Below are 144,179 nucleotides of genomic sequence, written 5' to 3'. Positions count from 1 at the left end.
ATATGGGCTTTCTGGATTTGTAAAGAAGATACAGTACAAAAAATTAAAAGATAAAACAGACTGTAAAAAAAAAAACAGGCCCTGGCCGGTTGGCTCAGCGGTAGAGCATCGGCCTGGCGTGTGGGGGACCCGGGTTCGATTCCTAGGTAGGGCACATGGGAGAAGCACCCATTTGCTTCTCCACCCCCCCTCCTTCCTCTCTGTCTCTCTCTTCCCCTCCCGTAGCCAAGGTTCCATTGGAGAAAAGATGGCCCGGGCACTGGGGATGTCTCCTTGGCCTCTGCCCCAGGCGCTAGAGTGGCTCTGGTCACAGCAGAGTGACGCCCAGGAGGGGCAGAGCATCACCCCCTGGTGGGCGTGCCAGGTGGATCCCGGTCGGGCACATGCGGGAGTCTGTCTGTCTCTCCCCATTTCCAGCTTCAAAAAAACCCAAAAAACAAAAGAACAAAAAAACAGACTGTAAAGAAACACTTTGTGGGCCTGACCTGTGGTGGCACAGAGGATAAAGTGTCAACCTAGAAACAGTGAGGTCGCCAGTTCAAAACCCTGGGCTTGCCTGGTCAAGGCACATATGGAAGTTGATGCTTCCTGCTCCTTCCTCCCCTCTCTAAAATGAATAAATAAATAAAATATTAAAAAAAATGAAACACTTTGTGGAAGACAGAGATTACACTGTCAACCATAAGAATGACTCATGAGAGAAGTCTTAACAGCGGACAAAACATATGACCCACGCACTCTTATCAACATCTACTTTGACCAAAATTTACTCTTTCCGCAGAACCAAAGCCAGAGATACATTCGTGTCCTTCATGCTGTCTGGCCTTCTCCAGTCAGAAATTCTTCACCCAGCACGTGAAACACAGTCACCCCGATGAGATTCTCCCAGGAACATCTACAAGAAAACAGCTCCAATCAAAGGATCCTTGCCCAGACCCTCCAATTCAGCAGCACCAACATACTGATACACACAGCTGGGATGACAAAGCTGAAGGTCAAAAGGTCAAAGAAAAGTCCAGACCTTTGCTTAAAAGGACCAGGCAGAGGAGTATTTCAACAGCTTTTTTCAAACCTTCTAAAGGACACATGGGAAGCTGTAGTGAGCAAGAGAGAATGATGCAGGATGTGCTCAGCACAGGCCAGGAAGTAAATTCAGTGGACACAGGCAAAGTATCTATGGGAGTAGAAATGTCAAGAATTGTAGCTATCAAGTATGGAGAGTGTGGCCAAGGCTTTGATGATAAGTCACATATTCTCAGACACCACAGGGCACACTCAAAGGAGAAGCCCTATGTTTGCAGGGAGTGTGAGCGAGGTTTTACATGGAAGTCAGGGCTCCTCAGACACCAGAGGACACACTCAGGGGAGAAACCCTATGTTTGCAGGGAGTGTGAACGAAGCTTTGCACAGAAGTCACATCTCCTCATGCACCAGAGGACACATTCAGGGGAGAAACCCTATGTTTGCAGGGAGTGTGATCAAGGCTTTGCATGGAAGTCACATCTCTTTATACACCAGAGGACACATTCAGGGGAGAAACCCTATGTTTGCAAGGAGTGTGAGTGTGGCTTTGCAAGTAAGTCACAGCTCCTCAGACATCAGAGGACACATTCAGGGGAGAAGCCCTATGTTTGCAGGGAGTGTGAACGAGGCTTTACATCAAAGTCAAATCTCCTCAGACATCAGAGGACACACTCAGGGGAGAAGCCCTATGTTTGCAGGGAGTGTGAACGAGGCTTTATACAGAAGTCAGATCTCCTCAGACACCAGAGGACACACACAGGGCAGAAACCCTATGTTTGCAGGGAGTGTGAACGAGGCTTTACACGGAAGTCATATCTCTTTATACACCAGTGGACACATTCAGGGGAGAAGCCCTATGTTTGCAGGGAGTGTGAGCGTGGCTTTGCAAGGAAATCACATCTCCTTATACACCAAAGGACACACTCAGGGGAGAAACCCTATGTTTGCAGGGAGTGTGAGCGTGGCTTTGCAAGGAAATCACATCTCCTTATACACCAAAGGACACACTCAGGGGAGAAACCCTATGTTTGCAGGGTGTGTGAGCGTGGCTTTGCAAGGAAGTCACAGCTCCTCAGACATCAAAGGACACACACAAGACAGAAGCCTTATATTTGCAGGGAGTGTAAACAAAGTTTTACACAGAAGGCAGATCACCTCATACAGCAGAGGACACCCTAGGGGAGAAGTCCTATGTTTGCAGGGAGTGTGAATGAGGCTTTGCATGGAAGTCACAACTCCTTAGACACCACAGGACACACTCGGGAGAAGCCATATGTTTGCAGGGAGTGTGAACAAGGCTTTGCACAGAAGTCTCATCTCATACACCAGAGAACACACTCAGGGGAGAAGCCATATGTTTGCAGGGAGTGTGAGCAAGGCTTTACATAGAAGGCAAATCTCATACACTGGAGGACACACTCAGGGGAGATGCCCTATGTTTGCAGAGTGTGTGAGTGAGGCTTTACACTGAAGGCACATCTCAGGCCCCAGAGAACACATTCAGGGGAGAAGCCTTATGTTTGCAAAGAGGTAGCAAGTTATTAGCATAAAATTGCATCTCCATAGCCATAGCTATTACATGGGTCATATCCCACCTCTGAGGGGGCTTCAGAAGGAGTTTACTGAGACTTCCCTCACAAGAGTGTAATTTGTACAGATGTAACTGGTTAAACAAATTCTTCACTTTCATAACAAGAGATGAGCTAGACAAACAGTTCCATAAGTGCTATGGGAATGATAACCCCAATCCCCCATGGTCTTTTGGCCTCCTGTTCTAATAAATCTTATCACCATGAAACTATGAAGACAGCCTGACCTGTGGTGGTGTAGTGGATAAAGCTTCAACCTGGAATGCTGAGGTCGCTGGTTCAAAACCCTGGGCTTGCCTGGTCAAGGCACATATGAGAGTTGATGCTTTCTGCTCCTCCCCTCTCTCCCTCTCTCCTTTCTCTCTCTCTCATCTCTAAAATGAAAAATAAAGTTTAAAAAAAAACTATGAAGATAACATACCTCATTCCCTCCTGTCACTGAAACCAGAGAGTTCCAAGAGAGCCACAGAGAACTCACACTGTCATGCACAGAAACTCAACCCCTGGAAATGTGAAAGTCTGGAGTCAATCTACTTAGCTCACTGCCCAGGGAGAGCGATTCGTGACAGACTCACCAGGAAAGGAATTTCCTTGACTCCCAGGAAGTGGAGCCTTTTTTTCTAGTAGATTCACAACCCCCCCCCCTCCCTTGGCTTCTCTTGGCTCCTGTCATATTTCCTCTGACCTCTGTGTCTCAGTGGTGCAAACCAGGGAAGAACATGCGTGTGCATGTCTGTGTACCTGTCTCAGTCTGGGCACCTGGTCTCACTCTCTCCTCACTGGCCTCTGCAGGGTGAGCATCTCATGGTGCATACCACCTGGACTATAGATCATTCAGTAGTTTCTTTGAATCTCTGCTCTGCCCTCACCAGCTGTTCAACCTAAAGCAAGATTCTCAACTTCCATTTTTCTGTATTTTAATCTATAAAATGCGAATGGTGCCTGACAAGCAGTGGAGCAGCGAATAGAGCACTAAATTGGGACACAGAGGACCCAGGTTTAAAATCCCAAGGTCACCAGCTTGATTGAGCATGAGGTTGCAGGCTTCAGTGTGGAATCATAGACATGACCCCATGATTGCTGGCTTAAGCCCAAGGTTGCTGGATTGAGCTCATGGTCAAGGCACATATGAGAGCAATCAATGAACAACTAAGAAGCCCCAATAAAGAATTGATGCTTCTCTTCTTTCTCCCTTCCTGTCTTTCCCTATCTGTCCCTCTGTCTCTCTCTCTTGCAAAAAAAAAAGAAAGATAAAATTGCTTTTCTCTCTCCACTATCTGAAACTGCCCTCTTGATGTTCCGCTTATCTGTCAGACCTCACCCTTACTAGACTATCGCCCCTGAGACAGAGGAATTCCAAGAAGCTGACAAGCCGCCCCAAGGAGGGGCTCTGGACATACCAGGACTTTTGATTCAACACCCACATGCTCGAAGCCCCCCAAGGAGGAGCATTCCAGATGTACCAGAACTTTTGCCTCAGTCTCCCCTCAGGCTCTCCCAAACACTATATAACTCCCCGGGAGACGTGCCCAGCAGGGTTCCTTTCTTCCTTTCAATAAAGCCTGTTACTCTGGTCTTTCAGACTTTTATGGATTCCAACATTTGGTGCCAAAACCTGGGACAGGGTATTAACTGTCTTTACGATCCCTCTTTGCCGTCCAAACTTACAACCAGAAAAGCAATAGGCAGTGGCAGCTCATCCCAGGCTTAATCCCTGAGTCTGTTTGGATGTGTAATTTTAGGTCGATTGGCTGGCAGTCTAACCCTTGCCGGACCAGGATGGTAAGGAGTTTCTCCCTTCCCCTTCCCCAGTTGGCCTCCAAATTTCTCTCCAAAACACCCCTTCCTGGATGGACGGTTTTGACTTAGGACCCCGTATCTACTGGTAGTCTGACTCTACTCCTTTATGGACTTCTACGAAAGTCTGGTCATGCCCAGCCAGGCCTCTCTCCTACATCCCAGGAACTCAACCTTGGAGTGATGACCTCTTGTCTGAGACTCCCTTTTTATGGAGATTTTCTTTTCTTGGAATTGTGACTGAAGTCGGGGACGCCCCGTCTCTCACCAGTCTTCTCTACTGTGGGCTCCTCAGTCCAAACCATCCAGCCAGGCTCCCCTCGGAACATGGGCTTCTCCCAATGTTAGGCCTTAGAGACTATTCCTCTACTCCTTTGGGACTCACCCTACTCTCTGAGGTTCACAGTTTGGGAGGTTTCTACTCTGAGCGGCCTGTTTCTACAGACTTCCTTAAAAGTCTAGGAACCTTGCCAGGTTGCTTTCTACTACCATTACAATATCCTAAGAGATCTTGACAATTTCTGCCACCGGACGGGGTGGGCATCAGAGATTCCTTATGTGTGCAGGCCTTTCTTCTCCCTTCTCTCCTGTCATTAATTTCTGTACTGCTTGTTCTACACGCAGGCCGGTTTTGGCCAAAGAAACCTCACCTAAAACCTCCGCTCCTAATCTTTCCTTCTCCACGGACTCCCAACTCTCTCTTTCTCCTGCCTGACCCCTGAGGGCACCCTTCTCTCAGGACCCTTCTCTAATTCCTCTACAAATTTCTGTCGCTTGAGTCTCTTCCCTCCAAGAGCCCCCTCCCTTCTCCACTGTGTTCTTCATTCCCTCCCCCCTCCTTAGAAGCTGTGGCTCTGGCTGTGGCGCATGTCTCTCTTCTTCAACCCCTCCCCACTGCCTTTGCTGTATTTTACCCATTTACCTCTCCCCACCAGCTTCTGCTACAGCTATGCCCTTCTCCCCCTCATCCTGCAGATTCTGACCCTCATTCTTTTTCATCCAGCTGCTCACACTGTCCATCCATCTGCCTTCTGTCTTCCGCCATTCCATGCTGGCAAATTCTTGCCATCTCGAAAAACTTAAAAAAGCAGAATTGTATATTAAGCTATGTAAGTAATCCATCTTGTCTCTTTGTCAGAAAATATCTCTAGTATAATTTCAATCGAAACAAGTAAAGCGTGCTCAGTTAAATTTCTTAATTCATAACTTTTATGTGAAATCTTTGTTTAATGTGTAACTGTGTCTGTTTCTAAGGCTTTAAACCAATAATTACCCACCTCTTAAGCCAGGCTTACTCATCCCCATGAACTCTCCCTGCAATACCCCCTCCCTTGCTGTCTGAAAACCTTCAGGGTTTATCGCCTCCTACAAGACTTATGCCTAATCAGTGAGGCAATAGTTCCCTTCCATCCAGTAGTCCTTCATCTCTACAAGTTACTGTCACACATTCCCTCAAACACCGCTCACTTCAGGATCATAAACCTCAAGATGCGCATGCGGCCCCCTGAGGTCATTTATCCAGCCCCCACCGCACTTCCGGAAGGGGCACCTCTTTCATTGGTGGTCAGTGAGAGGAGCACATTGACCATCCCATTAGCCAAAAGCAGGCCCATAGTTCCCACTGAAATACTGGTCAGTTTGTTGATTTAAATTTACTTGTTCTTTATTTTAAATATTGTATTTGTTCCCATTTTGTTTTTTTACTTTAAAATAAGATATGCGCAGTGTGCATAGGGATTTGTTCATAGTTTTTTTTATAGTCCAGCCCTCCAACGGTCTGAGGGACAGTGAACTGGCCCCCTGTGTAAAAAGTTTGGGGAACCCTGCTCTACACCCTGATTCTTTACTTTCTGTTTACCTTTACATGGACTGTCTTACCCTAGGGAATCAAAAACAGCCCACACCTGTTTTGGCAAACACTAGCTCAGGATTTAGCAGCTTGCAATCTCAAAACTAGTACTCTCTTACAATATGTAAATAACCTACTCGTCTGCAGCCCCTCCCTGCCTGCTTCAAGGAGACACACCTCCACCCTTCTTAAGTTCCTCACTGTGAGGGGATATCATGTCTTCTCTGCTCAAGTTCACTCTAAGTCTGTAGTCCATCTGGGCATTGCCTTAACCCCCACCACCTGAAGTCTCACCCTAGATCTAACTCAGAACCTCCGCAATCTCCAACCACCTACCACCACAAACCAAATATTTTCTGTCCTCGGTCTAATAGGCTTTTTTAGACACTGGATTCCCAATTTTGGTCTTTTAGTCAAGCCCCTCTGTGAGATCTGCTGAGCATGGCTTTTAAGGTCTATAATGACCAAGGAAGTACCAGAAAAGGCAAATAAGGCTCTAAAGAATTCAGGAAATACCAGCTTTTGGCATATGCTCTTAAAGGCTTCAGAACCCTAAAGGGCTTCAGAGGACTCTATCAGGGCCCTGCTCCACAGTGGAAAGAAAGGTCATTGAACTGAAGCCTGCCAGGTTTCCTAGCCCCACCTGTTGACACGTCTTTTCTGTGGAAAAAGGGACATGAGAAGGTAAGCTGCTCCCTTGCTCCATGAAGGGAGGGTTCAGTCTCTTTTACCTTGCTCCAGCTACCTGTGATCTTACCTTGCCCAGCATGCTGGGAATTGCCATTGAAAGCCCAAGGACGTCATTCAGGAGCCTAAAGTATTTCTTCCAAATAGCAGGTAAACTAATCTCATTTCTTGTAAACACAAGGGCCATCTACACTGCCTTGCTTGAATATTTGAGTTTTATTTATCCCTCGAAGATCTCTACTGTGGGTATTGACATTCTAATTTTCTTACTTTATTTAATGTATAATATCTCCTTTATTCCTCTTGTCTCAATATTCCATACATATTGTAGGCTGGGACCTGCTGCTAATTCCAGCTAGAAGCAGTGGTCACTAGGACTTAAACTCTAACTACAAATTGTAGAAATGTAACCACCCTTTTATTAAGGACTTACAGGATTTACAGGTTACTCAGTAAACTGTTCAAAGACTGTCCAAGAGGCGCTTCCAGCAGTACATCGCCCAAGGACTGACTTTCACGTGGACAGGTCCACACACCGTGATCCTGACAAGTCCCACTGCTGCTAAGGATGACTCTTTCCTCCACCCTGACCATCTGGAGCTCAGAAACAGAGAAACGAAACCGACCCCTTGTCCTTCTATTCTCTATTCACCTCTCAACCTACCTCACCCAATCAGGTGCTTTCTACTCATGTGGGACCAACACCTATATGTGTCTCCCTACTAATTAGACAGAAAACTTTTCCCTAGTCTATCTCATCCCAAATATCAACCTAATCTCACACCATGAGCCTCTTTTAGTTCCTAGTACACTACCTGTCAATCTAAGGACCAAAGGAGCTGTACAGGTAATCCCACTTCTTGTTAGTTTATAAATCTCTTCAGAAGTAGGTCTAGGGGCAGGGGGACTGGCCACTTCCTTGTCTTTTTTCTACTGTCTCTCTGAAGACCAGCGAATTCATAAACATGGAATCAGTGGTTTCACATAAACTGGGTGTCTTACCTATTGCCTTTCATTGGTCCACACACTCTTCTATTTATTTTTCTAACTTTTGGACCCTACCTCTTACATTTGTTCACTAGTTTCTTACAGAACTGCATGCAGACCTTCACCAATTAGAAAATTGAAAAAATCTAACCCTACACACCAACCCTAAAACCTGCCTTCACAAAACAAAAAAATCTGGAACTCTATAAAAATGCCCCTATTCCAACTGTTCCAGGGAGAGGTTCATAAAGGAGGCCCCCAATAGGGATAACAGCAGGAAGTAGCTCCAGAAGATGGATGATTTGACACAAACCTCCTTCTTGAACCCCATACCCTTTTCTTCCCCTCACTTCTTTTTTCTTTTATCACACCACAGAGTTGAGAAATGATGGATACATGAATTCACCAGAACTTCCAAACTGCCCTTTTGCTGTTCCACTTGTCTATCTGACCCCACCCTTACTTACTGTACTGTCGCCCCTGAAACAGAAAAGTTCTAGGAAGCTGGTCAGATTCCCCGAGGAGAAGCATTCCAGGAAGCCGAAATCGTAGGACTGCAGAAGGGTGCAAACCAGAATTGCTGACTCAATGCACACTTGCTCAAAGCTCTCCCCACCTTAATAAATGTTTGCCTCCGAGTCTGTTTTGGTGCACTTCTCCTGGAGGAATACCCCAGCAGATCTTTCTCCTCTAATAAAGCCTGCACACCTGGTGTTCGAGTGCCATTTTATTCTTACACTAGTAAGAAAAGATGAACCCTGAAAGATTTGTAAACATCTTTGATTGCATGACCTTGAGAGTCATAATGTTTCTGTGTATACCCTAAACAAATGTTTCCAGCTTGTACCGTGACATCATGCTCTCCCACCCCTGTGTGTGATCAAGGGTATATAAGCAGCCCCTAATCTATTTTTGGCACTGTACGATTTGGGCCTGATGTTCCCTGTCAGCCATATGTGACCAGCATATTAATAAATCTCCTCTTCTAATAAAACTCTTCAAAATTTATCTGGACTGGGTGTTTCTACATGAACTCGATGAAATGAGGTAAGTGCCTTTCAGAATCTGGGGTGCGGTACTTTATAACAGTGTGTTGGTCGTGTCTTTCCTCCGGTTGGCAATTGGTCTCAGTACCAATAATCAGAGTCCTCATTGCCCCCTCAAGAGTAGTCTCAAAGAGGCTGCCAGCCCTGCTGCTAAGCAGGAGTGTCCTACTGCACAGGGAAGTTGAATCAGGGATTCCTGATCAACACAGAGCTAGGGCTCTACTGGGACAGGGAAGCACTTCTCTAGGAAGCCAGCCTCTCTCTGAGGAGGGTGTGGACAAAAAAAGGGGACACATGCTGAACCTGACAAGCTCCGGGGAGGCTTGCATGGTGGCCTTACAAACTCAAAGACCTAAAGTAACCACACAAGATGGTCTGAAATTGAAACTTTCTAACTAAAAGCAAGCAGTTCATGGTGGGTAGTCATGTCCTATAGAGGTATTTTTCTCTAACAATGGTCAAAGGCTTACTTTAATTGAGCTTGTCTGTTGTCTTTTGCATCTATAACAATGTACCTGATAATGTCACCAGAGAAAACTCAGGTCCAAGGGGGCTTCTCAGGTGAGAAAGAATTCAGGTAAGAGACAGGGTGCAGTGTTCAGGCAAAGCAAGCAGTTTTTTAAGCAAAGTTGTGAACTTGGCACAAGACACAAGTGGGCAACTCAGCTCGTCTGAGCACCGCTACCTGTTGGGGTCTCAGAGATCATATACTTTTAACTCTAACTTTAAAGTTTCCCTTTGGCTTATACTCTGACCATCGTACAGTATTTCAGGGCCGTTTGGATATTTGGTGATTTTATTCTGGCAGATTCTGTGATCTCTGAGCCCCTCCTTCAGTGGGTGAGATAAAACCCCCTTTGTTCCCCTTTTCCTGCCCCAGTGCCTAGCTATCCTATCTAACGATAGCAAACCTTTGAAATGTAAGGATAATTTTTTTTTAGGTTAATTTCTTACTGCAGTCCTCAGAGCAAGCATATCAGCAGAGCAGAAGCTGAACACCCCCATTGTTGTTATTATCGCGGTCATTGTTAGCTATCATATTCCTGCCCACATAAAAGAAATTTCAGTATATACATTTTTTTTTCAACCATTACCCTGCTTTGCTCATCCTCCCTAATCTATCACCAATCAATTTCATGTTACCCCTTGTCTTCCGCTTTGCTTCTGATGTACAGAATACGGGCAAAACGCCATTTTCCAGATCACTTTTTCAATCTGCTGAGACTTTGATTACCAACAATTGTGCACAGTTTGGCTAAAATAAACTCATAAATATTCTACGGGGGGGGGGGAGCCTCCCTTCCCTAAATAAACGTCTCCAGGGAGATGCCGCCACTCCATGGAAGAAGAGCCACTCTACAGAAGGAGGGCCCCCTTCCTGGGAAGGTCACCAAATCCAAGGCGTGAAACCCTCCTCAGGGAGTTGTACCCTCTCCGGGGAGGGAGCTCCTGTCTAAGGCGAGGCTGCTGCTCCTTTCCAGGGACTGACCCAACCACAGGAGGTGTCCTGTCCTCGTGGACCCCAGCGCACCCTCGTCTACCACACGCTGTCAGCCCCGCCCCCGTGCCCCCTGCCCCGCGCTGTTCCCGATCCTTGCTGTCCCGAGCGGGATGCCCATCCTGCCTCTCGCAAACTGCCCTGCTCAGTCCCCTCTTCCCCCAGCCCCCTGCCAAACACCCCGCCCAGCGCCGCCGGAACCGCCCCCTCGCTGTCTCCGCCCCATGCCATCCACGCGCCTCGCTATCCCCGCTCCATGCCATCCACGCGCCTCGCCTGCCCAGACAGACCTGACTCTGCTGCCGCCGTCCTTCCAGCCCCGTGCTGTCCGACCTGACCCGCGCCGGCCCTCCCCTCGCGGTCCACACCCCGCGCCACTGGTCCCTCCCCATCACCGACCCACACCTTCGAACACCGCCCTGCGCTGTCCCTAAAATATAAGCGTGTAAAGAGATTCGAATTGAAAGATAAGAAAAGACACGTCCATGCGGTGACGCAGAAGTAGGTTGACAGTCTCCGGTTACATGCACTCAGCTTTTCATTTCCAATTGTGCACCAGATTGCAGCAGAGGACACAACTTTCTGGTGACTTTTACCTAGCTGTTATTCTCAAGATGCACACGAGATGGCAGCAAAAACATACTTGTGGGCTTTTTTTCCTAGACGGGTCTACTGTGATATTGATCCAAATATGTGCAAAACAGAAGGGCAAACGCCTTGGCTGGATGGCCTGGTTGGTTGCAGCATTGGGCTGAGATGCAGAGGTGGCTGGTTCAATCCCTGGCTGGGGCACATACAGGAACAGATTAATGCTTCTGTCTCCCTCTCCCCCTTCCCTTCCCTGGATTCAATTTAAAAGAAAAAGAGAAAAAAAAATAAAAATTAAGCAACAGCACTGCCCACTACATTAAATGAGAATACAGACCTGGTAATAATTCCTACTTTAAGACCCTCACATGCCTCACCTTACCTCTTGCTCCCATTTGCCGAATGAAACAGGGACGACTATTATCTCCATTTCACAGGTATCTGAACTACGGACTGATTCTAACACAGTTCAAATTCCAGAACCGATGCTCCAAGATGGGTTAGAAGAGTGTGCACTCACAGTATCCCGGACAAAAAAAGCAATCCAAGTACTCCTAGCAGCCTTCTGTTGAACATTGAACAGTGGCACCTTGAGATACAATTTTAATTAGTTCTGTAATCAAGCTCGTCAGTCAGTCAACTCGTGTATCAAACTGCCAATACTGGAACAGTGCAACAACGCGCCAACTAGCAGCAGCTTCCTGAATCACGACTCGTATCTCGAAATTTCGCTCAGATCTCGAACAAAAATACAGACAGAACCGCAACTCATATCTTAAAAAAAGTATGTTGGTCTGTTTGTATCTCAAGGTACCACTCTACTTAAATTTTTGTTTTTTTAAACATTATTTTTATTTTTTAATTTATTTTTTTATTTACAGAGACAGCGAGAGTCAGAGAGAGGGATAGATAGCGACAGACAGACAGGAACAAAGAGAGATGAGAAGCATTAATCATTAGTTTTTTGTTGCTTAGTTGTTCATTGATTGCTTTCTCATATGAGCCTTGACCGTGGTGCTTCAGCAGACCATGTAACCCCTTGCTCAAGCCAGTGACATTGGGTCCAAGCTGGTGAGCTATTGCTCAAACCAAATGAGCCCACACTCCAGCTGGCGACCTCAGGGTCTCAAACCTGGGTTTTCTGCATCCCAGTCCAATGCTCTATCCACTGTGCCATTGCCTGGTCAGTCTTTTTTATTTATGTTTTTAAGAAAAACTGCTCATAACCTGATGGTCCAGCTTGCCATGCTCTCACCCGAGGTGGTGTTTGAGGTGGAACTTGGGCAGGAAATGAGATAGGATAGGTGGAGAGGGAGGAGGTGGCCTGGCCCTTCCAGGTGCTCAACCAACAGATCCCTTTAAGAGCGCCCTCCCCACTTCTACCCCCTCCCTGTCTTTACAATCTGTTCTTCAGTCCAGAGCACTGGTCTGCTTCTACCCACGTGTCCTTCTTCTGAGACCTCAACTGACAGGAGCTTCCCATGGCTCGGAATAAACGCTAGAGCTGACTTCCGGCTCCACCACCTGTAAGCTGTGTGACTTCAGGCAAATAAATGAAAACTCAGTCTCCTCATACATCAAATGAAGAGAACGGCTCTCTCTCTCTCAGTGGATGTGAGGATTCAGGAAAGTGGTGCATGTTAGCTCCTGGAAAACGTGTGACCAGCACTCTCTATCCCTCTGTCCTGTCTTGGTCCATGCCTCATATGACATTCCTATCAGTCCCTTCCTCTCTGCAGCCACCACCACATGGCATGTGAGACCTTGGAGCTCAGGACAGCCCTCCTGCACTCTGTCCTTCCCATTCCCAGCTGATGTCCAGGCCAATAATAAACTGATGTGACTGAGCACGCAGAAGCCCAGTGCTTAGCCAGGGACACCCTCCCCATCCTTGCACTCCCACAACCTCTTCATTCCTTGGTGACCACAGTCTGAGGAGGGACACTGGGGGCCACCAGAAAAGGGGAGGCATCCAGAGGAAAAGGGCAGAAGGATTCCGTACCTGTAACCTCCACCATTATTATGACTTGCTCTTGGCCTTCCCTAGAAGCAGAGCAGCTATGGTACAGAGGGGTCAGACCCACAGGCCTCTGGGCTGTTGTAAGGCCAGGAGCCACCATCATGGTCATTCACATACAGGTTTCATTAGATTCAGGCAGATGGTAAAAAATGGCAGAGTCAGAGGATGGTGGGCCATTCTGTTTATTGGTGTCTCACCAAGACAGGCAAGCCACAAGAGAGGACAAAAGAAAAGCAGAAAACCTGCTTTTTCCATGAAGGGCAAGAAATGCAGGGAGGCCCCTGCAATGGTGATAACAGAAACTGAGAGAGAGCAAGCTCCGGGTCTGCCCCACTTTATATTATAGTATAGAAATCAAACCTTTAATGCAATATACAAACAAGAAAGTCTCTGATAGGTCACTTATCTGAGGCATAAATGGGATTTCTCACGAGAGTGCAACACCCACATCATGGTGTTTCAATCAGTCAAGGGTGTGGGCTTGGTCTTAAAACTAAGCCTTAGGCTATAATGACCAGGCCTGTTTACAGCCTGTCCCCCACACCCAATACAAACTATAAGCGAGCAAATATATATATCATATTAACAAACTTATTTGAGCAACAGCTGTTTTCCTAAACTCCTTCCTGGCATCTAACTTGAGATCCTCAAGCTGTAGCAATAGCTCATATGGCCTTACTGGGTCCCTATAAAGATGGGACTCTCCAACCTATTCATTTAAAAAACTTATTCCTTAAAGTTTTTATTTATTAATTTTAGAGAGAGAAGACAGAGGTGGGGAGAAGCGGGAAGCACCGACTGGTAGTTGCTTCTCCTGTGTGCCTTGGCCAGCAGAGATTGGGGTTTCTAACCAGCAACCGCAGCATTTTCAGCTCAATGCTTGATTCACTGCACCACCACAGGTCAGGCTATTTATTGATTTTAGAGAGCAAGAAGAAGGGGAGCGGGGGAGACAGACAGAGGGCGAAAGAGAGAAATATTGATTTGTTGTTCTACTTATTTAAGCATTCAATGGTTACTTCTGACATGTGTTCTGACCAGGGATCAAACCCACAACCTTGACATATTGAGAGAACACTCTATCCCACTGAGCTACCTGGCCAGGGCTCCAACCCTATTTATTTTGTAAGTTAGCTCTCAATACGCCTATGTGGCTTATCTGTGTCCATAATTAAGAACTGGGACACCTTCCAGTGTGTGATGACTTGGGCTTCCTTCACTCATTCCTGCCCAACTGGAACACAGGGGACAATGAACTTCTGAGGACTCAGTGGATTCCTGAAATGGGCCATCAAGCCTAGAAATACTTGAGCTTTTGTGCTGATTAAGCTTAAGCTAAATAGAATGTTGAAGCTTCTTTCTAAAACAGGCTTTCCTAGATTTATAAAATATAATGTGCAAGTTCCTTATCTGTCTTTCACCACCAATAGCCAGCTACCTGTCTATGAAAACACAACAACCATTACTGACAGACATCAGACAGAGGCCACAGATAGACTCAGGACACCAGACAGAGACCCTACATTTCTCCACCTAAACAACAGACCCCAAACCAAAAGTCAGACCCTGGGCCTCAGGCACCAAACCAAACACTGTTCTGCAGACCCAAGTCAGACCCTAGAACCCAAGGGCCAGACACCAGAGACTGACAAAAGAACTTGGACACCAGATGCCTGGCATTACATACGTTGGTCAAGTAAGTTTGTAAATATAATATATATATTTGTAGTCCAGGAATCAGTCCACACACATGGGGCCTCAGCCATCCCCCTCATCCCTGCTGTCCTGGCAGGTCTTAAACTGTCCCAAAGAGCAGCATGTGGCAATGGTAGTCAGCATTTTCATTTCCCTAAATATAATATATATAATATATATATTTGCTTGCTTATTGTTTGCATTGGGTGTGGGAGATAGGCTGTAAGTTGACAGTCATTATAGCCTAAGGCTTAATTTTAAGAATAAGCTTTTCCCCACTGATTGCATGATGTGGGGTGGTGCACTCTTATGAGAAATCCCATTATGCCTCAGATAAGTGACTTTGTATGAGAGACTTCCTTGTTTGTATATGGGATTAAAGGTTTTGATTTCTACACTATAAAATGGCTTTCCATTTGGCGTAGTCTGTGGTAATGCAAACCTGCACGGGCCAGGCAGCTGTGATGGTGGCCATGGCTACTGGCTTTCCATTTGGCATAGTCGGCAGGATTTGAAACAGATTGGTATGAGGCTACCACCGCCTTTGAGCGGTAAGTAGAGGACTAGCTGCTGTTATGTTTTTTCATGGCTGTCCTTTTGGGAGCCGCAGGCTGGCTGACTTTTATAGCCATGCGTAAGAAAACTAAGAGCTCTGTGGAAGAGGCTGCCCGGGACCCACAAACTTAGCAGTGCAAGGAGCTGGAGCAAACATGGGGAAAAATGCCAGCCCTGGAGCTGGAGCAAGCACCGGAGAAGGCCGACCAGGTTCATGAAATTTGCTTGGAAATGGAACAGCTGCTGGAGAAGGAATCACAGGTTCGTGAGTTGCAGATTTCCCTGGACGTTGTGGAGAGCCAGCAGCAGCAGGAGGCCCAGGGCTCAAGCAAAACAGCAGAAGCTGATGTTTTCAGTTCCTCTTTGGAGGATGAGGAGAATCGGTCTGGACTTGTGGTCTGCAGTCTCCAGAAGGTAAGAGCCCAGCAGCAAGGAGTACCTACTATGCCTCTGTTAGGTCTGTGATTTTGGGACATAGGAGTGGTTGCCATCATGCTCTCCAGAGCAGAGATGGAAGTGCTAACTATCATTGCCACATGCTGCTCTTTGGGACAGTTTAAGACCTGCCAGAACAGCAGGGATAAGGGGGGTGCCTGAGGCCCCATGTGTGTGGACTGATTCCTGGACTACAACCAGAGTGGGCACTGGCTTCTTTGTTGGATGGACTTACAGATTTTGGACAATGTGAAATACTTTGATAGGGGTGGGGGCAGCTTTGCTGGAGGTCCACCCCTGCCCCAGGAAGCTTTTCAAGTGGCTAGAAAGGCCGAAGACATTTTGTGCTTTTGGCAAAATACTCAGAGACTGGTAAAATGTACCTTTGCAATTGTCAAAATTATATAATTTGTCATTTATTGTAATGTATGTAATATGCCTAATTTCCTCATGCAGGAATACCTGTGCTTTAGATTGTGAAGTGAGCAAAAGGGGCAAAATGTTGGCCAATATAATATATATGTTTGTTCGCTTATATGATACTTTGCATTGGGTATGGGAGACAGGCTGTTAGCAGGCAGGGTCGTTATAGCCTAAGGCTTAGTTTTAAGCCTAAGCTTTTTCTTACACCCTTGACTGTTGCATGACGGGGGGTGATACACTCTTTTGAGGAATCCCATTATGCTTCAGATAAGTGACTTTGTATCAGAGACTTACTTGTTTGTATATTGAATTAAAGGTTTTGATTTCTGCACTATAAAGTGGGACAGACTAGGACCTTGCTCTCTCTCAGTTCCTGAGGCTAGCATTAGAGAGGAGAGCAGAGAAAAGCCACGTGGAGGAAAGAAGAACAAGCCAAGATGGCAGAGTGCTGAAGGAGAAGACAGTTTGTGCCTGACCTGTGGTGACGCAGTGGATAAAGCGTCGACCTGGAAATGCTGAGGTCGCCGGTTCGAAACCCTGGGCTTGCCTGGTCAAGGTACATATAGGAGTTGATGCTTCCAGATCCTCCCCCCTCCTCTGTCTCTTTCTCTCTCCTCTCTAAAAATGAATAAATAAATAAAAAAACTTGGCTGCGGAGAGAAGACAGTTAGTGCAATTTGTGCAGAAAAAAGCAGTTGGGGAACAGAGGTGAATAAGGCTGGTGAGGTTAGAAACCTTTGATTCTAGGAAACTTGAATAAGTCAGTGCCTTTGGGAGCCCTGAATAGAAAGGGAAGTGTTTTCCCACTGTGTGTATTTCTTGCCCGCCGGGTGCAAGCTAGAATTAAAGGCAGTGGCACATCAGTTCTTGGTACCATTGTTTCATTACCGTCTCTCTGAATCTAATGCAAACCTGCACAGACCAGGCAGCTCTATTGGTGGCTGTGGCTACTGGCTTTACACCATCTAATGGCTAGAGCTGTGTGTGGACCCCACACTGGAAACCAGGACATGGAGATACACACAGAAGGACCCCACACAGATGACACACAGCTCAACACAGATTCAACCACAGATGCCACAGACTGAATCCACATCTGGAATTGAGACCCCACAGCCAAACTCCAGACATGGAGCCAGGCAACGGACCCAAGTTTCCACACAACAGATGCAAGATCTCAACCAGATCCTTACCATGTAAACACATGAATACAGAAAACTCAATACAGAAAACTCATGACTCTTTAGTCCAAGCAGCTAGTTTCTCAGATGTGTCTTCATGCCAGTGCAAATGAGGGACCATTACAGAATTCCACACAATCTTGCAAAAATTAACCCAAACATCTGACAGTGAACAAAAATAACAGTAACCCCACCTGGCAGATGTGCACGTCTCAGCTGCAGCACTTCCCTGAAGTTAGTTTCTCATCCTTTATCTTCACATGCCCAGCTCACTGACAGGATGAGGAATAAAAAACAGACAAACACATTTTCCTTGTACCTTGTAAGTCCCAACAGCTGTGGTAATAATCAAATCAACTTAATCAGATGAACAAGAGATACTCAACATATAATACATACTCAAGGTGAATTCATATTCATACAAGACAGTAAAGTAACAGGGGGTCCTCTCATGGGAAGAAGGCTCTGCCTAGTAAAACTAAGGGGTTGTGCCTGTAAGCTCTGGGTCCAGCCATTGTGGAAGGAGTACCACCTGACACAGGGAGTCCTGTCACATGGGTTCTGTTCCCTGTGAGCATAGGAAACAGGCCCACCAGAGAGAACGGGCATCCTGTCACATCAGGTATGGAACCTGTGAGTGTGAGGAGAGGTCCCTCCCTGAGATAGTAAGGAGGGCATCATGTCATTTTTGATCCACATGGGTGCAAGAAAAGGTCTTTCCATGAGAGCATAGGACATCTCGTCACACATGCTATGTGTCATTTGACGGTGTGGAAGGATCACAACTGAGATAGTAGAGGGTCTGTGTTTGACAACATTGGCTCTGGACCCTGTGATGTAAGAATGGGGTCCTAACAAAGGAGTCATGGTTCAGCATGGCTGGGTTTTCTGACTGTGGTGAGGGGCCCCACCTAGGAGGGGGTCATTTGAGCTTTGGGTTTTGTCTTGTGGAGAAGAGTCCCACTTGACAGAGTGGTAAGCTTTCTCCCATACACTTTAGTTCCTACCATTATGGAGACACACACATCCAGAGCTGGGGTTGATGGGAGGCACCTTGGACATTCACCGTGTTCCTGCAACATAACAATGGCAGATGCTTGGTAAATGGGTGCTGTTCCCACGGTGCACACTAGATGGCAGCAGAGAAGATTGTTTCCTGCTGGCATGTACCTAGTGTGTGTGTGGATCCACTCAGCATGGAGAGTCTGGGCACATCGGCTCTGCCTCCTCTGAGTGTGCCCAGGGCTCTTCCCTGAGGGAGTACGGAGCCCTGACACATCAGATCTGACCCTGTCATTGGGTGCAGGGGTCCCACCCGGGACTAGGGGGTCCTGTCACGAGTCCTCCAATTGCGACGGCCAGTAAATGCTTACGTAAATGGAACAGAAAATCTCTCTCTCTCATCAATAAACATTTTTTTTAAGCTGAAGGCCTGGCTACTGGAATTGGCTGCAATTGATGCTGGTGGACCCTGTTGTCTCTTCCTTTCTGCGGGGGAAACGGAGTTCAGATATGTCACCGGGTAGCCCACGGTTGTGGTTCCCATTCCATTCCCCTTCCTCCAGCTTTCTCTCTCTCTCTCTCCATGACCTCGTCACACCCAGGCTCTCTGTTCTGAAAACCTCAGTCTTCTCTTATTGCACTTTACTCTACCATAGGCACTGGGCATCTCAGGTCCTGACACCGCTGGGAGGGAAAAGCAGAGGAGAGACAGGCAAAGGCTGGGAGAGGCTGTGATCTGAGACGTGCTTCTGGGACCTGGCCGGCTGGGGGAGACTTCAGGACCAGTGAGCCCTGACCTGAGCTGAGCAGCTGGGGCAGGGCTGCCTGGCAGTGGTGTGGCCGGACTCATGCTGGCTGAAGTGCACCCCTCACCCCAGAAACCCCACTACCTCTCACAGGCTGGCGAGAAGCCACAACCAGGTCTCTCCTCACCCTTTACCTAAGGACACCCTCTGCCCACACAGACCTTCTAGAGCCAGGAAGAAAGAAGTGGCTCCAGGTGGCTCCTCACCTGTTTCTGGAGGCTCCAGCTGCCCATGAGATGCTGAACTAGAGTCAGAAAAAAACAATTCTCTTCCAGGTCTCTCCTGGCCCCTTCCTACAGAAACCTCTCCTGCCCATCATTCTGGCTAAAGCAGGAGTAGAAATTCAGCCCCAGATGACCCCTTTCATCACACAAGCTACTGCAGCTGCGATGCGGAATCCTGCTCACGGTCTTTCCTGACCAGTGAACTGAAGACTCACTGTGCTCTTCACTCCCTGGCCTGAGCAAGGAGGGAGAATTCACTGGCCAGTCTCTCCTTCCAGTTTTCCCATGACCCCTTCCAAGAGATGCATGCAGAGGAGATAAATATTCTTCTCTGGTCTCTCCTCATCCCTTAGCTAAAACATCTGCTCTGCCCTCACACACTGACCTCAAGCCTCCATGGAAAACTTGCCACAAGGTTAGCCGCCTTCTTCTCCAGACGTCCCCTCTTCTCCTCCATGGTTGCTGGGAATGGGGATAGAAAGTCTGCCTCCAGGTATCACCTCACTCCTCATCCCAGGAAACCAGATGTCAGACATGTGGATCCAGGGAACAAACCTCAGGGTCTTTCTCCTATTGCTTATAAAAGTTCTGCTTTCTGGAGCTTGGAACACACATCTAGGCTCTGGACTTGGCTCTTATGCCTGGAAGCCTGTGAGATTAGACCTCACCATGCTCAATAAACTGGGACCACAGTGTGCTTCTGAATCTGCTTTGCATCTATAGGAAGGGCTCACAAAAAGTGGCCCCATGGGAATAGTTCATCTAATTAGAGACATGAGGCATGTACCTCAGAAATAGTCTGGGTAGCCTTTTTGGGTCCTCACAAGCTGCCTGTAGCTGTTCCCCACTCTCTCTCACCTCATCCCCTTTACTTACCTAGAATCCCCTGGACCACATTGCTCACTTCACATTTGGATTCTGACATATGAACAGAAATAGAGCCCATATCTACTAAGAGAGACCCCATCCAAAGTGTACGAAACAGCTGGGAGAACAGCTATTCTGCTACAGACTGGATTTCCTCATCTTTCTCTCTTGTTCCACCCCATGCACTCACCAGGTCCACATGGGGGAGGGGACTGGAGGACAATAACTACCTGCTCATAGCAGGCTACCTGGGGAAACCTAGCTTCCTCAGAGCCCTACACCTTTTCCTTGCTCGCAGTCTCACCTGGCCATTGAGGAAGTTGATGGGGAGGTTCCACATTCAACCGAACAGAAGAGATGGTCATTCTAGAACTGACTCATTCAACGTGTCCTAACTATAAACCTCAGAATGAGAACATTTCCCCCATAACATTACACACTGAGACATGAAGAACAACACAGAAAGCACTGTGACCCTACTATTCATCAATGGATAACATTCTAGATTACTCCTCAGTACTCAGAGGTTAACTAACTGCACTAATTGGGTGTGGTTTCTACATTCCCAGGATAATCATTCAGGTTCCAGAATGATCTTTGAACACATGTTTCTCACCCAGGTTGGATGGTGGCCCCAGGGACAACCACAATGTATGCAGACACTTTGGATTGTCATGAGCCTGGACTGAGGGAGGGTCTTCATGGCAGGCAGTGTGCAGAGAACAAAGGACAATAAGCACACACAATGCAAGGACAATTCTGAAAAGCAAAATAAAACACAGAAGCTTTCACAACTAGACACAGACATGCATTCCAGGATGAAGGTACAATAATCAAAACAGTGGGGTAATGACATGTCAATAGACAAAATGACAAAACAGAAAGAAATACCCAGTAATACCTGCACATACATATGAAAACTTTTTCTGAGATATCTTTTTAGTTGCATGAAAAAATATGCATTATATAATATATACTGTGAGAAAAGTAAATACAAAAGCATATTGGATCCTTTTATCGTAGCCTTGACCAAACTCTATTCCTTATAGATTTTAATAGCTATTCATTACTAATATAGGACATGGAGTCACCTAAATCCTAAAACATAAAGGTCAGAGATGGACTAAGGTCACTTGAGGCTCCAGGTGCACAAGAAAATATTAGGCCCCTTGTCAGTAGAAAAAAGTGTCAAGTTGGGCTTTTGCGAGGCCCTTCAGCAGTCAGGGCCCAGGGTGCACGCCCTGTGTGCCCACTGTTGAATCCACCTCTGATAAAAGTACAAAGACACTGAAAATGAAATAATGGGTAAAGGCACACAGGTGGTACAAAAGTAAGTTTACATTTTTTAGTAGGCCAAACAGTTGTTTGTGAGATTACTATTTATGAACAATTGTGTTGTTTCCATATGAACAAATGTAAACCTCCTTTCGCACTTATCTGTATTACATTCAAAATTATATAATAGCATACAGTACATTTGAGGGCAAAATGCACTAAAAGAAATGAACAGCACTTCATATCAGAGACTTTAATTAACTAGGGAGTTCCAAATTGTTCTGTGCTCAATAACATAAATTCTAATTATACAGAACAGACCTACAAGAAAAAATGAGCAAATGTATAATCATTAAAGATTTAACCCAACACCTCTCCCCTTCTAGACCGAGCATGCCTCTTTCAGAACCAATAGGTTCCACCTAACCAGACAGTGGCGCAGTGGATATAGAGTCACACTGGGAAGCAGAGGACCCAGGTTTGAATCCCAAGGTCACCAGCATGAGTGCGAGCTCACCAGCTTGAGTATGCGGAGTCATTGGATTGAGCATGGGATGGATCATACACATGACCCCCATGGTCACCAGCTTGAGCAAGGGGTCACTCTCTCTGCTGGAGTTCCCCCGGCCCCCATTTAGGCACATATGAGAAAGAAGTAAAAATAGTATAATGGTAAGTCACTGACTGCAGGGACATGAGTTCCTAGCACAGTGCCTGGTATATAATGGGCACTTTCAAAGGCTTTATGAAAGCATGGCAGGAAGGAAAGAAGGAAAACAAGATGAAAAGAAGGGTGATAGAGGAATCCAGGGAGGGGAAGGAGAAGAGAAGAAGAAAAGAAGAAAAAAAGAAAAAAACAAATTATAGCTAGAGAGAAAAAAATGGGGAAGGAAAAAGAGAGATTCATCACAATTATACACATTCACATTCTTTGAGATCCAAAGTTGATGATAAAAGTTCTCTGCATTTACCAAGCATTCAGAAAATATTTTTAGAGCATTAAAGAATACATGGAACTTACTGGCTCCACAATGTTGAATTTCTTGGACTCTTGAACTTCCTGGATTTGATAAACATAATCAAGGGAGGACTCGAAAAAAATGTGCCTTTCTTTGTCTACCTGCAGGTCAACCTGTAGAACGGTAGCAAATGTCACAAATTTGCACTGTCATTCACGCAAGTCAGTGTTTATGGAATGAACAGAATGCTGGAGGAAAGTTCAGGGACCATGGAGTGATCTGATCCCTTTATTTTACAAATAGAGAACAGGAAGCCAAGAGATAAAAAGCAACTAACGGAAGACTCCTGGTTTCTCATCCTACAAGTAAGAAGCTTGGAAGTTATCATGCCCATCCTCACAGGAGAAAAAAAATAAGGTGAAAATAAACTACTCCTCCTGGATCCAACAACTAATTGAAGTCAAAGGGAAAACCAATGTCTCAGAAACTGTATAGAAATTTGAATATGGGGAATAAGAATGTATCAGAGCAGAAGCCTGTTGCTGCAGCCAATATCAGACTTTATTTAAGAACTCTCCAGTGGGTCCAACATAATGGCACATGTGGACGCTGGGCTTCTAGCCTCCCAAAAACCCATCCAATGTATCCCTTTGCTTAGAAAAATTACTCCTGAAAGACAACTGAAAAAACAATTAAACAGCTTCTGCACAACAAGCTAGAGATAAACAGAGAGAGAGAGAGAGAGAGAGAAAGAGAGAGAGAGCAGAGAAGGCTGAGGAACCATGAGAGCTCTGCAGGAGGTGAAGGAACAGCTCAGGACCTAAGAGACCAGTGAACGCCACTGTTTACACATCCCTGGCCTGTGGATAGAAGACAGGAGCTCCATCCAGGCTCTATGGCCACCCACAGGGCGCTGTAGCAAACCGCCAGCCACCCCTCCTGGAGCTAAATACAATAGAATCATGAGGGCAGTGTAGCTTGTATAAAGAGAGCTCCTCTTCCCAGATATCGACCCAGCAGGTAGGTATGGGGAAGTGGCAACACTTCGCCCACTGAGCTGCATGTGAATGTGGGGCCCCCCACCTAGAGAGAGTGCAGAGCCAGCAAAACACTCTGGTACCAGCTGCAGGACTATTTGACCCAGAGAATAGTGCAGCCATAGTGGGTCACTACAGGCATTACCCCTCCTGAAAAATATGGAGCTGGCAAATAGTCTATATGGTCTGCACACAGGACTCCCTGATCAGAGAAAGTACAGAGAATGGGGGGCGCTGCTGCTCGCACTGGTTAGGCAGCTCTACCCAAAAAAAGCACAAAGCTAGCAAAACCTTGCTGTCCAGTGTGGAGTGAGGGGGGGGGGGGCAATGCTGTGTATGTGCACAGGGCTGCCAAGCCCCGACAAAGTGGAGAATGAACAAATGAAGGCTGTGTGTGCACCCAGGCTACCCCACCAGGACAAAGGGTGGATCTAATGGGGGGTGAGACACAAGAAAGCAATCAGGGAACCCAGCGCAGACCGTGCTTTGACAACAGATAATTAACACAGGACATGCAAAGCACACACCATGCAGCCCCTTTTACACCAGGCAGCCCTGCCCAGATTAAAAGGCAAGGAGGCTCACACACCCCAGGCGGCCCATTCAGAACCCACTCCTTCAGGTCAGGTGACAGGACAGGCACTGCATGCACCTCCCCCCAACTACAACCGGCAGGCTGAAACTATTCAACACACAATGTAACAAAGACAACTTTTTCAAGATTGGACGATATGACTATTCCATTCAACTCAAAGAAACAAAAACAAACAGTCAAACAAAATGTGGAGACAGAAAAATATAACCCAAATGAAGGAACAAGGAAAAAACTCAGGAGAAATGTCCTAATTAAATGGAGATGGGTAATTGGACAGATAAAGACTTCCAAGCAAACAGTCATAACGATGTTCAATAAACTTGAGAGTAGAATAGAGGAACTCAAGAGAGCGCTTGAACAACAAGAAAATGTAATAATCTTATCCGGCTTGAGCGCGGATTCACTGGCTTGAGTGCTAGATCATAGACATGACCCCATGGTCGCTGGCTGAGCCCAAAGGTCGCTGGCTTAAAGCCCAAATTGCTGACTTGAGCAAAGGAGTCACTGACTTGGCTGGAGTCCCCAGTCTGGCCCGTCCTTGCATCCCTGGGGCTGGTCCCACGTGCGCCCCGTGGGCCAAGCAGTCAGCCTCAGCGGCGTCTCCCAGGCAGGCACGTTGGGGCTGGGCCTGCAGGGTGGACGCGGACGGGATCCCGCGGGGCGGCGCGGAGGGAGCTGCGGGGAGGGCGTGGGCTGCGCTGCAGGTGAGCACAGGGCGGCAGGCGGGGGAGAGCCCTGATCCAGCGGGGCGACTAGCGGTTCCTTCCAGTCGCTGCGCAGGGTCACGTGGCCACGTCTCTCTCTCTCTCTCTCTCTCTCTCTCTCTCTCTCTCTCCCCACACACACACCACCGCCCCGCCCCCACAGGCCCCTGGCGCCCTCAGGGACATCTGCGCCCACATCTCCCAGGACGGGTGGCCGCCATGGTTGACTGGGAGAAGGCGCGCGGCCCCAACGTGGAGAAAAACCTGGACGCGCTGCTGCGCAAAGGTGACGGCTCACGGGCGGGAATCGCGGGCTGCATGAGGGCCGGCTAAGTGTCGGGGCTGCTCCTACAAGCTCTTCGCTTTCGGGACCACGATTTTGTTTCTCCCCAGGGCTCGGCGCCCATCGGCCCACTTTCATGGTTCACCACCGGCAGGCCACCAGACCCCCGGCGGAGGACACTGAGGACTCGCATGAAGAATGGACTCGGAGGCAGCGAGGTGAGGGGCTGCAGGCACGCACTGCCCATTTGAAATGGACCCAGGGTCAGGTCCCCAGCCTCTAAACAGATAACGAGGGACAGAGCTTGCGTTTAGCAAACAAGCGAGATGCAAACAGTGCATTGTGAAGTAAGGGGTGATTTGCTACACTGCTTCCATGTGTAAATAAATACACATGTTTTTAGATGTGTTAATGAGCTTTGTACTTTTAATCTTTTTTTTTTTTTTTTTTTTTTTTTTTACAGAGGCAGAGATAGACAGGGACAGACAGACAGGAATGGAGAGAGATGAGAAGCATCAATCATCAGTTTCTCGTTGCACGTTGTGACTTCTTAGTTGTTCATTGATTGCTTTCTCATATGTGCCTTGACTGGGGGCCTTCAGCAGACTGAGTAACCCCTTGCTGGAGCCAGCGACCTTGGGTCCAAGCTGGTGAGCTTTTTTTTGCTCAAGCCAGATGAGCCCACACTCAAGCTGGCGACCTCGGGGTCTCGAACCTGGGTCCTTCTGCATCCCAGTCTGACGCTCTATCCACTGCGCCACCACCTGGTCAGGCGAGCTTTGTACTTTTAATAAAAGTACAAAAGCATGTGAGAAATAACTCATTCAGAACACTTCTCATCACAAGAGGAGGATGAAGGTCTGGCCGGTGAGCAGTGCTCCAGGACAGGGCTCCCTGGGCAGCGCCGGCCACATTGCAGATGGGAAAGGATTAATCATGGTGATTAAGGCAGCTGGGGTTGTGGGCCAGGGTAGGGACCATCGTATCAAGCCCTGTGTCAGCCATCTCTTCAGTGTGTCTGGTTTTATGAAGGTGTGGTCAGTAAGGTCCTTCTGCTTTCATGGTCTAGCTTTGAAACACAGATGAAGCACAGATGTGATCTCAAACTTGACCCAATGGTTTCTGTGGCCCACAGAATCTGATGATTAAGGAAGGGCAAGAACAGCCAAATGTGTAAAGGTGAAAAGATAAGAAGGAAAGCAGGCAAGGTGGTCACTGTACCATTAGACTGGACAAGGCTACTCTGAAACAAGAAGATGGAAAGGAACCCTGGCCAAGTTGCTTAATTCATTAGAGAGTCGTCCCTGTACACCAATGTTCTGGGTTTGATGTCCAGTCAGGGCCCATATAAGAATCAACCATTGGAGCCTGACCAGGTGGTAGCACAGAGGATAGAGCATCAATCTAGGATGATGAGAACCCAGGTTCCAAACCCCAAGGTTGTTGCTTGAGGATGGGTTCACCAGCTTGAGTGTGGGGTCACTGGCTAGAGCATGCAATCGTAGATGTGACCCCATGGTCACTGGCTTGAAGCCCAACGTTGCTGGCTTGAGCCCAAGGTTGCAGGTTTGAGCAAGGGGTCACTGACTGAGCTGGAGTCCCCTGGTCAAGGCACGTATGAGAAAGCAATCAATGAACAACTAAGGTACTGCAGCTATAAGTTGATGCTTCTCATCCCTCTCCCTTCCTGTCTGTCTCTCTAGCTAAACAAAAAGAAAAAAGAAAGAATAACCACTAAATGCATAAATGAGTGGAACAACAAATCAATGTTTCTCTCTCACTCTCTTCCCTCCTCTCTCTAAAATCAATAACAAATCTTAATTTATTGATTTTAGAGAGAAGAGTGAGAAAGAGAGAATGGGGAGGCAGACAAGAGCAGGAAGCATCAACTTGTAGTAATTGCTTCTTATATGTGTCTTGACCAGGCAAGCCTGGGGTTACAAACTGGTGACCTCAGTGTTCCAGGTCATTGCTTTATCCACTGTGCCATCACAGGTCAGGTAGACAGAAAAGAGAAAGTTTTATGTTAAAGAAATGGATTTTCTGTACACTTAAGTGACCTTTATTATATTTTTTACATGATCGGCTTTTTTTCTTTTTCTTTTTTATTTTAGTGAGAGATAGGGAGGGACAGACAGGGACAGACTGGCTAAAAGGGAGAGATGTGAGAAGCATCAATTCTTCATTGCAGCTCCTTAGTTGTTCATTGATTGCTTTCTCATATGTGCCTTGACTGAGGGGCTACAGCACAGTAAGTGACCCCTTGCTCAAGCCAGCTACCTTGGACATGAGCTACCAACCATGGAGTCATGCCTATGATCCCACGCTCAAGCCTACGACCCTGTGCTCAAGCTGGTGAGCGTGCACTCAAGTGGGATTAGCCCGCAGTGAAGCCAGCAGCCTAAGGGTTTCAAACTTGGGTCCTCAGCATCACAGTCCATCCTGGAAAAGCAAGACCCTCTGGACAACACTTTAGATGAAAATTGGATAAGAGAAAATCATTTGTAGATTTTAGTTCCTCTGAGTCCTCTAGAAAGGCTAATAAGTATGGCCTAGGTATGTGGGGTGGACTTTGGATAGGCCTGGATTTAAGCTCTACTAAACTAAGAGTTAATTGAGCACTGGAGCTTTGGGCAAATCTTACAAATTCTCTGAGCTCTTGAATGCCAATGTGTAAAGTGAAGATACTTTGATAGTATGCAATTCAATTCACTTATTTGTGTATGTATTTACTTATTTTTTAGATAAGAGGAGGGGAGATAGTGAGGCTGACTCCCGTATGCACTCTTACCAGGATACTGGTAACCCCAATTCTCGAGTACTGAGCTGGTTTTTAGCACCTCAGGGTGATGTGCTCTAGCTAACCGAGCCATCCTCAGTGCCCAGGGCCAATGCTCGAACCAATTGAGCCACTGACTGCAGGAAAGGAAGAGAGAGAGAAGAGGGAGAGGGAGGGGTGGAGAAAGAGATGGTCACTTTTCCTATGTACCCTGACCGGAATCAAAACCGGGACATACACTGGGCCAATGCTCTATACACTGAGCTACTGGCTAGGGCTTAAATTCAATGTAAAAGAACTGACACACATTGTCCAATAAATACATTTCTGATAATAGCAACCATATGCTGCTGGTGTTGTATACCTGGCCTTTCCTAAATGCCTTACAAATACTGTGCCCTTAATAAATATTTTATGAATAACTAAATGTTGGGAAATTAAACCTCACAATGGGAAGATCTAGAAACAAAAATTGAATTGGCCATCTGTAGTCAGTGTAAAGGCTTACTATTATAGAGGCTCTCTGAGCCAATACTTGACAAAGGAAAATACCAGAGTATGTAAAATGACAGGTGATAATTTGATGGAAGGAAATTGTGTGTTTTCTGACAAAATAGGGACTAACACTCCTAACTCCATCAAACTCTCTTCTCCAACTTAGAACTCAGGAGAAAGGAGACTGAAGTAAAGATGTATAGCCTACGAGAAAGAAAAGGCCACGTGTACCAAGAGGTCAGCAGGCCCCAGGACGATAACTACCTCTGTAAGTGACCCTCGCAAAGCATGTTATGTCTTCATACAATAATTTCATCTGGTCATTTGGCCATTAGAGAATTCCATTCCCCTATGGACCTGCACTACAGAATTGGGTTCAATGATGTGAGTTCCTGAGCTCTTTCTGAAGCTCTGTATGTCCAGAAACATGCACTACACCTTCCCTAATCCCTGTTGCTCTCACCCCCAGATTGTGAGAAGTGTCAGAACTTCTTCATTGACAGTTGTGACGTGCATGGGCCCCCTACATTTGTAAAAGACAGTGCAGTGGATAAGGGGCATCCAAACCACGCAGTCCTCACTCTGCCTCCTGGGTTGAGAATCAGACCATCGGGCATCCCTGAGGCTGGGCTTGGAGTGTGGAACGAGGCATCTGCTCTGCCAGTGGGTCTGCACTTTGGCCCTTATAAGGGCCAGATGACAGAAGATGAAGAGGCAGGCAACAACGGATACTCCTGGCAGGTGAGAAGTATTTACCTCTTCCCCTGTCTTGTGGCTTCCCACATCCCTCCCATGGCTTGGTAGGACCTGCCATTCTACATGCTAGGACAAGGATGGAGACAATATGGTTAGCTCTGGGTACTGAGTCGACTTTGCAGAACATGGAGCTCCTGTTGAGGATCGTAGGTTAAGTGGGAGCGAAGTGGTACAGACACACAAAGGAATGCCTCCTCCCAGCCCTGAGTGGAGAGGTCAACTCAGATGTGATGAGTAAGAAAAGTATCATGTGGTCACAAGTGGCAATGCATGCAAGCTGAAAGAGCTTTGTTGATAGTAGGGTAAAATAATTTCTCTATTACTTCCTCAACTGAAAAAAAACTTTATTTTTTCTTCCTGAAATGCAGATCACCAAAGGGAGAAACTGCCATATGTATGTGAATGGAGAAGATGAATCCTGGGCCAACTGGATGAGGTAAGGCCAATAAGTTTCTGGGAGTCACGAGAACACGCATCCCTCTCAAGCCCATACATCTTTCCTTCTCATCATGCCTCCCTCAGTGGTCTCCCTCAATCCTCTGTTCCTCTTTTTTCTCCATTTGGTGCTCTTTCAAAGCAAGAGGTATTTAGAGAAAAAAGGGGGATAAAAATATAGCATATGTCCTCAAAATATAAATCTCTATGCTAGACAAAATTTAGGCACTGGAAAAAAAAACTTTGAGGGTCTGGATTACACTTTAATTGACCTAATGAACATTATTTAAGCCCTTCCTATATTCCAGTTTAGATGAAAGTATTCATTACTTAAGCAGATCATATAACCCATCTTCTTATGGAGGAGTAATTGCAGACACAGTGAAACAATTGATATTACAAATATTTAACTATAATTTTTTTTGAGAAGTTCACAGTGCCAGCATACTTAAACTAAGGATAGCCTAAACCAGTGGTCAGCAAAGTGCAGCTCATGAGCCACATGCAGCTCTTTGGTCCCTTGAATGTGGCTCTTCCACAAAATACCATGTGCAGGCACTACCTCGATAAGGAATGTACCTACCTATATAGTATAAGTTTTAAAAAATTTGGCTCTCAAAAGAAATTTCAATCATTGTAGTGTTAATATTTGGCTCTGTTGAATAATGAGATTGCTGACCACTGGCCTAAACCTGTGAGGGCAGCAAATATCCCAGCCTCCCTTCTAACTAGAACTGAGTTCTGAAGCCTGCAGAGCAATGATCATGGGGCACTTGCCTGAGAGGATCTTTTATCAGGGGCTACAAAATGTGAATAAGCTATTATTGTTCTTTAAGATTTTGCTAAGACAAAGAGACCTCCAAGTCCTGGCAGGTTGGCTCAGTGGTAGAGCATCAGCCTGGCCTGTGGAAGTCCAGAGTTTGATTCCCAGCCAGGGCACACAGAAGCGCCCATCTGCTCCACTCTTCCCCCTCTCCTCTATCTCTGTCTCTTTCTTTCCATCCCCAGCCAAAGCTCCATTGGAGCAAAGTTGGCCCAGGCTCTGAGGATGGCTCCATGGCCTCCACCTCAGGCACTAGAATGGCTTTGGTTACAGCAGAGCAGTGCCCCAGATGGGCAGATCATCGCCCCCTGGTGGGCATGCCGGGTGGATCCTGGTAAGGTGCATTCGGGAGTCTGTCTATCTCCCCGCTTCTCACTTCTGGGGGTGGGGGAGACCTCCAGGTTTTTATGGGAACCTGGTTGAAGCTACCTAAATAAAATGTGAGGAGAATGGAGAAAGGCCTCTCAAGAAAAGATGGACTTGGTCTGAGTATTGAATGATGTGAACTAATCTAGACACAGAGTCCAACATCAAGTAGCAAATTCTGTGATATAAACAGGACCTGAGCTAGTTTAGAGAAGCTAGAGTTCACTGTGTTTAATGGCCAATCTGGGTTAAGGTTACATCTGCAATTGGCTTTGGAAAATGGTATTAGGCAGGATGAGCACCGTAAGCAGGACATGGACATTGGAAGTCATATGACATTGTGACATGCTCAGACATTGGAGAGAAGGTTCTCCGGGAGCACTGTGAATGTCAGCGACATCAGAGCCCGAGTGTCATGTGCAGAGCTGGACATGGATCTGAGAGGTTATAAGAACTCATCACATGTGGGTTTCTTTTCTTTCATCTGCCTCAATCCCAGGTATGTGAACTGTGCCCGGTATGATGAAGAGCAGAACCTGGTGGCCTTTCAGTATCATGGGCAGATTTTCTACCAAACCTGCTGGGTCATCAGGCCAGACTGTGAGCTGCTAGTCTGGCACGATGACGAGTATGGCCAGAAGCTGGGCATCAAGTGCAGCAGCAAGTGGAAGAGAGAGCTCACAGCAGCTGGAGGTGGGCACAACTGTTCTTCAAAATGGAAAGAAAAGAGAGAACTCACCTTAGAAATTTTCATGGTACACTCTAAAGTCAGTAAGATTTCAAATCAGATGCTTCAGAAATGAAGAATTCATTTCATATGCCTTTGATTCTTAGGAAAAATCTTTTTATTTTTTACTTTGGATTTAATTTTTTTATGTGAGAGGAGTGGAGATAGACAGATTCCTTCATGTGCCCAATCCAGTACCCACCCAGCAACCCCAGTATGAAGACCATGCTCAGACTAGCTGAGCTATCCTCAGTGCCAGAGGTCAACACTTGAACCAACTGTGTTATCGGGCTGATGCTCGAACCAATTGAGGCACTGGATCTAGCAGGGGAAGAGAGAGAGAAGGGAGAGAGGGAGGGGAAGAGAAACAGATAGTCACTTCTCATTTGTGCCCTGACCGAGGATTGAACCTGGAACTTACACTTGCCAGGCCAACACTCTGTCCACTGAGAAACTGTCCAGGGCCTGTTTTCTGAGGGCCACTCCTGTTTAGCATATAGGATAAGAGCAGAGGTCGGATAGATGCCCAGCAGCCTGGAAATGCAGTGCTGTGATCCAAGCTGAGACACTGGTGACCTTCCTGAGTGAGGTGGGACAATGGTGCTATTTTTAGCTACAGGGATACTTCTTCTCTTATTTGCTTTGTTAATTTTTGTAAAACATACTTCAGTGGGGAATCCTCTCAGAGATTACTTCATCTCCAAATGAGAGAGGATGGTGGATTAGCTAGAGAGGAATAGGAGTCAGGCATGTAAGAAGTATGGTTGGGGGCCCTGGCTGGTTAGCTCAGTCAGTTACAGGATCATCCTGTAATACCAAGGTTGAGCCTGGTTCAGGGCACATACGAGAAATGACCAATGACTGCATGTTTAGGTAGAAAAATGAATAAATGCCTTTATCTCTCTCTCTCTCTCTCTCTCTCTCTCTCTCCTTTTTCTTCTCTACTTCTTCTTCCTCCTCCTCTCTGTCTCTCTAAAATCAATCAATTTTTAAAAAGTATGGTTGGGGAAATATTTTGAAACAGGACTTCCCATTGTATATGAAATGGGCTGACACTAAATGAAATCAAGTATGAATATTTGGTGTGAGGCTTGAGGAAGGACATATTTTCAGTTTATCATCTATGGGAAACTATGAGGGAATCAGTTCCTAATTGGGGCCAGTGGTCTTTCTAAACAACTGTGTTAAAATCTACGTGTATATAAGAAAGGTCAGCATTGTTCCACCCATACAAGGGGTGAAACAGCCCCTGATGCTACTTGACAGTCCCTCACCTGGTAATATGTACAAAGGACCCTTGATATGGGCTTTCTGGATTTCTAAAGAAGATATAGTACATAAAAATTAAAAGATAAAACAGACTATAAAGAAAAAAAAACAGACTATAAAGAAACAGTTTGTGGAAGACAGAGATTATACTGTCAAACCCGTAAGAATGACTCATGGGAGACGTCTTAACATCAGACAAAACATATGACCCATGCAGCCTTATCAACCTCTACCCTGACCAAAATTTACTCTTTCAGCAGAACCAAAGCCAGAGATACACCCGTGTCCTTCCTGCTCTCTCATCTTCTCCAGTCAGAAATTCCTCACTCAACACATGGGACGCAGTCACCCCCCTCAGATTCTCCCAGGAACATCTACAAGAAAACAGCTCCAATCAGAGGATTCCTGCCCAGAGGATCCAAGTAAGCAGCAGCAACATACTTATACACACAACTGGGATGACAAAGCTGAAGGTCAAGAGGTCAAAGAAAAGTCCAGCCTTTTGCTTAAAAGGACCAAGCAGAGGAGGATTTCAAGGGCCTTTTTCAAACCTTGTAAAGGACACATGGGAAGCTCTAGTGAACAAGAGAGAATGATACAGGAAGTGACCAGCACAGGCCAGGAAGTAAATTCAGTGGACACAGGCAAAGTATCTATGGGAGTAGGAATGTCAAGAATTGTAGCTGTCAAGTATGGAGAGTGTGGGCAAGGCTTTGAAGATAAGTCACATATTCTCAGACAACACAGGGCACACTCAGAGGAGAAGCCCTATGTTTGCAGTGAGTGTGAGCAAGGCTTTACACGGAAGTCAAACCTCATCAAACACCAGAGGACACACTCAGAGAAGAAGCCCTATATTAGTAGGGAGTGTGAACAAGGCTTTACACAGAAGGCAGATCTCCTCATACAGCAGAGTACGCACTCAGGGGAGAAACCCCATGTTTGCAATGTGTGTGAGCGAGGTTTTGCACGGAAGGCAGATCTCCTCATACACCAGAGTACTCACTCAGGGGAGAAGCCCTATGTTTGCAGTGCATGTGAGCGAGGCTTTACACGGAGGTCCTATCTCCTCGGACACCAGAGGACACACTCAGGGGAGAAGCCTTATGTTTGCAGGGAGTGTGAGAGAGGCTTTGCACGTAAGTCACATCTCCTCAGACACCAGAGGACACATTCAGGGGAGAAACCCTATGTTTGCAGGGAATGTGAACGAGGCTTTGCAGAGAAGTCACATCTCCTCATACACCAGAGGACACATTCAGGGGAGAAACCCTATGTTTGCAGGGAGTGTGAGCGAGGCTTTGCACAGAAGTCAGATCTCCTCAAACACCAGAGGACACACTCAGGGGTGAAACCTTATGTTTGCAGGGTGTGTGAGCGAGGCTTTGCACGGAAGCCACATCTCCTCATACACCACAGGACACACTCAGGGGAGAAACCCTATGTTTGTAGGGTGTGTGAGCGAGGCTTTGCACAGAAGCCACATCTTCTCAGACACCAGAAGACACACTCAGGGGAGAAGCCCTATGTTTGCAGGGAGTGTGAGAGAGGCTTTGCACGTAAGTCACATCTCCTCAGACACCAGAGGACACATTCAGGGGAGAAACCCTATGTTTGCAGGGAGTGTGAACGAGGCTTTGCATGGAAGTCACATCTCCTCATACACCAGAGGACACATTCAGGGGAGAAACCCTATGTTTGCAAAGAGTGTAGTGAGTTATTAGCATAAAATTGCGTCTCCTCAGCCATAGCTGTTACATGGGTCATATCCCACCTCTGAAGAGACTTCAGAAGGAGTCTACTGACCACTTCCCTCCCAAGAGTGTAGTTAATACAAAAGTAACTGGTTAAACAAATTCTTCACTTTCATAACAAGAGATGAGCTAGACAAACAGTTCCTTAAGTGCTATGGGAATGTCAACACCAATCTCCTCCATGGTATCTTGGCCTCCTGTTCTAATAAATCTTATCTTCATAAAACTTTGAAGCTCACATACCTCATTCCCCCTGTCACTGGAACCAGAGTTCCAGGAGAGGCACAGAGAACTCACACTGTCATACATAGAAACTCAGCAACTGGAAATGTGGAAGTCTGAAGTCAATACACTTAGCTTACTGCCCAGGGAGAGAGATTTGAGACAGACTCACCAGGAAAGGAATTTCCTTGACTCCCAGGAAGTGGAGCCTTTTCTCCTAGTAGGCTCACAATCCTCCTCCCTGGGCTTCTCTTGGCTCCTGTCATGATTTCCTCTGACCTCTGTGTCTCAGTGGTGCAAACCAGGGAAGAACATGTGCATGTGCATGTCTATGTACCTGGCTCAGTCTGGGCACCTGGTCTCCCTCACTCTCTCTTCACTGGCCTCTACAGGGTGAGCATCTCATGGTGCATACCACATGGACTCCAGATCATTCAGTAGTTGCTTTGAATCTAAGCTCTGCCCTCACCAGCTGTGCGACCTAAGGCAAGATTCTCAACTTCCATTTTTCTGTATTTTAATCTATAAAATGAGAATGGTGACTGACCAGGCAGTGGTGCAGTGCATAGAGCCCTAAACTGGAATTCAGAGGACCCAGGTTAAAAACCCCAAGGTTGCCAGCTTGAGCACAGGCTCACCAGCTTGATTGAGTGTGGGGTTGGAGGCTTCAGTGTGGAATCATAGACATGACCCCAGGATCACTGGCTTGAGCCTAAGGTTGCTGGATTAAGCAAGAGGTCATTCACTGTGCTGTAGCCTCCTGGTCAAGGCACATATGATAGCAAGGAACAACTAAGGTGCCCTAACAAAGAATTGATGCTTCTCATCTTTCTCCCTTCATGTCTTTCCCTATCTGTCCCTCTCTCTCTCTCGCAAAAAAAAAAAGAAAAAGAAAAAATTGCTTCTCTCTCTGCACTATCTAAAATGAATTAAATTAAAAAAAAAGACGGGACTTGCTTGATCAAGGCACATATGAGAGTTGATGCTTTCTACTCCCACCTTCTCTCTCCCCCCCCTACACTGTCTAAAACAGGGTTCCTCAACCTCTCAGCACATTGACATTTGGGACTGGTCATAGCTTTGTTGTGAAGGGCTGTCCTGTGAATTCTATGACATTATCAGCATTCCTGGCCTCTATCCACCAAATGCCAGGAGCATTCATCCCCGATCCCACTGTGACAACCAAAATGTCCCCAGACATTGCCAAATGTCTGCCACCCCAGTGAAAACCAGCCACTAGGTTGAGAACCACTGGTCTAAAATAATTTTTTTTTGTATTTTTCTGAAGTTGGAAATGGGGAGGCAGTCAGACAGACTCCCACATGCGCCCCACCAGGATCCACCCAGCATGCCCACCAGGGGGCGATGCTCTGCCCATCTGGGGTGCCGCTCTGTTGCAACCAGAGCCATTCTAATGCCTAAGGCAGAGGCCACAGAGCCATCCTCAGCGCCCGGGCTAACTTTGCTCCAATGGAGCCTTGGCTGCAGGAGGGGAAGACAGAGAGAGAGAGGAAGGAGAGGGGGAAGGGTGGAGAAGCAGATAGGTGCTTCTCCTGTGTGCCCTGGCTGGGACTCAAACCCAGGACTCCTGAACACCAGGTCAATGCTCTACCACTGAGCTTACTGGCCACAGCCTAAAATAATTTTTTTTTAAGGAGAGTCCTTTTATTTTTTAATTTTTTTTATTTATTCATTTTTATTAGAGAGAGAGGAGAGAGATATAGAGAACAGAAGGAAGAGCAGGAAGCATCAACTCCCATATGTGCCTTGGCCAGGCAAGCCCAGGGTTTTGAACCAAGAACCTCAGCATTCCAGGTCAATGCTTTACCCAGTGCACCACCACAGGTCAGGCTGGCCTAAAATAAATTTTAAAAAATAAATAAAATATAAATTGCTACACTGTCAGTCTGTAGGAATAGAGATCTTCATCCCAAACATTTAGAGTCATTTTGGCTCAAATGAGATCCTAAAATCTCCCAGTTTTCATGTTTCTTATGTTGATGAGACCAAACACCTAACCTTGTAAAAATAAGCTCTACCTGATGTATCATTAGGAAATGACAAAATAAGACTAAAATAATACAACACTCACACCTATTAGAACTGCTAAACTTCAAATATGACAGCACCAATGTTCTCATGCATTCACTGTTTAATTCATGGATGTCTCCTGACTGAGGATCAAGCCTACAACCTTGGTGTATCAGAATGATGCTCTAACTAACTGAGCTACCTGGTGAGGGCATAACCATGGGTTTCATCCAACTCTCATTTAGGGATAGAAAATAATCTTTCAGAACCAATATAGTACCACAAAGAAAGAAAATACAGAGATAGAAAATATAACTAAGGAGGGAGGGACATGCCCCTTCTTCCCTGAGAAGGAAGAAACAAGAAGAATGAAAGAGAAGGGAGCCTACAGGGTAACTGAGTCAGGCAGTTATAGATTAACTACTTCTTAAAGTTCTCTGAAACAGTGCCTGGGGCCACTTGCTACACAAAGCAAAGAAGATAAAACTTATCTGAAAACCACTTCCCCTTTTCATTTCTCAAAAGCTTTTAAGAAACAGTGTTTACATACCTTAATTGAAAAAATTCCAACACATCCTCTGAATCTACCTAAACTCACCCTCCCATCCTGGAGTCATGGGAGTGACATGTACCTCTAGACAAAGGGATCACGAGCCCCTTGCATTAAAACCTCTATTCTGTAAAAGGTATATAAGATGTAAGAAATCTAACTTCGGGGAGTACATGTTTGGTTGCCTCTTTTGCAGTCACACTGCTCTGCCAGCTAAATAAATGCTACTTCCTTCATCAAGCTGTCTGAGCATTTTTGTCCTCCTTTGATTCCTGCCATCCAACAACTGACATATAATGCACTGTACCCACCCCTGTTCCTCCTGACCACCACTGATGTGTTGTTCTCAAGATGCACATGACCTAACAGCAGAGACACATTGAAAAGGGACCATACTGCACTATAAAGGAAGTGACAACAAACTTCAAAAGTTTGAAATTACATAACCCATGTTTCTTCCTCTTATGACAGTTAACCTTGAAATCATTAGTAACGCCTGACCAGGCAGTGGCACAGTGGAAAGAGTGTCGGACTGGGATGCAGAGGACCCAGGTTTGAGACCCCGAGGTTGCCAGCTTGAGCACAGGCTCATCTGGTTTGAGCAAAGCTAACCAGCTTGATCCCAAGGTCGCTGGCTCCAACAAGGGGCTACTTGGTCTGCTGAAGGCCCATGGTCAAGGCACATATGAAAAAGCAATCAATGAACAACTAAGGTGTTGCAACGCGCAATGAAAAACTAATAATTGATGCTTCTCATCTCTCTCCGTTTCTGTCTGTTTGTCCCTGTCTATCCCTCTCTCTGATTCACTCTCTGTCTCTGTAAAAAAAAAAAAAAAAAGTAAGAAATCATTAGTAACAAATAAGCCAGGAAGTCCTTATACTTACACTTATAAAATACAATTTTAAATAACCTGTAACATAAATTGCAATTAGAATTCTAAAATAATTTCATCAACTGAAAGATAATAATTTTAAAAAACCTATGGTTCCCTGACCAGATGGCTCAGTGCATGGAGTGTCCTCCCTGTGTGCCAAGGTTGTGGATTTTGTCACAGGTCTCAGCACCTAAGAGGAGTGACCAAGGAGTACACAACTAAATGGAACAACTAATTGAAAAAAAAATGATTTCATGCTTCCCTCTCTCTCAAATCAATGTAAAAAAATGTAAAAATCAAATGGAAAAAGCTGAGAAAGACCTGCAACATGCCTAGTGCATTTCCCTCAACAGAAAGGCGGAAAATAAGAAAAGAAAAACAAAGTAAAAAATCTAGATATCTTCGGACCATGTTCCTATTTTTCACCTAGAAAAGATTACCTTTTTTACCATCAACAATCTAATTCTGCACCTCACAGTGTTTCCTGCCCATTATTGCTTCCCATGGTGCCTCTCCTACAAATGAAACCATTTCCCTCTCACTTCCCCAAAACACATGACCGGCAGTGCCTTAGAGAAACTCCTCCCAAACCTGAACCAGAGGGCTGAGGGGATGATGGACCTCTCAGAACACAATGGATTTTTCTGCTGTGTCATCAAGCCTACGAATATTGGAGCCTTCTATCAGATTTGACTAAATGGAACCTTAAGACTTTTTCCTGGAGCAGGTATTCCGAGTTTTATAGAATAGAATCTCCCATTCGCTTTGCTCTCTTTCCCATCCATATCTACCTTCCTGCCAACATGAACACAACAATCATTACTGAACAGACACCAGAGTCCTTAGACAGAATCAGGGCTCTGTGCACCCTAGATGACTTAAACTGAGCACTGGACCAACCCCCAAACCAAAAAGGGGACTTGGCACCAAACACCTAACACTGGTCTACAGACCCAACCGAGACTAGGACACACCCATGCCAGAGACTGACACAGCACCTTGGACACCAGAGTCCATACATCATGTCCTAGAACTGGAGCTGCTCATGGGCCCCACACTGGAACTCGGATACAAGGTTAAATGCAATGGGACCCCAGATGCACAGCAGAATACAGATTCAATAACAAACCCTGGAGACAGGCTCCTGGTCTGTAAACAAGACCCCATAACTGAACTTCAGACATGGAGCCAAACAACAGACCTCACTTGCTAAATGACTGATGCAGGAGCTGAACCTGATACAATGCAAACACAGCCAGGACTCCATAAAGGACATCTCATGACTCCCTAAGTCCAAGCAGCGAGCTTCAAAATATATTTCACTACCAATGTAAATGTAGAATAGAGAAACATCACTAGCAGCCCTACCACATTCTACCAAACCCTATAAAAATAAACCAAGTAACTGAAAGAGGGAACAGAAATAAAGCTTACCCTTACTTGATCCATGTCCATGATCTCAGCTGCAGGACTCTCCAGGATTTAATTCCCAAGCCATTCATGTCACATGCCTGACTCTTCGACACTGTGGGGAATGAAATAAAAATATGTCCTTATACTTTGAAAATTCTAGCAGCTGGACTAATAATCAAGTGAAATAATAAGATGAACAAGGGATATTCAATGTATAATAAAGGCTCAAGGGGAACTGATATTCCCAAGAATACCAGACAATGAGGTTACACTGGGTGTATAGAACACTTCAAAAAACTGAATAACAGAATCTAAGATTTTTTGAAAAAAATTATTGATTGATTTTAGAGAAAAGACAGAAGAGATAGAAAGGGGGAAGGAGCAGGAAGCATCACCTCTGAGGAGTTGCCTCTAACATGTGCTTTGACCCAGCAAGCCTCGAGTTTTAAACTGGCAACCTCTGCATTCCAAATTAATGCTCTATCCACTGCACCACCACAAGTCAGACTAGAATCTTATATTCACAAAGGTGACATGGATAACATGCAGCTAATTTGAGAACAAGTGACACATCTTACAGATTACTTTTTGTTGGAAAACCTCAAAACCTATTGGACAAAAGAAGTAAGGTAAAGAGGTCAACAAGCTGCTCCTTGCAGTCTTGATGTCTAACACTAAGGTGATTGTACTTAAGTTCTCTTCTGAAACTGGCATGTGCACAAGGTGACAGAGAGGCACACTTCAAACATATTTACAAAGACCACAAAGCAACAGAAAGCAACCTTCAACAAGCTTCATGGTTTGAAAGAATACAAAATGTGTGTCTTGCTGTCATGGCCATAAACCTAAAAAATATTAATAAGAGGGACCTACGAGCTCATTATGGTTTAAGGCATGGGTCGGGAACCTATGGCTCATGAGCCAGATGTGGCTCCTTTGATGGCTGCATCTGGCTCGCAGACAAATCTTTAATTAAAAAAGTAATAACATTAAAAATATAAAACATTCTCATGTATTACAATCCATTCATTTCCTACCGCTCATGTTCATGGTTGCAGGTGGCTGGAGCCAATCACAGCTGTCCTCCAAGACAACACCAAATTTTTATTGGATAATGTATAATGTACATGGGTTGTTGTATGGCTCTCACAGAATTACATTTTAAAATATGTGGCGTTCATGGCTCTGTCAGCCAAAAAGGTTCTTGACTCCTGGTTTAAGGTATAAATGACATTTTCTAAATAACCCTCCAAATGCATCACAATTGGAAATATAAAATAACTTCAATTGAATGATAATTAAAATACTACAGTATAAAAAAACGCTATGGGGCACTGGCCATGTAGCTAAGTACAGATACCATTTTCCCATTGCCAAGAGAAAATGTTTGAGCCCCATTGTCAGCACTTAAAAGGAGCAACCAATGAGCACATAACTAAATAAAACAACTAAGTGGAGCAATGAGTGAATGCTTCTCTCTCTCTGTCTCAAATGAATGGATAAACTTGGAAAACGAATGAAAAGTAGAGTGATGAATCCACAATGTGGCCACTGTGTTTCTCTCAGCAGGAAGGCAGAATAAAATGACAAACACAAGGCCCAGGTCTCTATTAGGACCATGTTTCTATTCTTCAGCCGAGAAGGACAACCTCTCTTGACCATAAACACTCTGAATTCTGAACTTCAGTGTTTTCCATCCATTTTTTACTCCCATGGTGCCTCTCCTACAATGTAACCTTTTCCCTCTTCCTTCCCCTCTCACCTGGCCGGCAGTGCCTTAAGGAAACTCCTCCCAAACCTGAGCCAGAGGCAGAGGGGACAATGGACTTCTCAGGACATAATGGATTCCTCTAATGTGCCATCAAGCCTATAAATACTGGAGCCCTCTATCAGATAAGACTAAATGGAACCTTGAGGCTTTTCCCTAGAACACATATTCCATTTTTTGTTTGTTTTATGTTGTTTTTGTTTCTATGTTTCTGAAGTGAGAAATGGGGAGGCAGACAGACTCCCACATGCGACTGACTGGGATCCACCAGACAAGGCCACTAGGGGGCGATGCTCTGCTCATCTGGGGTGTTGCTCCATTGCAACTAGAGACAACCTCAGCACCCAGGCCAATTTGCTCTTTCAATAGGAGGCAGAATTTACATACATACCACCTTGCATTGATTGTAGATCTTCCCCCTTCCTGGAATGTTGAGGGTAAAATACCTCTAGGCTAGTGAAGGAAGTTAAACCCTGAAAGATTTGTAAACATCTTTGATTATGTTACCTTGAAAGTCTTTTTTTTAACAGAGACAGAGAGAGTCAGAGAGAGGGATAGATAGGAACAGACAGACAGGAACAGAGAGAGATGAGAAGCATCAATCATCAGTTTTTCATTGTGACTCCTTAGTTGTTCATTGATTGCTTTCTCATGTGTGCCTTGACCGTAGGGCTACAGCAGAACAAGAAACCCCTTGCTTGAGCCAGTGACCTTGGGTCCAAGCTGGTTAGCTTTGCTCAAACCAGATGAGCCCATGCTCAAACGGGCAACCTTGGGGTCTCAAACCTGGGTCCTCCGCATCCCAGTGCGACGCTGTATCCACTGTGCCACCACCTGGTCAGGCACCTTGAAAGTCTTAATGTTTCTGTGAATCCCCTAAACAAATGTTGTCATCCTATGCCATGATGTCATGCTCTCCCCTGCCCATGTGTGATCAAGGGTATATAAGCAGTCCCTGGACTATTTTTGGGACTGCACGATTTGGGCCTGATGCCCCATGTCAGCCATATGTGGCCGGCATATTTAATAAATCTCCTCCTCTAATAAAACTCTTCAAAATTCATCTGGACTGGGTGTCTCTACATGAACTTGATGAAATGAGGTACACCCCACCCCCAGAGAGTACCTAGGCAGACCACACCTTCTGGTGCTCAGAGGTCACACCCACCATATTCCTGTAGACTTACCATACAAAAAAAAAAGGCCTGGATAGAGTTTCAACTGGGGCAAAAAGCAAGATACGCCCAATATCCCTCTCCTAATGACAGAACTTCCCTGCTGGGCTCAGCAAAAAAAAAAACAGCAGAAAAATTAAGACTTTATGCAGCTCACCTTGTTAGGGAGAATTAAAATCCAAGCAGCCAGCAGAGGATGAGGGATTAAGCACTGGAGGAGGGGCCGCATACCCTGTACCAACCTCAGCTGCCCTAACCAACAAGCTTTCACTAAGCACACAGAGAAGAAATGGAAAGACAGAGAAATGCAATCCAAATGAATCAACAAGAGAAATCCCCAGAAAAAGACCTAAATGAGATGGAAGTAAACAAATTACCAGATGAAGAGTTTAAACTAATGATTGTTAAGATGCTTAAGGATCTTACAGCTACAATGGATGGTAATAATGAGCACGTAAATAGTGAAATAGCAAGCATCAAAAAGGACATTGAAATCATAAAAAAGAATCAGTCAGAAATGATAATTACAATATCAGAAATGAAGACTAAACTAGATTAAAAGCAGGCTGGATGAAGCAGAGGATCGAATCATTGAATTAGAGGATGAGATAAATGAAAACCCAGAAACAGAGCAGCAAAATAAAAAGAGCTCAAAAAGTCTGAGAAAACCATAAGGGAACTCTGTAACAATATGAAGAGAAATAACATCTGCATCATAGGGGTTCCTGAAGGAGAAGAGAAAGAACAAGGTATAGAGAACCTGTTTGAAGAAATCATAGCTGAAAACTTTCCTAAATTGATGAAGGGAAAAGTCACACAAGTTCAAGAAGAACAGAGAGTCCCGGTAAAGAGAAACCCAATGAGGCCTACAACAAGACACATCATAATTAAAATACCAAAGTTAAGAGATAAAAAAAAAATACTAAAAGCTGCAAGAGAAAAGAAATCAATTACTTATAGAGGAGCCCCCATAAAGATGACACCCGACTTTTCAACAGAAACACTTGAGACCAGAAGGGAATGGCAAGAAATATTCAAAGTAATGCAGAACAAGAGCCTACAACCAAGACTTCTTTATCTAGCAAGATTATCATTTATAATTGAAGCAGAAATAAAAAGCTTCCCAGACCAAAAACAAAACAAAACTCAAGGAACTCATTACAACCAAACCACTACTACAAGAAATGTTAAGGGGCCTGCTGTAAAAGAACAAAGGAAAAGAAAGTCAAGAAAAAGAGAATTATAGATTTAAAAGATAAAATGGAAATAAACAACTACATATCAATGATAACCTTAAATATAAATGGAATAAATGCTCCAATCGAAAGACAGAGGGTAGCTGCATGGATAAGAAAACAGGATCTTATATATGCTGTCTAGAAGAGACCCACCTTGGAACAAAAGATACACATAGACTGAGAGTAAAAGGATGAAAAAAAAATACTTCATGCAAACTGAAAGGAAAAAAAGCTGGGGTAGCAGTACTAATATCTGACAAAATAAACTTTAAAACAAAGGCTATAGTAAGAGATGAAAAGGTCAATACGTAATGATAAAAGGAGCATTACAACAGAAAGATATAACTATCATACATTTATATGTGCCAATATAGGAGCACCTAAATATATAAAACAGATTTTGATGGACAAAAAGGGTGAGATCAACAGCAATATTATAATAGTAGAAGATTTTTCTTTGATGGTTGGGTGGGTGTTTTTTTTTTTAATTAAACTTAATGCAGTGGCATTGATAAATCAGGGTACATATATTGAGAGAAAACATCTCCAGATTATTTAGACATTTGATTGTGCTGTATACCCCTCCCCCAAAGTCAAATTGTGTTCTGTCACCTTCTATCTGGTTTTCTTTGTGCCCCTCCCCTCCCCCACCCCCCCTCTCCTTCCTCGCCCCACCCCCCCTCCCCCACCCCCACCCCCATTGCCATCACATTCTTGTTCATGTCTCTGAGTCTCATTTTTATGTCCCATTTATGTATGGATTCATATAGTTCTTAGTTTTTTTCTGATTTACTTATTTCACTCCGTAAAATGTTATCAAGGTCCATCCATGTTATTGTAAGTGATCTGATGTCATCATTTCTTATGGCTGAGTAGTATTCCATAGTATATATATATACCAAAGCTTTTTAATACACTCGTCCTCTGACGGACACTTGGGCTGTTTCCAGATCTTCGCTATTGTGAACAATGCTGCCACAAACATGGGGGGGGGCATTTCTCCTTTTAGAGCCGTTCTATAGTGTTCTTGGGGTATATTCTTAAAAGTAGGATAGCTGGGTCAAAAGGCAGTTCAATTTTAAGTTTTTTGAGGAATCTCCATACAGTTTTCCACAGGGGCTGCACCAGTCTGCATTCCCACCAGCAGTGCAGGAGGGTTCCCTTTTCTCCACATCCTCGCCAGCACTTATTCTGTGTTGTTTTGTTGATGAGCGCCATTCTGGCTGCTGTGAGGTGATATCTCATTGTGGTTTTAATTTGCATTTCTCTAAAATTAGTGCTGTTGAGCACTTTTTCATATGCCTATTGGCCATCTGTATGTCCTCTTTGGACAAGTGTCTATTCATCTCTTTTGCCCATTTTTGGATTGGATTGTTTGTCTTCCTGGTGTTGAGATTTACTAGTTCTTTATAAATTTTGGTTATTAACCCCTTATCAGACGTATTGTCAAATATGTTCTCCCATTGTGTAGTTTGTCTTTTTATTCTGTTCTTATTGTCTTTATCTGTGCAAAAGCTTTTTAGTTTGATATAGTCCCATTTGTTTATCCTGTCTTTTATTTTACTTCCCCGTTAAGATAAATCAGCAAATATATTGCTCCGAGAGATGTCAGAGAGCTTACTGCCTATGTTTTCTTCTAAGATGCTTATGGTTTCACGGCCTACATTTAAGTCTTTTACCCATTTTGAGTTTTTTTTGTGAGTGGTGTAAGCTGGTGATCTAGTTTCGTTTTTTTGCAGGTACCTGTCCAATTTTCCCAACACCATTTGTTAAAGAGGCTGTCTTTACTCCATTGTATTTTCTTACCTCCTTTGTCAAATATCAGTTGTCCATAGAGCTGTGGGTTTATTTCTGGGTTCTCTGTTCTGTTCCATGATCTATGTGCCTGTTCTTATGCCAGTACCAGGCTGTTTTGAGTACAATGGCCTTGTAGTATAACTTGATATCAGGAAGTGTAATACCTCCCACTTTATTCTTCTTTTTTAAGATTGTTGAGGCTATTTGTGTTCTTTTTTGGTTCCACATAAATTTTTGGAATATGTGATCTATTATCTTTGAAGTATGTCATTGGTATCTTAATTGGTATTGCATTGAATTTATAGATTGCTTTGGGTAATATAGACATTTAGTGATGTTTATTCTTCCTAACCATGAGCACGGTATATACTTCCACTTGTTTGAATCTTCCTTGATTTCTTTTATCAATGCTTTGTAATTTTCCAAGTACAAGTCTTTAGTCTCCTTGGTTAAGTTTACTCCTAGGTACTTTATTTTTTTGGTTGTAATAGTGAAGGGGATTGCTTCCTTAATTTCTCTTTCTGACTGTTAATTGTTGGTGTATAAAAATGCCTCTGATTTCTGAGTATTGATTTTATATCCTGCCACCTTGCTGAATTCATTTATCACATCCAGTAATTTTTTGACTGAGACTTTAGGGTTTTCTATATACAATATCATATCACCTGCAAATAATGATAGTGTCACTTCTTCTTTTCCAACTTGAATGCTTTTTATTTCTTCTTCTTGTCTGATAGCTGTAGCTAGGGCTTCCAGGACTATGTTAAATAAGAGTGGTGTAAGGGGGCACCCCTGCCTTGTTCCTGATCATAAGGGTATTGCTTTTAATTTTTGCCCATTGAGTATGATGTTGGCTTTGGGTTTTTCATAGATGGCTTTTATCATGTTGAGGCATGTTCCCTGTATTCCCACTTTGCTGAGAGTTTTGATCATAACTGGGTGCTGGATTTTATCAAATGCTTTTTCTGCATCTACTGAAATTATCATATGGTTTTTCTCCTTTTTTTTTATATGATGTATCACATTGATTGATTTACAGGTGTTGTACCACCCTTGCCTCCCCAGAATAAATCCCATTTGATCATGGTGCATGATTTTTTCCATATATTGTTGGATCTGGTTTGCTAATATTTTGTTGAGGATTTTAGCATCTATATTCATCAGAGATATTGGCCTATAATTTTCTTTCTTTGTGTTGTCTTTGCCTGGTTTTGGAATCAGAATTATGCTCGCCTCATAAAAGGAGCTTGGAAGTCTTCCTTCCTCTTGAATTTTTTGAAATAGTTTGAGAAGAATAGGGTTAGTTCTTCTTTGAATATTTGGTAGAATTCAGTTGTGAAGCCATCAGGCCCTGGACTTTTCTTTGTTGGGAGTTTTTTGATAACTGTTTCTATCTCATTTGGTGTATTCGGTCTGTTTGGGTTTTCTGATTCTTCCAGATTGATTTTTGGAAGATTGTATGTTTCAAGGAATTTGTCCATTTCATCTAGGTTGTCGAGTTTTTTGGCATACAGTTCTTCATAGTATTTTCTTACAATATTTTGTATTTCTGTTTCAGTTGTTATTTCTCCACTCTCGTTTCTAATTTTATTTATTTGATTCATCTCTCTCTTTTTCTTGGTGATTCTAGTTAAAGGTTCATCAATCTTGTTTACCTTTTCAAAGAACCAGCTCCTAGTTTCATTGATCTTCTGTATTGTTTCTTTAGCCTCTATGTCATTTATTTCTGCTCTGATCTTTATTATTTCCTTCCTTCTACTACATTTGTGCTTTACTTGCTGTTCTTTTTCAAGTTCTTTTAGATGCAGGGTTATGTTGTTTATTTGAGCTTTTTCTAGCTTCTTAAAGTGTGCCTGTAGTGCTATGAACTTACCTCTCAGTACTGCTTTTGCTGTGTCCCATAAGTTTTGAGTTATTGTATGCTCATTGTCATTCGTGTCTAGGAATTTTTTTATATCTTTTTTGACCTCATTCTTAATCCATTCGTTATTTAACAACCTGCTATTTAGTTTCCATGTGTTTGAGAATTTTTGAGCTTTTCTGTTGTGGTCATTTCTAGTTTCATGCCGTTGTGATCAGAGAAAGTGCTCAATATGATTTCAATCTTCTTAAATTTGTTGAGAACACTTTTGTGCCCTAATTTTGTGGCCTATCCTAGAGAATGTGCCATGAGCACTTGAAAAGAATGTATATTCTGCTGCTTTAGGGTGAAAGGTTCTGAAGATATCTATTAAATCGAGTTGATCTAGTGTTTCCAATAAGTCTGCTATTTCTTTGTTAATTTTCTTTCTTGAGGATCTATCTAGTGATGTTAGTGGGGTATTGAAATCTCCTACTATTATACTATTGCTGTTGATCTCACCCTTTAAATCCATCAAAGTCTGCTTTATATATTTAGGTGCTCCTATATTAGGTGCATAGATATTTATAATAGTTATATCTTCCTGTTGGATTACTCCCTTTATCATTATGTAGTGGCCTTCTTTATCTCTTACTATATCCTTTGTTTTAAAGTCCACTTTGTCTGATATAAGTATTACTACCCCAGCTTTTTTTTTTTCTGAAGCTGGAAACGGGGAGAGACAGTCAGGCAGACTCCTGCATGCGCCCGACCGGGATCCACCTGACACTCCCACCAGGGGCGACGCTCTGCCCCTCCGGGGTGTCGCTCTGCCATGACCAGAGCCACTCTAGCACCTGGGGCAGAGGCCAAGGAGCCATCCCCAGCGCCCGGGCCATCTTTGCTCCAATGGAGCCTTGGCTGCAGGAGGGGTAGAGAGAGACAGAGAGGAAGGAGGGGGGGGTGGAGAAGCAAATGGGCGCTTCTCCTATGTGCCCTGGCCGGGAATCAAACCCGGGTCCCCCGCATGCCAGGCCGACGCTCTACCGCTGAGCCAACCGGCCAGGGCTACCCCAGCTTTTTTTCATTTCCATTTTCATGAAATGTTTTTTTCCATCCTTTTACTTTCAATCTATGTGTATCTTTTGTTCTAAGGTGTGTGTCTTGTAGACAGCATATCTACGGGTCCTGTTTTCTTATCCACACAGCTACCCTATGTCTTTAGATTGGATTGTTTAATCCATTTACATTTAAGGTTATTACTGATATGTAGTTGTTTATTGCCATTTTATCCTTTAAAGCTGTATTCCTTTTTTTGCTATATTCTTTTCCCACTTTGATCTGTTTACAACAGGCCCCTTAACATTTCCTGCAGCACTGGTTTGGTTGTAATAAATTCCTTGAGTTGTTTTTTGTCCGGGAAGCTTTTTATTTCTCCTTCGATTTTAAACGATAGCCTTGCTGGATAAAGTAGTCTTGGTTGTAGGCTCTTGTTCTTCATTACTTTGAATATTTCTTGCCATTCCCTCTGGCCTCAAGTGTTCTGTTGAGAAGTCGGATGTCATCTTTATGGGGGCTCCTTTGTAGGTGAAAGCTTTTTTTTCTCTTGCAGCTTTTAACATTTTTTCTTTATCACTTAGCTTTGGTATTTTAATTATGATGTGTCTTGGTGTAGGTTTCTTTGGGTTTCCCTTTAATGGAGACCTCTGTGCTTCTTGAACTTGTGAGAGTTTCTCCTGCATTAATTTAGGGAAGCTTTCAGCTATGATATGACTGAACAAAGTCTCTATCCCTTGTTCTTTTTCTTCTTCAGGAACCTCTATGATGCGGATGTTATTTCTCTTCATGTCGTCACAGAGCTCTCTAAGAGTTTCCTCAGACTTTTTGAGTCTCTTTTCTTTTTTATTCTCTGCTTTCATGCCTTCATTCCAGTTGTCCCCCAACTTGCTGATTCGATCCTCAGCTCTATTTATCCTGTTTTTAATTCCTTCCATTGTGGTCCTTATTTCTGATATTGTATTTGTCATCTCCGACTGGTTCTTTTTTATACTTGCTATTCCTTTATTTAGGTGTTCATAATGACCATTCATTGTTGTTCTAAGATCCCTAAGCATCCTTACAATCATTATTTTGAACTTCGCATCTGGAAGTTTGATTATTTCCATATAACTCAGTTCTTCTCCTGAAGGTGTCTCTTGTGATTTCATTTGGATTACACTTTTTTGTCTTCTCATTATGTCTATGTTTGGGTGCTTTGCTTATAGAGTTGGTTGAGTCTAGGCTTGGTGTTGTCTGCCTCCAGTTTTCAGTTGTTTTATTTCTAGGTCTTCTTGGGTTGGTATCAGCTATTATTTGTAATCCACTTTCGGATTTGGGCAGCTTTGAAGTCTTGATTAGTTTGTTTTCTTAACAGGTGATAGTCTTTTTACTGATCTCAGCAGGGTGCTTTCTTGAAACTGTATCCAGGAATGCGATAGGTGTAACCTGAGACTCTGAAAGCCTCTTCCACCAACTAATCTATCTGGGGGCACAGTATTTTCTCAGCTTCAGTAGGGGGAGGTGTATCTCAGATCTCCATGGAGACCTGAGTTACTGCCCCTCCTCCTCACTTTTTGTTTTCAGCTGTGTCTTGTTGTGCTGATTGGAGCTGGAGAGATGTCTGGAGATCTCTGATCCAGAAGCAATTCAGTACTGTTTTGTGGGGAAGGATTATCCCTCCCCCAGCTATGGCCGCCTCCAGCATGAATGAGTCAGCTTTTTTTAGGTTGTTTCCTGCATTCCTTAGCCCCTCACAGTCTGTCCCTCTCTCTTTCCTTTCCACTTGGGAAATAAGCTGGTCTTTTCAACACACCTCGCTCCCTGGTCGCCAGGCAAGTGGCTGTGAGCAGTATTTTCTGCTCTTTTCCCTGGAGTTAGATCCCCTCTGGGCACTCAGCCTCACCCCCCCTCCATTCCTGTAAGCAGGGGAGATTCAGGTGCTCCCTACCAGGTTTGTTGTGGCTTCTTCTTTGCTCCTTGGTTTTTGAGAGCTGTTCTTGTAGTCCAGAGTTGGTTTTTCACACTGATTTTTTCTAAATTGATTTGTATTCCAGTTTGGTGGTGAGAGCTGGGCATCTGTGCATCCACCTACTCTGCTGCCATCTTCAGGTCTCTGACACTGTCATGGAGGAACCAATCCTAGTGTTGTTCTCTCTTTCTAATGTTAAATTCTCCCAGTAACGTTGGAACAGGGCCTGGCTTGTGATTGGCTGAGATAGCACCACGCTCTGACCAATTAGAACTGAGGTGCTATTTATATCATTAGGGGATTTTAATATCCCACCAACATCAATGGGTAAAACCTCCAGAGAGAATATTAACAAAGAAACAGTGGCCTTAAATTACACACTAGATCAACTGGATTTAATAGATATCTTCAGAACATTTAATCCCAAAGCAGCAGAATATACATTCCTTTCAATTACTAATGGTACATTCTCTAGGCTAGACCACATATTTGGACACAAAATTAGTCTCAATAAATTTAAAAAGACTGAAATTATAGAAAGTATCTTCTCTGATAACAATAACATAAAACTAGAAATCAACAATAGAAAAACTGAAAAACATTCAAACACTTAGAGACTAAATAGCATACTATTAAATAATGAATGGGTTAACAATGAGATCAAGGAAGAAATAAAAAAAACTTCTTTGAAACAAATGAAAATGAACATACAACAACTCAATATATATGGGGCACAGCAAAAGCAGTGCTGAGAGGGAAGTTCATAGCATTACAGGCATACCTTGAGATGCTAGAAAAAGCTCAAATAAACAACTTAACCATGCACCTAAAAGAACTAGAAAAATAAACAGCAAGTAAAGCCCAGAAGAAGTAGAAGGAAGGAAATTATAATCAAGATCAAATTATAATCAAGGATATAAATGACATAGATGCAAAAAAAAAAAAATACAGAAGATAAATAAAACCAAGAGCTGGTTCTTGGAAAAGGTAAACAAGATCGATGAACCTTTAACCAGACTCACCAAGAAAAAAGAGAGAGGACTCAAATAAATAAAATTAGAAATGACAGTGGAGAAGTAACAACTGACACAGCAGAAATACAAAGGATTGTAAGAAAATACTATGAAGAACTGTATGCCAAATAAGTAGACAGCCTAGGTGAAATGGACAAATTCCTTGAAACATAATCTTTTCAAAAATCAGAAAACCTAAATAGACTGATTACAACAAATGAGACCAAAACAGTTATAAAAAAAACTCCCAAGAGGCAGAAAGATGGTGATGGAGTAGGCGGACATACCAACTTCCACCTCCAAGAATCAAAATGGATTACAACTTAATTTTAAGAACCATCATCTGGAAAAACCAACTTTGGACTAAACTAAGAGGACTCTTCAACCAAGGAACACTGAAGAAGCCACACTGAGACTGTTAAAAAAAAAAGTGGAAATGCAGAGAGGGCTGCCCAGCTCCCCGGAGCGAACGGCAGCCCAGAGAGATTTGAGTGGTGGAAAGTGAGTTTAGTGGAGAGGGGAGAGTCTTGACCTCCAGAAACAAAGCCCCAGCCTGCAGCCACAGAGCCTAGAAGAGGCGTATGGACAGTATTTAGCTGCAAAACAAGAGAGGATACTGTTTGTAAGAAAGAGACAGATTTCTCAGACCCAGGATTCTTCTTAAAGGGACCGTGCAGAAAACCTCTCTCACTACCATCCACCCAGGGCTCCAGGGGACAGGGAGAGAGGAGAGGACTGAAGCAGCATGAAGAGAGTGTAATCTAGGAGGCACAGGGAGAAACACTTTGAGGGACAGCCACCATAGCCCTTGGGCTGAGTCACTCCCCAAGTCTGAAGCTAATATTTTCCCTAAAAACAGCAATACCAGCAAAGGGAAGCAGGACACCAGCCAAACAAGCTCTCCCACAGCACTCAGAGCAGAGTCACTTAGAAGGAGGGAGCTTTCGGGACTACAGTATTGAGTGTTAGGGTCTGAGATGCAGCACCTGCAACTGCATGGATGAGGGCTTGCTGGAGGGCAGGCAGTGGCAGAACGTGGAAGTGCGGTTCCGTTGGCAGGGGTAGAAGCCGGCTGGCCTTGACTGAGGCCTGGGCATGAGCTCAGTCTTGCCCAGCAGGGGTGGAGGTGATGCGCAAAAGTGGTCAGGCCCAGCGCGGGAATGCCTGCAATCCCGCCTGCAGGGGGAAGGGCGGGAGCCCCGGAAAGGGCGGAGACCTGCTGCTGAGCAACAGCGTGGGCACACAGCCTCACTGGGTTGTGGAACCGAGGCTTGCTGCCTGACACACAAGCTGGCTCCTCCCATAGAAGTGGTGTGAAAGCCCAAAACAGGCAGAGTCCCATGACTAAGCACAAGTGCGCAGTCTCACCCAGCCTGCAGAGCTGAGGCCTGCAGTTGACCAGAGAAGATTCCTCCCAAGGGGATGGGGTAAAAGCCCAGAAGCAGGTGGAGCCCTACAGTTGAGCAAAGGTGCTCACCCCTGCCTGCACTGCTGAGGCATGTTCCTGGGCATGACATATAACCCCACCCATGGGGGTGGGCCAAAGACTGAGGCCACCAAGGCTTGTAGACCCATGCACGTGATCACAGCCCCTCCTGTGGAGGAGAGGCAGAAACCACAGCAACAGCCCCAAAGGGCTGGCACCGGCAATGCCCATACCCTAACACCCTAGGCTGCAGAGGCAGAGAAGGTGGTGGGCCTGCAGACAGACTACACCTAGTGAACACAGAGGCGACACCCATTGAACTCTAGAGGCCAAAACCTTCTTATACACGGAAAATATGGAAAGGCAGAGAAATGCAACACAAATGAATCAAGAGAAATCCCCAGAAAAGGGACTAAATAAGTTAGATATAACCAAATTACTGGATGCAGAGTTTAAAATAATTATTGTTAGGATGTTCAAAGACCTTAGAACAAAAGATAGTCATTACAAACACCTAAATAAAGACATAGCAAATATTAAAAAAACATTGAAATAATAAAAAAGAATAAGTCAGAAAGGAAAAATACAATATCAGAAATAAAGACCACAATGGAAAAAAATTAAAAGCAGGATGAATAAAGCTGAGGATTGAATCCACAAGTTAGAAAATATGATAAATGAAGGCACAGAAGCAGAGCAGAAAAAAGAAAAGAGATGCAAAAAGTCTGAGGAAACTCTAAGAGAGCTCTGTGACAACATGAAGAAAAATAACATCCGCATCATAGGGGTTCCTGAAGAAGAAGAAAAAGAATAAGGGATAGGGACTTTGTTCAATCATATCATAGCTGAAAACTTTCCTTAATTAATGCAGAAAAAACTCTCACAATTCAAGAAGCACAGAGAACTTCATTAAAGAGAAACCCAAAGAAACCTACACCAAGACACATCATAATTAAAATACCAACCCATCCTACCAACGTGACAACCTTGCCTTCATCATTACAGAGGAGACAGCTAAGCCTTAACAGATCACCCAAGAATCTCACAGAGGCAAATCTTGTAGTGCAGTGCTCCCTGCCAGAAAAGGAATAATTATCTATTGGGGTTATTAACAATATCACCCACAAATGCCATCAAGAAAAAAAATCAATTATAGATATACAAGACAGAAACATAGCTCAGATAGATGATGAAATATCATAAGGAAAAAATCTCAATTACATGGAAACCTTGGAGCTTAATGACAGAGAATTCAAAATTAAAGCTCTAAAAATACTCAATAAAATACAAGAAAACACTGAAAGGCAATTTAGTGAGCTCAAAAAACAACTTAATGAACAAAAAGAATACTTCACCAAGGAAATTGAAACTATAAAAAAGAACCAGAGATGAAAAACTCAATATTCAAAATGAAAAATGAGGTAACAAGCTTAGCTAACAGAACAAGCCAGATAGAGAAGAGAATCAGTGACACTGAAGACAGGCAACTAGAGATACTACAGAGAAAGAAGAGAGAGACTCACGAATTTTAATACACCATTGATGGCTTTAGAACGTCATCCAAGCAGAAAATCAATAAAAAAATATCGGCCTTAAATGAAACATTAGAACAAATAAACATAATAGACATCTACAGGACATTTTATTCCAAAATGTCAGGGTATACATTTTTCTCTAGTGTACATGGAACATTCCCAAGAATAGACCATATGCCAGGCCACAAAACCAACATCAACAAATTCAGAAAGACTGAAATTATACCAAGCATATTGTCTGACTGTAAAGCTTTAAAACTAGAATTCAACTGCAAAAAGAAGTAAATACACCCACAAAAATGTGAAAATTAAATAACATACTTCTAAAAAATGAATGGATCAAAAATGAAATAAAAGAAGAGATCAAAATATATATATAGACAAATGAAAATGACAACATGACATATAAGAATCTCTGGGATGCAGCAAAAGCAGTAATAAGAGGAAAGTTCATATTATTACATGCTTATATGAAAAAGCAAGAGAGAACCCAAGTAAACAACCTAACATCACATCTTAAGGAATTAGAAAAAGAAGAACAAAGGCAAGCCAAAACCAGCATAAGAAAGGAAATAATAAAAATTAGAGCAGAAATAAATGAAATAGAGAACAGAAAAACTATAGAAAAAATTAATAATATAAAGAGCTGATTCTTTGAAAAGATCAATAAAATTGACAAACCCCTAGCAAGACTCACTAAGGAAAAAAGAGAAAAGACTCATATAAACAAAATTCAAAATGAAAGAGTAGAAATTAGCACAGACATCATAAATATACAAAAGATTATTGCAGAATACTATAAAAAATTGTATGCCACCAAATTCAACAATCTAGAAGAAATGGATAAACTCCTAGAACAATACAATCTTCCTAGAATGAACCATGAAGAAGTAGGAAGGCTAAATAAACCGATAAGCAGAGAGGAAATAGAAACAACTATCAAAAACCACCCCAAAAATAAAAGTCCGGGGCCTGATAGATATACTAGTGAATTCTACCAAACATTCAAAGAAGAATTGGTTCCTATCCTTCTCAAAGTCTTCCAAAAAATTGAAGAAGAAGCAATAATTCCAAACATATTTTATGAGGACAACATAACCCTCATACCAAAACCTGGCAAGGACAACACAAAAAAAGAAAACTACAGACCAATATCTCTAATGAATACAGTTGCAAAAATCCTAAACAAAATACTAGCATATCAAATACAACACATCAAAAAAATAATTCAAAATAAAATTTATCATGATCAAGAGGGATTCATTCCAGAAACACAAGGATGGTTCAACATATGTAAAACAATTTACGTAATACGCCATATCAACAAAATGAAGAACAAAACCATATGATCCTATCAATAAATGCAGAAAAGGCATTCAGAAGAATACATCATTTTATGTTTAAAATACTCAACCAAATGGGTATAGAAGGAAAATATCTCAACATAATAAAGGCCATTTATGACAAACTATCAGCTAACATCATACTAAATGGTAAAAAACTGAAAACTTTTCCTCTATAATCAGGAACAAGGCAAGAATGCCCACTATCTCCACTCCTATTCAACATAGTGCTGGAAGTTCTAGCCACAGCAATCAGACAAGAGAAAGAAATAAAAGGCATTCAGATTGGGAAAGAAGAAGTAAACGTTTCACTTTTTTCAAATGACATAATCCTGTATATAGAAAACACCAAAGACTCCACAGAAAAGCTATTAGAAACAATAAACCAATACAGTAAGGTCGCAGGATACAAAATTAATATACAGAAGTCTACTGCTTTCTTAAATGCCAACAATGAAACCTCAGCAAAAGAACTCAAAAAAGTAATCCCTTGTATGGTTGCAACAAAAAAAAATTAAATACCTAGGAATAAACATAAAAAAGAATGTAAAGGACCTATATACTGAAAACTACAAAGCATTATTAAAGGAAATTGAAAAAGACACAATGGGGAAATATTCCCTGTTCATGGATAGGAAGAATAAATATAGTTAAAATGGCCATACTACCTAAAGTAATATACAAATTTAATGCAATTCTCATCAAAATTCCAATGTCATTTTTTAAAGAAATGGAAATAAAAATCATCAGGTTTATATGGAACCAGAAAAAACCTTGAATAACCAAAGTAATCCTAAGGGAAAAAAACAAAGCTGGAGGCATTGTAATACCTGACTTCAAACTATACTACAGAGCCACGATCATCAAAACAGCTTGGTACTGGCAGAAAAATAGACACACAGACCAATGGAACAGAATAGAAAGCTCAGAAATAAAACTACATACATATTGTCAAATCATCTTTGATAAAGGAGCCAAAAATACACAATGGAGAAGAAAAAGCCTCTTCAATAAATGCTGCTGGGAAAATTGGAAAGCCACATGCAAAATAATGAAACTTAACTACAGTTTTATCTCCTTGCACAAAAACTAACTCAACATGGATCAAAGACCTAAATATAAGACCTGGGACAATAAATTATATAGAAGAAAACATAGGTACTAAGCTCATGGACCTTGGCCATAAAGAACATTTTATAAATTTGACTTCAAAGGCAAAGGAAGTAAAGGCAAAGATAAATGAATGGGACTACCTCAGACTAAGAAGCTTCTGCACAGCAAAAGAAACTGTCAACAAAACAAATAGGCAACCAACTATATGAGAGATGATATTTTCAAACAACAGCTCAGATAAGGGACTAATATCCAAAATATATAAAGATCTCACAAAACTTAGCAACAAACAAACAATCTAATAAAAAATGGGAAGAGGACATGAACAGATACTTCTCCCAAGAAGAAATACAAATGACCAACAGATATATGGAAAAAAATGCTCATCATCACTATTCAAAAAATGCAAATCAAAACTACAATGAGATACCACTTCACACCTGGTAGATTAGCTATTATCAACAAACCAGGTAATAACAAGTGCTGGAGAGGCTGTGGAGAAAAAGGAACCCTCATTCACTGTTGGTGTGAATGTAAATTAGTTCAAGCATTATGGAAGAAAGTATGGTTGTTCCACAAAAAATTAAAAATAGAACTACCATATGACCCAGGATTTCCTCTACTGGTATATACCCACAAAACTTGAAAACATGGGTACATAAAGACACATACACCCCCATGTTCATCACCGCATTGTTCATGGTGGCCAAGATATGGAAACAGCCAGAATGCCCTTCAATAGAGGATTGGGTAAAGAAGATGTGGTACATATATACAATGAAATACTACTCAGCCATAAGAAATGATGACATAGTATCATTTATGGCAACATGGATGAACCTTGATAACATTATACTGAGCAAAATAAGTAAATCAGAAAAAGCTAAGAACTGTATGATTCCATATATAGGTGGGACACAAAATTGAGACTCATGGATATAGACAGGGGTAGAGTGGTTACCAGGGGGAAGGGAAGGGTGGAGAGAGAGGGGTTGGGGAGCAAGAGAGAGGCTTAAAAAGAAACAAAATACAGGGTGACAGAAGATGATTTGACTTTGGGTGATGGGTATACAACATAATCGACTGTCCAAAGGATGTGGAGATGTTTTCTCTAAATCTATGTACTCTGATTGACCAATTTTCGGGGACCAAAAAGCCAACAGGGTATTTTGCAGTTTAGATTTTGGGGACAGAGGTGTGGGGAACTGGCTGCTGCCCTGCGCCCCACCTCACTATGTTGTAGAAGGCTAAGTAAGCCCTTTGCCACACCTCCATGTATTTGCTCATCCTTCCCCCCATGTGCCCCTAAAGAGAAGACTGGCTCCTTTGTGTATGTTTATGTATTGGTGGGGGTTTTCTACACTTGATGGAGTTCTTGAGTTACCTTGGAAGCTGTATGCTAATTTCCACTTTGCCCTGTAAATAAAGAAGGATGTGTTTCTGGGGGCAGCCAGGTTTTCTTAGCTTTGCTAGGGCAGTAATTTTCTGCCAGTAGGAACTGTGAAGCCCTGCCAGACCCATCTTTTATATTCTTTAAATCTTTGTGTCTATTTTCTGCAATTACATTCCGTACCATTGCCACTCGGGACCTGAATATACTCGTTGTGGCTGGCCCAGTGATAACCAATATCACCCTGTTAAATTTAATTGTTTAAATAAAAGATGCTAGTTTTTGTTTTCAAATTTTTGTGCTTTCTCACATTTTGGTTATAATATATGTTTGATTGATGACAAAATAATTAAAAAATCAAGTTGGTGACTTCAATGAAGTTCTTAGAATCAGACAGTATAACTGTAACCCAAAACTTACCTTCAAAGTTTTCCAAATTAAGTTGAAAGTCCTCCTTTGACCAATCATTATTTTGGCAACTAAGACTCAAATTACGCTCAAAATCATGTATGGAATTGTTCAAATTTTCAGTTTCAGAATTACTTGAAATTACTATTTTTCACATTTTGGAAGGAATAACTATCGCTTCCACTGTCAAAGCTTTCATCAGTTTCACTTGGAATATCTCATAAATTGTCAGCAAATATATCCAGAATTTTACCATGTTCTTCGTCACTATGTATGGTTACTGAGCAAGTTAAAAACATCAAATTGAAATAAAAATAATTCTTTTTATTACTAACAAGAGACTAATCACTTTTAATTACTTTTGTAATTTTTAGCTTCAGCAGATGTGTTTTTTGTTACATTGTTTCTCACTAAATGACAACAATGAAAAGCCAAGAATTCTTGTGATTGGCCACAAACCTTAGAACAGAAAACATGAGAATTCTCATGATCTATCCGCAATGCGTTAAAATAATGTTTTAAACGGGGTGGCGTGCTTTATGAGACAACGCGAATAAAATTTTTAATATTTCTTTCTTGAAAAATAATACTGCTAAATAGCTTGTCTTGGACACTCACCCCCTACAGCCTGATGGTTCTAAAGGTACTTCTGGGAAGCGCTGCGGTGGAGAAAGAGCTAAGGAAGGAAGGAAGGGCACACACTTAGGAAATGCCATTACTAAGTATAAGGCGATCAACTTTTGAGTTAGACAAAATGCACCGCCTAATTCAGCTCCTGCTCCACAGCAAACGGGGGAGACTTGAAAGCTCAAGGACTTTATCTATCCATCTATGTAAAAAGGCATTTGGACAGCAGTCCCATGGACTGCACAGGGTCTAATGAGGATGAGCAGGATGACGTCTGTGACAAGGACTGAATTCCTTAAGATAATTAGTAAGTGAGTGATCGTGACTGCTGTTTTAAGGAAAGTTCTTTCACACTGGAAACGTCCAGCATGCCTACAATTTGCGAATAGAAAAGCAGGAATTGAACTAGTCCCCAGAGGCGCAGTTTTTTTTGCGCCTGCGGAAACCATCCCCACGACCCCTAGGCACAGGATGCAAAAGATTCCCTTCAGAATGTACCTTGTCAATAACAGTAGATACAAATATTATTATGCAGTGACTCCTATGAAATCATTTTCTATCTTGTCAATTTAGCAATAGTCTGCATTTTACACAGCTTTCTCAATTTAAAGAACATCTTCATTGCCATTTCAATGCCAACACTGCCCTCTAGTGGTTGAAATAGGTAGTTAGCCTGGCAGAACTAAATTTACCTTAGTTTTCCTTGTCATATAAACAGTCCTCTCCTTACCAAAAACAACTTCACAAAAGAATTATATCTTTTACTAATACTAACCCATTCCATGGTATCACTAACTATTATTACTGTACTTAAGCCTCACTCTGATTAGTATCTAAGTTTGCTTTTTTTTTTTTTTTTGTATTTTTCTGAAGCTGGAAACGGGGAGAGACAGTCAGACAGACTCCCGCATGCGCCCGACGGGGATCCACCCGGCACGCCCACCAGGGGCGAAGCTCTGCCCACCAGGGGGCGATGCTCTGCCCATCCTGGGCGTGGCCATGTTGCAACCAGAGCCACTCTAGCGCCTGAGGCAGAGGCCACAGAGCCATCCCCAGCGCCCGGGCCATCTTTGCTCCAATGGAGCCTTGGCTGCGGGAGGGGAAGAGAGAGACAGAGAGGAAGGAGAGGGGGTGGAGAAGCAAATGGGCGCTTCTCCTATGTGCCCTGGCCGGGAATCGAACCCGGGTCCCCCGCACTCCAGGCCAATGCTCTACCGCTGAGCCAACCGGCCAGGACTAAGTTTGCTTTTTAAATTCAGGATTTGAGAAGATTTTATTGCAAAAATAATATTCCTTGTAAATTTGGAATGTGATTTGACTGGCAAAAACAATTTTAATTGTCCAAAACTCCAGGAATATACCTATGGTATAAGGTAAGGATATAGATTTTCATTGCCATTTAAAGATAAATAGATAATTCTGTCTCCTCAGAAGGCATGAATATTTACAGTTGAGTGGAATACAGGACACACATTTTGAAGGATTTCAGATACAAGTTTAGAGTCAGCCCTGCCACTGGTTAAAAATCCTGGTCAAGGAACTCGATTTTGTGATGCCTCAGTTGCACTGTCATTACATGGGAAATAAAATGTCTGTCTCACAAACACAGTGGGGAAAATATGTATGTACAATTTCTGGCATATAGTAAGTACTCAATAAATTATATTATTAGGTATAAGTTTGTGAACAATAGGTGAAGTGCTATTTGGAAGAACTATGAAAAATATGAGACAAATGCTAGTCTTTCTTTAGAAATTTAATTACCGGCCCTGGCCGGTTGGCTCAGCGGTAGAGCGTCGGCCTAGCGTGCGGAGGACCCGGGTTCGATTCCCGGCCAGGGCACACAGGAGAAGCGCCCATTTGCTTCTCCACCCCTCCACTGCGCTTTCCTCTCTGTCTCTCTCTTCCCCTCCCACAGCCAAGGCTCCATTGGAGCAAAGATGGCCCGGGCGCTGGGGATGGCTCTGTGGCCTCTGCCTCAGGCGCTAGAGTGGCTCTGGTCGCAACATGGCCACGCCCAGGATGGGCAGAGCATCGCCCCCTGGTGGGCAGAGCGTCGCCCCATGGTGGGCGTGCCGGGTGGATCCCGGTCAGGCGCATGTGGGAGTCTGTCTGACTGTCTCTCCCTGTTTCCAGCTTCAGAAAAATGAAAAAAAAAATAATAATAATAAAAATAAAAAATAGAAATTTAATTACCAAAATAAGATCATAAGACCATTCTCTCTAGATGCTATAGTTTTTAGTAATTCTTTGAAATAACATTTACCATATGCTAACCACCACTAGAAGGAAGAGTTTATTTAATCCTATAACTACCCCATACAAGAAAATGAGAGATGAAAGATCAAGATCAAGCAGCTTGGATGTGACTCAGTGGGCATTTGAACACAGTGCCTATTAAACTCCAGCTGCAACCTTCTAATACTATGCTGCACCCCCTCCCTAAGGCCAGCCCCACCATGGGGAGGAGCACACCGACCCGGGGTATATGCTATCACTGATAGCTGATGGAAGACTTAAGCTCAGGCTGACCAGATTTTGGAGGATAGAGAAATGAACTACTGCCCAAGAGTCAAAGTGTTTCTAATTAAAAACTCTCCCTACCTCTGTTTGTCACGCATAAACCAGAAAACTGAACAAGCAAAATGTTCACATGTGTTCAGCACTTTACAGTATGTGGTTTCTCCAAACTACTAAAGACTATTTTTGTCCACACAATAAAACTAACCCAGAAAAATATTATGTTCCATTTTATACATACGAGGCTGACACAGTTAAGTAGATCATACCAGATCCCATAACCAGGAAATGGCAAAGCTATGACCCTTAAACCCCACTGTTTGCTGCTGGTCCTCTTCAGTTCCCTACAAGCTCTCTAGGTAAAATTTCTTTTAAAAAATCCTGTTTCTAAGTGCAAGATCTCAAAGCCTACTTTTCAATATTGTCACAAGTTCAAAATCCAATCTTTATTAGAGGGACAAAGAACACAGGTTTGAGATTGATCAGGCCAGGGTACTATATTCCCAAGAAGCTATTGTTGCTGTTTTCCATTCCCAGGTCAGCTGTGCCTCTGCCAAGCAACAAAGGAGGTTAGGGCAGGAGAGCTGGGTAAATTGTCAGTCCTCATATCTATCTACAAATCTATCGGCACTAATGGAAACTCATCTTCAACTGACAACTTTCTGGGTTAGTAGCTGCATTACTGCATTTGGAGGACACATGTCATGTTTTGCCGGGGGCAGTAGAATTGGTTCTGTGTGTTGGTGTTGTTGAGAACTTCCAATAAAATCTGAAGATTGTAGAGGCTTTTCCCAAAACTGCCAAATAAGACTTCTGGCAGCACATCATATCTTTAGGCTCACTTCTATAATTTTAAGCTCTACAATATTTATCACATCCTAATAACATCTAAAATATCTTTTGAAGATGAGGTAAGTTAGAAGGGCTTAATACCTTGAGGTCACTATCCTCCACCCTGAAAAGCCTATCCACTGTTTGTGTTCATAATCTTCACTCAGAATGAAACACTACTGATTTCCTTTTTTATTGAAGGGTGAAAAAAATCTCTAAAGATAAAATTGGCCACCTGTCCCCCACTACCATTATGTGTTATGGAGGAGCAGGAATCTCCAGTAGTTTTTCAATTCAAGAAGCAAAGACACTCTTAAGCATATGGGGACAACCAAGACTGCACTTTCCAAAGTCACTGGGCAAATTATCTTGTCCCTTACTAAAAGAAAAACCAATACCTATAGACATATGCAGCTGCAAACAATTACTTATCTCTAATAAACACTCACTTAAAAGATTAATTCAAACAACCTTGCTGCCTACCCCTGTGTGAGAAAAGTAAACAAGTTTTCAGAGGAAAGGACAGTATCTACATTAAAAAAAAACAACTGTCTCTAAAAGTATGTCAATGGTCACTTCCAGACATCAATACTAACTAATCAAGGCATAAAATAACAGGTCTCATTATTAAGTGGTCTGGGTTACTCCCAAAATAAGTAATTTATTGATCCTATTATTAAATATTGTCAATCTCCTATAGAAATATAAATCCCATACTACTCATTAAAAATGACATGAAATTAATTATTTGAAAGAGATTTTAGGGACCAATAATAGCTTCTTACTTCTACCCAGGGACAGAGGAATACATACTTAAGATTTCATGAACAACCAAAAATCTCTGCAGAGCATGGACAAGAGATACAAAATACTGCCTCTTACCAGGTACAACCAAAGTTCCAGACAGTGTGCTGGGAACATTTCATGGGTTATTGGTATTTTCACCACAAAAGATGTCATTAAAATCATTGCCATAGTTTAAGAAAGTGATGTAGTCTATCATCATACAATTTGTAAGTAGCCAAATAGGAATAAAAATCATCTTACTCCCAATCATAAAGTTCTTTTTTCTCTCTTTTTGGCTCAATCTGTCCACCCTCCCACCCAGTCCCCCACCCCTGACAGCTGTAAACCGGCACTCTACCTATGAGTCTATCTCTATTTTGCATGTTAGTTCATTTTGTTCATTAGATTCCATGTATGAGTTAAATCATATTGTACTTGTCTTCTTCATATTTCATTTAGCACAATGTCCTCCAGAAAAATACAAATTAAAATCACAATAAGATATCACATCATACATGTCAGAATGGCCATCACCAATAAGTCAACAAACCACAAGTTTTGGTAAAAGTGTGGAGAGAAGGGAACCCTTGTGCACTGTTGGTGGCAATGCAGGTTGGTGCAGCCACCATGGAAAACAGTATGGAATTACCTCAAAAAATAAAAATGAAACTGCCTTATGACCCAGTGATTCTACTTCTGAGAAGAAACCCGAAACATGGTTTCGAAAGAATATATGCACCCTTATGATCATTGCAGTGTTATTTACAATAGCCAAGACTCGGGAGCAGACCAGGTCCACCAGTAGATGAGTGGGTAACCAAACATAAAGAAAGTCTTACTCACTCTGCTACTCTATCTCAGGGGCCAAGCGGTTAACAGTCTCAAGTAGGCTGCAAGCTGGAATCACTTCAAGATCTGGGTTGTTTTTTTCAAATGCTAATATCTAGATTCAACCCTCAGGGATATAATAGATTTCAAGTGTGTCCTGTACTTTGGGATGTTTTTTTCTAAAACTTCACAGGTAATTTATTTACAGCCAAGACTGTAAATTACTGATATAAAATAATCAGAAAGGCTTGTGCATTTTTTCCCCTTCATATTGAGTGCCAGAAATAGGGGGTTAACATAAGACTTCAAAGGATTAGTTTGAGGATCATTTCAATCTGGGTCCAAATCTCAGCTGCCACTTGCTAGTTTTTTAATTTAGGCAGAATTAACCTCTCTAAATTTTAGTTTTTCTCATCTTTGAAATGGAAACTCCAAGGGCAGCATTCATGGTGATTAAGTTAAATATGACAAATAAGAGCTTAACATGATGCCTGATTGGCAGTAAATATTCTGAAAATGTCACTATTATTTGTCCTATTATCATAATTTTTGAAATATTACATCTATTATTTTAGTGGTTTCATTAAATGTAAATAAGAAATCAAGCATAAAATAACATCAGTAATGTTAATAACTATACAGGAGATTATCCATTAGAGTTTGTGAAATATATTCACATATCTCTTTGTTTAATACATATCACATCTCTGTGACAAACTGTCTCAGATAATAATTGAAAATGTGCTTACTTTACAATAATGTTTCTCTGAGTAAAAATTTGATTTCAGGAAATGAACAACAGGGAGTTTTCATCAATGAGCACATTCAAAAGGATATGCCCCCGATTGTGCAGCTAGTTTTAGAAAATGAATTCCAAAGATGATGATGCTATAATAGCATCCTGCAAAAATGACTGAAAAAGAATGAACCTCTTGGGGTGTACAAGATTTAATTTATTTGTTTTTAGTTCAAATTTCCTCATTTTGTTGTACCAACTTAGAATAGTTCTGGACATATACAAAAAGGTACATGTGAGACCTCAGAAAATGTTTAATGACTTGAATCATTACATGAAAAAAAACACATTTTTTTTTTTTACTTTGGATCCCAGTCAATTCAAAGGCCCAAAATATTTTTCCTCAATTGAGAGACATCCCCTAATGCATACAGATAAAATTATCTGACTTTTTTTATATTGTATAGAAATGGCCTCTGGAAGGAGATCCTGGAGGTTTACAGATTCTCAAAGTGATTTTTTTTATATTTCAAAAATATTTTCTAAAGGTATATAACTACTGTATATTCAATAACAATCCCATAACCTTTATGAAGAATGTGTAAAAAAAAAACCTTGAAAATTAATCTCAAAAAATCATCATATTTGTATGGAACCACAAAAGATCCCAAATAACTAAAGCAATCCTGAGAAAAAAGACTGAAGCTGGAGGTAGCATAATACTCGACAGAACCATGATAATCAAAACAGCATGAGAGTGATGTCAGAGAAATGGCAGCATAAGACATAGTCCTCGTCTCTCTCCTGAAAATGTCAACAAATTGAACAACTATAATGCAGTAAAGCAACCCAAGCCCAGCTGTGCCTGAAAGATTTGTGGACTGAAGAAACAGAAGGTGGGACAGGTTGAAAAGAGGAGCCAAAGATAAAACACTTTTGTGGTTCACTCTGGAAAGGAGAGAAGCCAGAGTACCACATTTTTCTCGTTCCTTGCATGACTGAGGGGGGTTCATTTGGCTCAGGTTTTGTGTTACATCCTTAGATGTAGAAAGATTAAGGGCAGAAGGGAAGGGGCTGAATTAAGATGGGCACAACTGAGCACAGGATCATGGCCAGAGTTCTCTTGTTCTGCTGGAATCGCTCGGCTCCACTTGTAATCATCCAGCACACATGAACATGCACAACTTGCAGCACTCTGTTAATCTGCACAAGCATAGTGCATGGAGTTTGGCAGCATTCAAATGCAATCAATCAACAGCGCTCAAGCACACCTGCCCTCAGTGAGCAGCCTGAACTCTACCCATAGCCTGTACTCTGTACAGTGTGGGAGAGGACCACAGTGTGGCCCCCCCAGCCTCACTGTTCCCACCACCCTTCCCTTGTGGTACAAAGATTGGCCGTGGTGGACCCACCACAGCTGACTCTCTGGGGCCACTCTCTCCCTTGAGAGGCAGAGGTGATCCATGTCTGAACTCCTATTCTGGAGAGATGTGGGGAAGAGCACCAGGAGACCTGAAACTACCATTGCTAGAACCATAAAGTCACAAAGCCATAAAAGCTGAACCTGTAATGCCCTCACAACATGCCCCATCACCAAAACTATTGCAGCTCTGCCTACATCATTATGACAGTAATGCTCAGCAGAGTTCTGCCCAAGAATTTCACAGGGCCAAAACTTGTACTACAGTGATACCTACTAGAAAAAGAAAAAGTAACCTATCAAAACTGAAAACATTTTCTATTTCTCATTTTTTATTCTTTCCTTATTCTTCTTTCTCTTTTTCCTATTTGAATTTCATTACCCATAGTTTTTTTTAATTTTTTATTCTTATTTTTTCTGAGTGTTTTATGTCTTATTTTTTATACTTTTTTGTTTACTCTTTTTTTCTTCCCTCCCTTTTCTTCTTTTTTATGTTTATCTCTTTTTCTCACATGAATTTCATTTCTCTTCAAATTATTATACTTTTACTCATAGTTTTTTCTGGTATTTTGTTTGCTTCTGATTTCATTGTTATTCTCTTTTTCTTGGTTCTTGCTCTTTATTTTCTGTCATTTTTATTTCTACATATCATTAATTTTAGAATTCTTATTATTTAACTGTATTTCATCAGCTTTTATTTTTCATTTCTTAGTTGTCTCTTGTTAGAGTTCTTAATAATATAATTCTCAAATTCAATCCAGGAAAAAGAAATCAAACATCAAGGATACACAAGACAAAGATGTAGTTAAGATAAGTAATAAAAAATCTCCAACCCGAATGCCCTAGGCAGCAGCAGCAGAAGGGGTGGTGGGCCTGCACACAGACCACACCTAGGAAACACAGAGGCCACACCCAGTGGACTCCAGTGGCCAAAACCTTCTTTTACACAAACAAAATGAGAAGGCAGAGAAATGCAACACAAATGAATCAGGAGAAATTCCCAGAAAAGAACCTGAATGAGTCAGATATAACCACATTACCAGATGCAGAGCTTAAAATAATGATTCTTAGGATGCTCAAAGATCTTAGAACAACAATAGATGGTCATGATGAACACCTAAATAAAGACATAGCAAATATAAAAAAAGGACACTGAAATAATAAAAAAGAATCAGTCAGAAATGACAAATACGAGAGGAGAAAAAGATGGCAGCAGAGTAGGCGGATGCACAGATGCCCAGCTCTCACCACCAAACTGGAATACAAATCAATTTAGGAAAAATCATCATGAGAAACCAACTCTGAACTGCAAGAATGGCTCTCAAAAACCAAGGAGCAAAGAAGAAACCACAGGAGTCCTGGTAGGGAGCCCTAAACCTCCTCTGCTTGCTGGAATGGAGGGGGTGGGGGGCTGAGAGCCCAGAGAGGATCTCAGAGGGAGGGGAGCAGAAACTACTGCTCACAGGCACTTGCCTGGTGACCAGGGAGTGAGGTGTGTTGAAAGGACCAGCTTATCTCCCAGGTGGAGAGGACAGGGAGAGGGACAGACTGTGAGGGGCTAAGGAATGCAAGAGACGAGCTAAAAGGGCTGACTCATCCATGCTGGAGGCAGCCATAGCTGGGGGAGGGACTGAACCTTTCACAAAACAGAGCTGAAGTGCTTCCGAATCAGAGATCTCTGGACATCTCTCCAGCTCCAATCAGCGCAACAAGACACAGCTGAAAACAAGAAGTGGGGAGGAGGGGCAGTAACTCAGGTCTCCATGGAGACCTGAGATACACCTCCCCCTACTGAAGCTGAGAAAACACCCTGCCCCCAGTGAGATTAGCGGCTAAAGAGGCCTTCAGAGTCTCAGGTTACACCCATCGCATTCCTGGATACAGTTTCAAGGAAGCCCCCTGCTGAGATCAGCAAACAAGACTATCACCTGTTAAGAAAACAAACAAATCAAGACTTCAAAGCTGCCCAAATCCAAAAGTGGATTACATATAACAGCTGATACCAACCCAAGAAGACCTAGAAATAACACAACTGAAAACTGGAGGCAGACAACACCAAGCCTAGACTCAACCAACTCTATAAATAAAACACCCAAAAAAGAGGATGAGAAGACAAAGGAGTGCAATCCAAATGAAACCACAAGAGACACCTTCGAGAGATGAACTGAGTGATATGGAAATAATCAAACTTCCAGATGCGGAGTTCAAAATAATGATTGTAAGGATGCTTAGGGATCTTAGAACAACAATGGAGGGTCAGTATGAAAACCTAAATAAAGAAATAGCAAGTATAAAAAAGAATCAGTTGGAGATGACAAATACAATATCAGAAATAAAGACCACAATGGAAGGAATTAAAAACAGAATAGATAGAGCAGAGGATCGAATCAGCGAGTTAGAGGACAACTGGAATGAAGGCATGAAAGCAGAGAAGAAAAGAGAAAAGAGACTCAAAAAGTCAGAGGAAACTCTTAGAGAGCTCTGTGACAACATGAAGAGAAATAACATCTGCATCATAGGGGTTCCTGAAGAAGAAGAAAAAGAACAAGGGATAGAGACTTTGTTCAATCATATCATAGCTGAAAACTTCCCTAAATTAATGCAAGATAAACTCTCACAAATCCAAGAAGCACAGAGGACTCCATTAAAGAGAAACCCAAAGAAACCTACACCAAGACACATCATAATTAAAATACCAAAGCTAAGCGATAAAGAGAAAATATTAAAAGCTGCAAGAGAAAAAAAAGTTATCACCTACAAAGGAGCCCCCATAAGGATGACATCTGACTTCTCAACAGAGACACTTGAGGACAGAAGGGAATGGCAGGAAATATTCAAAGTAATGCAGAACAAGAACCTACAACCAAGACTACTTATCCAGCAAGGCTATCGTTTAAAATCGAAGGAGAAATAAAAAGCTTCCCAGACAAAAAACAACTCAAGGAATTCATTACAACCAAACCAGTGCTGCAGGAAATGTTAAGGGGCCTGTTGTAAATGGATCAAAGTGGGAAAAGAATACAGCAAAAAAAGGAATACACCTTTAAAGAAGAAAATGGCAATAAACAACTACATATCAATAATAACCTTAAATGTAAGTGGATTAAATGATCCAATCAAAAGACATAGGGTAGCTGCATGGATAAGAAAACAGGACCCATACATATGTTGTCTACAAGAGACACACCTTAGAACAAAAGACACACATAGATTGAAGGTAAAAGGATGGAAAAAAACGTTTCATGCAAACAGAAATGAAAAAAAAGCTGGGGTAGCAATACTTATATCAGACAAATTGGACTTTAAAACAAAGGATATAGTAAGAGATAAAGAAGGTCATTACATAATGATAAAGGGAGTAATCCAACAGGAAGATATAACTATTATAAATATCTATGCACCTAATATAGGAGCACCTAAATATATAAAGCAGACTTTGATGGATTTAAAGGGCGAGATCAACAGCAATACTATAATAGTAGGGGATTTCAATACCCCACTAACATCACTAGATAGATCCTCAAGAAAGAAAATTAACAAAGAAACAGCAGACTTATTGGAAACACTAGATCAACTCGATTTAATAGATATCTTCAGAACCTTTCACCCTAAAGCAGCAGAATATACATTCTTTTCAAGTGCTCATGGTACATTCTCTAGGATAGACCACATGTTAGGGCACAAAAGTGCTCTCAACAAATTTAAGAAGACTGAAATCATATCAAGCACTTTCTCCAATCACAACGGCATGAAACTAGAAATGAATCACAACAGAAAAGCTCAAAAATTCTCAAACACATGGAAACTAAATAGCAGGTTGTTAAATAATGAATGGATTAAGAATGAGATCAAAGAAGAAATAAAAAAATTCCTAGAAACGAATGACAACGAGCATACAACAACTCAAAATTTATGGGACACAGCGAAAGCAGTGCTGAGAGGGAAGTTCATAGCACTACAGGCACACTTTCAGAAGCTAGAAAAAGCTCAAATAAACAACTTAACCCTGCATCTAAAAGAATTAGAAAAAGAACAGCAAGTAAAGCCCAAATGTAGTAGAAGGAAGGAAATAATAAAGATCAGAGCAGAAATAAATGACATAGAGGCTAAAGAAACAATACAGAAGATCAATGAAACTAGGAGCTGGTTCTTTGAAAAGGTAAACAAGATTGATGAACCTTTAACTAGACTCACCAAGAAAAAGAGAGAGAGGACTCAAATAAATAAAATTAGAAATGAGAGAGGAGAAATAACAACTGACACAACAGAAATACAAAATATTGTAAGAAAATACTATGAAGAACTGTATGCCAAAAAACTAGACAACCTAGATGAAAGGGACAAATTCCTTGAAACATACAATCTTCCAAAAATCAATCTGGAAGAATCAGAAAACCTAAACAGACCGATTACAACAAATGAGATCGAAACAGTTATCAAAAAACTCCCAACAAAGAAAAGTCTAGGGCCCAATGGCTTCACAACAGAATTCTACCAAATATCCAAAGAAGAACTAACTCCTATCCTTCTCAAACTATTTCAAAAAAATTCAAGAGGAAGGAAGACTTCCAAGCTCCTTTTATGAGGCGAGCATAATTCTGATTCTAAAACCAGGCAAAGACAACACAAAGAAAGAAAATTATAGGCCAATATCCCTGATGAATATAGATGCTAAAATCCTCAACAAAATATTAGCAAACTGGATCCAACAATATATGAAAAAAATCATACACCATGATCAAGTGGGATTTATTCTGAGGAGGAAAGGCTGGTATAATATTTGTAAATCAATCAATGTGATTCATCACATAAACAAAAAGAAGGAGAAAAACCATATGATAATTACAATAGATGCAGAAAAAGCATTTGATACAATCCAGCACCCATTCATGATCAAAACTCTCAGCAAAGTGGGAATACAGGGAACATACCTCAACATGATAAAAGCCATCTATGAGAAACCCACAGCCAACATCATACTCAATGGGCAAAAATTAAAAGCAATACCCTTAAGATCAGGAACAAGGCAGGGGTGCCACCTTTCACCACTCTTATTTAACATGGTCCTGGAAGACCTAGCCACAGCTATCAGACAAGAAGAAGAAATAAAAGGAATTCAAGTGGGAAAAGAAGAAGTAAAACTATCATTATTTGCAGATATATGATATTGTATATAGAAAACCCTAAAGTCTCAGTCAAAAAGCTACTGGACCTGATAAATGAATTCAGCAAAGTGGCAGGATATAAAATCAATACTCAGAAATCAGAGGCATTTTTATACACCAACAATGAACAGTCAGAAAGAGAAATTAAAGAAACAATCCCCTTCACAATTACAACCAAAAAAAATAAAGTACCTTGGAATAAACTTAACCAAGGAGACTAAAGACTTGTACTCGGAAAATTACAAAACATTGATCAAAGAAATCAGGGAAGATACAAACAAGTGGAAGCATATACCGTGCTCATGGTTAGGAAGAATAAACATCATTAAAATGTCTATATTACCCAAAGCAATCTATAAATTTAATGCAATACCAATTAAAATACCAATGACATACTTCAAAGATATAGAACACATATTCCAGAAATTTATATGGAACCAAAAAAGAACACGAATAGCCTCAGCAATCTTAAAAAAGAAGAATGAAGTGGGAGGTATCACACTTCCTGATATCAAGTTATATTACAAGGCCATTGTACTCAAAACAGCCTGGTACTGGCATAAGAACAGGCATCAATGGAACAGAACAGAGAACCCAGAAATAAACCCACAGTTCTATGGACAACTGATATTTGACAAAGGAGGCAAGGAAATACAATGGAGTAAAGACAGCCTCTTTAACAAATGGTGTTGGGAAAATTGGACAGCTACCTGCAAAAAAATGAAACTAGATCACCAGCTTACACCACTCACAAAAAAAACTCAAAATGGATAAAAGACTTAAATGTAGGCCGTGAAACCATAAGCATCTTAGAAGAAAACATAGGCAGTAAGCTCTCCGACATCTCTCGGAGCAATATATTTGCTGATTTATCTCCATGGGGAAGTGAAATAAAAGACAGGATAAACAAATGGGACTATATCAAACTAAAAAGCTTTTTCACAGCTAAAGACAATAAGAACAGAATAAAAAGACAAACTACACAATGGGAGAATATATATATTTGACAATACGTCTGATAAGGGGTTAATAACCAAAATTTATAAAGAACTCGTAAATCTCAACACCAGGCAGACAATCCAATCAAAAATGGGCAAAAGAAATGAATAGACACTTCTCCAAAGAGGACATACAGATGGCCAACAGGCATATGAAAAAATGCTCAACATCACTAATCCTTAGAGAAATGCAAATTAAAACCACAATGAGATACCACCTCACACCAGTCAGAATGGCACTCATCAACAAAACAACACAGAATAAGTGCTGGTGAGGATGTAAAGAAAAGGGAACCCTCCTGCACTGCTGGTGGGAATGCAGACTGGTGCAGCCACTGTGGAAAACAGTATGGAGATTCCTCAAAAAATTAAAAATCAAACTGCCTTTTGACCCAGCTATCCCACTTTTAGGAATATACTCCAAGAACACCATAGCACTGTTTCTTTTTTCTTTTTTCTTTTTTTTGTATTTTTCTGAAGCTGGAAACGGGGAGAGACAGTCAGACAGACTCCCGCTTGTGCCCGACCGGGATCCACCTGGCACGCCCACCAGGGGGTGACGCTCTGCCCACCAGGGAGCGATGCTCTGCCTCTCCAGGGCGTCGCTCGTTGCGACCAGAGCCACTCTAGCGCTTGGGCCATCTTTGCTCCAATGGAGCCTCGGCTGAGGGAGAGGAAGGAGAGAGGGAGGGGTGGAGAAGCAGACTGGCGCTTCTCCTGTGTGCCCTGGCTGGGAATCGAACCCAGGACTTCTGCACGCCAGGCCAACACTCTACCACTGAGCCAACCGGCCAGGGCCATAGCACTGTTTCAAAAGAAGAAATGCACCCCCATGTTTATGGCAGCAGTGTCACAATAGCGAAGATCTGGAAACAGCCCAAGTGTTCATCAGAGGACAAGTGGATTAAAAAGCTTTGGTACATATATACTATGTAATACTACTCAGCCATAAGAAATGATGACATCAGATCATTTACAACAACATGGATGGACCTTGATAACATTATATTGAGTGAAATAAGTAAATCAGAAAAAACTAAGAACTATATGATTTCATACATAGGTGGGACATAAAAATGAGACTCAGAGACCTGGAGTGTGGTGCTTATGGGGTAGGGGGCAGGAGTGGGGCACAGAGAAAATCAGAAGGTGATAGAAGACAATTTGACTTTGGGTGATGAAAATGCAGCATAATCCAATGTCAAAATAACCTGGAGATGTTTTCTCTAAACATATGTACCCTGATTTATCAATGTCACCCCATTAAAATTAATATAAATAAATAAATTCAGAAAAATCTCCAGAAAAAATATCTCTATTACATGGAAATCTTGGGTTTAAATGACAGAGAATTCAAAATTGAAGTTCTAAAAATATTCAGTGAATTCCAGGAGTAACATCAGAGAAATGGCATCATGAGGGGTACTCCCAATATCTCTCCTGAAATTTCAATAAATTCAACAAGTAGAGAAGAGAAACAATCTCAGGAGTATCTGAAATATACACACACAACAGACAAAGGTATGATTCAGTGAAAAGATGGCTGAATATATAATCTAGTCTGAAAAAAATAAGATGGATAATGAAGTATTCTACTTTCCTCACTGATCTGAGGAAGGGCCGCTTTTACCTGGACCTGAGAGAAACGAAGGATTTGGAGCAAGGGAAGAAGCTGGGCTAGGGTGGATGATCAAGCAGAAGAGAGAGTGTGGTGGCTCAGCCTGAGATTGCGGATGCAGGGCTGGCGCAGGCTGCAGACTCCGACAGAGGTTGCTGGAGCATGTTACCCACAGAGGCTGGTGCCTATCAGTTTTTCCCTTTGTGTTCTCCTGGTCTGCAATCGCAGGCGGTGTGCGAGTGGTTCCACCTGGCACCTCTGGCTTGGGTGCACGCATTCATGGGTGTAGGAGCTAGGCTCGAGATCGTCAGCAGTGGACTTCTGCCTGGGCTGTAGCCAGCATTTCTATGTGGTCCCAGCTCCCCGACCAACAGCACGGGAAGTGAACAGGGCTGGGACACCTAGGTCTAAACCTGTCTGGGTGGGGTGCCTCAGTGAGCTGATACAGGTCACAAAGCGCATTAATGCAGAGCACATCTCCAAAGGCACTTCAGAAATTGTGGGGGCTGGGCTGTGGGCCTCCAAACAGGGCACAAGGGAGAAAAGCCTGTGGAGATTAGACCTGTGAAGTGCTGAGGCATACTAGACATGGCCAAGGGCCCTTAGAAAGGCTCCTGATCAGTAATCGGCTCCCTGCCCTACCTGCTTTCACTGGCAGCTCTGATTAGCACAGCCTTACCCAGAACTGTACTTTGAGTGGTGCTGAAGGAAGGACTTGACAGTTCTTAGAGCCACTTGCTCTGCAAGCAGTGGCTGTGGCAACTTCACAGCTAAGTCCCTAGACTGCTAGCATAGGAGGGAGAGACGTGGAGAGAGGCACCTGGAAAACTAACCGACTCTCCCATTGTCGGAGCCTGTAAACCCTACCTACCTCACCTACTGAGGTCCAGCCTATGTCATTGTCATAGCAACATAACAGCAAATCTCTACTCAAGAGCACCAGAGAGACAAAACCTGTAATATAGCACCACCTGCTGAAAAGAAAGAGAAAAAAAAGCTACCTCTCAAAACCAGAAAAATATTACATTTTTTATAACTTTAAAAAATTTTTTTTGTTTTTTTCAATTTGGTCATTTTATCTTCTTTCTATCTTATTCCTTTCTTTTCCTATTGAGCGTCATTATCCATAGGTGTTATATTTTTATTCTTTTTTTTTATGAGGGTTACATTTCAAAAACCTTAACTTTTTTTTTCCTTTCTCTTTCTTTTTCTCTTTTTATTTTTCTTTCATTTGGTTGTAATTTATCAACAAATTATTTTATTCTGGATTCATAGTTTTGTTTGTGGCATTTTGTGTGTTCTTTACTTCATTTTTATCTCTTTGTAATTTCCCCCCAGATCTGGCACCCCGTTCTATATAGTTTTGGTTCCACTTATCATCATAGAGTTTTCATTGTTTCACTTTATGTTTCCAATTTTTATTTTATTTTTTAATCATCTCTTATTAGTGTTATTAAAATACCACTCTCAAGTTCTAGCCAGAGCAATCAGACAAGACAAAGAAATAAAAGGCATCCATATCAGAAAAGAAGAAGTAAAGCTATCACTTTTTGCAGATGATATGATTCTATACATTGAAAATCCCAAAGAATCCACAAAAAAACTACTAGAAACAATAAGCCAATACAGTAAGGTCGCAGGATACAAAATTAACATACAGAAGTCAATAGCCTTTCTATATGCCAACAATGAAACATTTGACAACGAACTCAAAAGAACAATCCCCTTCACGATTGCAACAAAAAAAATAAAATACTTAGGAATAAACATAACAAAGAATGTAAAGGACTTATATAATGAAAACTATAAACCATTGTTAAAGGAAGTCGAAAAAGATATAATGAGATGGAAGAATATACCTTGTTCTTGGCTAGGAAGAATAAATATAATCAAGATGGCCATATTACCCAAAGCAATATACAAATTTAATGCAATTCCCATCAAAATTCCAATGACATTTTTTAAAGAAATGGAGCAAAAAACCATCAGATTTATATGGACCTACAAAAAACCCCGAATAGCCAAAGCAATCCTAAAGAAAAAGAATGAAGCTGGGGGCATTACAATACCTGACTTCAAACTATATTATAGGGCCACGACAATCAAAACAGCATGGTATTGGCAGAAAAATAGATACTCAGACCAATGGAACAGAACAGAAAACCCAGAAATAAAACCACATATATATAGTCAAATAATTTTTGATAAAGGGGCCAAGAACACACAATGGAGAAAAGAAAGCCTCTTCAATAAATAGTGCTGGGAAAACTGGAAAGCCACATGCAAAAGAATGAAACTGGACTACAGTCTCTCCCCCTGTACAAAAATTAACTCAAAATGGATCAAAGATCTAAACATAAGACCGGAAACAATTAAGTGCATAGAAGAAGATATAGGTACTCAACTCATGGACCTGGGTTTTAAAGAGCATTTTATGAATTTGACTCCAATGGCAAGAGAAGTGAAGGCAAAAATTAATGAATGGGACTACATCAGACTAAGAAGTTTTTGCTCAGCAAGAGAAACTGATAAAATAAACAGACAGCCAACTAAATGGGAGATGATATTTTCAAACAACAGCTCAGATAAGGGCTTAATATCCAAAATATACAAAGAACTTATAAAACTCAACAACAAACAAACAATCCAATAAAAAAATGGGAAGAGGACATGAACAGACACTTCTCCCAGGAAGAAATACAAATGGCCAACAGATATATGAAAAGATGCTCATCTTTGTTAGTGATTAGAGAAATGCAAATCAAAACTGCAATGAGATACCACCTCACACCTGTTAGATTAGCTATTATTAACAAGACAGGTAATAACAAATGTTGGAGAGGCTGTGGAGAAAAAGGAACCCTCATACACTGTTGGTGGGAATGTAAAGTAGTACAACCATTATGGAAGAAAGTATGGTGGTTCCTCAAAAAACTGAAAATAGAATTACCTTATGACCCAGCAATCCCTCTACTGGGTATATATCCCAAAAACTCAGAAACTGATACGTAAAGACACATGCAGCCCCATGTTCATTGCAGCATTGTTCACAGTGGCCAGGACATGGAAACAACCAAAAATCCCATCAATAGATGACTGTATAAAGAAGATGTGGCACATATACACTATGGAATACTACTCAGCCATAAGAAATGATGACATCGGATCATTTACAGCAAAATGGTGGGATCTTGATAACATTATACGAAGTGAAATAAGTAAATCAGAAAAAACCAGGAACTGCATTATTCCATATGTAGGTGGGACATAAAAGTGAAACTAAGAGACATTGATAAGAGTGTGGTGGTTATGGGGGGAGGGGGGAGAGGCACAAAGAAAACTAGATAGAAGGTGACAGAGGACAATCTGACTTTGGGTGATGGGTATGCAACATAAGTGAATGACAAGATAACCTGGAGTTGTTATCTTTGAATATATGTATCCTGATTTTTTGATGTCGCCCCATTAAAAATAAAATTATTAAAAAAAATACCACTCTCAAATGCCATTAAGGAAAAAGAAATCAAATATCATGGATACAAAAGACAAAGATGTAGCTCAGATAGATGATGAAAAATCTCTACAAAAAAATTTCAATTGCTTGGAAACATTGGAGTTAAATGACAGAGAATTAAAAACTAAAGTCCTAAAATTACTTAGGGAAATACAAGAAAGCATGGAAAGATAATTTAGAAAGCTCAAAAACAATTCAAAGAACAAAAAGAATACATCACCAAGGAAATTGAAACTATAAAAAAAGAATCAAACAGAGATGAAAAACTCAGTACATGAACTGAAAAACAAGGTTGACTAGCTTAGCTAATAGAACAGGCCAGATAGAGGAGAGAATTAGTGACATCAAAGACAGGCAACTAGAGACACTACAGAGAAAAGAGGAGAGAGAAACTCACAAATAAAAAGAGAAAACCCTACAGGAATTGTATGATTCCATCAGAAAGAGCAACATAAGAATAAAGGGTATATCAGAAAAAGAAGAGAGAGAAAATGGAATGGAGAATATATTCAAACAAATAATAGATGAGAAATTCCCAAGCCTGTGGAAAGAATTAGAGCCTTGAATCCAAGAAGCAAACAGAAAATACATCAAGTTACCTTAACCCAAACAGACCTACTCCAAAACACATCTTAATAAAATTATCACAAACCAGTGACAAAGAAAAAATCCTCAAGACATACAGGGAAAAGAAGAATACAACATATAAAGGAAGGCCCATTAGGTTCTCAGCAGGAACTTTACAAGCCAGAAGAGAGTGAACCCCAATATTAAAAGTATTGAAAGAGAGGGACTTCCAGCCAAAAATATTATATCCATCAAAGCTATCCTTTAAATATGAAGGGGAAATAAAAACATTCACAGATATAGAAAAGATGAGAAAATTTATCATCAGAAAACCCCCACTTCAGGAAATACTAAAGGGAATTATCCAACCAGATACAAAAAACAAAACAAAATTACAAGTAAAAACTCCATCAAGATCACAATAAAAACAAGATTAATCTGTGACAACAAAAACAAAAAAGGGGCCTGACCTGTGGTGGCGCGGTGGATAAAGCATTGACTTGGAATGCTGAGGTTGCCGGTTCAAAACCCTGGGCTTGCCCGGTCAAGGCACATACAACAAGCAATCAATGAACAACGAAAGTGAAGCAACTATGACTTGATACTTCTTGTTCTCTCCCCTCCTCTCTCTGTAAAATCAATAAATAAAATTAAAAAAAAAAAAAAAGGGGGAGAGGACAAAGATGAACAGTAGCAAAGGAGGATGGAGTACAGAAGTGCTCATGAGATAATGTACTACAATGAATATGATATATATCTTTTTTACTACTTAATGGTAACCACCTCTGAAAAAAACACTACAGAAACATGGCTTTAAAAAAGAAGAAACAAAGGAAAGAAGTATGGAGCACAGCCAAACAAAAACAAATGACAGAAAAACAAAAGAGAAAAACCAAAAATAGATACAGAGCTATCAGAAAGCAATATATAAAATAGGAAACCCTCAAGTGTCAATAATTACACTAAATGTAAATGAATTAAACTCACCAATAAAAAGACACAGACTAGCAGAATGCATCAAAAAAGAAAATCCAACTATATGCTGCCTTCAAGACACACATCTAAGTTACAAGGATAAAAACAAATTCAAAGTGAAAGGTTGGAAAACAATTCTCCAAGCAATTTACATCCAAAGAAAAGCAGGTGTAGCCTTACTCATATCTAACAATGCTGACTATAAGACAGCAAAAGTAATCAAAGAAAAAGATGGTAATTTCATAATGATAAAGGGGACATTGAATCAGGAAGACATAACACTTCTTAATATATATGCACCAAACCAAGGAGTACCAAAGTATATAAGACATCTACTAACTGGTCTAAAAATAAAAACCGGCAAAAATACAATCATACTTGGAGACTTCAATACACCGCTGATGGCTCTAGATTGTTCATCCAAACAGAAAATCAATAAAAAATATGAGCCTTAAACTAAACATTAGAACAACTAGATAGGATAGATATCTATAGAACATTTCATCCCAAAATGCCAGAGTGTACATGAAACATTCTCAAAAATTGACCATATGTTGGGCCACAAAACTAACACCAACAAATTCAGAAAGACTGAAATTATACCAAGCATATTCTCTGACCATATAGCTTTGAAACTAGAATTCAACTGCAAAAAAGAGGTAAACAAACCCACAAAAATGTGGAAATTAAACAACATACTTCTAAAAAATGAGTGGATCCAAGAAGAAATAAAAGCAGAGATCAAAAGATATATACAAATGAAAATGACAATATGACATATCAGAATCTTAGGATGCAACAAAAGCAGTAATAAGAGGGAAGTTCATGTTACTACAGACCTATATGAACAAACAAGAGAGAGCCTAAGTAAACAACTTAACATCACATCTTAAGGAACTAGAAAAAGAAGAACAAATGCAATCCAAAACCAGCAGAAGAAGGGAAATAATAAAATTCAGAGCAGAAATAAATGAAATAGAGTACAGAAAAACTATAGAGAAAAATCAATAAAACACTAGGAGCTGGTTCTGTGAAAAGATCAACAACATTTAAAAACCCTTGGCAAGATTCACTAAGGAAAAAAGAGAAAGGACTCATATAAACAAAATCCAAAATGAAAGAGGAGAAATCACCACACATATCAGATATACAAAGAATTATCATAGAATACTATGAAAAGCTATATGACACCAAATTTAACAATCTAGAAGAAATGAATAAATTCCTAGAACAATACAATCTTTCTAGACTGAGTCATGAAGAAGTAGATAGCCTAAGCAGACCCATAAACAGGGAGGAAATAGAAACAACTCTCAAAACCTCCCCCAAAATAAAAGTTCAGGGCCAGACAGCTATACGATTGAATTCTACCAAATGTTCATAGAAGACCTGGTCTCTAACCTTCTTAAAGTCTTTCAAATTATTAAAGAAGAAACAACACTTCCAAACACATTTTATGAGGCCAACATAACCCTCACACCAAAACCTGACAAGGACAATACAAAAAAACAAAACTAGTACAGATGCCAAAATCCTAAACAAAATACTAGCAAATCGAATATAACAACACATTAAAAAAATAATACATCATGATCAAGTGGGATTCATCCCAGAAGCACAAAAAGGGCTCAACATATGTAAAAATTAATGTAATACACTATATCAATAAAACAAAGAACAAAAACCATATGATCCTGTCAACAGATGCAGAGAAGGCATTTGATAAGATACATCTTTTAATATTCAAAACACTCAAAATAAGTATAGGAAATATCTTAACACAATAAAGGCCATATATTACAAACCATCAGCTAATATCATACTAAGTGGTGAAAAACTGAAAGCTTTTCCTCTAAAATCAGAAACAAGACAAGACTCTCCACTCTCTCCATTCTTATTCAACATAGTGCTGGAAGTTTTAGCCAGAGCAATCAGACAAGAGAAACAAATAAAAGGCATTCAGATCAGGAAAGTAAAGGTTTCACTTTTTGCAGATGACATTATCCTTACATTGTAGAAAACCCCAAAGACTCCACAGAAAGACTATTAGAAACAATAAACCAATATATTGAGGTCACAGAATACAAAATCAATATACAAAAGTTTATTGCTTTCATATACACCAACAATGAAACTTTGGAAAATTAACCCAGAAAAATAATCCTTTTGACAGTTGCAACAACAACAAAAAAATACCTAGGAATAAACTTAACAAAGAATGTAAATGATCTATATACTAAAAACTACAAAGCATTATTAAAGGAAATTGAAAAAGACACAATGGCATGGAAAAATATTCATGATTTTAAATAGGAAGAATCAACTTAATTAAAATGGCCATATTACCCAAAGCAATACACAAATTTAATGCAATTTCCATCAAAATTCCAATGTCATTTATTAAAGAAATGGGAAAAAAATCCCCAGGTTTGTATAGGACCATAAAAAAACCCAAATAGCCAAAGCAATCATGAGAAAAAGGAATGAAGCCAGAAGCATTACAATACATGACTTCAAATTATACTACAGAGCTACGATAATCAAAACAGCATAGTATTGGGAGAAAAATAGACACACAGACCAATGAAACAGAATCAAGAGCCCAGAAATAAAACCACATATATATGGGCAAATCATCTTCAGTGAAGGAACCAAAAACACACAATGGAGAAAAGAAAGCCTCTTCAATAAATGATGTTGGGAAAATTGGAAAGGCACATGCAAAAGAATGAAACAATTACAATTTGTCCCCCTGCACAAAAGTCAACTCAAAATGGATCAAAGACTTAAATATAAGACCTGAAACAATAATTTACATAGAAGAATATATAGAAACTAAGCTTATGGGCCTTGGCCGTAGAGAAAAATTTATGAATTTGACCCCAAAGGCGAGGGAAGTAAAGGCAAAAATAAATGAATGGGACTATATCAAATTAAAAAGCTTCTGCTCAGCAAAAGAAACTGACAATAAAACATAGACGGCCAACTAAATGGGAGATGGTATATGCAAAGAACAGCTCTGATAAGGGGTTAATATCAAATATATATAAAGAACTCACAAAGCTCAGCAATAAGTGCCGGGGTCCAGCCCCGGGGGGGATCCAGGGGTCCCACAGGAGGAGACGGCGTCGGCGAAATTCGAGTGAGAGAGCCGAATTCTTTTCTTTCTCTTTATTCTCTAGTTAGCATTTACTGCCAGGTATCTCTCCCAAATGCTAGTACAGCTCCTTTTTTATACACACACACCAAGTTACAATTACATGGTATTAATCATTGCTTCTGTTTCACTATGTTTACATGTTTCCAGATAACAGTTAATTTATATCTATAAACTACAAATCAGGTGGCAAATCATTCAAAGTACAATTAAAAAATAACTTGAATAGCGATAACATCGGTAAAAGCTTTTAAAGGATTAGTACTAACTAATAACTCAACTTTACTGTTGTTGTGAGTCAAGGGGCAGAGAGAGATTAACAGACAGAATCATTAGGGAGTAGCAAAGGACCACCGCTTGCTCAGGCAAATGGCCTTGAATTTATGCAGTGTCCTGGCTTTTCTCACAAGATAACAAAAGGCTTGCCCATTGAGAAATTGACATAACATTAAGAGTAACTTTTACTTAAAGATATATAGAGTGCACTCGCAAGATAGCTTAGTAGCAACATAATTTCAGAAGACATTAATTGCTATTGCTTCTATGGATGCCCCCCGCCCCATACCTCTCATTATCAGAAGAAAGAATTTTTGGGAAAGTTTATAAATCTCATGAGTGTCTCACTGAGAAAGCCCAGCAACTGCCTTCAGTCATAAAACAATTCTCTTAGCAAAACATTCTTTTCTTGCTGACTGCATTCCTATCCCAGGTCACGCAACGGGCCATTCCATAACACCTTACCTAAAATTCTATTGTCTAGTCAAACTTTATTTATTTACTATATTCATACACTAGCTAAGTTCTAGCTATATTCTTTCTAACATGATTAATAAGAAATTCTCCTACAAACTTAACCCTTTACGAGGGATATCATAGCCAGCCTCTTATGTTTATGAGCCCAGTTCAAGGGGCTTACAGGCTTTTCTGTGGAACTTACACCTTCTGTCTCATTTCCAAAGAAATTACTACAAATCTACAGGGAAAGCACGGTACTATTATCCCTGTGCCACAAATAATAGCACACACCCAGAAAAAGGGGGGATATAAGGCCAGATTAATTCAAAAAATCAAAGGGGGAAGTATCGTGCCTTTCCTTTTGCGGTGACTTTGTCACCCCACAGCCATTGGTCTTCTCTGCTGTGACTTTGTCAATCAGCAGTTTTTGATCTTCTTCTGCTGTGACCTTGTCAGCCAGCAGTTGTGGGTCTTCTCCTGCTGTGACCTTGTCAGCCAGCAGTTGTTGATCGGCTCCCGACATCTCCCCCTTTTTTATTATTTAAATAAAGCTTTTGTATTTTCACCGCTATTTCCCTGTGATTGTTGTTTAAAAGTCGGAATATGACTGGAAGGACAAGAAGAGTGATAATTGCTACAGCTATTATTATGCCTATATCAGTAGCTAGAGAGGTCAGGCCATGTATAGAAAACATACTTTTAATGTTTTCAACAAATTGATCAGCTACTTCTGAGGCAGAGACTAAAGAGCCTGAATGTCCTAAGTTTTGTATCTGCTGATGTAATTCCCTCAAATCTAAACTAATATCACTATTATTCTATACACCTAACAAATGATTCTGTACATTATTCTATGCTATGGTAGACTGATTGTATTCTAAAGGAGTCACACATATCCACCTGAATCCTGCATGGCATCTAAGAGTCATTCTAGCTTTCATAGCTAATAGCTCATTACATATGTGAATAAAAGCCTCCTCTAAAGCATTCACTTTCAATTCTAACTTCCTATCTATAGTCTCCTGTACTGCTAATGCAAGAGATATATTACGAGATAAACTATCCACATGATTTGCAGTGTGAACTGATTGAGCTAAAGCAGTGGTGGAAGCAGCTACAGATTCTATAATAGCAATAAGAGCAGTAATTCCTAAAATCAATTCAGCAACAAATCGCTTTCCTCGATGGTGAGCAAGCACTTCAGAAGCAGCCTGTAGTGCATGCAGGCCTGGGTCATCATACCAAGACTGAGACAGACTAATAGGTAACATCACATAAGGTGGCTGCCGTAAAATAAACATAACTTGAGCTTTGGTGTCATAAGATAGACAGTTTGTTAAAACACAGCGAGAGCAGGAAATGCTAAACATAGAATTATAAGTACTAACAGAAAGATTACTGTCCATAGTAGCAATCAAGAGTACATAAGGAGCCTGTACACAAGCCTGAACAAAAATATTCTGAACAGGATAAGGGTAAGGCCTAACCAAATATGCTGGTGCAGCAGCTGCAATTAGCTGCCAAAGCTTTGTTTGATACCTGGTGGTTAATTCATCCTGATAAGTTAGCTGTGCAGGTATCCCTCTAGCAGACTGCCAACGTGTGATGATTTTATTTAAAGGATTATATTTATCTGACCAACTGTAATCGTCTCTCATTTTCTGCACTAATTTTCTATAATCATATTCAAAATAAGGACTAGACCAATCTTGTACAGTGAAATTAACAGCATATGCAGTATAATTCATACAATTGTAATATGCACATTCTTGCCATGGGGGAAAACCAAATCTATTCTCTACAGACCACTAGTAAGGCTCTTGAGTTGCCTTTTTTGGAGGATAAAGTTTACATGGGTGAAATCCCTTAGGAGGCAATGTAACAGGATTATACTCATGGGTGTCAGGGCCTCCAGGCATTAAAATTGTGAGAGACCATAAGTCTCTTGTTGGGTGTCCAGGTTTATTACTTTTAGGAGAGTCAGTCAAAATAGTCTTAAGTGTAGTAGGAAAACACCCAGAAATCTTGTGAGTATTATTAAACATAAAACATATAGGTACCTTATCCGTTTTCCTATGAAATGAGAAATTTGAATCAGTTTTATGCCTAATAAAAGAACTACATGATCCTCCCAAAAACTTAGTATGATTATTAAACACAGGTATATTATTTCCTCCCTAAGTAACAGGCTTAACTAATGGTGGATTTGGAATATAAGCCCAAAAAGATTTGTTTTGTCCAATAGCTTCAACATTAAGTACCTGAATTGAAAGTACAGCTAGCATAGCAATAAACATATTAACAGGGTTACGATCTATATTTTGTTGACGACAAATTGAATCAGCCCTTTCAGTCAATGCCTTTAACTGGTCCCAGGTTGGTGGGTTGACAGTTCGAGTAGAGTGAATCATCCGTTGACTATGATAGGGAGGTCATCTAGCTTCCTGTAGTGACAATCGCTGTATCCCTCGAGTAACAGGATTATACAAAGAGTTCCTTGATGGCGTTTGCTGGAAAGTCACTGGTGATGCGGGTGGCACAGAAGTCTCCTTCTGGCTGGGAGGGGGCAGCAGATTTCTAGAAGTCTTAGTGGGATAAATTACTGATTGTCTTTTTAGAAATTGTAGCAGTGGGCAAGTAGGAAGATGAAATAAAACCTGCCCTGTAAAATTACTAAAAGTAATCTGAATTTAGATTCACAAATTTTTGACAAAGCGTGGGACTGTTTTTCATTTCCTGGGGCAATACCTTCTATTGATATCTCTCATAAGGTTGTTTAAAATTTTCTGATGGCAGACTAAATGCAAACCTTCGACAATTCTGTGTAGCTAATGGTATAGTAAAAAAGCAGTCCTGTAAATTTATAACAATTACACTGTAGCTATGAGGCACCGCAACTGGTGAGGGGTTTAAGGGTTCTTATTTACCTATATAAATCATTTCCGTATATCTGGAACTATTTAGAAAAAGACAAAACAGCGTTATTAGCTGGATCAAACAAAAGAGGGTAAAAGTTTGCAGAAGAAACAGGTTCAGCATCTCCTGTAGGATTCCAGCGTCTCTCAGCTGTTGAATAATCCTGTATATCAGTATTTAAAAGAAATTTTTTAAAGTAAGAAGTATGATAAAAAAGATTTGCAGGAGTTTCAGTATACGAGTTTTCTATATTCATAAAAACATTTCTACATTATTTAACAGGCAATTTAAAGAACACATTAAAGCTGGAAAACTCTAGTGACTTTTATTATTTTTCTATAGTAAAAAATTCTACACCTTTGTTAGGCAAATCTACTCTGCTTCATGCTCTGCAGCAGCAGCAAGCAGCCTGAAGCTTGAAGCAGTTTAGTCAAAATTAACAAGTTTTTAGGATTTATATTTTATACTATTTAAATTTAAATGAGCGCGCTTTACTTATTTCAATTAAAATTATAAATTGGTAGGGATGATATTTTATAATATTAGAGCCGGCATATTCAATTTTTGTATGTAAGAACTTAAAAAATCACATTTAGACAACATTAAACAAAGACCAAACACAAACAAGAATCAGACAAAGTAGACAAATCAGACAAATTAGAGAGAAACCCGGGATTTTAGAGATTAGAATATGGCCTGCTTGATTTTTACACAGGGCAATTTTAATTGGAACATATTGGATAGAAACTAAACAGAACTCTCTCTTGAAAAGTTTCAAGAACGGCCGTTTATGAGATTCTGTTTAGCTATATCCAAACAGGTGTTCCCTTTTCCCTCTTTTCAGGCATAGAACAGGAAAGAAATAAAATGAGTTGAGAGAAAGAGGAGAACAAAAAAAACTGTAATTTTTCTAAACTCTTAAGTCCTTCTATTTTACTAAAGAAAATCAGATAATAACACAACTTTAAAACTCATCTCAGTTTTCTAATCATTCTTTACTTCTAATAGCTGCTGCAACCGGCAGCCGGAATCCCTCCATTTCAACCCCCACAAGAGGCTTGCTTCTCATATTTTGTATGGAGGCATGGGTGGTTCAGTGGTAGAACTCCCGCCTGCCACGCGGGAGGCCCGGGTGAGGTCTGAGACAGACCGGAGTTGACAAATGGATTCAGGCTGGCCCTAATTGTTATCGGGGCCTGAGGCTGGCCCCCTTGCCAGTTTCCCTGATTACTACTTTGATTACTTGTCAGATTTAAATTATGTGGGGGCTGCCATTCTATTCCTAACTTTGGTCCTAATGGCTGTCCGTTTTTGTGAAATTTAGAACGGCACTGCTTTGCCCAATGATATCCTTTTTGACAGCGTGGACACAAAGTCTTAGGTAATGGGACATTATTATTAGTATTATTAATTACAGGAGCTGTCCCTTGCACTCCTGGGCCTGCTTGCTCACTCTTGTTAGGGCATTGTCGGCTAAAGTGGCCCGTTTGATTACAAGTAAAGCAAGTAAGACTTCCCTTAGAGGAAGCTTCATTGACAGAAGGCATTTTTCCTTGATACATGGTCTTAATAAATTGAGGATATGTTTCTCCTTTTAAAGCTGCAGCAATAGTTACTCCCTGAACAAAAGCAGGATTTACATCCTGACAGGCTTTGATGAAATTCCCCATTGTTCCTTCTCTCCTCACTGACCACAACATGGCCTGGCAAATAAAATCAGCATCTTCATAAGCCAACTGTTTAATTATAATATCTCCTGCCGCCTCATTTGAAATAACTCTTCTTACTGCTTGAATCAACCGAGCAACAAACTCCTCATAAGGTTCATCACCTCTCTGTTTTACTCCTACCACAGTAACATTTCCACTAGACGAAGCAGGCAACTTTCTCCAAGCTGATATAGCACAACTATTCACTTGTATCAAAGCCAGTTTAGAAAGTTTTAACTGTTCACTAACATCAGCCAACTCTCCCTCTCCCGCAATCATTCCTCCAATCACAGGATCATGAGTCCTCTGATTCTCAACTGCCTGCTGTTTAGCTTGCTCCTCATATTCAGCTCTCCAAAGGAGATAATTTCCTCCAGATAAACAAGCTTTAGCCACTTGTTCCCAATCATAAGGAGTCATCCAATTATGAGAAACTGTTTCCACCAAAGACATAGTATAAGGAGAGGTGGGTCCATATTGACTGCAAGCCATTTTCAACTCTTTCAATAATTTATAAGAAAGCGGCTCCCATGTAGGAACCTCCTCATCATCAAATTCACCAGCCACAGCCACAGGGAAACATAATGCCAAATCAGTTTCCCCTTGGTCGCAAGAAGCTTGAATTGCCTTCTGCAACCCTGTTAACCCTGATGATTTTTTCTTTTCATTAACATCTGGTGATTGTACTGGTAGAGGCAAAGACATTTTAATAGCCTTATTTTCATCCTTTTTGTCAGTCTTGGAGGAATATAATATGGGCAAGACTGTTTTTGACTTCCAATCCTCATTATCCCTATTATATTTAGCTGCCTCATCTTCTAATTCAGCCTCATCTGTTGGAGATAAATGATCTTCACTATCATCCTGATGTTTACTTAATTTTAAAGAGGCCATAGCATGATTTGTAGTATCTTGAGACTGCCTTTTACTTCTAATTAACGGAGTCTCTTCTTTTGGAGGAGCAGTTGCCTTAGAAAGTTTATGTATCTCATGTTCTGGATTTAAGGCATCTTTAATTAAGCTCCATAAAGCAAATGTATCAACTGGGACCTTTTCTGGTCTATGTAGCTCATAATAAAGTTTTAAATCTTCTCCAACTTGAACCCATTCCTCGAAATCAAGCGTTCCCTCATCTGGAAACCATGGAGAACATTTTTGTACGAATTTCATAAAACGAGCTACTTGTTTAGAGGAGACCTTAACTCCTTTTTGGGAAAGTGTATACTTAATGACTTTTATAAAGAGTCTTCTTTCTTTAGACTCAGTATGGCCCATGACTTCTCAAAATCTTAAGTTCTGAAATTCTCCACCTATCCTCACCCTGTCTTTCTTACAGGGGGGTCTGCAGCACCCTGAGTGGAGTCCTAGCCGTCCCGAGACAACGAGGGGGGATTACCTGTAGGTCCCTGTTCGGGCGCCAAATGCCGGGGTCCAGCCCCGGGGGGGATCCAGGGGTCCCACAGGAGGAGACGGCGTCGGCGAAATTCGAGTGAGAGAGCCGAATTCTTTTCTTTCTCTTTATTCTCTAGTTAGCATTTACTGCCAGGCATCTCTCCCAAATGCTAGTACAGCTCCTTTTTTATACACACACACCAAGTTACAATTACATGGTATTAATCATTGCTTCTGTTTCACTATGTTTACATGTTTCCAGATAACAGTTAATTTATATCTATAAACTACAAATCAGGTGGCAAATCATTCAAAGTACAATTAAAAAATAACTTGAATAGCGATAACATCGGTAAAAGCTTTTAAAGGATTAGTACTAACTAATAACTCAACTTTACTGTTGTTGTGAGTCAAGGGGCAGAGAGAGATTAACAGACAGAATCATTAGGGAGTAGCAAAGGACCACCGCTTGCTCAGGCAAATGGCCTTGAATTTATGCAGTGTCCTGGCTTTTCTCACAAGATAACAAAAGGCTTGCCCATTGAGAAATTGACATAACATTAAGAGTAACTTTTACTTAAAGATATATAGAGTGCACTCGCAAGATAGCTTAGTAGCAACATAATTTCAGAAGACATTAATTGCTATTGCTTCTATGGATGCCCCCCGCCCCATACCTCTCATTATCAGAAGAAAGAATTTTTGGGAAAGTTTATAAATCTCATGAGTGTCTCACTGAGAAAGCCCAGCAACTGCCTTCAGTCATAAAACAATTCTCTTAGCAAAACATTCTTTTCTTGCTGACTGCATTCCTATCCCAGGTCACGCAACGGGCCATTCCATAACACCTTACCTAAAATTCTATTGTCTAGTCAAACTTTATTTATTTACTATATTCATACACTAGCTAAGTTCTAGCTATATTCTTTCTAACATGATTAATAAGAAATTCTCCTACAAACTTAACCCTTTACGAGGGATATCATAGCCAGCCTCTTATGTTTATGAGCCCAGTTCAAGGGGCTTACAGGCTTTTCTGTGGAACTTACACCTTCTGTCTCATTTCCAAAGAAATTACTACAAATCTACAGGGAAAGCACGGTACTATTATCCCTGTGCCACAAATAATAGCACACACCCAGAAAAAGGGGGGATATAAGGCCAGATTAATTCAAAAAATCAAAGGGGGAAGTATCGTGCCTTTCCTTTTGCGGTGACTTTGTCACCCCACAGCCATTGGTCTTCTCTGCTGTGACTTTGTCAATCAGCAGTTTTTGATCTTCTTCTGCTGTGACCTTGTCAGCCAGCAGTTGTGGGTCTTCTCCTGCTGTGACCTTGTCAGCCAGCAGTTGTTGATCGGCTCCCGACAAATAAGCAAGTGAATAGTCCAATTAAAAAAATGGGGAAAGGACCTGAACAGATACATCTCCCAGGAAGACATACAATTGTCAACAGACATATGAAAAGATGTTCAACTGTACTAGCTATTAGATAAATGCCAAAACTACAATGAGATCCTGCCTCACACCTATTAGATTGGCTGTTATCAACAAAAAACATAATTACAAGTGTTGGAAAGACTGTGGAGAAAAAGGAACCCTCATTCACTGCTAGTGAAGATGTAAATTAGTATAACCATTATGGAAGAAAGTATGGTGGTTCCTCAAAAAATTAAGAATACAACTACCAGCCTGACCAGGCAGTGGAGCAGTGGGACACAGAGCACCCACGTTTGAAACCCTGAGGTCTCCAGCTTGAGTGTGGGCTTATCTGGTTTGAGCAAGGCTCACCAGCTTGAGCCCAAGGTTGATGGCTTGAGCAAGGGGTCACTCGGTCTGCTGTAGTCCCCCAGTCAAGGCACATATGAGAAAGCAATCAATGAACAACTAAGGTGCCACAATAAAGAATTGATGCTCCTCATCTTTTGCCCTTCCTGTCTGTACCTCTCTATCTCTCTGTCTCTGTCACACATACAAAAAAAGAACTACCATATGACCCAGCAATCCCTCTACTGGTTATTTTCCCCCAAAACTCAAAAACATTGCTACATAAAGATACATGCACCCCCTTGTTCACTGCAGCATTGTTCACAGTGGCCAAGACATGGAAACAACCAAAGTGCCCCTCAATAGAAGATTGGATAAAGAAGATGTGGTACATATATACTATGGAATACTACTCAGCCATAAGAAATGATGACATAGAATCATTTATGACAACATGGATGGAACTTGAGAACAATATAATGAAATAAGTAAATCAGAAAAAGCTAAAAACTGTATGGTTTCACATATAGGTGGGACACAAAATTGAGATGCATGGACATAGATAAGAGAGCAATGGTTATCAGGGGGAGAGGGATGTAGGGCAGGGGGTGGAGGAAAGGATATAAAGAAGGCCAAATACACAGTGACGGAAGATGGTTTGACTTTGGGTGATGGTCATACAATGCAATATTCAGATCATGTATCATAGAGATACACACCTGAAACCTATATGACCTATTAACCAATGTCACCCCATTAAATTTAATAATAACTTAAAAACTTGTTATTGAGAGTTTATAATGTCAAATATTTAACAGACATAACCTGGAATAGGTAAACTCATGAAAGTCATAGCCTTCCAATATACTGGTATAACTTCAGTATTACACAAGCAACGTTGATAGAATGTCATCAGCTTTGTTTGTTTCCCCATAAAATTCTTAGGTTTTATTTTTTACATCTTTGGGAACTGCATTGAAAACCTTATTCATTAATATATCAGTAAGTATTAAGAGTTTGCTTTCTGAAGAAATGTTCTAATGAGGTGATAGGAGAGGTTATTTTCTACCTAACTTGTATGCCTTATACCTCTTGGGCATACTTTGTTTATTAGAAAAATATTTTGACATTCAGATACATTTTGGGCCAGTAGTCAAGTAATCATAGGGCCAATTTAAAAATCTTAAAATAATTTAATGTTTTCCTTTTATACCTGTTTTGAAAGCCTTCACTTTTTTTGTCAAGTAATTTTCCCAAGCTGTGAATATAATCTATTCAAATATGTTTATTCTATCACTTCTGTTTTTAAATTGAAAAAAAAGTTAAAATTGCTTATAAAGAAGAGTTTAATAAAATATTTTTCATCTTTAAAAAAAGGAAGGAAAGAGCTGATAGAATAACTGTAGCTAACCATGTGTGGATTTTATTTTCCTGCTTTCTTCTTTGATGCAGCTGAGGAGAGTGTGCACTAAAATTATAATCCATGGATTATTTATAAATGTGTCTGACAATTAGCAGAGAATAACAGAAAGGAAAATTATGGCCCTGAATGATGACTTTGGGTTCTTAATGGTTTTCAGGAGAATTTGCCTCACTTTGGGTGATGAAACTGACAGGCTATTTGGTAAAGAGCTGAAGCTGGCTATAGAGATTTTTTTCATGAATTTAAATTTTAATATATATTTCTTTCTGCTTCAGATAGCTCAAATAGTCTGTTTTCTTATCTCTCCAAAATTTTTAGCTTTCCCTTACTATTTGGTTTTACACATTTATCTTTTATAACTGCACTAATGTTGTATGTTTCATTGTACAAATGCCTTTTTTAATAGGAATTCACAGAGCAATGTTTTAAATTTTTTTTTCTCTGAAGCAAAAGAATTCACAGTAAATTAGCCATGCCCTAATCATTCCTACCAGTCCATGTACATGGCAGGTAAATACCTTGTCAAGGGAATTATCTACCAAAACAGGAAGACTCCATTTGAATTTCTCAGTGCCTATCTTATTCAGTTTGTGCTGTTATAACAAAATACCATAAATGGTGCCTTAAACAGACATGTAATTCCCTTGTTTTGGAGGCTGGAAGTTCAAGATAAGGGAGGCAACATGGTTGGATCTAGCGACAGCTCTCTTCCTGGCTTTTGATTGTTTGCCTGCCCACTGTGTCTTCCACATGGACAAAAGAGAAAGAGAGCTTCCTACTCTCCCTCTCTTCTTATAAGAACACTAATTCCCCCACAGTACCTCTGGTGTTTTAGTATCCTCAGGTTTCTGAGGCCTGGTAAGTGCTCCTAAATCTTCAGACCGGTGTGGCTTCATAGAAAACATGTCAAGTATAAAACCAGAAGATATGTAAATGAAAAATGTGGTAAAGGGAAGTTGACTCGTTCTAATGGACAAAATCAATGTGGGTCCCTTAGAGGGCAGATCAAAGTAGAAATGCGCAGGTTGAGACATAAAAGGCAGGTGAGAATTTGGCAGATAAGTGTAGGTGGGTGGATGAATGTTAATTATAAGTAGAAACCATAACATATGCAAAGAACAAAAAATGAAAGGAAAAAAAGTAATATTCATATGACTGCAAGTAGGTTAGTTTGGCTAGACCATAGATTATAAGAGGTTGAGGATGATGTACCTGGGGATATATATGGGCCAGACCAAAAAGACTCTTTTTTTTTTTTTTCTGAAGCTGGAAACGGGGAGAGACAGTCAGACAGACTCCCGCATGCGCCCGACTGGGATCCACCCGGCACGCCCACCAGGGGCGACGCTCTGCCCACCAGGGGGCGATGCTCTGCCCCTCCCGGGGGTCGCTCTGCCGCGACCAGAGCCACTCTAGTGCCTGCGGCAGAGGCCAAGGAGCCATCCCCAGCGCCTGGGCCATTTTTGCTCCAATGGAGCTTTGGCTGCAGGAGGGGAAGAGAGAGACAGAGAGGAAGGAGGGGGGTGGAGAAGCAAATGGGCGCTTCTCCTGTGTGCCCTGGCCGGGAATCGAACCGGGGTCCCCCGCACGCCAGGCCGACGCTCTACCGCTGAGCCAACCGGCCAGGGCCCCAAAAAGACTCTTGATGCATTATTAACCATTAAAGGCATTAACATGGCAAGGACCTACCCCTTCTCAAAATGTGCAAGAAAGAAAAGGTCTTGTATATATCTTTTGATCTCTGCTTTTCTTTGCCTTTGACCCAGTCATTTTTTATAAGTATGTTGTTTAATTTCCACATTTTTGTGGATTTCTTTTACTTCTTTTTTGCAGTTGAATTCTAATTTTAAAGCCTTATGGTCAGAAAATATGCTTGGTATAATTTCAGTCTTCCTAAACTTGTTCATGTTAGTTCTGTGGCCCAACACATGGTCTATTCTTGAGAATGTTCCATGTACACTGGAGAAAAATGTATATTCTGAAGTCGTAGGATGAAATGTCTTGTAAATGTCTATTATGTCCATTTGGTCTAGCGTGTCATTTAAGGCCAATATTTCTTTATTGTCTTTCTGGTTGGATGATCAATCTATAACTATCAATGGTGTGTTGAGATTTCCAAGTATGATTGTGTTTTCATCTGTTTCTATTTTTAGATCAGTTAATATATTTTGGTGCTCCCTGGTTTGGTGCCTATATATTAAAACGTGTTATGCCTTCCTGATATAATGTCCACTTTAACATTACAAAATGACCATCTTTTTCTCTGGTTACCTTTTTTGTCTTAAAGTCAGCATTGTCAGATATGAGTATGTCCACACCTGCTTTTCTCTGGGTATTATTTGCTTGGAGAATTGTTTTCCAACCTTTCACTTTGAATCTACTTTTGTCCTTGCAGCTTAGATATGTCTCTGGAAAGTAGCATATGGTTGGGTTTTACTTTTTGATCCAATCTGGTACTCTGTGTTTCACTTTTGGTGATTTCAAATCATTTACATTTAGGGTAATTATTGACACTTGAGGATTTCCTATAGCCATTCTATGTATTGTTTTCTGATGGCTCTGTGTCTCATTTGGTTCTTCTCTTTTGTCTTTCTGTCAGTTGTTTTTGTCTGGTGGAATTCTATACTTCTTTCCCCTGTTTCTTATTTTTTTTAAGCTACATGTTTCAGTAGAGGCATTTTTGTGGGTGGTCACCATTAGGTTATTAAAAGAAAAATTGTCATATTTACAAGAGTCCATTATCATAAGAGTGTTTCTGCATTCCATCCTCTTTTGTCCTTTCCCCTCTTATGTTACTGTTGTCACAGATTATTCTTGTTTTTATTGTGACCTGGTTGGAGCTTTTACTTGTAGCTTTGTTTTGTTCTTTGTATCTAGTTGAATAACCCCCTTTTGTATTCCCTGCAATGGGGGTTTTCTGGTGATAAATTTCCTCAGCTTCTGTATGTCTATAAAATTTTTTACTGTATTTCTCTTTCATATTTGAAGGATAGCTTTGATGGATATAGTATTCTTGGCTGGTAATTACTCTCTGTACTTTGAATGTTTGGGTCCACTTTCTTCTGGCTTGTATAGTTTCTGCTGAGAAGTCTGATGATAACCTCATAGGTTTTTCTTTATATGTTATGATCTTCTTTTCCCTAGCTACCTTGAGAATTCTTTCTTCGTCATTGATTTTTGACAATTTTATTATGCTATGCCTTGGAGTAGGTCTGGTGGGATTGAGGTAACTCAGTGTTCTGTTTGCTTCTTGAATTCAAGGCTCTAACTCAGGGGTCCCCAAACTTTTTACACAGGGGGCCAGTTCACTGTCCCTCAGACCATTGGAGAGCTGGACTATAAAAAAAAACTATGAACAAATCCCTATGCACACTGCACATATCTTATTTTAAAGTAAAAAAACAAAATGGGAACAAATACAATATTTAAAATAAAGAACAAGTAAATTTAAATCAACAAACTGACCAGTATTTCAATGGGAACTATGGGCCTGCTTTTGGCTAATGAGATGGTCAATGTCCGGTTCCATATTTGTCACTGATAGCTGTAATAAGTGATATGACACACTTCTGGAGCTGTGATGCATGCATCCCGCATCACTGGAAGTAGTACTGTATGTGAGCGATGCCACGCTTTGCGTCCTGTGCTCCTCTCACTGACCACCAGTGAAAGAGGTGCCCTTTCTGGAAGTGTGCTGGGGGCCATATAAATGGCCTCAGGGGGCCACATGCAGCCTGCAGGCCATAGTTTGGGGACCCCTGCTCTAACTCTTTCCACAGGCATGGGAAATTCTCATCAATTATTTGTTTAGGTTCTCCATTCCCTTTTTCCTCTCTTCTTCTTCGGATATACCCATTATTCTTATACAGTGGTACCTTGAGATACAAATTTAGTTCGTTCTGTAACTGAGCTTGTAAGTCAGTCAACTCGTATATCAAACTGCCGACACTGGACCTGTGCACCAATGCACCAACTAGCAGCAGCTTCCTGAATCATGACTCATATCTCAGAATTTAGCTTGAATCTCAAACAAAAATACGGACCAAGTCGCAGTTCATATCTTAAAAAAAAATCATATAGTAGTGTGTTTGTATCTCAAGGTACCACTGTATTGATATTTCTGATGGGGTCAGACAGTTCTTGCAGATCTAATTCTTTTTAATTTGTGAGTCTCTCTCTTCTTCTCTGTATAGTATCTCTAGTTGCCTGTCTTCAATGTCACTGATTCTCTCCTCTACCTGGCATGTTCTATTAGCTTAACTTGCTACCTCATTTTTCAGTTTATGTATTGAGTTCTTCATCTCTGTTTGATTATTTTTTATAGTTTCAATCTCCTTGAAGTACTTCTTTTATTTATTCATTTGTTTTTTGAGGTCATTAAATTGCCTGTTGGTATTTTCTTGCATCTCTTTGAGTGTTTTTAGAACTTCAATTTTGAATTCTCTGTCATTTAACTCCAAGATTTCCATGTAATTAAGATTTTTTTTCAGAAGATTTTTCACTACTTATGTGAACTACATCTTTGTCTAGTATATCCATGATGTTTGATTTCTTTTTTCATGATGGCATTTGAGAGTAGTATTGTTAAGAACTCCAACAAGAAACAATTTTTTTTCTAGTAGGTGTTGCTATACTACATGTTTTGGCTGTGTGAAGTCTTAGGCAGAACTCCACTAAGACATTGGTGTCATAGTGAGGTAGGCAGGAACATATTCACATTGGTGGGTGGGACATGTTGTGAGGGCTTTACAGTTTCAGCTTTATAGCTTTTCAGCTTTATGGCTTCAAAAGTGGTGGTTTCAAGTCTCAGGGAGTTCTTCCCCATGTCTCAGAAGACCAGAAAATCAGATGCAGAGCACTCTGTCTCTCAGGAGAGAGAGTGGCCCCAGAGTCAGCTTTCGAGGGCCTACCACCACCACATTTTCTACTGTGTGGGGAGGAAGGTGGAATCTTGGAGGCTGGGGGGGCACTTTGATCTTCCATGACACTGTGCAGAGTGTGGGCCACTGGTAGAGTGCTGGCTGCAGGCTGAGTGTACTTGAGCACTGTGGGCTGAGAGTACATAGCAACACATGGGCCAAATACCCAGGGTTTAGTGTGCACCAATGAAATGCTTGCGATGCTGCACTGTGATCCAGTGAGAGCTGATTGAATGATTGTTAGAGGCTGAGCATGTGCCCATCACCAGCTGATTGTAAACCAAGCGACATGGGAAGTCTTTGGTAACCCAGGATGTAACCATGCACCTGGTTGCACCATTTAGTTCAGCTCCTTCTTCTCTGCCCCTCAGCCCCCCCACCTCTCCTGACTCAGAATAAAACTCAAGCCTCCCTCCCTAAGTCCAACAAGAAGAAAGAATAATTCAGTCCTCTGCCTTCCCTCTAGATTCCACCATAAAGTCATTTTATCTTCTGTCCCTCTTTTCAATCCATCCCACCTTCAGTCCATTTGTTGCACAGATCTTTCAGTCACAGCTGCAAGCTCAACTGGAGTTCCTTCATTGCATTATAGTTGTTCAATTTATTGAAATTTTAAGGAGAGAAATGAGAAATATCTCTCATGCTGCCATTTTTATGACATCACCCAGAAAACACCACCAAAAAAAAAAAATCAAACAATCCAATTAAAAAAACAGGCAAAAGACCTGAATGGATGTTTTTCTAAAGAGGACATACACATGCCAAGAGACATATGAAAAAACACTCAATGTCAGTAGTCAGAGAAAGCAAATTAAAACCACAGTGAAATATCACCTGATACCAGTCAGAATGGCTATCATCACTAAATCTGCAATTAATAAGTGTTGGTGAGGGTGTGGGGAAAAGAACCCCTGGGTGCTCTTGGTGGGAATGCAGATTGGTACAGCCACTATTGAAAGCAGTATGAAGTTAACTAAAAATTAAAAATAGAACTTCCTCTGGACCCATCAATCTCACTGGCATTGTATTCTAAGAAGCTTAAAACACTAATTCCAAAGAATAATGCACTTCAATGTTCACTACAGTATTATTCACAATAGCCAAAATATGAAAACAGCTTAAGTGTCCATCAGTAGATGACTGGATAAAAAAGCTGTGGTACATATATACAATAAAGTACTACATAGCCATGAAAGAAAAGGAAATCTCACCTTTTGTGACAGCAGAGATGAACCTGAAGATCCTTATGCTAAGTTAAATAAGCCAGTCAGAGAAAGACAAGTACCATATGATTTCACTCATATGAGGATGGAATCTAATGAGCAAAATGAATTAAGAAGTAGAGAGATTCATACATAGAGAATAAGCTGACAGCTATGGGGGTGCGATGGGGGGAAGCTGGGCAAGGGAGGTGGAGGGATAGAGTGAAAAAGGACAAAAAACCTATGGACACAGACAACAGTGTGGTGATTGCCAGGAGGGGAGAAGTGAAGGAGGTTTTGGGGCTTAAATGGTGATGGATGAAGACTTAACTTGGCAAGGGTTGGTAGTCAATACACAATACAGTATACAGAGAAGTGTTATAGAATTGGGTACCTGAAACCTGTATAATTAATTAACTATTGTTACCTTAATAAACTCAACTAAAAAATTTAGTTAAAAAATTATATACATATTTGTAATAGAATGTTACTTGGCCATAAAAAATATATATATTACCATTTGCCACAGCACTAATGGACATAGAGTGTATTATGCTAAGTGAAATAAGTCAGAGAAAGACAAGTAGCATATGATTTCACTTATATATGAAATCTAATGAATGATATAAATGAACAAACAAAACAAAAACAGACTAATAGATACAAAGAGCAAACTGATGCTTACCAGAGGGAAGTGGGAGGAATGGTTAAAAAAGATGAAGGGATTGAGAAGTACAGATTGGTAGTTATAAAACAGTCATGGGGCTGTAAAGTTCAGCATAGGGAATAGTCAATAATACTGTATTAACTATGTATGGTGCCAGGTGGGTACTAGAAATATCAGGGAGGACACATTGTAAAGCATATAATTGGCTAACTACTATGCTGTAGACCTGAAACCAATGCAAAATATTAAGCTCTAATTAAAAATAATTTTAAAAATTAAAAAAATCTCTTACAGGTCTGGTTTCATTCTCCTCAAGACAAAAAAGAGAGAGCCAGAGATTATTTCATGCTTATTAGAATAGCCATTATTAAAAGACAAAGATGAAGACCAGAAAGAGGAAGAAGAAAGAAAGAAAGAAAGAAAGAAAGAAAGAAAGAAAGAAAGAAAGAAAGAAAGAAAGAAAGAAAATAAAAAGGAAGGAAGGAAAGAAAGAAAAACGGAAGGAAGGAAGGAAGGAAGGAAGGAAGGGGAAGGGAAGGGAGGGAAGGAGGGAGGGGGAAAGGAAGAAAGAAAAAAGAGAAAAAGAAAGTACTGGGAAAGATCAAGATGTGGAGAAACAGGAACCCTTGCACACTCTTAGTGGAAATGTACAATTGAGCAACTACTATGGGAAACAGTAGTTAAAAATAGAGCAACCAGCCTCACCTGTGGTGGAGCTCATTGATAAAGCATTGATCTAGAAGATTGAGGTCACCAGTTCAAAACCCTGGGCTTGCCCAGTCAAGGCACATATAGAAAGCAACTACTATGAGTTGATGTGTCTTATTTCTTTGTTGTGGACTGTAAATGGCAAAAAGCCTTTGTAGATTTGATGCTTAGCAAAAGGCTAAGTTCTCTCCCCTTCATCTCCATATTTGGGTATTATGCTGAGTATTTGCACCCACTTCACTTGCTTGCTTAAGTTGCTGGAAGCAATTTACATGCCCTTCCTCTTACTCTTTGTTTGTTCAGATGTTGGTTGATTTCACCTATGCATAGTGGGGGGATTCCTGTTTATGCCTTGGGAGAGTTCCTGTTTTAGCCTCGGATGTGTAACTTTGTATCAAGGACTTCCTTGATTTGCATATGGCTATATAATAAAGCAAACTGGGGCTATGGGGCACTCAGATATTGCCATCAGCATTGAAGAGTCCTCCCGATCCCATCCTTTTTCTTAATTCCATACCATTCTCACTCAAAACCCAGAATTAGGAGCTGTGCTGGTCTGCGACATTTCTTCACCATTTCTCTCTCTCCCTCTCTTTCATTCTGTCTCTCTCTCTCTCCTCTAAAAATCAATAAATAAAATTTTAAAAATTAAAAATAGAGCAACCATATTATCCAGCAATTCCACTTCTGAGTATACATCTCAAAGAACCAAAGGTAGAGTTTCAAAGAGAGACTTGCAGACCCATGTATATAACAGCATTATTCACAACAGCTAAAAGGGGAAAGCAACCCAAATGTCCAATGACTTATAAAGAGATTAACAAAATGTGGTATATTCATAGGGTAAAATATTATTCAGCCTTAAAAAGAAAAAAATCTTGTCACATACAATATGAATGAACCTTGAGGACATAATGTTAAGTGAAAGAAATCAGTCACATATACACATACACACAAACTGTATGATTCCCCTTATGAGATATCTAAAGTAGTCACACTAATAGAAACAAAAAGCAGTTTGATGGTTGTGAGAGGTAGGGGTGGGAAGAATTGTTTAATGGGTAAAAGAGTTTCAGTTTTATAAGATAAAATAATTCTGAAGATTTTTTCACAATAATGTGAATATATTAAATACTATGAAACTGTACACTTAAACATGGTTACAATGGTGGTCTTGGCCAGTTGGCTCAGCGGTAGAGTGTCAACCTGGCGTGTGAAAGTCCCAGGTCCGATTCCCAGTCAGGGCACGCAGGAGAAGTGCCCATCTGCTTCTCCAATCTTCCCCCTCTCCTTTCTTCTATCTCTCTCTTCCCCCTTCCGCAGCCAAGGCTCTTTTGGAGCAGGGTTGGCCCAGGCACTGAGGATGGCTCCAAGGCCTCTGCCTCAGGCACTAGAATGGCTCCAGCCAAGACAGAGCAATGCCCCAGATGGGCAGAGCATCGCCCCTTGGTAGGCATGCTGGGTGGAACCCGGTCGGGCACATGCCTGACTGCCTCCCCACTTCTAACTTCAGAAAAATACAAAAAAAAAAAAAAAAAACAAATAAAGAAACACATAGTTACAATGGTAAATGTTATGTTATGTGTTTTTGCAACAATAAAGAAAAAGTGCACTCATTTCATGTCTAACTATTACATGCTGGGTTCTGATGTTGAGTGGATGGAGCCCAAGGAAGACAGTAGACAACAAGGACCGATAGTCTCTCTTGACCTCACATTCTAGGCCAAATGACCATATTTTATACTCTCCTAAAATCACAAATTTGTTTTCAGTGACAATTATAATATGCTAAATGGAAATACTCTACCTGAACTCAGTACCAAATTACAGACTTGCCAGAAGAGAGAAGGAGGAGGTCATCTTGTCAATCATATTAGAGAGGACTTAAGGCAACTTAAACGCAGAGAAGTTATCCAGGGTCAGCCAGCAAGGTTGGTAATTCTAGAATCCATGTGCTTTGCCTCACCCACAGACTGCCACTTTAGCCATAGGAACTGAGCCCACCTAACCATTGGAATGTCATTTAGATTTCCACTTGGGAGACTGAAATCTAGTGAGGGACTAAAGTAAGAAGTAGAAATTATTGACTTGTTATTTTATTGGGGTTTCTTTTAGCTATTAAACAACTGCTCTGGGGGAAAGAAGAAGAGGAAACCAACCAAAACAGTGTCACAATTTGTGCAGATGAGAAGTGAGGATAGGCTCTGTTTAGGAGAATTTTTAAATTTAGTTTCATAATCTTCTCATGTTTTATAAAACTTAGGACACTGCTGAAGGTTCATGGATTGGGTTATTTTTATGCTGTTTTAAGTTTTCTGAATAGAATGTAGGAAATTATACTTTAGAAGCTAGAGGGGGACTAATCTTTCAAACAACATCATAAAAAAATATATATTGGTTGTCCCATATAACTTCAATGAGCCTTAGTATCTATTTTCTTCCCTAAGAGGCCATCAGGAAAAAAATATAGCAAGAGTAAAGAATTAAAAATAAAAATAATAATTTGAGTCTAAATTCTAGCTTTACCAGTTCTAGGCTCTGTAATCCTAAAAACATTACTTAATCTATGCCTTTATTTTCTCATCTATAAAATGGGTATGATGTGGTAGTCAGTTAGACATAATCAGAGCAAAGCCTATAGGCCAGGCACAGAAGGCCACCAGGGCAGAAAGCCCCAGGTGCCTAGCAACAAGTAAAATTGGCAAAACAAGGACCTCGCCCCTCAGGCAGACCTTTCTTCCTTTATCATATTGCTGATCATGTGGTTTGGACCCCCTGATTTCATAATGCTGGTCATGTGATTCTGGCCTTCCCCCTGACCTTTCTTCCCATGACATGTTGTTTTAGACCCCCTTACAGGAGAAACAAGGAGCAGGAAAATAGCCAAATACCACCCCCATACAAGCCCTTGAACAACCACTCCCTTAAGCACTGAGGCCTAGAGATCACATCTAAGCCTCAGTTGTATTCAGCTCCTAGTCCAGAAGAGCAGCAAAAGCAGATGAAGGGGAGCCGTGGCTGACCTTATGACCAGCTGCACTGAATAATGACCCTGCCCTGGTGCTGGCCAATCAGTGGGGATCACAACCCTAAAAGGACACACCAGGAGAGTTAATGAGTATTCTGTTCAGATCTTCCCCTGGGATGTCCCCTACAATCCCCACCTTTAAAAATCCCTTTGGAAGGAGGTCCCAGCAAGCTCTTCCTCCTCAGAGCACCCCTGTGCCTTTCCTCTCCTCCTGCTCCCCATCTTCCCCTCAGGCACGGCTTGCTTACCTCTCTCCTTCTAAGCTCTAAGAGACCCAGGAAATGCACTCAGGGAAGCAGGGGCAGTGGTCATTCATCCTAGGCTTAACCCCTTGAACTTGTCTCCAAGGTCCCCTTCTCTCTGACTTTCTTCCTGCATAGCCAATAAATACTTGTGTCACTTGCTGCACTTTGTCTCTTGACTGAATTCTTTCTCTCAAGGAGACAAGAATTGAGGTCTCATTGTCTCATCAGTAACAATAATACCATTGACCTCAAGGGATTGCTGTGAGAAATAAATGAATCCACACACATAAACGCCTGGTCCAGTGCCTGGTCTATAAGAAGTGCTATAGAAATATTAACCCTTATTTTATCATATTCATCAGGCTGGTCAAGACTGATTTGATCTGAACCTTAATACTTAACAATAGTATGACCTAATCTCCTTACTCATCCAGAAAATGTCAAAAACCATTGTGTCTCTGTCACAGAGTTTGGTGACAATTAAATGGGATGATCCACACAGACACCAGTTTGCATACTGCCTGATACATAACTGCTTCTTTTGAGTTTTCATTCATTCAGTTAACAGATTTTTGCAGACATTTTACTTAAGATAGAAGGCAAAAGAATCTAAGATGTAGTCTCTTATTCCCTTTTACTAAATTTAAACACATACATATGTATGATGTGGGGGAAGTGCCCAAGAGTTGACAGCACAGACAGGGCACAGGCAGCATGCCAAGAAAGTGAACTCAGGACAAGGCTGCATGAGGGGACGACAGCTAACTGGGACTTTAAAGAATGGGCATGACTTTGAGATATCAAAATGAGGGAGAGGGGCTGGGGTGTAGCCTCATTTACTGGTGAGGAAAGTGAGTCATAGAGAGTGGCAATGACTTAGAGTCATAGAGAGTGCTGGGGTCCAGACCTGGATCCAGGCAATTTGTCTCAGAGTCCACACTCTTCTTATTTCAGATTCCTCCAAGAGTTTTCTCTTTTACCTCTTTTGGAATAAAGTTTAGAAAATCTATTTTTTTCTGAACATTAGATAATTCAGATAAAACTAAGACAGAATGTATGGGATTTAACCATGTTTTATTTTCCTTTTCTGTAAAATATGAAATCTTAACTCATAGCATTGTTGTGAAAATTAAACAAGTGAACACAGAATGAGTACCTAAGAACATGTGCCTGACATATTAACTGCATAATATCAGCTGCTGTAATTATTACATTGTTTTTTGGATTAGCTACATCCAGCACTTTATTAAAGTCTGTGGCCAAATCACGATAGGCAAGTACTCTATTAAGACTGATGCTACTGCCTGACCAGGTGGTGGCGCAGTGGATAGAGCGTCGGACTGGGATGCGGAAGGACCCAGGTTCGAGACCCCCGAGGTCGCCAGCTTGAGCGCGGGCTCATCTGGCTTGAGCAAAGAGCTCCAGCTTAGACCCAAGGTCGCTGGCTCCAGCAGGGGGTTACTCGGTCTGCTGAATGACCTTGGTCAAGGCACATATGAGAAAGCAATCAATGAACAACTAAGAAGTTGCAACGCGCAACGAGAAACTGATGATTGATGCTTCTCATCTCTCTCCGTTCCTGTCTGTCTGTCCCTGTCTATCTCTGCCTCTGTAAAAAAAAAAGACTGATGCTACTTTCATGACCACCTCTGTCCTCCTCTCACCCCACCTCTTCATTGCAAAAACTAATTTTGTGGGTTTCTATGTTTCTTGTATATTTAGTGTTTTATCATAGAGAATTTCGAACATACACTGAAGCAAACAGAACAGTGTGATAAATCTGCTCCACAGCCCATGGTGAATTCTGCTCCACTCACACTTCTTCCACTCGCTCCATGTTATTCTGAAGCAACTCCTAGACATCATTTCACCTGTAAACATCTGCTTGTATGTCTACAACATTGCAGCATAATGTATGCAGTATAATGTAAAAAAGATAATAAACATGGCTCTTCCTAAAAATAGAAGCCATAATGTCATTATCACATCTAAAAGTTAGTAGTTCCTTGTCATCACATATCTAGTCACTATTCAGATTTCAACTTGTCTCACAAATGTCACTTTTTGAGGCTCTTTTAATCTATACATTTTCCCTCCTCTTTCTCTTTCCCACAGCAATTTGTTTGTTAAAGAAGCTGGGTTATTTGACCCACAGTCTAGAACAGCGGGCAGCATACTTTTTCTGTTAATGGGCCAGAAAATATGTATTTTAAGTTTTGTGGACCAACAATGTGGGTTTCTTTTAGGCTTTCTGGATAACTTTGTGGTTTCTGTTTAATTTTATTATTACTTATATTATAAAAGTGTAAGAATCATTCTTAGCTCACCAGGCCTAGTCTTCCGACCCCTGGTCCAGAGCTGTGTGTCCACTAAGATCATCACTAGCCACAATGGATATTTAAGTTAAAATTAATTAAAATTTGATGCAATTTAAAAGTTCCCATTCCCAGGTGCACTGGTCACATGTCTAGTGCTCAGAAGCCACCTGTGCTGTGGTGACGGTATTGGCACAGGCTATGGAACGTTTTCATCACCACAGACAGCTGTTGGACAGCACGGCTGGGGCTCCCCCAGTCCAGATATTGCCAGTTGTATCTCCACAGTGTAGTTCACCTTGGCCCTCTGCTCTGCATTTCCTGTCAACTGGAATCCTCTAAGTTGTGTCTAGAGCAGGGGTCCCCAAACTACGGCCCCCTGAGGCCATTTATCCGGCCCTTGCCGCACTTCTGGAAGGGGCACCTCTTTCATTGGTGATCAGTGAGAGGAGCATAGTTCCCATTTAAATACTGGTCAGTTTGTTGATTTAAATTTACTTGTTCTTTATTTTAAATATTGTATTTGTTCTCGTTTTGTTTGTTTTTACTTTAAAATAAGATATGTGCAGTGTGCATAGGGATTTGTTCATAGTTTTTTTTTTATAGTCCGGCCCTCCAATGGTCTGAGGGACAGTGAACTGGGCCCCTTGTGTAAAAAGTTTGGAGACCCCTAGTCTAGAGCTTGGTCAGATTCAGATTGTGTTTTTCACCTCCTGGTGGTAGGGCAAATTTTTTTTTAGGCTGCTGGGTATTTTAAAATATTTATCATGTATTTTATATATAATATATTTATATAATGTCTATATTTTATATATAGATATATTTTTTACTCAGACTATTTTTAAGAAAAATATGGGGAACAAGTAAGCTTTCCTTTGTAACAGTATTTAATGTATTAAATACTTTTACTTATTATAAGAATAATAGTAGGAACAGTAATTTTTAATATAAAATTCCACATAGTGGAGGTGTTTTGAATGCCTGCTAGCCAGAACGTCCCTGTCAGGTGATTCATCTGTCTTTATAAACCCACATAGCAAAGACTATTAACCCAAGTGAACAGGCCAGTCTGTTTTTAATGGGGTCATGATAGTAGAAGGTAGCAGGGTAGAATTAAGCACATAGTCTACTTATTTCAGGTAATGGAATGAGAGCATAAAGTTGCTTTTTTGAAGATTCTAGGCATTCCTTTTAGATTGGATGATTTTTAAAAGTGAAATAAAAAGTATTTTAATTCTCTCTTCTAAAATGAACCAGAGAAGCTTACACACCACCTCAACTCTTTCTTCTCTTAACACTTTTACATTCATTCTGAGACTAACTGGCATTTGTAGACTTAGGAAAACTTTGCTGTCTCCCTGTATTACGTACACTTTACCTACACTCAGACTTTTACTCTTTGCGTTGGACCTGAATTCATCAATTTTATTTATTTATTTATTTATTTGTTTATTTATTTATTCTTTACAGAGACAGAGAGTCAGAGAGAGGGACAGACAGACAGGAACAGAGAGAGATGAGAAGCATCAGTCATTAGTTTTTCATTGCAACACCTTAGTTGTTCATTGATTGCTTTCTCATATGTGCCTTGACCGTGGCCTTCAGCAGACCGAGTAACCTCTTGCTCGAGCCAGCGACCTTGGGTCCAAGCTGGTGAGATTTGCTCAAAGCAGATGAGCCCGCACTCAAGCTGGTGACCTTGGGGTCTTGAACCTGGGTCTTCTACATCCCAGTCCAATGTTCTATCTACTGTGCCACCACCTGGCCAAGCAAATCCATGAATTTTAGAAGAAAGTCAAAAATGCTAACTGCTTAGATATGCTAGCTGATAATAGCTGTTTTTACTTTAATAAATGCTGTTGTTTCATCTTTGTAAGTGTTAGACATAAAACCAGCTGGTTTTAGACACTTGGTTACGATTGAATTCCACATGGAATAAACAGACTGTATATATAAATAAAATACCTAGTAACAAATGTTAGGATGAACTATTTTAAAATGATATATTTCTCCCTTAAAATTATAATTGAATATCATCACTTTCAAACAATAAACTAAAAAAAAAGGGTAACACTAGCTTCAGCCATTTTTGAAATCATAAGTACCAAAATTTATTCTCCCTAATGCTTTAAGCTGTAATACCTTATCTTCATAAAAGGCAAACCATTAAAGTGCTTTCATATATATGATTATTTCATTTCACAGTGACTATTTTACAACTTAGTAAACTACTTCTAAGTATGTAAATAAAATAAATGTAGACTTTATTTTAATTTTTAAATGAAGAAAATAATGTTGATTTTGAGACTGTACTTAGCATGTTAAAGCATCAACACATACTATTCTTATGATTTGACACCCTGAATAAGTTAAACCTTACACATCCTCTTAACTAACTTGATAGTTAGTCATGTTCTTTTTGAAAATATTTCCCCTTCCTCCCCCAAAAATGAGTTTTTAGAAAAACTCATTGTAGCCTGACCAGGCAGTGGTGCAGTGTATAGAGCATAGGCTTGGGATGCTGAGAACCCAGTTTCGAAACTCCAAGGTCACCAGCTTGAGTGCTGGTTCACCAGCTTGAGTGTTGGGTCACTGGCTTGAGCGTGGGGTCAGGTCATGGCCTCTGGCTTGAGCAAGGGGTCTCTGGCATGGCTGTAACCCCCAGGTCAAGGCACACATGAGAAAGCAATCATTGATCAACTAAGGTGCCACAACAAAGAATTGGTGCTTCTCATCTTTCTGTCTGTCTCTCTCACTTAAAAATAAAAAACTCATTGTATATAATATTTCCTTTGATAGTCAATAAGAAAATATTTTTGTACAATTAAGTAACTATAAGTTAATATCTAGATCACTGGCTCCTTAGGTTAAAATTACTGGTCTAGATGTTGTATCAGTTTGTTTATAGGACTTGAATCTTAAAACTATTTAGTGAAATATTTCAGTTCCCCCAGAATCTTGTCAAGTTATTCTATGTCCATTACTTGTTTTGTGGTGACTTTAATATCAGCTGCATTTTTATGTCAGGGAACATAAAACCTAAAATTTTTAAAATTTACTTTAAAAAACTTTGCTTTCAAGCTCTAAGTATTTTGAGGTATATATTTAGTTTGGACCTCAGTGGAAAATGTCAGCTTTGTAATGAGAAAAAGATAAATTCTAGAAACTGGAAATTCTTGTTTTAACTATTTCATTATCCTCTTAAATATTACCATATTTTCCCAAGTATATGATGCACCATTTTTTTGAAAAATTTGGGGTCTGAAAACTGGGTGCGTCTTATACAGTGGTTGTAGTTTCATTACTTGCATTTTCTGCTTATTTGCATTTGTTATCATTTTCTGAAATTTTGAACCCCCAAATTAAGGTGTGTCTTATACATGGAGGCATCTTATACATGGGGAAATATGGTACTTTAAAACCTTACCAGTTTTTTTTTCCTTTTGGGGTGAAATTTTGAAAAACATAATTCATTCCTCTATACTATTTAAGCTGCAACAACAACAAAAAAGCCATTGTCATTTTTTCTTTTTTTTTTTTAACTTTAATAATTAATGTTAGAGAGAGCAAGGGGGAGACAGACAGACAGATAGTCAGAAACATCAATCTGTTTCTGTATGTGCCTTGACCCAGGACCAAACCTATGACATTAGTGTATGGGTGTGATACTCTAACCTACTGAACTCTCTGGTGAGAGCAAGTCATTGTCTTTTGGGGGGAAAAAAAGTACTAGAGAAAAGCTGAGATAATTAAAAAATAAAATAAAAATCTAGTCTGCTGTGGTGACAACACCAGAAGTCTTTTCTTTGCTCTTAACAGTCAGGGGCATAAACACTATTTCTAATTGTTTAGCACTAAGTGGCCCCTTTCCTAACATGCACTTTTTCTTGTGCTGTGGCTGCACTCCAGACTGAGAGACCTGCTAAGCTCTGGGCATCCAGAATTTACCTGAGCCTGGGTCACCACTTACAAGCTAAGTTCTTTTGGTCACAGAACACCTTCAGGGTCCTTGTTTCCTCACTTGTAAATTTTCTCAGTTTTATAACTGAGAACATGCATTGCTAAAGGACCAAGACTTAGGCCTCAGCTCTGCCTTCTGAGAAGCTGAGATACTGGACCTCACCACAATCAAGAAAAACTGGGACCAAAGACATTGCACTACCAAATAAAGTGCTTGTCACAACTTATAATTATTTTATTTATGTATATTTTTCTTTCCCTCTGTCTACCCCATGACAGAGTAGTTTTTATAAAGACAGAAAGTGAGTCTGTCTCCTTCACTATAGGCAACCAGTGTCGAGCACAGTGCCTGGCACATAATAGAAATACAGTAAGTGTTTATTGAATGAGTGAATAAATACTCATTTGCATACATACACAGATATACACAAATGACAGACACTGTGGACACAGAGAAATATGCTCATCTGCAATGAACATCTATGCACACAGATGTATACACACCCAATCTACCTGGGTACATATAGAGAAATATAATAGGTACACAGAGAACGTGGGAAGAAAATGCCACAATATTAACAGTAAATATCTCTGTAAGGTATTCCCCCCTACCCAGAAGGAAGGAAGGGGCCAGAGCCACAAAGTGTGGAATAACAAAAGGCTTTATTGAGTACAGAGCACACATCATGCCCAACAAGGTTTTCTGGCCCAGAGGAAAGATGGAGACCAGAGAAGTCACAAGGGGTGAACCCCTGTGAGATATATTTAAATAGTCCCTAGGGTGGTCAAGCTAATATGACATGGTGAACTCTCACTGGCTGGCAGATGGTCACATTTTTCTAGAGGACTCCTGGGAAGTTTCTTTTCACACGCTTGGTTGTGGGTGGTCCCAGCTGTTAATCCAAATTCGGAGGGACCCGAAATATGGAAGACAGGAGCAAGGTCTGTCGTTTACACATTAAAGCTTTATTGTCTAGCTTGGCCAAGCGGCGGGAACTCTGACAGAAATCTGACGGAGAGCGCGCTGGCCCTTTGTTCTACTTAGTTTTTATAGTTTTGTAAGTGGGAAGTACAGAAGCAAAAATTGCAATTAGGAGCCCCTTACCGCTATTGGTTATAGTCATATGTCCTTTAACATGATAGGACCACGTTCAATTTGCAAACCATACATCATTTTGGAGAAAACAAAATTTACAAGTCAACACAATGGTAGAAAGATATCTCTTTACATATTAAAAGGCCTTCCTATATTTTCTAGTGTTCATCCGCCATCTCTCTGTCCAGAGTCAGACGTATTAACCACATGCATTTACATAAGAGAGGTAGTTTCCGTGGGGACAAATGCCCGCAAATGGCTCATAGTTATAAGAAAAGGTTTATTTTGGCTTTTGCCTTCCTGCACCTGGCTAGCCATTCACTCCTTTCCCCACAGGTGTGGTGGAATGTCAGGGAATCTATGCTTTCCTTCCGTTTTCATTTACAATACAATGGCAAGAGCCATCCTGGTTATGCTAATCACACAGTACAGAGACTATTCTCACAATTTCTCTGCACACCTTAACCCAAATTAATAAAATGTTCTCCAAGCCTCCTAAAATATTAATATTAATTCTGTAGCCTTTTGGTACTTTACAACATCTGCAGGTGAAATGGCTCAGTGGCTCCTCACCAGCCAAAGTTCACTGGTCTGGGTTCCCCACGTGACCTTCCCCCATTATCCACCGACCTTACAATCTCTGTATGGGAAATTTGTTGTTTTGTTTTTCTTATAATTTTTTCTAGCATTTCTGCAATAAGAATACATTTTTTATAATAAAAAGGCTGTTAAAATTCAATATACTTATCAAATCAAAGCACATCATATTTTACAATAAATTAAGAAGATTTTAATTAAAAAAGTTAAGAAGACAGAAGTAAAAATAGTAGAATGGGAAGTCACTGACTGCAGGAATATGAGTTCCTAGCACAGTGCCTGGTATATGATGGGCACTTTATGAGCACGGCAGGAAGGAAAGAAGGAAAACAAGATGAAAAGAAGGGTGATAGAGAAATCCAGGGAGGGAAAGAGGAAGAGAGGAAGAAAAAAAGAGAAAAACAAATCATAGCTAGAGAGAAAAAATAGGGATGAAAGAGACAGAAATTCATCACAATTATACACATTCACATTCTCTCAGATCCCAAGTTTACAATAAAAGTTTTCAGGATTTACGAAGCATTCAGAAAATATTTTTAGAGCATTAAAGAATACATAGAACTTATTGTCTCCACAATGTTGAATTTCTTGGGCTCCTGAACTTCCTGGATTTGATAAACATAATCAAGTTAGGACTCAAAAATAATGTGCCTCTCTTTGTCCACCTGCAGGTCTACCTGTAGAATGGTAACAAATATCACAAATTGGCACCATCATTCACGCAACTTGGTGCTCATGGAATGAACAGAATGCTGGAGCTAAAGGAGAGTTTAGGCACCATGGAGTGATCTGATCACTTTATTTTACAAATAGGGAATAACAAGCCAAGAGATAAAAAGTGACTAATGCAAGACTTCTGGTTTATGGTCCTACAAGTAAGAAGCTCGGCAGTTATCTTGCCCATTCTTGTTAATCCAAATTTGGAGGGACCCGAATTATGGAAGACAGAAGCAAGGTCCGTCGTTTACACATTAAAGCTTTATTGTCTAGCTTGGCCAAGCGGCAGGAACTCCGACAGAAATCTGACGGAGAGCGCGCCGGCCCTTTGTTCTACTTAGTTTTTATAGTTTTGTAAGTGGGAAGTACAGAAGCAAAAATTGCAATTAGGAGCCCCTTACCGCTATTGGTTATAGTCATATGTCCTTTGACATGATAGGACCACGTTCAATTTGCAAACCATACACTATTTTGGAGAGAACAAAATTTACAAGTCAACACAATGGTAGAAAGATATTTCTTTACATATTAAAAGGCCTTCCTATATTTTCTAGTGTTCATCCGCCATCTCTCTGTCCAGAGTCAGACGTATTAACCACATGCATTTACATAAGAGAGGTAGTTTCCGTGGGGACAAATGCCCACAAATGGCTCATTGCTATAAGAAAAGGTTTATTTTGGCTTTTCCCTTCCTGCACCTGGCTAGCCATTCACTTCTTTCCCCACAGGTGTGGTGGAATGTCAGGGAATCTATGCTTCCTTCTTTTTTCATTTATAATACAATGGCAAGAGCCATCCTAGTTATGCTAATCACACAGCACAGAGACTATTCTCACAATTTCTCTTAACCCAAATTAATAAAATGTTCACCAAGCCTCCTAAAATATTAATATTAATTCTGTAGCCTTTGGTACTTTATAACACCTGTGGGTGAAATGGCTCAGTGGCTCCTCATTCTCACAGGAGAAAAAAGCTAAACAAGGTGAAAATAAACTACTCCTCTTGAATCCAACAACTAATTGAAGTCAGAGAGAAAACCAATGTCTCGAGAACTGTATAGACAATTGAATATGAAGATTAAGAGCATATCAAAGCATAAGCCTGTAGCTGCAGCCAATATCAGACTTTATTTAAGAACTCTCCAGTGGGTCAAAGATGATGGCACAAGTGGACGCTGAGCTTGCACCCTCCCGAAACCCATCCAATGTACCCCTTTACTTAGAACAATTCCTCCTGAAAGACAACTGAGAAACAATTAAACAGCTTCTGCACAACAAGCTAGAGAGAGAAAAAAGAGAGAGAGAGAGAGAGAGAATGCATAGAGAAGGCTGAGGAACCATGAGAGCTCTGCAGGAGGTGAAGGATCTACTCAAGACCCAATAGAATAGTGAGCACCACTGTTTACACCTCCCAGACATGTGGATAGAAGACAGTAGCTCCATCCAGGCTCTATGGCCACCCTCAAGGCGCTGCAGCACATCCCCAGCCACCTCTCCTGGAGCTAAATACAACAGAATAATGAGGGCAGCAGAGCTTGTGTAAAAAGAGGTCCTCTTCCCAGATATAGACCCAGCAGGTAGGTATGGCAGGGTGACACTTCACCCACTGAGCTGCATGTGCATCTGAGGCTCGCCCACCTAGAGAGAGTGCCTAGCTAGCAAAACACTCTGGTACCAGCTGCGAGAATATTTGACCCAGAGAAAGTGCAGAGATAGTGGGTCACTACTGGCATTCCCATCTTGGAAAATGGGGAGCCAGCAAATGGGTTATGGTCTGCACACTGGACTGTCTGATCAGGGAAAGTTCAGAGATTGGGGGGTGCTGCTGCTCGCACTGGTCAGGCTGCTCTACCCAAAGAAAGCACAAAGCTAGCAAAACCCTGCAGTCCAGTGTGCAGTGAGGGGGGCAATGCTGTGCATGTGCACAGGGCTGCCAAGCCCCGAGAAGGTGAAGAATGAACAAATTAAGGTTATGTGTGCACCCAGGCTACCCCACCAGGACAAAGGGTGAATCTAATGGGGGGTGAGATACAAGAAAAAAAATCAAGTAACCCACAGCAGACTGTGTTCTGCCAACAGATAATTAAAACAGGACATGCAAAGCACACACCATGCAGCCCCTTTTACACCAGGCAGCCCTGCCCAGATTAAAAGGCAAGGAAGCTCACACACCCCAGGTGGCCCATTCAGAACCCACTTTTTCAGGCCAGGTGACAGGACAGGAACTCATGCACCTCCCCCCAATGACAACCCGACAACCCTCAGGCTGAAACTATTCAACACACAATGTAACAAAGACAACATGTTCAAGACTGGGCGAGATGACTACTTCCATTCAACTCGAACAAAAACCGACAAAGAAAATGGGGAGACAGAAGAATATACCCCAAATGAAGGAACAAGAAAAAACTCCAGAGAAATATCCTAATGAAATGAACATGGGTAACTGGACAGATAAAGAATTCAAAGCAAACAGTCATCACAATGTTTGATAAACTTGAGAGTAGAATAGAGGAACTCAAGAGAGCGCTTGAACAACGAGAAAATGTAATAAGCTCATCCAGCTTCCGCACGGCCTCACAGGCTTGAGCGCGGGATCATGGACATGACCCCATGGTCACTGGTTGAGCCCAAAGGTCGGTGGATTAAAGCCCAAGTCGCTGTTTTGAGCAAGGGGGCCCCTGGCTTGGCTGGAGTCCCTGCCTTGGCCTGTCCTAGCGTCCCTGGGGCTGGTCCCTTGTGTCTCCTTTCAGGGATACCCCACCGCGAGTGCCCACGCACATGCGAAAATGCGCTCGGAAAGACAAGCAGTCAGCCTCAGCGTCGTCTCCCGCACAGGCACAAAGGGGCTGGGCGTGCCGGGTGGCGGGAACAAAGACGTGGACGGGAGCCTGCAGGGCGGCGGAAGCAGCGCCGCAGGTGAGGGGGGCAGGGAGGGGGGTTGGACTGGGAGCAGCTCGGATCCAACAGGGCGAGGGGCGGTTCCGCCAGCCGGTGGGAGGGGTCACGAGGCCGCGTCTTCCCTCAGGCACCGGACATTTTCGGGGACATCCACGCCTACTTCTCTCGGGAGGGGTGGCCGCCACGGGCGACTGGGAGAAGGCGCGCTGCCCCAAAGTGGAGAGGAACCAGGACGCGCTGCTGCGCAAAGGTGACGGGGCGGGATGGGGGTGCGGGAATCGTGGGGCAGCACAGGGGGCAGCGAGTTTCGGGGCTACTTTTTCAAGAGCTTTGCTTTGGAGACCACAATTTTGTTTCTCCCCAGGCCTCAGAGCCCCTAGGCCCGCTTTCATGGTTCACCGCCAGCAGGCCACCAGACCCCCGGCGGAGGACAGTGAGGATTCGCATGAAGAATGGACTCAAAGGCAGCGAGGTGAGGGGTCGCAGGCACGCGCTGCCCATTTGAAACTGACCCGGGGTCAGGTCCCCAGCCTCTCAACAGCTAACCAGGGACAGAGCTTGCGTTTAGCAATCAAGTGAGATGCAAACAGTGCAATGTGCAGTAAGGGGCGATTTGATACACTGCTTCCATGTGTAAATAATTACACATATTTATAGATGTGTTCATGAACAGGAATGTATAAAAGTATAAAACCACTTAAGAAATAACTCATTCAGAGCACTTGTCATCACAAAAGGAGGAAGGAGAAAGGTCTGGCGGGTGAGGAGTGCTCCAGGACAGCACTGTCTGGCAGCCCTGGCCTCATTGCAGACAGGAAAAAATTAGTCGTGATTAAGGCAGCTGGGGTTGTGGGCCAGGGTAGGGACCATTGTTTCAGGCCCTGTGTCAGCCATCTCTTCAGTGTGTCTGGTTTTATGAGGATGTGGTCAGCAAGGTCCTTTCGCTTTCATGGGTCTAGCACTGAAACACAGCTGAAGTCCAGATGTGATCTCTAACTTGAGCCAAATGTTTTCTGTGGTACACAGACCTGAGGTTGTGTTCCCAAGACTGTTTGGTGCTGACCAGACTCTGATGATTAAGGAAGGGCAAGGATGGCCAAATGTGTAAAGGTGAAGGGATAAGAAGGAAAGGGGGCAAGGTGGTCACTGTACCATTAGACTGGACAAGGCCACTCTGAAACAAGAAGACAGAAAGGAGCCCTGGCCAAGTTGCATAATTCATTAGAGAGTCGTCCTCATACACCAAGTTGTGTGTTTGATGTCCAGTCAGGGCCCATAGAGGAATCAACCATTGAAGCCTGACCAGGTGGTAGCACAGAGGATAGAGCATCAACCTGGGACGATGAGGACTCAGGTTCCAAACCTCAAGGTTGCAGGCTTGAGGGGGTTCACAGGCTTGAGTGTGGGGTCGCTGGCTTGAGCATGAAATTGTAGACGTGACCCCATAGTCACTGGCTTGAAGCACAAGGTTGCTGGCATGAGCCCAAGGTTGCTGGTTTGAGCAAGAGGTTACTGACTGAGCTAGATTCCCCTGGTCAAGGCACCTATGTGAAAGCAATCAATGAACAAACAAGGTGCTGCAGCTGTAAGTTGATGCTTCTCATCCCTCTCCCTTCCTGTCTGTCTCTAGCTAAAAAAAAAAAAAAAAAAAAAAAATGAATAAAGAAAGTATAATCAAACACTAAATGCATAAATAAGTGGAACAGCAAATCAGTGTTTCTCTCTCACTCTCTTCCCTCCTATCTCTCTAAAATCAATAAATTAGAGAAGGTGGAGGCAGACAAGAGTAGGAAGCATCAACTTGTAATAGTTGCTTTTTGGATGTACCTTGACAAGGCAAGCCTGGGGTTACGAACTGGTGACCTCAGTGTCCAGGTCACTGCTTTATCTACTGTGCCACTGCAAGTCAGTCAAATTTAAAAAAATTTTTTTAAAAGACATGCCATGAACCAGAGTGGCTCCTAATAATGGTGCGGAATTAAGGAAACACACTTATCAAAACAAAAACAATGGGACTAGGAGGACTCTTCAACATGCCTGGCAGTATCTGAGTGCCCCATAGCCCCAGTTTGCTTTATTATATAGCCATGTGCAAATCAAGGACCTTGATACAAAGTTGCACATCGAAGGCTAACACAGGAATTCTCCCAAGGCAAAAACAGGATACATTAATGAAATCTACCAACATCTGAAACAAACAAAAAGTCAGAGGAAGGGCATGTATATTGCTTCCAGCAACCCAAGGAAGCAAGTAGAGTGGGTGCAAATACTCAGCATCACAGCCTAATATGGAGATGGAGGGGGGAGAACTCAGCCCTGTGCTAAGCCTCAAATCTACAATGACTTTTTGCCATTTACAGTCCACAACATATCCCCCTTTTCTTTTTTATTTTTAATTTGTGTGCTGAGATTTGCACTCATCTGATTTCCTAGTTTTCCAGATTATAATTTGGAGGCAGACTGAAAAAATACAGAACAAACACAAAATTAGTATAGCCAATACTAACAAGATACCCAAATATTCTAAAACATTACAGTGATTAAAGCCTTTAAGCAAACTCTTGGCCAATACAACAAGAATCCATAAAAGAGCAGTGTCCTTAACATGTTCACCAAGTCCAAGTTGGCACCAACACCATTCCAAATTTCCGCAAATGCAACCCAACCCCAGTTCAGTCTATCAAAAGCTGTCACAGGAGCAGGAGTCCAGGAAACACATCCAGAAGTCCACATGGCACTGGAATTGCTGTCACACTTCTACACTCTGCAGCTAGCATCAAAGTCCCAATAACCGCTGCTTCTAGCTGGTGATGACCCAGGTAGACTGGAAAAACCATCCACAGCACACATGAAGACAGAGCTTCCATTTTCTTTAAACTGGAAAGATGAACCCAAGGGGCCTTATACTGGAGCTTTACAGCCGTGGGGTGGTGAGGAGAACCTTGGGATACACCAAGCTGGGTGGCAGAGGTAAATTTGTATGTTGGCAAAAAAGGAAAAAAGGAGCTCTAAATTAGGAGTAGGTCCCAGCCTAAAATATGGGTGGGGCATTGAGGCAGGAGGAATAAAGGAAACACTATATATCAGGGGTCCCCAAACTACGGCCTGCGGGCCACATGCGGCCCCCTGAGTCCATTTATCCGGCCCCCACCGCACTTCCAGAAGGGGCACCTCTTTCATTGGTGGTCAGTGAGAGTACTGTATATGGCGGCACCGCAAAGCGCGGCATCGCTCATGTACAGTACTACTTCTGGTGACACGGGACGTACGTGTCACAGCTCCGGAAGCATGTCATATCAGTTGTTATGGCTAGCAGTGACAAATATGGAACCGACATTGACCACCTCATTAGCCAAAAGCAGGCCCATAGTTCCCATTGAAATACTAGTCAGTTTGTTGATTTAAATTTACTTGTTCTTTATTTTAAATATTGTATTTGTTCCCGTTTTGTTTTTTTACTTTAAAATAAGATATGTGCAGTGTGCATAGGGATTTGTTCATAGTTTTTTTATAGTCTGGCCCTCCAACTGTCTGAGGAACAGTGAACTGGCCCCCTGTGAAAAAAGTTTGGGGACCCTTGCTATATATTAAACAAAGCAGCAGAAAATAGGACTATCAACACCCACAACAGAGATCTTCGAGGGAAGAATAAAAAACCTGAATATTCAGGCAAGACATAGTTAAGTGGCCCTTGTGTAATTGAGATCAGTTTACCTGCTACTTGGAAGAAATACCCTAGGCTCATCCACAGTGTCGTAGATGGGGCCAACGGCACTGGGCACCTTCAGCCTTCAGTGGCAAATTCCAGCATTCTGGGCAAGGTTAGGTCACCGGTGGCTGGAACAGGGCTGGAAGAGACTGAACCCTCCCTTAGAGGAGCGAGGGGGAAGCCTACCTTCCAGTGTCCCTTCTTCCTCACAGCAAAGGCATTTTTGTGAGGAAGGTAGACTGGAAAAACCATTTTGTGACCCAAGTAGACTGGAAAAACCATCCACAGCACACATGGTAAGTTTTGGCTTAAATGACCATCCTTTCCACTATTGAAGCAGGGCCCTGATGGAGTCCTATTAGACCCCACTGGGAATTGGAGCCTTTTGAGGGTGTATCCCAAGAGCTAGTATTTCATCTGATCTCTTTTGGGCTTTTTCTGCCTCTTGGTACCTTAAAAGACATGCTCAGAAGATCTCATTGAGGGGTTTGAGGATCCCCATCTGCCTATATAAACCTTTTCCATATATCTGGAGCCATTTGAAATAAGACAAAACAGTGTTATTAGATGGATCAAATAAAAGAGGGTAGAAGTTTGCAGGAGAAAAGAATTTGGCATCTCCTGTTCATCAGTATTCAAAAGAAAAATTTTTTAAAAGATAAGGTGGATTTGCAGGAATTCCAGGATATGACTTCCCCTTTTATATTTTTAAAATTGACCTTAAATATTTGCTGGGAACACTTTAATAATATCTTGACTTTAAAGATAGTAAGAAATACCCGTAATTCGAAAGGTTTGACAAAATACAGTAAATGCTTTTGCTACATATGCAGGAACATTGTGAGTTTTAATCACATCAAGAAGTCCAATAATAGAAAATGCATACAATGAGCTATATAACATGCTTAGCAGCCTCTCCTGTCCTAGCAGAGGCTACCATAAATCCATAATAAGTATCCACTGTAACATGGACAATGGACTGTTTGCCAAATGAAGGTTTATGAGTAACATCCATTTGCCAAAGTTGTCCTGGTGGGAGACCTTGAGGGTTAACTTCAAATGAAGGGACAGATTGTAGTATTGGACACCTTGGACAGGATTTACCAATCTGTCTGTGCTGCTTTCCGAGAAAGCTGAAACTGTTTACGTAGGGCTGCAGCGTTCTGGTGATGAATAGTATGAGACTGAATTGCTTGATCTGTCATGATTGCTCCAAATAATTTTCTTTTGGGTAGCTTGATCAACAAGGGCATTCCCTTGTGCTAAAGCTCCAGGGAGCATGGAGTGAGCTCAAATATGTCCTATAAAACATGGAGCTCTATGTTGACATACAAGTCTTTGAAGAAGGAGAAACTGCTGAAATAGTTCATCAGCAGTTGTCCCTAAGACAGCAGTCTCTATAGTGGAAACAACCATAAGTAAATATTTGCTGTCTGTATACAGATTAAAGGAGGAATATGGCAAATGTTGAAAAGCCATGATAATGGCATGTAATTCTAGTCTTTGAGCTGATTTCAAGGCAAATTATTTTAGTATAAATTTGTCAATCGATTTTAAGCCTGCTATTCCTGAGCTAGACCCATCAGTAAAGACTGTAGGTGCTTCAGGAATGGGCTCATTAACAATTGTTTTAGGAAATACAAATGTAGTAATTAATGAAAATTGAACTATTTTATTAGTTGGGTAGTGAGAATCAATTTGGCCTCTAAAATTTGTAAAAGCAATTTGCCATTTAGTGAAAGTTTCCCAGAGCCATTGTTGTTGATCCTTTGAAAAAGGAACAACAAAAATTTGAGGCTCAAAACCTATAAGCTGTAAGAGTCGCCTACACAACTTGATAATCAAGGAGGTGACAAGATCCAGATACGAAGATAAAACTTTTTTAGAAGTAACAGCCAAATGAATCTATTCAGTAGGACCTGAAGCTTGCCACAATAGTCCCATTGGAGTGTAACTTGAGGGACAAATTAGTAAGGCAATTGATTCTTCGGAATTTATGCATTTTAGTTGTGCTTGTTGCAAGGCTTTTTCTACAAGCTTTAAAGCTTGCTGTCCCACAGCTGTAAGTAGCTGAGCAGAAGCTGGTTTAGCGGAGCCTCTAAGAATATCAAAAAGTGGTTTCAGTTCCCCAGTAGTTAATTTCAAGGAAGGTCTAAGCCAGTTAATGTCTCCTAACAGTTTCTGGAAATTATTTAAAGTTTGCAAATGATCTGTCCTGATTTCTATTTTCTGTGGACGAATTTGTTGTCCCTCAACAATTTGTCCTAAATAAGAAAAAGGTAAAGATTGCTGTACTTTTTTAGGAGCTATATAAAGTCCTGATTCTTTCAAAGAATATTCTAGTTGTTGCAAAATGATTAACACAGTGTCTTTATCTGGATGAGCGATAAGAATATTATCCATATAATGAATTATGTATGCCTTAGGGTGCTGCCTTTGAACTGGAGAAATAGCTTGAGAAACGTATTTTTGGCACAAAGTAGGACTGTTAGCCATACCTTGAGGAAAACTCTCCACTGGTATTGCTCCATTGGAGCCTAGAAATTAAATGAAGGAACACTGAATGCAAAACACTTGCAATCATGCAGGTTTAAAGGAATAGGAAAAAAGCAATCCTTCAAGTCAATAATTACAAGGTGAAAATTCCATGAAATGGTAGCAGGAGAAGGGAGTCTAGCTGGAGAGGACCCATAATTTCCAGTCTTATTTATTGCTCTCCAATCTTGTAATAGCCTCCAGTTTCCTGATTTATTTTTAATGACAAATACAGGCATATTCCATGGATTATTAGAAGGTTCAATGTGCCCAAGCTGTAACTGCTCTTGTACCAATTGAGCAGCTTTCCTAAATTTCTCCTGAGAAAGGGGCCATTGGTTTACCCATACAGGATTATCTGATTTCCAAGTAATTGGGTCTGCACAATGCCTAACTGGGGTAGCAGGAGCTACCAAGGCCCCTATGCTAAATTTTGATATCCTAATCCACACCTTCTGGTATTGGGTGCCACTTCTATGGGGGTGAGAATTCCCTGCTGTTATTTCCCTAGTCCCTTAGTGGGCAAAAATTCCTGATCAAGCATTTGAGTGCTGATTAAATTATTAGGACTGACAAGTAATGCTCCCATATTTTTCAAAACATCTCTACCCCACAAATTAACTGGCCATCCAGGGAGCACATAGGCCCTATACCTTGTAATTCTGTGGCTGCTGCACGAGTGGGTCAGGAAGGAGGCCAATGTGGCTTAGCAATAACGGATACATCAGCTCTAGTATCTAAAAGTCCTTTAAATTTACACCCTTGTATTGTTAGTTCCATTTCAGGGCATTCCTGACCTATTTTTTTTTAATCAATTGGAAAAATCAGAGGAGCCAAATCACCGATTTTCTTGGGGCCCTTGTGCAGGACGTGGCCTGAGAATCAGAATTAGCATCCTTATACTATTCTTCTAACTGCCTAAATTAGCCGTGAGACAAATTCCTGAAATGACTTATTAGGGCCCTGCTTAATTTTGCTCAATTTCTTTGTTTTGCCTAACTGAGTATAACCTTACACATAACAAGATAATTTACATACAAAAAACACAAGTATAACATGTAACTTTGACTAATCCTAATATTTAAATTGCTATTTGGCTCCTAACTCTGAACATACCTCACAATGCACTAACCAAATGAGTAAGTCTTAAGGATCTACATTCTATTCTATTTAAATTTAAATGAGCGCTCCTTACAAGTTCTAAAAACATTTTATTTTTTCTAAATATTGGAGCCAGCATTTTCAATTTTTGCATGCAAAAAAACCTTAATTCATGCCTTAAAAACAGACACATTTTAGACAACATTAAACAAAGACTAAACAGAGACAAGAATTAGACAAACCAGACAAACCAGAGAGAAATCCAGGATGTCAGAGCACATCCAGATTAGAAAGATGCCTGCCAAATATTAGTCAGGGCATTTTCAGACAGAGGGACTGAAGGATGTGACTAAACAAAATCTCCCTGAGAAAATTTGCTCTCGGCAGCTGCTGAGATATTTTCTATAGTCAGATCCAACACAGGTCCCCTGCCTCAACCTCCAGGCAAAGAACAAGAAAGAAACAAAATAATAATTCAGAAGACCACAGTCAAAACATTAAAGAAAATCAGACCATGACAGGAAAAGCTGCAATCTTCCTAATACCTGAGTCTCCTTTCCATTCTCAAGAAAGTCCAACTTCCATAGCAAATAATTACCCCCAGAGAGAAAAGCACAAGCAATCACCTTCCAGCCATTTGGGGAAGAGCCTTTGCCCTAATATTATCTAATAAACCAAGTGAAAAAGGGGCAGTAGGCCCATACTGAACACAAGACAGTTTAAGCTCTTTCAGAGTTCTAAAAGGTACAGGTTCATGTTCTTACACTGTACCATCCTGATTTTCTACAACAGGAAAATGGGTAAAGCCATCATTTGTGGTTTCCCCTACATTTTGAGCCTGGTCTATAGATTGTTGGAGAGGGGATTTCCCAGATTTTGAGCTATAGACTTTGGAATCAGCCCAATAAGGGAATAGAGGAGCAGAGGGTTGAATGTAGGAAGGAGTTGAGGGCAGCGAAAGCCCCGCGGCTAAGGCATCCATAACCATGGATTTTTTATCCCCCCTGTCATCCTCAGACTCCAAGTTATCCTTGTATTCACACCCCTCTGTTTCTACCTCACCCTGATACTCTTCAGACAACAATTTGTCTTCATACGAAAACATTTCTACATAAAGGTCCCTTACTTTTGACCCTATCTGTCCCATAATCTTGTACTCCTGACTACACTTTCCCCAAAAACTTTCTTTACTCACTATGCACACTTCACTTTGGGGAGTTCCATCACCTTCCTTCAGTTTTAATTTCTTTGTACTCATACTCAAGTCTTCTGTTCGGGCGCCACTTGCCATGGACCAGCGCGGCTCCTAATAACAGTGCGGAATTAAGGAAACACACTTATCAAAACAAAAACGATAAGACTAGGAGGACTCTTCAACATGCCTGGCAGTATCCAAGTTCCCCATAGCCCCAGTTCGCTTTATTATATAGCCATATGCAAATCAAGGACCTTGATACAAAGTTGCACATCCAAGGCTAAGACAGGAACTCTCCCAAGGCAAAAACAGGATACATTAGTGAAATCTACCAACATCTGAAACACACAAAAAGTCAGAGGAAGGGCATGTATATTGCTTCCAGCAACCCAAGGAAGCAAGTAGAATGGGTGCAAATACTCAGCATCATAGCCAAATATGGAGATGGAGGGGGGGAGAACGTAGCCTTTTGCTAAGCCTCGAATCTACAATGGCTTTTTGCAATTTATGGTCCACAACAAAGACAGAAAAGAGAAAGTGTTATATTAAAGAAATAGACTTTCTGTCCAGTTAAGTGACCTTTATTATATTTTTGACATAAATGGCCAACTTTTTTTCTTTTTTATTTTACTGAGAGATAGGGAGGGAGGGACAGGCTGGGACAGACTGGCTAAAAGGGAGAGAGATGTAAACTATCAATTCTTCATTGCAGCTTCTTAGTTGTTCATCAATTGCTTTCTCATATTTGCCCTGACTGGGCGGCTACAGCACAGTGAATAACCCCTTGCTCAAGCCTGATACCTTGGACTTGAGCCAGCAACCATGGGGTCATGACTATGATCCCACACTCAAGCCAGCGACCCTGTGCTCAAGCTGGTGAGGCTGGCTGCACTAAAGCCTGAGTAGCCCCCACTGAAGCTGGCAGCCTCAGAGTTTCAAAACTTGAGTCTTCAGCATCACACTCCATCCTGGAGAAGCAAGACCCTCTAGAAAGCACTCTAGATGAAAATTGGTTAAGAAAAAATCATTTGTAGATTCCAGTTCCTCTGAGTCCTCTAAAAAGGCTAATAAGTATGGCCTAGGTGTATGGGGTGGACTTTGGATAGGCCTGGATTTAAGCTCTACTAAGCTGAGAGTGAATTTAGCACTGGACTTTTGGGCAAATCTTACAAATTATCTGAGCTTTTGAATGCTAATGTGTAAGGTGAAGATACATGCATATATTCTTTGATAGTACTCAATTTATCTGTGTATGTATTTCTTTATTTTTTAGGTAAGATGAGGAGAGATAGTGAGGTGACTCACATATGCACTCTTACCAAGATCTACCTGGCAACCCCAATTCTCAAGTACTGAGCTGGTTTTTAGCACCTTAGGATGATGTGCTCTAGCTAACTGAGCCATCCTCAGTGCCCAGGGCTAATGCTCAAACCAATTGAGCCACTGGCTGCAGGAAAGGAAGAAGGAGAGAAGGGGGAGAGGGAGGGGTGGAGAAGGAGATGGTTGCTTCTCTTATATACCCCAATGGGAATCAAACCCTGGACATACACTGGCCAAAGCTGTATCCACTGAGCAACTGGCTAGGGCTTAAATTCAATGTAAAATAACTGACACATACACGTTGTCCAATAAATACATCTATGATAATAGCAACCATATGCTGTTGGTGTTGTATCCCGGGCCTTTCCTAAATACCTTACATATACTGTGCCCTTAATAAATATCTTATGAATAACTAAAATTTGAGAAGTTACAACTCAAAATGAGAAGATCTAGAAAATAAAATTGAATTGACCATCTGTAGTCAGTGTAGAGGCTTACTATTATAGGGGCTCTCTGAGCCAATAGTTGACAAAGGAAAATACCAGAGTGTATAGAAGGACAGGTGATAATTTGATGGCAGGAGTTTGTGTGTTTTCTGACAAAATAGGGACTAACACTCCAGACTCCACCAAACTCACTCTTCTCCAACTTAGAACTCAAGAGAAAGGAGACTGAAGTAAAGATGTATAGCTTACAAGAAAGAAATAGCCACATGTACCAAGAGATCAGCGAGCCCCAGGACAATGACTACCTCTGTAAGTGACCCTACAAAGCATGCTAACTCTTCATACAATAATGTCATCTAATCATTTGGCCCTTACAGCATTCAGCTTCCCCATGGACCCACATTACAGAAGTGAGGCTCAATGATGTGAGTGCCTGTGCTCTCTCTGAAGCTCTATATGTCCAGGAACATGCACTACACCTTCCCTAATCTCTGTTGCTCTCATCCCCAGATTGTGAGAAGTGTCAGAACTTCTTCATTGACAGTTGTGATGTGCATGGGCCCCCTACATTTGTAAAATACAGTGCAGTGGATGAGGGGCATCCAAACCACGCAGCCCTCACTCTGCCCCCTGGGTTAAGAATCAGACCATCGGGCATCCCTGAGGCTGGGCTTGGAGTGTGGAACGAGGCATCTGCTCTGCCAGTGGGTCTGCACTTTGGACCTTATGAGGGCCAGATCACAGAAGATGAAGAGGCAGTCAACAATGGATACTCCTGGCAGGTGAGAAGTATTTACCTCTTCCCCTGTCTTGTGGATTCCCACATCCCTCCCATGGCTTGGTGGGACCTGCCATTCTACATACTAGGACATGGATGGAGACAATCTGGTTAGCTCTGGGTACGGAGTGGACTTTGCAGACCATGGAGCTCCTGTTGAGGATCACAAGTTAAGTGGGAACAAAGTGGTACAGACACAAAAGAATGCCTCCTCCCAGCCTTGAGTTGACAGGTCAACACAGATGTGATGAGTAAGAAAAATATCATGTGGTCACTAGTGGCAATGCATGCAAGCTGAAAGAGCTTTGTTGACAGTAGAGTAAAATAATTTTATTAACTCATCATCCTAAAAAAGCCTTTATTTTGGCCCTGGCCGGTTGGCTCAGCAGTAGAGCATCGGCCTGGTGTGCAGGGGACCCGGGTTCGATTCCTGGCCAGGGCACATGGGAGAAGCACCCATTTGCTTCACCCCACCTCATTCCTCTCTGTCTCTCTCTTCCCCTCCCGCAGCCAGGGCTCCATTGGAGCAAGGATGGCCCGGGCGCTGGGGATGGCTCCTTGGCCTCTGCCCCAGGCGCTAGAGTGGCTCTGGTTGCAGCAGAGTGACGCCCTGGAGGGGCAGAGCATCGCCCCCTGGTGGGCAGAGCATCGCCCCTGGTGGGCGTGCTGGGTGGATCCCGGTCGGGCGCATGTGGGAGTCTGTCTGACTATCTCTCCCCGTTTCCAGCTTCGGGGGAAAAAAAAAAAGCCTTTATTTTTTCTTCCTAAATCGCAGATCACCAAAGGGAAAAACTGCTATGAGTATGTGGATGGGAAGGATGAATCCTGGGCCAACTGGATGAGGTAAGGCCAAGAAGTTTCTGGGAGTCACGAAAACACTCATCCCTCTCAGGCCCATACAGCTTTCTTTCTCATCATGCCTCCCTCAGTGGTCTCCCTCAATCCTCTGTTCTTCTTTTTTCTCCATTCAGTGCTCTTTTAAAGCAAGAAGTATATAGAGGAAATAAGAAGATAAAATATAGCTATGTCCTCAAAATATAAATCTCTATCCTAGACAAAATTTAGGCACTGAAAACAATTTTGAGGGCCTGAATTACACTTTAATTGATCTAATGAACATTATTTAAGCAAGCCCTAACTATAATATATATTCCATGTTAGAGGAAGGTATTCATTACTTAAACAGATTATATAACTGAGGGACAGTGAACTGGCCCCTTGTGTAAAAAGTTTGGGGACCTCTGATATAACCCATCCTCTTATGAAGAACTAATTGCAGACATGGTGAAACAATACATTTTAGAAATGTTTAACTATAATTTTCCTATTTTTTGAGAAGTGCAGAGTGTTAGGTTACCTAAACCATGGATAGCCTAGAACTGTGAGGGCAGCAAATTATCCCAGCCTCACTTCTAACTAGAAATGAGTTCTGAACCCCACAGAGCAATGATCATTGGCCACTTCCCTGAGGGGCTCTTTTATCAGAGGCTACAGAATGTGAATAAGCTATTATTGTTCTTTATGAATTTGCTAAGACAAAGAGACCTCCAAGTCCTGGTCGGTTGGCTCAGCGGTAGAGCACTGTCCCGGCCATGGAAGTCCAGGGTTTAATTCCCACCCAGGGCACTGAAAAGCACTCATCTGCTTCTCTGCCCTTCCCCCTCTCCTTTATCTCTATCTCTCTCTTCCCCTCCCACAGCCAAGGCTCCACTGGAGCAGAGTTGTCCCTGGCACTGAGGACGACTTCATGGCCTCTGACTCAGGTGCTAGAATGAAGCAACATCCCAGATGGGCTGAGCATCGCCCCTTGATGGGCATGCCAGATGGATCCCGGTCAGGTGCATGTGAAAATCTGTCTGCCTTCCTCCTTCTCAATTCAGTGGGCAGGAGGAGACCTCCTGGTTTTTATGGAAACCTGGGTGAGGCATGAAATGCTACCTAAATAAAATGTGAGAATAGAGAAAGGCCTCTCAAGAAAAGATGTACTTCGCCTGACCAGGCAGTTGCACAGTGGATAGAGCATCAGACTGGGATGCCGCAGACCCAGGTTGGAGACCCCAAGGTAGCCAGCTTGAGTGCGGGCTCATCTGGCTTGAGCAAAAAGCTCACCAGTTTGGACCCAAGGTCGCTGGCTCAAGCAAGGGGTTACTCAGTATGTTGAAGGCCTGCAGTCAAGGCACATATGAGAATGCAATCAATGAACAACTAAGGTGTCGCAATGAAAAACTGATGATTGATGCTTCTCATCTTTCTTCGTTCCTGTCTGTTTGTTCCTATCTATCCCTCTCTTTGACTCTCTCTCTCTCTCTCTCTCTCTGTCCATGTAAAAAAAAATTAAAAAGAAAAAAATGGACTTGGGCTGAATATTGAATGATGTGAACTAATCTAAATAGAGTCCAACATCAAGTAGCAAGTTCTGTGATATAAAACAGAACCTGAGTTAGTTTGAAAAAGCTAGAGGTCAGTGGGTTTTATGGCTAATCAGGGTGGAGATTCCATCTGGAATTGGCTTTGGAAATGATATTAGGCAGGATGAGCATTGTAAGTAGGACCTGGAGATAGGAAGTCATTTGACATTGTGACAGGCTGAGACATTGAACAAAAGGTTCTCCAGGAGCACTGTGGGAGTGGGTGACATCAGAGCCCGAGTGTCAGGTGCAGAGCTGGACATGGATCTGAGAGGCAGTAGGAGCTCATCACCTTTGGGTTTCTTTTCTTTCACCTGCCTCAATCCCAGGTATGTGAACTGTGCCCGGATGATGAAGAGCAGAACCTGGTGGCCTTTCAGTATCGCAGGCAGATTTTCTATCGAACCTGCCGGGTCATCAGGCCAGACTGTGAGCTGTTAGTCTGGTATGGTGATGAGTTTGGCCAGAATCTGGGCATCAAGTGCGGCAGCAAGTGGAAGAGAGAGCTCTCAGCAGCTAGAGGTGGGCACAACCATTCTTCAAAATGAAAATGAAGAGATAACTCACCTTAGATATTTTCATGGTACACTGTAAAGTCAGTAAGATTTTGAATCAGATGCTTCAGAAATTAAGGATTCATTTCATATGCCTTTGATTCTTAGAAAAAATATTTATATTTTTTATTTTTGATTTAATTTTTTTAAGTGAGAGGAGAAGGGAGAGACAGATTCCTTCATGTGCCCAACCAGGACCCACCCAGCAACCCCAGTCTGAGGTCCATGCTCAGACTAGCTGAGCTATCCACAACACCTGAGGTCAACACTTGAACCAACTGAGCTATCAAGCTGATGATCGAACCAACTGAGCCACTGGCTGTGGGAGGGGAAGAGAGAGAGCAGAGGGAGAGGAAGGGAAAGATAAGCAGATCATCAATTTCCATGTGTGTCCTGACTGGGGATCAAACCCGGGACATCCACATACCAGGCCAACACTCTATTCACTGGAAAAACTGGCCAGAGCCTGTTTTCTAAGGGCCACCACTCTCTAGCATACAGGGTAAGAGCAGAGGCCGGAGAGATGTGCAGCAGCCTGGAAATGCAGTGGTGTGATCCACGCTGAGATGCATGGGACCTTCCTGAGTGAGGTGGGATGGTGGTGCTGTTCTAGACCACAGGGTGGCTTATTCTCTAAGATTTTCTTTGTTAATTTTTGAAAAATACACTTCAGTGAGAAATCCTCTCAGAGATTACTTCATCTCCAAGTGAGAGATTATGGATTAGCTGAAAATGGATAGGAGTAGGAGTCAAGTATGTAAGAAGTATGGTAGGGGATCTGGCTGGTTAGCTCAGTCACTTAAGCACCAACCTGTAATACCAAGGTTGAGCCCGGGTCAGGGCACATACAAGAAAAGACCAGTGACTGCATGCCTAGGTAGAAAAATGAATAAATGCCTCTCTCTTACTCTCTCTCCCTCTCTCTCTCTCTTCTCTTCTTCTTCTTCTTTCTTCTTCTTCTTCTTCTTCTTCTTCTTCTTCTTCTTCTTCTTCTTCTTCTTCTTCTTCTTTTCTCTTCTCCTCCTCTTCCTATTCTTCCTCTCCATCCTCCTCCTCCTCTCTTTGCCTCTCTAAAAATCAATCAATTTTTTAAAAATATGATTGAGGAAATATTTTGAAACAGGACTTCACATTGTATATGAAATGGGCTGACACTGAATAAAATCAAGTATGAATATTTGATGTGAGGTTTGAGGAAGGCATATTTTCAGTTTATCATCTGTGGAAAACTATGAGGAAAGCAATTTCTAGTTGGGGCCAGTGGTCTTTCTAAATAACTGCTTTAAAAGCTACATGTATATAGGATAGGTCAGCATTGTTCCACCCATACAAGGGGTGAAACAGCCTCTGATGCTACTTGAAAGTCCCTCATCTGGTAATGCGTACAAAGGACCCTTGATATGGGCTTTCTGGATTTCTAAAGAAGATACAGTACATAAAAATGAAAAGAGAAAACAGACTGTAAAGAAACACTTTGTGAGAGACAGAGATTACACTGTCAACCCCATAAGAATGACTGATGGGACAGGTCTTAATAGCAGACAAAACATATGACTCAGGCAGCCTTGTCAACATCTGTCCTGACCAAAATTTTCTCTTTCAGCAGAACCACAGCCAAAGATACACCCATGTCCCTCCTGCTCTTTGGCATTCTCCAGTCAGAAATTCCTCAGTCAACATGTGGGATGCAATCACCCCTCTCAAATTCTCCCAGGAACATCTGCAAGAAAACACCTCCAATCAGAGGATCCCTGCCCAGAGGATCCAAATCAGCAGCAGCACCATACTGATACACACAGCTGGGATGACAAAGCTGAAGGTCAAAAGGACAAAGGAAAGTCCAAACATTTGCTTAAAAGGACCAGTCCAAGGAGGATTTCAAGGGCCTTTTTTAAAACTCCAAAGGACACTTGGGAAGCTCTAGTGAGCAAGAGAGAATGCTGCAGGAAGCACCCAGCAGAGGCCAGAAAGTGAATTCAGTGGACACAGAAAAACTGTCTATGAGAGTAGGAATTTCGAGAATTGTACCTGTCAAGTATAGAGAGTGTGGCAAGGCTTTGATGATGGGTCACATCTCCTCAGACAGCAGAGGACACACTCAGGGGAGAAGCCCTATGTTTGCAGGGAGTGTAAGCGAGGCTTTTCACTGAAGTCAACTCTCCTCAGACACCAGAGGACACACTCAGGAGAGAAGCCCTATGTTTGCAGGGAGTGTGAGCGAGGCTTCACACAGAAGTCAACTCTCCTCACACATCAGAGGACACACTTGGGGGAGAAGCCCTATGTTTGCAGAGAGTGTAAGCGAGGCTTTTCAGTGAAGTCATATCTTTTCAGACACCAAAGTACACACTCTGGGGAGAAGCCCTATGTTTGCAGAGAGTGTAAGCGAGGCTTCACACAGAAGTCATGTCTCCTTATACACCAGAGGACACACTCAGGGGAGAAGCCCTATGTTTGCAGGGAATGTAAGCGAGGCTTCACACAGAAGTCATGTCTCCTTAGACACCAGAGGACACACTCAGGGGAGAAGCCCTATGTTTGCAGGGAATGTGAGCGAGGCTTCACGCAGAAGTCAACTCTCCTCACACATCAGAGGACACACTCGGGGGAGAAGCCTTATGTTTGCAGGGAGTGTGAGCGAGGCTTCGCACAGAAGTCAACTCTCCTCAAACATCAAAGGACACACTCTGGGGAGAAGCCCTATGTTTGCAGAGAGTGTAAGCGAGGCTTTTCAATTAAGTCACATCTCCTCAGACACCAAAGGGCACACTCAGGGGAGAAGCCTTATGTTTGCAGGGAGTGTGAGCGAGGCTTCACACAAAAGTCAAATCTCCTCACACATCAGAGGACACACTCGGGGGAGAAGCCCTATGTTTGCAGGAAGTGTGAGCAAGGCTTTTCCCAGAAGTCAAATCTCCTCAGACACCAAAAAACACACTCAGAGGAGAAGCCTTATGTTTGCAGGGAGTGTGAGCGAGGCTTCACACGGAAGTCATATCTCCTTATACACCAGAGGACACACTCAGGGGAAAAGCCCTATGTTTGCAGGGAGTGTGAGCGAGGCTTCATACAGAAGTCAACTCTCCTCAAACATCAAAGGACACACTCAGGGGAGAAGTCCTATGTTTGCAGGGAGTGTAAGCAAGGCTTTTCACAGAAGTCACATCTCCTCAGACACCAAAAAACACACTCAGGGGAGAAGCCTTATGTTTGCAAGGAGTGTGAGCGAGGCTTCACACAGAAGTCACCTCTCACCTGACCAGGCAGTGGTGCAGTGGATAGAGTGTTGGACTGGGATGAGGGCTCATCTGGATTGAGCAAAAAGCTCACCAGCTTGGACCGAATGTTGCTGGCTCAAGTAAGTGGTTACTTGGTCTGCTGAAGGCCCGCAGTCAAGGCACATATGAGAAAGCAATCAATGAACAACTAAGGTGTTGCAATAAAAAACTGATGATTGATGCTTCTCATCTCTCTTTGTTCCTGTCTGTCTCTATCTATCCCTCTATCTGACTCTCTGTCCCTGTAAAAAAGAAAGAAGAAGTCAACTCTCCTCAGACACAAAAGGACACTCTCTGGGGAGAAGCTCTGTTTTCAAGGAGTGTGAATGAGGATTTTCACTGCCCAACTCTCCTCATAGACCAGAGGACACACTCATGGGAGAAGCCCTATGTTTGCAGGGAGTGTGAGCAAGGCTTTTTATTGAAGTCAACTCACACTCCAGACAACACACTCAGGGGAGAAGCCCTATGTTTACAGGGAGTGTGAGTTAGGCTTTACACGGAAGTTAGTTTTCCATGGACACCAGATGACAGGGGAGAAGCCCTCAGTTTGCAAGGAGGGTGAGTGAGTCATTAGCATTAAGTTGCATATTTGCAGCTACAGCTGTGACACAGGTCATACCCTAGCTCTGAGGGGACTTCAGAACAAGTCTACTGACCCCTTACCCTCCCAACACTAATTAGTACAGAAGTAACTGGTTAAACAAGTTTTTCACTTTTATGACAAGACACAGTTTTTTTAGTGCTATGGAAATGTCAACACCAATCTCCATGGTCTCTTGTCCTCCTGTTCTAGGAAATCTTAACTCCATAAAACTATGAAGCCCACATACCTCATTCCCCCTGTCATTGAAACCACAGAGCTCCAGGAGAGCCACAGAGAACTCATGCTGTCAAGCACAGAATCTTAACCCCTGGAAACATGGAAGTATGGAGTCAATCTACTTAGGTTACTACCCAGGAATATGGATTTGAGACAGACTCACCGGGGAAAAGTATTTCCTTGACTCCCAGGAAGTGGAGCCTTCTCTCCTAGTAGGCTCACCACCCTTCTTCCTTGGCTTCTCTTGGCTCCTGTCCTGGTTTCCTCTGACTTCTGTAGAATCAGAGCTGAAAGCCAGGGAGGAACATGTTTGTGTGCATGTCTGTGTGCCTGGCTCAGTCTGGGCACCTGGTCTCCCTCACTTTCTCCTCACTGCCCTTTAAGGGTGAGCATCATGGTGTACACCACATGGACTCCAGATAATTCCATAGTGGGTTTGAATCTCAGCTCTGCCTTCACAAGCTCTGCAACCTAAGGCAAAATTCTCAACTTCTCTGTGCCTGTTTTTTAATCTATAAAATGGGAATGGTGCCTGACCAGGCAGTGGTGTAGTGCATAGAGCATTGGACTGGGATGCAGAGGAACCATGTTCAAAACCCCAAGGTTACTGGCTTGAGCACAGGTTCACCAGCTTGAGTGCAGGGTTGCATGCTTAAGCATGGAATCATAGACATGATTCCATGGTCACTGGATTGAAGCTCAAGGTTGCTGCTGCCTTGAGTAAGGGGGTCACTCACTCTGCTAGAGCCTCCTGGTCAAGACACATATGAGAGAGCAATCAATAAACAACTAAGGTGCCCCAACAAAGAATTAATGGTTCTCATCTCTCTCCCTTTCTGTCTGTCACTATCTGTCCCTCTCAGTCTCTCACAAAAAAAATTGCTTCCCTGTCTCCACACTATAAAATTAATAAAACAAAAAGACTGGAATCGCCTGATCAAGGCATATATGGAAGTTGATGCTTTCTGCTCCTCCATCTCTCTCTCTCTCTCTCTCTCTCTTTCTCTCTCTCCATTCTCTAAAATTAAATTTAAATAAATAATTGAAATAGAAATTGCTACACTGTCAGTCTGCAGGATTGGAGATCTTCATTCCAAATGTTTGGAGTCATTTTGGCTCAGATAAACTCTTTAAAACCTCCCAGTTTTCATGTTTCTTATTTTGACAGGACCAAGTACCTAATCTTATAAAAATAAGCTCTGCCCGATATATTGTTAGAAAATAGCAAATTCAGACTACTATATTATGGCACTGACATCTTTTAGAACTGCTAAACTCCAAATATGACAGCACCAATGTTCTCATGCATTCATTAATTCTTAGATGGCCCCTGACAGAATTGAGCCTACGACCTTGTATCAGAATGACGCTCTAACTAACTGAGCTACCAGCCAGGGCATAACCATGGGTTTCATCTAACTCTCTCATTTAGGGATAGAGAATACCTCTTTCAGAACCAATAGATTACCACAAAAAAAAATCCACAGAGAGATAAAAAAAACTTACTTAACATAAGCAGGTAAGTGGATCAACTGAGGAAGGAGGGGCAGGCACCCTCTTCCTTGAGAAGAAGGAAAAATGCAAAGGAAGGGAGCCTGCAGGGGTAACTGAGTCAGCCAGTTCTAGATTAACTACTTCCTATAGTTCTCTGAAAGGGTTCCTGGACCCACTTGCTTCACAGAGCAAAGAAGATAGAACTTATCTGAAAACCCCTTCACTTTTCTCAAAAGCTGTTAAAAAGTAATGTTTACATACCTTAATTTAAAAATCCAACACTTATCCTCTAATTCCACCTAAATTCACCCTCCCTTTCTGGAGTCATGGGAGTAACATATAGACAAAGGGATCACAAGCCCCTTGCATGAAAACCTGTATTCTATAAAAGGTATATAAGATGTAAGAAATCTAACTTTGGGGAGCACGTGTTTGGTTGCCTCTTTGGGGGTCATGCTGTTTCACCAGCTAAATAAATCCTACTTCCTTCATCAAGTTGTCTGGGTGTTTTTGTCCTTTGATACCTGCAATAGAACCACTGACAGATAATGCACTGTACCCACCCCTGTTCCTCCTGACCACCACCAAGATGTTGTTCTCAAGGTGCACACAACATAACAGCAGAGACTCACATGGAGGAAACATTTAAAAGGAACCATATTGCAACATAAAGCAAGTGACAACAAACTTCAAAGATTTGAAATTATATAACCCATTTCCTCCCCTCATGACAGTTGACCTTGAAATTATTAGTAACAGATAAACCAGGAAGTCCTTATACTTACACTTATAAAATACTATTTTATTTTATTTTTTTAAAATATGGTTAACATCTATTTTTATTTTCCCTCTCTTTTTATTTATTTATTTATTATTTTTTACAGAGTCGGTGAGAGGGATAGATAGGGACAGACAGACAGGAACAGAGAGAGATGAGAAGCATCAATCAGTTTTTTGTTGTGACACCTTAGTTGTTCATTGATTGCTCTCTCATATGTGCCTTGACCATGGGCCTTCAGCAGACTGAGTAACCCCCCTGCTTGAGCCAGCGACCTTGGGTCCAAGCTGGTGAGCTTTTGTTCAAACCAGATGAGCCTGTGCTCAAGCTGGAGACCTCGGGGTCTTGAACCTGGGTTCTCCGCATCCCAGTCTGATGCTCTATCCACTGCGCCACCACCTGGTCAGGCTAAAAAACTATTTTAAATAACCTGTAACATACATTGCAATTAGAATTCTAAAATAATTTTCTCAACTAAAGATAATAATTTAAAATAACCTATGGTGCCCTGACCAGATGGCTCAGTGCATGGTTGTGGGTTTTGTCATAGGTCTCAGCATCTAAAAGAAGTGACCAAGTTGTACACAACTAAATAGAACAACTAATTGAAAAAATGATTTCACGGTGGTGCAGTAGATAGAGCATCAGACTGGGATGTGGAGGACCCAAGTTCAAGACCCTGAGGTCACCAGCTTGAGCGTGGGCTCATCTGGTTTGAGCAAAGGTCACCAGCTTGGACCCAAGGTCACTGGCTCGAGCAAGGGGTTACTCAGTCTGCTGAAGGCCCACGGTCAAGGCACATGTTAGAAAGCAATCAATGAACAACTAATGTGTCACAACAAAAAACTGATGATTGATGCTTCTTATCTTTCTCTGTTCCTGTCTGTCTGTTCCTATCTATCCTCTCTCTGACTCTCTTTCTGTCTCTGTAAAAAAAAAAATGATTTCATGCTTCTCTATCTCTTTCTCTTTCTCAAATCCATGTAAAAAATGTAAAAATCTAATTGAAAAAGCTGTGATAGACCTGCAACATGCCTAGTGCATTTCTCTCAACAAAAAAGTAGAAAACACAGGAAAGAAAAACAAAGTAAAATACCCAGATATCTCTTCAGACCATGTTTCTATTTTTCACCTAGAAAAGACTAACTTTTTTTTTTTTACCATCAACACAAGAATTCTGCACCTCACACTGTTTCCCACCCATTTCTGCCTCCCATGGTGCTTATCCTACACTGGAACCATTTCCCTCTCACTTCTCCAAAACACATGACCAGCACTGCCTTGGAGAAACTCCTCCCAAACTTGAACTAGAGGGCTGAGAGAATGCTGGACATCTCAGAACACAACAGACTACCCTAATGTGCCATCAAGCCAACGAATATTGGAGCCTTCTATCAGATTTGACTAAATGGAACCTTGAGACTTCTCCCTGGAGCAAGTATTCCAAGTTTTATAGAATAAAATCTCCCATTCACTTTGCTCTCTTTCCCCATCCAACATCATTACTGAACAGACACCAGAGTCCTTAGACAAAATCAGGATCCCATGGACCCTAGACAACTTAAACTGAGCAATGGACCAACCCCCAAACCAAAAAGGGGACTTGGCACCAAACACCAAACACTAGTCTACAGACCCAACCAAGACTAGGAAACACCAATGCCAGAAACTGACACAGCACCTTGGACACCAGAGTCCATACATCATGCCCTAGAACTGGAGCTGCTCGAGGGACCCACATTGGAACTCGGATACAAGGCTACATGCAAAGGGACTCCAGGTGCACAGCAGAATACAGATTATACAACAAACCCTGGAGACACTCCTGATATGTAACCAAGACCCCATAACTGAACTTCAGACATAGAGCCAAACGACATGCTGCTTGACACTTGCAGCATGACAAATGCAGGAGCTGAACCTGATACTCACTAAGCAAACAGAGCCAGGACTCTATAAAGGACATCTTATGACTCCCTAAGTCCAAGCAGCGAGCTTGAAAATATATTTCACTACCAGTGTAAATGTAGAAGAGAGAAACATCACTAGCAGCACTACCACATTCTACCAAACCCCTACAAAAATAAACCAAGTAACTGACAGAGGGAACAGAAATAAAGCTTACCCTTAGCCGACACATGTCCATGATCTCAGCTGCAGGACTCTCCAGGACTTAATGCCCCAGCTATTCATGTCACATGCCTGGCTATTGACACTGTGTGGAATAAAATAAAAAAAATGTTCTTATACTTTAAAAGTTCTAGCAGGTGGGCTAATAATCAAGTGAAATAATAAGATAAACAAGGAATATTCAATGTATAATAAAGACTCAAGGGGAACTGATATAAGACAATGAGGTTATACTGGGTATATAGATCACTTCAAAAAACTGAATAACAGAATCTAACATTTTTTGAAAAAAAATATTGATTGATTTTAGAGAAAAGACAGAAGAGATAGAAAGGGGGAAGGAGCAGGAAGCATCACCTCAGAGGTGTTGCCTCTAACCTGTGCCCTGACCCAGCAAGCCTCGAGTTTCAAACCAGCAACCTCAGCATTCCAAATCAATGCTCTATCCACTGCACCACCACAGGTCAGGCCAGAATCTTATATTCACAAAGGTGACATGGATAACATGCAGCTAATTTGAGAACAAGTGACACATCTGACAGATTATTTTTGTTGGGAAACCCCAAAACATATTGGACACAAGAAATAAGGTAAGGGGGTAAAGAAGCTGCTCCTTGCAGTCTTCATGTCACACACTAAGGTGCTTGTACTTAAGTTCTCTTTTGAAACTGGCATGTGCACAAGGTGACAGAGAAGCACACTTCAAACATATTTAAGAGACCACAAAGCAACAGAAAGCAACCTTCAACGAGTTCATGGTTTCAAAGAATATAAAGTGTGTGTCTTGCTGTCATGGCCATGAACCTAAAAAATTTTAATAAGAGGGACCTACAAGCTCCTTATGGTTTAAGGTATAAATGATATTTTCTAAATAACCTCTCAAATGCATCACAATTGGAAATATAAAATAACTTCAATTGAATGATAATTAACATATTACATTTTTAAAAACCCTATGGGGCACTGGCCATGTAGCTAAGTGCAGATACCATTTTCCCAAATGCCAAGGTAACAGGTGTGAGCCCCATTGTCGGCACCTAAAAGGAGCAACCAATGAGCACATAACTAAATGGAACAACTAAGTGGAGCAATGAGTAAGTGCTTCTCTCTCTATGTATCAAATTAATGGATAAATTTGGAAAACCAATGAAAAGTGGAGTGATGGATCCACAACATGGCCACTGTGTTTCTCTCAGCAGGAAGGCAGAATAAAATGACAAACAAAAGGCCCAGATCTCTGTTAGGACCATGTTTCTATTCTTCAGCTGGGAAGGATGACCTTTCTTGACCATAAACATTCTGGATTCTGAACCTCAGTGTTTCCAACCCATTTTTTACTCCCATGGTGCCTCTCCTACAATGGAACCTTTTTCCTCTCTTGTTTCCCCTCTCACCTGGCCAGCAGTGCCTTAGGGAAACTCCTCCCAAACCTGAGCCAGAGGGCTGAGGGGCCAATGCACTTCTCAGGACAAAATGGATTCCTCTAATGTGCCATCAAGCCTATGAATACTGGAGCCTTCTATCAGAAAAGACTAAATGAAACCCTGAAGCTTCTTTCTGAAACACCTATTTCATTTTTTGTTTCTTATTTTGTTTGTTTTTGTTTATATGTTTCTGAAGTGAGAAGTGGAAAGGCAGAGACACAGACTCCCACATGCCATCAACTGGGATTCACCTGGCAAGACCACTAGGGAGCAATGTTCTGCTTATCTGGGGCATTGCTCCATTGCAACTGGAGCCATCCTCAACACCCAGGCCAATTTGCTCCATTGGAGCCTCTTCTGTTGGAGGGGAAGAGAGAGATATAGAGGAAAGAAAGGGGAAAAGGGTGAAGAAGCAAATGGATGCTTCTCCTGTGTGCCCTGGCCAGGAATAAAACCCAGGACTTTCACATGCCAATGCTCTATCACATATTCTGTTTTATAGAATAGAATATCCAATTTGCTTTGCTCTCTTTCCCCATCAGTATCTACTTTCCTGCCAATGTGAACATAACAACCATTACTGAACAGAGACCTTAGACAAAATCAGGATCCCAAGGACTCTAGATGACTGAAGCTGAGCACTGGACCAACTCTCAAACCAAAATGAGGACTCGGCACTGAACTCCAAACACTGGTCTCCAGAGCCATCTGAGTCTAGGAAATACCAATGCCAGAAACTTACATGGCACCTTGGACACCAGAGTCCATACGTCATGCCCTAGAACTGGAGCTGCTTGTGGGACCCACACTGGAACTCGATACAAGGCTACATGCAAAGGGACCTCAGACCCCAGATGCACAACAGAATACAGATTCAATCACAGACCCTGGAGACAGACTCCTGATCTGTAACCAAGACCCCATAACCGAAATTCAGACATGAAGCCAAACACCTGACCCCACTTGCTGCATGACAGATGCAGGAGCTGAACCTGATACTCACAATGCAAACACAGCCAGAACTCCATAGAGAAAATCTCATAGCTCCCTAAGTTCAAGCAGGAAGCTAAAATATATTTCACTACCAATGTAAATGTAGAAGAGAGAAACATAACTCACAGCACTACCACATTCTACCAAACCCCACAAACATAAACCAAGTAACTGACAGAGGAAACAGAAATAATGCTTACCCTTAGCTGACACATGTCCATGATCTCAGCTGCAGGACTCTCCAGGAGTTAGTGCCCCAGCCATTCATGTCACATGCCATGCATCGACACTGTGGGAGAATAAAATTTAAAGATTTCCCTATACTTTGAAAATTCTAGCAGCTGGGCTAATAATCAAGTGAAATAATCAGATGGACAAGAGATATTCAACATATAATACATGCTCTGGGGAAATTCATATTCCCAAAAATACAAGACAATGAGGTTATATTGCATATATAGGACATTTCAAAAACCTGAATAACATAATATTAGATTTTTGGGAAAAAATTTATAGATTGATTATAGAAAAAAGAGAGAAGAGACAGAGAGCAAGAGAAAAAGTAGAAAGCATCTCCTCAGAGTAGTTGCCTCTCATGTGTCCCATTACCTGGCAACCCTAGAGTTTTAAACCAGCAACAGAGTTCCAAGTTGATACTCTATTCACTGTGCCACCTTAGGTCAGGCCAGAATCTTGGATTCTTAAAGGTGACATGGACAGATCCTGGCTGGTTGGCTCAACAGTACAGCGTTGGCTGGGTGTGTGGAAGTCATGGGTTTGATTTCCAGTCAGGACATACAGGAGAAGTGCCCATCTGCTTCTCCACCCTTCCCCCTCTTCTTTATCTCTATCTCTCTCTTCTCCTCCTGCAGCCAAGGCTCCATTGGAGCAGAGTTGACCCGGGCACTAAAAATGACTTCATGGCCTCTGCCTCATGTGCTAGAATGGCTCCAAATGCAGTGAGCAGCACCCCAGAGGGGCGAGGCATCACTCCCTGGTGGGCATGCTGGGTGGATTTTGGCTGGGTGCAGGCAGGAGTCTGTCTATCTGCCTCTCCCTGCTTCTCACTTTGGAAAAAAAAAAACATGCAGCTAATTTCAGAACACGTGACACACCTGACACATTACTTTTTGTTGGGAAACCCCAAAACCTATTAAACACAAGAAATAAGAGAAGGTGTCAACAGCTGTTCCTTGGAGTCTTCATGTTAACACTGAAGTGACTGTATTTTTAAGTTCTCTTCTGAAACTACCATGGGCACAGAGTGACAACAGAGTAGAAAACTTCAAACATATTGAAAAGGGACCACAAAGCAACAGAAAGCAACATCAAACAAGCTTCCAGGTTTGAGAGATTATAAAATATGTGTTTGGTTCTCAGGGCCATTAACGTAAAATTTAAGTTGAGAGAGGAACAGAGAGGGACAGACAGGCAGAAAGGGAGAGAGATAAGAAGCATCAATTCTCATTGCAGATCCTTAATTGTTCATTGATCGCTTTCTCATATGTGCCTTGACTGGGGGGCTACATCAGAGCGAGTGACCCCTTGCTCAATCCAGCGACCTTGGGCTTCAATCCAGTGACCTTTAGGCTCAAGCCAGCAACCACGGGGTCATGTCTATGATCTCATGCTCAAGCAGTGACCCCACAATCAAGCTGCTGAGCCCGTTCTCAAGCCAGATGTGCCTGCACTCAAGCTGGGGACCTCAGGATTTAGAACTTGGGTCCTCTGCATTTCAGTATGGTGCTCTATCCACTGCACCACTGCCTGGTCAGGCTAAAAAATATTAATCAAAGGGACACATGAGCTCCTTATGCTTTAAGGCATAAATGACATTTTCTAAATAACCCCCCAAACACATCACAATTGGAAATATAAAATAACTTCAAATGAATAATGATTAAAATACTACATTTAAAAAAACCTATGGGGCACTGGAAATGTAGCTCAGTGCATATGGCATTGTGCCAAACAGCAATGTGACAGGTGTGAGCACCATTGTTGGCACCTAAAAGGAACAACCAAATTTTGTAAAGTAGCACACCTTTATTCCACCGGTTTATGTACAGATGCCAAGGCAGGATACAGAAGAAGTATTAGGAGGAGATTTATTAATAAGCCGGCTGCATATGACTTACACGGGATATAGCTAACCCAAATCATGTGTGAGCAAAATAGCCCTGAAGCTAGTTATATAGACTTGATCACATATAGGTTGGGGGAAAAGGAGGGGGAGCATGACACAATAAGATTACAACATTTGTCTATAGGATCTGTAAAACATTCCTACGTATTAAAACTTACAAGGTAACACAATAGTGATATTGTTTTATATATCAAAGACATCCACAAATCTTTTAGTGTCTACCTCCCATTCCTTTGTCTATAGGTATATATTACTCTCAGGACTCCAGGAAGGAGAAAGAGTTAAAATCAGTGTAGGATATGTAAATATTGTCTCCTATTGAAAGGGAAAAGAAGTTCTTCCCATTATGCCTCAGATAAGTGACTTTGTATCAGAGACTTTCTTATTTGTATATTAGATTAGAAGTTTTAATTTCTAAACTATAAAGTGGGGCAGACCGGGAGCTTGCTCTCTCTGTTCCTAAGATTAGCATTAGAGGAGAGAACAAAGAAAAAAGAGCAGAGAAAGGCCACATGGAGGAGAGAAGTAGCCAAGATGGTGGAGTGCTGAGGAGAACCCAGTTTGTGCAGAGAGGAGATGGGAAACAGAGGTGAATAAGGCTGGTGAGGTAGAAACCTTTGATTCTAGGAAACTTGGATAAGTCAGTAGCTTTGTGAGCACTAAATGAGTGGGGTTTGGAGCCCAGTGTGTGTTTTACTTGCCCACTGGGTGCAAGCTAAGATTAAAGATAATGGCCCACCAGTTCTTGGCTCTGTTGTTTCATTACCATCTGTCCTGAATCAAATGTGAACCTGCATGTGCCAGAAGGCTGTGATAGTGGCCAGGGCTACTGGCTTTACAATACATTTTTACTTTCAACCAGTCCCACAGATTACCCTGTTAGCCAGGGGTCCCCAAACTACAGCCCGGGGGCCACATGCGGCCCCCTGAGGCCATTTATTCGGCCCCCACCGCACTTCCGGAAGGGGAACCTCTTTCATTGGTGGTCAGTGAGAGGAGCACATTGACTATCTCATTAGCCAAAAGCAGGTCCATTGTTCCCATTGAAATACTGGTCAGTTTGTTTATTTAAATTTACTTGTTCTTTATTTTAAATATTGTATTTGGTCCTGTTTTTTTGTGTGTTTTTTTTTTACTTTAAAATAAGATATGTGCAGTATGCATAGGGAGTTGTTCATAGTTTTTTGTTTTGTTTTCTTTTCTTTTTCTGAAGCTGGAAATGGGGAGAGATAGTCAGACAGACTCCCACATGCGCCCTACCGGGATCCACCCGGCATGCCCACCAGGGGGAGACGCTCTGCCCACCAGGGGGCGATGCTCTGCCCCTCCCGGGCGTCGCTCTGTTGCGACCAGAGCCACTCTAGCGCCTGGGGCAGAGGCCAAGGAGCCATCCCCAGCGCTCGGGCCATCTTTGCTCTAGTGGAGCCTCGGCTGCGGAAGGGGAAGAGAGAGACAGAGAGGAAGGAGAGGGGAGGGGTGGAGAAGCAGATGGCGCTTCTCCTGTGTGCCCTGGCCGGGAATTGAACCCGGGACCTCTACACACCAGGCTGACGCTCTACCACTGAGCCAACCGGCCAGGGCCTCTAGGAGGCATTCTTAAAAGAAATTATGTTAAGACGTAGTTTTTATGTAAAACAGATGATTGCCAATGCAAACAAATGTTCACCTTCCCCCTGACCTGCCCAATTTGCGTTCAGCCATGGCAACTTCACCCCATTGGCTAGTACAGTTACACAAGCAACCAATAAGCTATCAGCGACAAACAGACACTTAAGCCGCATATAATAAAGATTCTACAGGTCTGGACATTGCTTAACTTGATAAGGGGAGACCATGGGGGAAAAGGCTCCCTCCCCTCAGTAAACACCTCCAGGGAAGGGCCGCCCCTCCACAGAACAAGAGCCACTCTACAGAGGGAGGGTCCCCCTCACTCGGAAGGTCACCAAATCCTAGGAGGGAGACCTTCTCCAGGGAGTATCCCCTCTCCGGGGAGGAAGCTCATGTCCAAGGCGAGGTTGGAACTCCTATCCATGGACTGACCCCCCCCCCAATAGAGGTCTTCTGCCCTCGCTGTCCCCACCGCCACACCCTGTCCGCCACGTCTGATCAGCCATGCAATGCACTGCCGCAGGCCTTCTCCCCTGCACCACACCCACCCAGCCCCACGCTGTCCCCGCCCTGCGCCCTCCCCCCTGCCCGATCCGCCCCATTCCAGCCCCATGGCTCACTGTCCTCTCCCTGTGCTGTGCACTCCCCTCGAAGTCCATGCACCACGCTGAGCGCCCCACCTCAGGGCGTCCCCACCCCACACCGTGCCAGCTCTCCCCTCGCCACCCGCCCACACCGCGCACATC

The 144,179-nt window shown here is 41.8% G+C and overlaps 2 protein-coding genes and 1 pseudogene across 2 annotated transcripts in view; all 3 read left to right on the top strand.

Annotated features, from left to right (window-relative positions):
• LOC136388504 (histone-lysine N-methyltransferase PRDM9-like) overlaps positions 1–10,813 on the top strand; it is an 18,395-nt gene extending 7,582 nt beyond the window's left edge. Inside the window, exons 7-9 of the mRNA XM_066360329.1 lie at positions 3,927–3,980; positions 9,787–9,818; positions 10,460–10,813. Coding sequence (XP_066216426.1) covers positions 3,927–3,980; positions 9,787–9,818; positions 10,460–10,813 — 440 coding nt within the window. The remainder of the gene's footprint in view (positions 1–3,926; positions 3,981–9,786; positions 9,819–10,459) is intronic.
• Positions 10,814–25,052: 14,239 nt separating this feature from the next.
• LOC136387869 (histone-lysine N-methyltransferase PRDM9-like) lies at positions 25,053–132,156 on the top strand (annotated as a pseudogene).
• On the top strand, positions 25,978–31,801 carry LOC136390950 (histone-lysine N-methyltransferase PRDM7-like). The gene is given in 7 exon segments (XM_066362183.1): positions 25,978–26,162; positions 27,554–27,608; positions 28,562–28,667; positions 28,869–29,140; positions 29,524–29,591; positions 31,279–31,431; positions 31,768–31,801. Coding segments are annotated over 7 exon segments (873 nt in total).
• Positions 132,157–144,179: the final 12,023 nt, after the last annotated feature.

Source organism: Saccopteryx leptura, chromosome 1 (genome assembly GCF_036850995.1).
Source record: "Saccopteryx leptura isolate mSacLep1 chromosome 1, mSacLep1_pri_phased_curated, whole genome shotgun sequence".
NCBI lineage: Eukaryota > Metazoa > Chordata > Mammalia > Chiroptera > Emballonuridae > Saccopteryx > Saccopteryx leptura.
Note: the sequence above shows the minus strand (reverse complement) of the source record. Positions and strands in the feature narration are given on the sequence as shown.